The 105342-nt window shown below is 38.9% G+C and overlaps 4 protein-coding genes across 5 annotated transcripts; all 4 read left to right on the top strand.

Annotated features, from left to right (window-relative positions):
- The first annotated feature begins 71 nt into the window (after window positions 1–71).
- Window positions 72–8452, top strand: LOC134323470 (ribonuclease inhibitor-like). Its single transcript, XM_063004995.1, has 10 exons — window positions 72–100; window positions 327–500; window positions 637–813; window positions 1361–1543; window positions 2496–2669; window positions 3166–3345; window positions 4934–5107; window positions 5289–5465; window positions 6229–6384; window positions 6825–8452. Exons 1-10 carry the CDS (start codon window positions 72–74, stop codon window positions 6853–6855), a joined length of 1455 nt encoding a protein of 484 aa, XP_062861065.1. The 3' UTR covers window positions 6856–8452.
- A 4515-nt stretch (window positions 8453–12967) lies between these two features.
- LOC134323469 (uncharacterized) lies at window positions 12968–36449 on the top strand. The gene is made up of 7 exons (XM_063004994.1): window positions 12968–12976; window positions 15599–15694; window positions 24071–24304; window positions 26309–27140; window positions 27632–27750; window positions 27830–27955; window positions 36435–36449. The coding sequence occupies exons 1-7, from the start codon at window positions 12968–12970 to the stop codon at window positions 36447–36449; spliced, it is 1431 nt and encodes a 476-aa protein (XP_062861064.1).
- Window positions 15531–53352, top strand: LOC134323468 (serine/arginine repetitive matrix protein 2-like). Its single transcript, XM_063004993.1, has 7 exons — window positions 15531–15694; window positions 41181–41351; window positions 43826–43936; window positions 47086–47196; window positions 47537–47647; window positions 52424–52534; window positions 53235–53352. The coding sequence occupies exons 2-7, from the start codon at window positions 41266–41268 to the stop codon at window positions 53350–53352; spliced, it is 648 nt and encodes a 215-aa protein (XP_062861063.1). The 5' UTR covers window positions 15531–15694; window positions 41181–41265.
- A 1229-nt stretch (window positions 53353–54581) lies between these two features.
- On the top strand, window positions 54582–90855 carry LOC134323197 (NACHT, LRR and PYD domains-containing protein 3-like). Of its 2 annotated transcripts, XM_063004646.1 has the most exons (24): window positions 54582–54688; window positions 54971–55081; window positions 55307–55417; window positions 55700–55810; window positions 57460–57570; window positions 58344–58454; window positions 61107–61193; window positions 61711–61786; window positions 63344–63539; window positions 67001–68771; window positions 69212–69382; window positions 75118–75291; window positions 75394–75570; window positions 75927–76118; window positions 76687–76860; window positions 77068–77247; window positions 79584–79757; window positions 80415–80588; window positions 81714–81887; window positions 87583–87762; window positions 88155–88328; window positions 88509–88685; window positions 88782–88937; window positions 89821–90855. In XM_063004646.1, the coding sequence occupies exons 1-24, from the start codon at window positions 54624–54626 to the stop codon at window positions 90008–90010; spliced, it is 5217 nt and encodes a 1738-aa protein (XP_062860716.1). In that variant the 5' UTR covers window positions 54582–54623; the 3' UTR covers window positions 90011–90855. The 2 variants fall into 2 exon arrangements, with proteins under 2 accessions (XP_062860716.1, XP_062860715.1); XM_063004645.1 differs by lacking the exons at window positions 75118–75291; window positions 75394–75570; window positions 75927–76118; ... (1 more) ...; window positions 77068–77247; window positions 79584–79757 and adding exons at window positions 69514–69690; window positions 72557–72730.
- The last annotated feature ends 14487 nt before the right edge of the window (window positions 90856–105342 follow it).

Genomic DNA, 105342 nt, shown 5'->3' with positions numbered 1-105342 from the left:
TAAATTCAAATAAAATGTAAATAAATGTCAGAGGCAAGAATAAAATCCTACTTATTTGTTGTGAAATAATCATGAATTTCCTCCTGGATGGTTCATGTGGGTAAAATATAAATAAAACATCATCAGAAAACAGCCTGATGAACAAGATCTAAACCTCAACTGATCCTCAAACCCTACAGAGTAAATAAAACCTTCCGGGAACAGTGAGGGAGAAAATCCTCAAGAGGAACAGACATGATTTAATTTTACACCCACCAACATGTAGCTTATAATATTATATTATTTATAAATACTTTTATTCAGATGTTTTTCTTCTCTCTCTGCAGCTTGAGGAACTGCAGCGTTACAGATAAAAGTTGTACTGATCTGAAATCAGCTCTTGATGTAAATCCATCACACCTGAAAGATCTGGATCTGAGTTACAATCAACTAGGAGATTCAGGAGTGATTCAGATCTCTCATCTACTGAAGAATCCACAGTTCAAACTCCACAACTTCACGTTAGTATTTATTATCATTTATTTATTACCAAATCATTGGTGTTGTTTGTTTCTAATCAGACTCGTTATTCATGAGAAAGTAAAATATGAACCAACAATAATTGTAAATAATTAAATATTGTTATTATTTCTGCAGATTATCAGATTGTGGTGTAGGAGAGGAAGGTTATGCTGCTCTGGCTGAAGCTCTGAGATCAAACCCATCATCAGAGCTGATGGAGCTGGATCTCAGAGGGAACCATCCTGGAGATTCAGGAGTAAAACTGCTCGATGATTTACTACAGGATCCAAACTGTAAACTGAAGACACTGAGGTGAGAGAATGACACACTTATCATTTCTATTCCTTTATCTGAAGCATGAAAGATAAGACATCATTTGATTACACTAATGCTTTGTGTGTTTTCAAAGGATTTACAAACGTTTTCTTGCATCTGTACCACCTTAAATCATTACTAACAGTGAGATTAATCACATTAACGTATTAGCACATCTAGGGTTAGACTTGTCAGCAACCCCTCTGGTTACTTCATTTTGCCAAACTTACCATAAAATGCAGGTAGATGGATTGGCCGATCTAAATTGTTATGCCCTGTAATGGACCGTGACCCATAGGCTTCACTCCCACCTCGACCCCAGTCAGGATGAAGTGGTTACTAAGAAGGAATGAATGAATCACTTGTATTAACTGTGTTCTAAATTTGTGGAACCTAATTTTTATAACTTTAGTTTATATATTTTTACATGAGAACGTTCATCAAACTCAGAGTGTATCATATACCATAAGTAGTACAAGTAGCTGACCGTTAATAACACATGTTAATATAAAGTTTTTTATTATTTTTTTTTCTCTCTCTGCAGGTTATTAAAGTCTTCTAGAGCAGAAGAAGTCTACACCTCTCTTTGTTCCACTCTGGGTCAGAACCTCTTAATACTGACCCAGATGAAGCTGGAGAGGAACCCAGGGGGGGTATCAGGAGATTCCAGAGTGAAGCTTCTCTCAGCGTTTCTGCAGGACTCTCACTGCAAACTGCAGAAACTCCAGTCAGTACTTCACTCTTCAGCTGCTCGTGTTTGTAGTTCAGAGAGAAATGAGATTTATTAGCACATGAATGTTAAACTCCGTCATTCTGAACTACAAGAGCTTCTTTCATTCAGTTCCATCATTACAGGTTCTGGTACTGCATGTAGAACCTGATGATGAATTCAGGTGCTCAGTAGAAGATCATTTATACTAAATAGTTACCTAATAAATACACACACACACACACACACACACACACACACACACACTCACACCAGAGAGGAAAGATGCAAAAAAATTTGACTGTTTTTAATACAATTTCTGTTGTAATTCTGCACATGTTAAACACCACTAACTCACATCAGACTGAGTTCTAATAAAGTTGTTAGTTGGGCACTAAAAAGTGTATAATAAGAAAATAATGTAGTAACTCTGGTGAAACACTGTATAGTGCACTGCTGCTGATTAAGGACACGACCTCAGTGAAGTTTGTTTGTTTATTAGGATTATAACGTCATGTTTTACACTTTTGGTTACATTCATGACAGGAACGGTAGTTTATCTTCACACAAGTTTCTTCAGGTCACAAGTTTATATCGAACACAGTCATGGACAATTTAGTATCTCCAATTCACCTCACTTGCATGTTTTTGGACTGTGGGAGGAAACCGGAGCACCCGGAGTAAACCCCCGCAGGCACGGGGAGAACATGCAAACTCCACACAGAAAGGACCCGGACAGCCCCACCTGGGGATCGAACCCAGGACCTTCTTGCTGTGAGGCGACAGTGACCTCAGTGAAGCATTTTAAATCTATTATTATTATAATAAACAATAATCAATAAAACAATCAAACCTTTAATATTTACATAACTTACCTACAGTGATCAGAATCAGTAAGTGTCTGATATTTAAATAATTCAGCATCTGAACATATCTGATAGATAAATTTGGGTGTTTCTGTTGTGTTTAGGATTAATGATGATGATCTAACGATGAAGAGCTGTTCAGCTTTATCTGAAGTTCTGAGATCAGGATCCTCCAGTCTGAGAGAGCTGGACCTGAGCAACAACAACCTACAGAACTCTGGAGTACAGAAGCTCTGTGAAGGACTGGAGAAGAAAGAGTGTAAACTGGAGGTTCTGAGGTAATGGTGTTTAAAATCTACACTTCTGTAATCCACAACATCTCATGGTGTTGAGAAAACCACAGAACCAGGCGTTACTGAGACCCTAATTCTACTACAGGTGAGAAGGTCTCAGTAAGAGTAGGTCAGATAAAGATGTTCACAGGCGAGTGCCTGGTCATCAAGTGGTCACCAAGCCACCCATGTTACCCAGTCAGGGTTTAGATGAAATGGTGACATGGAACCATCTTGTTGGCTCACAGCCTTCAGGGTGAAGGTTGAAGAATTTTGGAATAAAACCTTGGCATGTATCTTCTGGGAATCTTCAGGTCAGCAACAGCAGTTCTGCAGTTATTATAATGTTGGAGTTTGGGCTAAAAGAGCTCTGAGTAGAGCCACCACCTTAAATTACGAGGTGCCAGTCAATTTTGGAATAAAACCTTGGCATATATCTTGACATTATTATGTAGTTTACACCCTGTTCCAACTGTTCTGGTTTCCTGTGTTCTTTCTGCAGATTATCAGATTGTGGTGTAGGAGATGAAGGTTTTGCTGCTCTGGCTGAAGCTCTGAAATCAAACCGTTCATACATGAAGGAGCTGGATCTCAGAGGGAACCATCCTGGAGAATCAGGAGTGCAGATGATCTGTAGCGTATGTGAGGGTGGATGGTTAAACAGGAATAAAATTAAACTGAGGTGAGAGATTTTTGTTTTCATCACTTTACTGTCGTCTCTAAAATCTGATGATTTTACTGTTGCAGAATTATTAGATTTAAACTAAATATGAATGTAAATCTGATTCTGATGATGGAGGAGGAAACAGTGCTGGACTCTAATTGGACGTTATTAATAAATATGACAGAAATCTGAACTATAATATGAATGTAAACAATTATGAATAAGGAGAATAAATATAAACTCTACACAACACTTCATTATACTTTATAATAAGAGAATTAGCATAAACTGTTGCTAATCAGATTCATTCACAGTTATTCATGACATTGTTTTTTTTTTTTTTTTACATGTGTAACACTGAAAGGCTCTGTGTGCTCTGGTGCTCCTAATGTGCCACGCCCCCCTCTCCATGAGCACACTCTGTCCCCTGCCACACCCCATTCCTTATTGACTCTCCTGGGCTAATTAGCTCCAGCTGCTCCTGATAAAAGGAGGCAGCTCCTCTACAGACTCTGGGAACTATTGAACTCGGTTTTGTTTTGTTTGTGGTGGAACTCTGTTTGGTGACTCTTGACGTCTGTTGGACGTTATTTCGGTTTGTGTGCTTTCATGTGGGACTTGGTATGGTCTTTTGTTTTAGTTTATGTTACTAGCCGTGTGCTTAGCTCGTGTTACTAGCCGTGTGCTTAGCTCGTGTTACTAGCCGTGTGCTTAGCTCGTGTTACTAGCCGTGTGCTTAGCTCGTGTTACTAGCCGTGTGCTTAGCTTGTGTTCTTAATAAATCCAGGTTTTCCTATACATCTCTGCGCGTGTGTCCGCCCCTTTGTCTAGCCGTAGACCCCCTCGTGACAACATGATAAAGCTGAATTATTTATGAGTGAGGATGGGTCAGAGTTTATGAGTGAGGATGGGTCAGAGTTTGTAAGTTGTGGATTTCACCATCTACAGTCCATAATAAATAAAGAGAAGAAATCTCTGAGCATTAAGTTTAAGAGCATCGATCCTTCAGCGCTGCATCTATAATGAACAGAACCACATAGACTGAGTTCTTCAGAAAACCCTGGTCAGTAAACACAGTTCATCACTACATCTACACAAAGCAGAAACCAACATCAACAACATCCAGAAACGCCACCAACTTCATCCAGCGTCACATTTACAATAAGTATAAACATTTAAAAACAGTAAAGTTGATTAGTTGCAACATTAATAATGTAATATTCAAGTAGCAGAATAAACTATAAATATGATTGAAGTCAGTAAATGTTTGATGTAACGTGTGTATGGAGTATAAAATAATCTGTCAGTGTACAAGATAAAGAAACTGTAACACTTTCAGCAAAATTACATCATAAGATTCACACTTTACATCCCAGAGTTCAGTTTTAGTGATTAGTGGTCAGGATTCCTGAACTGCTTTTCCACCTGCCTAAACAACTTCACACAGTGGAAACAGTAAAATCATTATTAGAATGTTATTAATGTTATTAATGTTATAATTGTTATTGTTATTGCTATTAATGTTATAAATGTTATGAATGTTATTAATGTTATTAATGTTATGAATGTTATAAGATTGATGTTTCTGGATGTTACTTCTCTACAGGCTGTTTAAAAGTCCTGATGCAGAGGAAGCCTACACCACTCTCAATCAGATTCTAGGTAAAAACATCTTACAGCAGAAGAAACTCCATCTGAACTCCAAAACACTGAAAGAGATCAAAGTGAATCAACTATCAGCTCTGCTGGAGGATCCACACTGTACAATCCAAAACCTCACGTAAGAGGAACCATTTTCTACTATTATATTATTCATTTATTCTACTATCATGCAAACATTCATGATTACAGCTTTATTATTATTATTTTTATTAAGGCCTCTTAATGTAGGGATATATTTAAATATTTAATCATTATAATTATGAATACACACTCGTATCTTCCTCTGTTTCTCTCTGCAGGTTGTATAAAAAAGGCAGCATTACAGAAGAAGACTCTGCTGGTTTACTTTTAGCTCTGGTTTTAAATCCTGCTCACCTGAGAGAGCTGAATCTGAACCAGAATAAACCAGGAGAATCAGGAGTGAGAAACCTGTGTGAACTGGTGAAGAATCCTCGGTGTAAACTGGAGAAACTAAAGTAAGTCATGATGTGTTTATATTCACATGGAATCTCTTTTCACTAAACTGGTTTACTAGTATACAGATTTATTCACTGTTAACCTTTAAATATTTGTCTTATTTTGTTTTATTAATTTATAAATCAGTGAAGTTGTATTAAACACTGTACTAATGCACATACTATTAACAACTTCTATTTAAATGCTCTGATTTTAAATTATAATTTATTATTAATATATATAGGTATACACACTGTAATTGCAGAACAACAATGTCAGCCAGCAACAAAAATCTGCACCAGCTCACTAATCATTTACTAATAATTTGATGCCTGCAGCACTCAAACCAGTTCAGACTGCATCAGGTCCAATTGCATTCTAGATCCATCTCAATGTAGAGTACCGCACCAACGGGTCTGAATATTTTTGTGAAGGTGATATTGTAGTTTTGATTTTTAATTCATTTTGAGAAAACTAATAACATGACGTCTTTACATCCTGTTTAATTACGTGTAGATTCATGATAAAATGGTAATTATATCCATTTAAACTATTCAACATGAACCTTTTTTAATTTGTCAGAATAAACTTTCTTATTTAATCTGTCAGCATTTATACTTTATGAATAGTTTATTAATGTGTTATAAAGCCCAGTGGTACGTTACTAAACCATTACTGTGTTTGTAACAACTGTTGTACTGAAACATAAACTCCTGCTTGTAGTTCCTGTTTACTAAATGATTGTGTGTATTTAGAATAAAAGAATTTGCTCTTGATCTGCAGGCTGAATAACTGTAGTATAACAGAGAAGGACTGTAGAGATCTGGCTTCAGCTCTGCACTATAACCCCTCATACCTGAAGGAACTGGATCTGAGTCAGAATGGATTAAAAGAATCAGTGAAGGAACTGTTCAGTCTACTGAAACACTGCAAAATAAAGTAAGTAAATATAAAACTGTACATGTTTAATTTCTATACATCATAATAATAAAGAAATCAGGAGAAAGATCATTACAACAACTAATCACCAGGATCAATAATAAAAGTAGTCAGCAGTTAATACCATTATTGATTAGCTGGTTTATAACATTGTTGTTCACAGTAAGGATTCATGTAAAAATGCTGTTTTATATTTTGGACACATCAGCACTTTTATTTCCTAAAGTTTGAGCTGATATTAAACACTAAAACAGCAAACTGAGCATGAAGATCAATCTGAACCTCAGTGTAACTGATGTAACGTTATTTTTACTATGTTTACATTCACCACTTCATTCTGATAATTATCTCACTTTGTCACATCACTGTCAGTGTGAACGCAGGGTTACAGATTTTAGGAATTATAATTTACAATAATTTTCTTTTTTTTGATCCAACAGATTTGATAAATCAGAAATGTTTGGATTTTAAGGCGAGGCCAAAAAATGACCAGCAGATTTCTGAACCCTGCAGCTCCTCTATATCACAAAAACCAGCAAAAGATAAAGAAACTCAAAACACAGATGAGGAGGAAGGTTCCTCACCCACTTCAGACAGTAAAGACAAAACATTTTGGTATAACTTGTAACCCACACAGTGTAATCATTAATTCAGGAATGGTGGAGACCCCCAGGACAGCAGTGTGACAGTAACTCAAAAACACTGGAGGCAGCTGGAGGCTAGATTTTTCTCCCCAATCTAGTCTTGTCCAATTACCCTGATTGCGTCCTCTAAACTAATTCGACCCTTCACCGCTGACTGAAGACACCTCTCAACTGACATACACCCCCTCCGGCACGTACAGTCAGTACACACTGCATTTTTCACATGCACGAGTCGAGTTCATACACCAATCGGCACTGTGTATGGAGGGCCACACCCCCATCAGCATTATTCCTCAGCCCTGTGCAGGGGCCATCAGTCAGCCAGCAGGGGCCGCAGTTGAACCAGTTATGAGGACCTATGATCCAACTTAACCCTTAACCCTATGAACAACAGCCAATCGTTGTTAATGCAGCCGCCCAGCCCAGTCGGAAGGTAGAGCTGAGATGTATTCGAAACCCCAACTCCAGTGTGCTAGCGTACTTTACCGCTGTGCCACCTGAGCGGCACGAGGGATTTTATGTTTTATTAATTTTTGCTGTTCCTTATTGTCTGATCTTTTGTCCTCGCTATGAGCTGTGCTATTAACAAATGTCTCAACGCACACACACACACACACACACGCACACACACTACTATAGCTGTAAAGCTGATTATCCATCCAACAGGCGCTCTCATCTCTTTTGTTTGACTTTTGTTTTTTTATTCTCTGACCAAATTCCCTTTTGTGCCCAGCTTCTTTCATTTCATAATGATCACTGTAGACGTCCTTGTAACACTTAAAGTTTAAGATTTTGTTTTTTTTTAATTGCCCTGTCATGCCCTGATCTGTGCATGACTATAATGCGACGGTGAAGATCTACAAACGATACCTTGGACTTGGTTCTGTTTTTGTCCTGACGATGCAGTGTTTATAGACTCAGGTGTTCCTTTCTGTTAGATCCTAGTTACACTTATGTCCATATACTTATGGTATTAGGCCTAGTATGTCTACACTTTGCACAGCTTAAGAGCTGAGCATGCAGTTCTAAATGGTGTTTAGGCTGGTTTTGTTGTTGTTGTTGAGAAACAACCTAACAAATGTTAATACCTAACAAATGGTGGAGAATGTGGGCAATCTAGTCCAGGTCAGTGATCTTCTCTAAGATTATTTATCTGTTAAATTATGAATCTGTTTCTCTGTTTTGAGGAAATATTGTGTTGAAATTGTTTAACATTGAGAGTACTGTTAAGAATACGTAGAGATTGGAAGTTCCAAAGCTACTTATCTGGTTACTCTGTTTCGTTTTAGGGATCCTTGTTTATTTTGTTTATTTCCTCTGACACTCCTCCTGTCCTTTTTACTTTATTTTATAGATTTTATCATTCTGTAATTTTATCATTATTGGGAGAGGAGTAATTCCTTGAATTGTATATTTTGGTTACTAACATGGTCTTATTTATCCACAAAGTTGAATCAGTTCATCTGGACACACGATTGTTGTAGAGATACGTTTCGTCACTCAATCCGAATGACTTCTTCAGTCTGAGCTGGTGTTGAATACCCCGACCTTATATGCAGTTGATTTGCATAACGACCGATCACCGCCCATTGCATAACAATGGAACTGGTGATCAGGTCTATATGAAATTCACAATGACCATTAATTACAATGGCCATGTGTGTCTTTCACACATGATTGGGGTAACGCTCCAATGACGGCGTTGTATGATGGTGAGAGATGTACTCTCAGGCCCCCTCCCCGGTTCAGAGATGGTCGTTCCCTCATCACGTAAATGGCCTCTTTGACTCCACGTTCAAACCAGCGTTCCTCCTTGTCAAGGATCTGCACATCTTCATCATTAAATGAGTGGCCGCTGGCTTGCAGGTGGGTGTAAACCGCAGAGTCCTGGCCAGAAGAGGTCGATCTTCTATGTTGGGCCATCCGTTTCGCCAGTGGCTGTTTAGTTTCCCCGATGTACAGTTCCCGGCAATCCTCCCGGCACCTAACAGCACCTAACAGCATACACTACGTTTCTGTGTTTGTGTCGAGGAACCCGGTCCTTAGGGTGAACTCATTTCTGGCGTAGCGTGTTCTGGGGTTTGAAAGCAACTGAAACACGGTGTTTGGAGAATATCCATCTTAATTGTTCCGATACTCCCGCCACATACGGAATCACCACTGGTTTGCACTTAGACCGTGGTTGTTCTTCTCCTCCCTTCGATCCACTGGAGCTGTGTTTGGGCATTTTTCCCGCTTTTACGAATGCCCAGTTGGGATAACCACATTCACCCAGGGCCTTCTTGACATGAGATTTCTCTCTATCCTTGGCCGTAGTGTCTGAAGGGATGCTGTTCGCCCGGTGGTGCAGCGTCCTGATTGACTCCTAGTTTGTGCTCCAAAGGATGATGGGAGTCAAACCTTAAGTTCTGGTCCGTGTGTGTTGGTTTGCGGTAAACATTTACTGTACATGGAGGAAGTGGAAAAGAAGGCACTAAGGACCTACTCAGGGACACCACCGAGTCATTGGTTCAGATATGTGGACGACACCTGGGTTAAAATAAAATCAGAGGAAGTACCACATTTCACAGACCACATCAACTCGGTGGACAAACACATCAAGTTCACAAGGGAGGATGCAAGCGACAACGTTTTAGCCTTCTTAGACTGTGAAATTGCTAGTAAAGATGGGGGACGATTGAAAGTAAATGTTTACCGCAAACCAACGCACACGGACCAGTACTTAAGGTTTGACTCCCATCATCCTTTGGAGCACAAACTAGGAGTCATCAGGACGGTGCACCACCGGGCAAACAGCATCCCCACAGACACTATGGCCAAGGATAGAGAGAAATCTCATGTCAAGAAGGCCCTGGGTGAATGTGGTTATCCCAACTGGGCATTCGTAAAAGAGGGAAAAATGCCCAAACACAGCTCCAGTGGATCGAAGGGAGGAGAAGAACAACCGCGGTCTAAGTGCAAACCAGTGGTGATTCCGTATGTGGCGGGAGTATCGGAACAATTAAGACGGATATTCTCCAAACACCGTGTTTCAGTTGCTTTTAAACCCCAGAACACGCTACGCCAGAAATGAGTTCACCCTAAGGACCGGGTTCCTCGACACAAACAGAGTAACGTAGTGTATGCTGTTAGGTGCTGTTAGGTGCCGGCAGGATTGTCGGGAACTGTACATCGGGGAAACTAAACAGCCACTGGCGAAACGGATGGCCCAACATAGAAGATCGACCTCTTCTGGCCAGGACTCTGCGGTTTACACCCACCTGCAAGCCAGCGGCCACTCATTTAATGATGAAGATGTGCAGATCCTTGACAAGGAGGAACGCTGGTTTGAACGTGGAGTCAAAGAGGCCATTTACGTGAAGAGGGAACGACCATCTCTGAACTGGGGAGGGGGCCTGAGAGTACATCTCTCACCATCATACAACGCCGTCATTGGAGCGTTACCCCAATCATGTGTGAAAGACACACATGGCCATTGTAATTAATGGTCATTGTGAATTTCATATAGACCTGATCACCAGTTCCATTGTTATGCAATGGGCGGTGATCGGTCGTTATGCAAATCAACTGCATATAAGGTTGGGGTATTCAACACCAGCTCAGACTGAAGAAGTCATTCGGATTGAGTGACGAAACGTATCTCTACAACAATCGTGTGTCCAGATGAACTGATTCAACTTTGTGGATTTGTGTACCTGGATTATTGAGCATGCATCAACAGATGGTCTTATTTACTTCAAAAATAAGTATTATTGTCCTAAATTGCATGAAACACCTAAACAGTGGCTTGATAGATTTGGACAAAGTACTTACACAGGAATGTGATAGATAATTTACATGGTTTTAATAAAAATCTAGGATTCAGACCTTTTCCTAAACAGGACTCATTTGAACTTGAATATTTGTGCACCGCTACTTTGTGTATTGTAGATAAATATGGAGATCATAACTGAGATTAGGATTTCATGAATCATGGTCTTGATTTTTGGATGAATATGAAACCAATCTGGGATAAATGTCATAGCAAAGATGACAAAAATGGCCAAACGGCTATCAAACGTACTAGTACAGATGCACCAGTACAAAAACAACCTGAAGTTGTGGCCTAAGTAAAAATTCACAACAAACTCTGAACGTTGGCACGGATTGTAATAATACAGTGAAACCAAAACTACACCCACATCTGTCTGTTAACCCAACATGTCCGTTTGACGTGAAAATGTCCTCTGACCACGATCTTGTTGTTACACAGTATAAAATAAGTCCTATGTCTGTTTGAATTAAAAAATGTACTTGATCTTTTACCATTTCCAAAGAAATCGATGGATTTTGGAAAGTCTGAGATCCCTTACTGCACATCTTAATTTGACTGGAGTTGATTATAGAACCATTTTATTAAAATGTTTCAACAATTCAGTAACTGAAACTGAGTTAGTGACTGAAATTCCTACACTAAGTCGTGTATATGACACACCTTATATTTATTCCTCTAGTATGCCATCAGTTGTGGATGTATGGAGGACCGATATAAGTCCACGCTCACATTCTCCTCATGTTGCGCCTGACATGTCTAATATAACACAGTGATTGGAACAGGCCTTAAACCAATCACGCACAGTTCATACACAATCCTAATTCATTTTCACATGGAATTCACCAGATCATGTTAATGCTTTTTTTTAGTGAACTTACAGACTTTCTTAAATCTCAGAATAGTAAGTCTGCTGATTTATCCTGCTTCTAATTGTAAACCAGAGAAAAATGAAACACTAAGTGCTTTTGTTATTCATTTCTTTAAAACTTGTGAAGACGGAGCCGGTCTATCACTTCATTGGGATTCAGATATGTGACTCATTAATACCTGTTTGAATAATATGATGCTGATGATGCTCAAGTTATGCGTTTACAACCAGGCATATTTGACATGAGACCGGAAGATTTCCAAAAACGTGTTGGTGAACTAGAAAGTGCCGGAGATCTTCCAGCTGAACACTCTAATGTCTGTAATGTGGATGTGTCTCTAATCAGGATGGTCTGGAGGCTACTGTCAAAAGGAATGGTAGAAAAGGTAATTGTAATTTTTGTGGAGCGTGACTGTTATAAAAAACAACAAAAACAAGGTACAGGCTCAAATCTGAATAAAGGCAAGCCTGATGTTAACAAGTGTGTCAGCGGAGGCAGGGTCTGAACAGGGTCTGTCATGGTATGGGGGCGTGTCAGTGCCCTTGGTTAAGGTCATTAACACATCTGTGATGCAGCATTAATAAAGAAAAGTACGTTGAGATCTTAGAGCAACATGTGCTGCCTTCAAGATGTCGTCTTTTCCAGGGACGTCCAGCATTTTTCAGCAAGTACAGTTCTCATACTACCTACTACTACTGAATACTGTACACAATCATACACAACCCTACTCTCCTGACTCCAACCACCATCCTCTACATCAGGTTTCACATCTGGATAATGTCAAGATAAGTTTTTAAACCCACCAGTTTTGAAGTGTTTAGATGATCTAACCAGTTTATGTGTTTCTCATGAAGGTGAACTCTGGGCTCCATCTTCAGGAGGTAAGATTGAATTACATGGTCCAAACTGTGATGGTTTATTCTTACCAACCTTTAAACTAAAATCACCCGAAAGAACCCCAGATTATTTTCATCAAAGTAATAATAATAATAATAACCACAAATGTTCACAAAGCTTCTGTAAATGACTTTTGATTCCAGTTTTCAGTTACATTTATTATTGTGTTCTGATCTTAATGTTGACACATTTTAAAGGATCCTGATTGAACATTAAATAATCTCTCTTATATCCAGCATTGATTTGGTATCAGAGCTTATTCTCTAGTAAAGTTTGATTATTTACAAACATAAATAAGTAAACGAGACTTCTTCTGGACCATGAACCAGACCTGAGCTTTTATGTTACTTGATAGCAACATGAGGACGGTGAGAACTTTCATAACGTCCAGCTTACTTACGTTTTCAGGTGGGGTCATGTGAGAATTCTTCATGGTGATGGTTTGATTGGTCTGGTCGACATGTCTAGACAACATGAGGCTTGAGAGTAGTGATGGGAATTTCGGCTCCTTTTAGAGAGCCGGTTCTTTTGGCTCGGCTCACTAAAAAGAGCCGGCTCTTTCGGCTCCCAAGTGGCTCCTTAGATTTTTTTTGTTGCTTAAATTAATTTATTACCAAATTACATGTAAAATGAATTACTAATGTAAAAAAACATTGTATCAGATGTTTATTATTTAAATTGCTTTATTTATATACTCAACATGGAACAGAGTGCTCCAACAATAAATTATAAAATACAAAAACAAAGACCCATCTCAATTAGACAAAAAGATCTGATTGTGTATATTATTTGTACATTTGCATCTAAAGTGGGACAGCATGGTGGCTAAGTGGTTGGCACTGTCGCCTCACGGCAAGAAGGTCCTGGGTTCGATCCCCAGGTGAAGAGCCCGGGTCCTTTCTGTGTGGAGTTTGCATGTTCTCCCAGTGTCCGCGTGGGTTTCCTCCGGGTGCTCCGGTTTCCTCTCACAGTCCAAAGACATGCAAGTGAGGTGAATGTTCCTGTCATGAATGTAACCAAAGTGTAAAACGTGATGTTAAAATCCTAATAAACAAAACAAAATAAACAAGCACCTAGAGTGAAACAACACAACATCAACGAAGCATCACTCACACTCAACAAAATATAAATGAAAATGTGCAAAACAAAAAGAAAATCCAGGTGAAAGGTGTGACAGTATTTGTAAGTATTTAGTGAAGATTGGCATTCAGAAAAACCAAGGAGCTCATCTCTGATGGGTTGATCCTGTTTCTCCTTTCTGTTATGATCTGCCCTGTTAAAAAAGATTCTCTCTGAGGGGACAGATACACAGTCTATGTGCCATCACATGTATAAGATGTGGGTAGACTGAACATTTGGTCGCCCAGTGAACACTTGGTTTAGTGGGTGTGAACCAGTGGCGGCTGCTGGTCTTTCAAAGAGGTGAAGCTCATTGTCGGCTTACATCATAAAATTTGTCAATTTATTTACACATAAATTTTGCCCTCTGTTCCTTTTACAAGAAAATGACCTGAAATGGGTTGCAGCAGTTTGTCTTTCGACTTCACTCGCAAAATCCGCGATGGGACTGAAGCTCCCAGTGATTAAGTGACTAATAAAGTGTATTGCTTTGGCAATACGAATGTCCCTATTTGTCATGCCGATAAAGCTTCTTTTGAGTTTGAGAAGTGACGGTGTAGCACTCAAACTAGCTGTCAATCAAAACGGGATTCAGCCTTTCCACTGATTCTCCAATCATCTTGCAGAAGCTCAGCGTCCACACCCGCCCACAGCTCCATTCACCCCCAGAGATGCTCAGCGTCCAGGGGCGGGACAAAATCGAGGCATTTATCCAATGACCGGCGAGTTTCGGAGCATAAAAAAAAAAAACCCTCAACGCCGTCCCATAGAAGTGAAGAGACGCTCAGCTTCTGCGGGCAAATGCATTGACGCTACGGGAATGTATGAGTTAAGTTAAAAAAAATCGAGTCGATTTGTGATAATTAGCTGATTCTGAATGAACTCGTCTTCAAGATAAACGTGTTCTAACGCATTTGTAGTCAATGAAATGTTAACACAACTGTACATATTTGACTATTTAATTTTGGACATTTTAGGGGAAGCTGAGCTTCCCTTGCAGTCTTAGAGAAATCGCCACTGGTCTGAACTTGTCTGTAAAAGGGGTTCCTCGTGTCCAAACTTTACTATGTCTCCTCTCACTCATTTTCCTCACCTTTCCAGCGTGTAATGTCTGGCTGTGTAAAGAACTGAGTTCTCTCTCTCTCCTGTACTCTCCTGTTCGTGTGCACGCTGTCTCTCTCTCTCTCTCTCTGTGTGTGTGTGTGTGTGTGTGTGTGTGTGTGTGTAACCCCTCCCCTCTTGCTCAGTGTAATTACACAAACGCCACCACGTATCTTGACCAATCACGTGCGGTTTTGACAGAAAAAAAAACCGGAAAAAAACGAATCGGCTCTCAGTCAGGAACCGGATCCCGTCGTTCACTTTAAAGAGCCGACTCTTAGAGCCGGATCGTTCGCGACCGACCCATCACTACTTGAGAGTCTGTGGGAGGGACAGACAGGATCAGTGGAGTGTTGTCAGGATGAAACTCAATCAAAAGTGGACCACATAATGGGTTTCCAAGGAGAAGATCTCTCAGGATGTTCCTCCAAATTAGAAGCTAACCAAAGCTATGGCAGTACTGGAATGGCAATTGGAGTGGTGTGATTATTTATAGAGGGTTGTAATTAAAAAATGATGTTATTTAGGTGTTGACCCTCTGTGCTGTTTGTTGGTTGCATTTCTAACTGTTGTTTAAAGTATTTTGCAGCACTTTAAGAGGGGAGGAGTTTTTTGGGGGGAGTTACAGGCTGAGGTCCAAGATGCTGCAAGCTCATGTGGAAAATTCCACAGATGTTTTTGATCATTACACGAAGACTTTTTCGCCCTCATCCTAACTTATTTGCATTGTGTTATGTATCAAATGTTGAATTATAAACTATTTACCACAGTATTTACCAGAGTATAACCGGATTTACAGACTTGAAGAACAGGGACAGGAGGAGATCTGTGTGAGAGCTGGATCCTCTCTGCTGCTGCTGCTGAAGGTGAGCAGTTTTTCTTTTATAAAATAAGAATGGACAATATTAAAGTAACTTTATCAGGATGTGAAACTGAACGTAAATCTCAGCAGCACCGCCGCATTTTCACTAAAAAATAAAAACACGTTTGACTTTAATCTGCTGATGTGTTTAAAAAATATTTAAACATTTTCAGCATTTAGCAGACGCTTTTATCCAAAGCGACTTACACAGTGAGTGGAACACGATGAGCAATTGAGGGTTAAGGGCCTTGCTCAGGGACCCAACAGTGGCAACTTGGTGGTGGAGGGGCTTGAACTGGCAACCTTCTGTTTACTAGTCCAGTACCTTAACCACTGAGCTATCACTGGCCCCTACAAACCTTGTTTTATAGATACTGCTTGTATTTTTTATTTTAATATATATAGTTAATAATAGATTTATCTCTGATACACACTTATTATGGATTTATTGATCTCAACTTAAATAAAAATAAAATAAGAATAAAAGCAATATCTATAAAACAAGGTTTGTAGGATGTGAGGGACATTAATATGTGTATATAAAAATAGTGTGACTTATATTATATTAAATCATATCAGAGTTTAAAAGATTTATCTCTGATACACACTTATTATGGATTTACTGATCTTAACTCAGAGTTTAATAGATTTATTTTTTATTAAAATAAAATTTAAAAAAGCAGTATCTATAAAACAAGGTTTGTAGGATGTGAGGGACATTAATATCATATCATATAATATCATTAAATCATATCAGAGTTTAATAGATTTATTTAGCTCCAATATAAAAGTATTTCATCCATCAATTCATGACAAGACTTGAATGGATTTATTTCTCTGTAATAAGTGCAGATGTTTCCTACGTTTTTATGTTAGTTTAATGACGCTCCCTAACGTGTTAGCTGAAGTTTGAGCTTGATCAGTTTCATTTAAAATTTTCTTTAAATAAATACATGTTACCTTAAAATGACCATCGAATAGTTGTTGTAGCATGTTGCCAATGTGTAAGAATTGGTAAAGTAAGTGGGTGTTAGGTGTTGTTTCAACCATTTATGTAGATCAGAATGGTGAATGTTAAATGAATGTTGAATATTACACTAACTTTATTGAAGTGGAAACGCTGCCCAGCTAGCAAAGAATGTATGGCCCAGTTCTGGGCCATATCCGGCAGGTCGTAACCTTTTGTGTCGGCCCACATCCAGCAGCCGGATCTGGCCCGGTGTCAAAATGAATGACGGTTTGATTCTGGCTCGTATACGGCTGCCCGGATCCCAGCCATGACTGGCAATAATAAGCCAGGACCTAACCATGTGCTAGCCAGAACAACCATTATTGGGCCGAATATGGCCCAGTTCTGGCCTGGAGTAGATTTTTAAAAGGCTTTCCCCAGCCATATTTAACCTTTAATGGTCACTGGGACGACTACAATTGTTCTTGCTCCTTATTAATAAGTACAACCACTACTAACAATGTATTAATAAGAAGACAAGGATTAAGAGTAACAATAATAACAATAGTAACACAATAATAGTAGTGTACACACATTAGGCTCTCAGTGTTTGTACATCTCTTGTAAGCGCTTTGAAATATTTCCTATGAAAATACTTTGTAAAATGTATATATTTTATTATAATTTAAAGCAAAATATATAGAGTATAATTAAAATAGTAACAAAAAAACAAATGTACACCAAAGCACATTAAGTATTTTTATTTATCGTAAGTTTGCCAAAAATAATGTTTTATCTTGCCATAATTGACTGCTGATCTCCGGCCTCTTGTCTCCTGACACTGGTCTGTAATTCTGGAATGAAAACAAAAACCGAATTTAACACTATTTTTCACAGATCAATGTGGATCTTATTCGTCTTATTCAAAATCTTTCAGTTCCACTTAATAATGGAAATGTTGAATAAGAAAGAAAGTTACTTTATTTTAAATATATTTACCTGGTGAATAATGGTTCATTGGTTCATTCTGGCAGCAGGAGTGGCATCACTATAAGCCATATCCAGACCAGTGCTAGAGCAGAAGAAACAGTGCCTTTAGTAGGCTGAAGAACATAAGCACAGATTTGTAAATGTGCTTAAGACATGATAACGTGCTTTTTTATGATAATATTTTACAGTGTTGTGTACAGTACTTGTGTTCAGTATCCCTAATCAATCTTGAAAATGTCTTTCAAACTGTATGTTTATAAAAGCAGCTTTTGGAACCATCTTACCAAGATCGATGTAGGCCAAAAAACAGAAGGCAGTGATGGCTTAGTTACCTTGAAAATCTGATTACTCCTTTAAAAAGTAACTTAGTTACTTTATGGATTACTTGATTTTAAAAGTAACTAAGTTAGATTACAAGTTACTTTATTAGTTATATAATGCGGAATATTTCAAAGATATTCCTTTGCAATACTTTATTATTTGGCTGCCAACTTGTGTGTACTGATGAGACTCAATTGAATCCCAGAACATGCCAGTGTGAATGCATGGAAAACACATTTTAATTTTCTTTCAAGAATATGATACAGACTGACCAACACTATTACGCTAAATCAGCATTGAAAATTGACTTTACTTTTAATAGCCTTCTACAATGCTGGAGCTTCTTAAAACGGAAGATTTTCTTTTAAATAGAAGTGTTATTTACCTGCTATCAAATTGTTTTCCAACAAAATCCGCCCAATTTGGCGGATAATCGCCCAATCTGGCAACACTGGAATGCGCAGAGCCAGCTGGCGCTTTTACTCGTAGCGCGCCACGAATACTACTAAATAGTACTACTGTACTACTGTAATGGTGTTGGTGGTTGACATTTATGTTGAGTGTATTACTGCACTGTTTTGGTGAAGAACTACTCATCTGAGGTGCGCTGCTCCTGCCTGCAGAAATGCTTCCGCAAAAAAATTGCCGGTGTTACGGAGAATTCAGTTCCCCCTGTTTCCCCTTTAACGCGCATGTGCAAAAATCATGACGTTTAAAATCATGACGTTTTTTTCAGTCGCTTCGTTGAGCATCGGTTTTTTGGAATATGTATTTATAGCGGTATGTTCTTTTCACATTTCATGTTGTATGTTAGGTAGTTTGTGATTAAACACATACTTTAAAGTATTGAATGAACTACTGTCAGAGGTTTTATTGCTCCATCCCAAGTCAGAGGTTTTCACACTGCGTTCGTCTTCAGCCTTGCTGTCAATCAACTAGAATTAACGTGTCAGATTTATTTGTAAATAAATCCTAATACAGGACATGCTCTTATTCACACACTTGTTTGTTCTTTTCGTTTTGTCACGCAAGAAAAAGTTTTGGTGCACATACAAATAAACTATATCGCACAGGACAATAGTCTGTGTTATTATTTAAGGTTACTCATCTCAGCTGCACTACCATTTACTTTCAAGAACAGTTTCATTCATGGTGATCTCTCGTTCATTTAAACTTTACAAACTGCAGCCATGTGATTTTAAAATTAACAAACAGTATGTAGAACAAGTTTAACCTATAGATCAGTCCATTACACTAGGGGGGAACACATTTACCTGGAGACCTGGGGAATATGGTTCCCCACATGTATATCACTGTGTGTGTAATGATAAAACACTACAGTGATGCTGGTGATGTATTTAACTGTTGTCATTATGTAGAACAAGTTTAACCTATGAAACAGTCCATCAAACTAACAACACAGGGGGGGAACACATTTACCTGGAGACCTGGGGAATATGGTTCCCCACATGTATATCACTGTGTGTGTAATGATAAAACACTACAGTGATGCTGGTGATGTATTTAACTGTTGTCATTATGTAGAACAAGTTTAACCTGTAGATCAGTCCATCAAACTAACAACACAGGGGGGAACACATTTACCTGGAGACCTGGGGAATATGGTTCCCCACATGTATATCACTGTGTGTGTAATGATAAAACACTACAGTGATGCTGGTGATGTATTTAACTGTTGTCATTATGTAGAACAAGTTTAACCTATGAAACAGTCCATCAAACTAACAACACAGGGGGGGAACACATTTACCTGGAGACCTGGGGAATATGGTTCCCCACATGTATATCACTGTGTGTGTAATGATAAAACACTACAGTGATGCTGGTGATGTATTTAACTGTTGTCATTATGTAGAACAAGTTTAACCTGTAGATCAGTCCATCAAACTAACAACACAGGGGGGAACACATTTACCTGGAGACCTGGGGAATATGGTTCCCCACATGTATATCACTGTGTGTGTAATGATAAAACACTACAGTGATGCTGGTGATGTATTTAACTGTTGTCATTATGTAGAACAAGTTTAACCTATGAAACAGTCCATCAAACTAACAACACAGGGGGGGGAACACATTTACCTGGAGACCTGGGGAATATGGTTCCCCACATGTATATCACTGTGTGTGTAATGATAAAACACTACAGTGATGCTGGTGATGTATTTAACTGTTGTCATTATGTAGAACAAGTTTAACCTATGAAACAGTCCATCAAACTAACAACACAGGGGGGGAACACATTTACCTGGAGACCTGGGGAATATGGTTCCCCACATGTATATCACTGTGTGTGTAATGATAAAACACTACAGTGATGCTGGTGATGTATTTAACTGTTGTCATTATGTAGAACAAGTTTAACCTATGAAACAGTCCATCAAACTAACAACACAGGGGGGGAACACATTTACCTGGAGACCTGGGGAATATGGTTCCCCACATGTATATCACTGTGTGTGTAATGATAAAACACTACAGTGATGCTGGTGATGTATTTAACTGTTGTCATTATGTAGAACAAGTTTAACCTATGAAACAGTCCATCAAACTAACAACACAGGGGGGGGAACACATTTACCTGGAGACCTGGGGAATATGGTTCCCCACATGTATATCACTGTGTGTGTAATGATAAAACACTACAGTGATGCTGGTGATGTATTTAACTGTTGTCATTATGTAGAACAAGTTTAACCTATGAAACAGTCCATCAAACTAACAACACAGGGGGGGAACACATTTACCTGGAGACCTGGGGAATATGGTTCCCCACATGTATATCACTGTGTGTGTAATGATAAAACACTACAGTGATGCTGGTGATGTATTTAACTGTTGTCATTATGTAGAACAAGTTTAACCTGTAGATCAGTCCATCAAACTAACAACACAGGGGGGAACACATTTACCTGGAGACCTGGGGAATATGGTTCCCCACATGTATATCACTGTGTGTGTAATGATAAAACACTACAGTGATGCTGGTGATGTATTTAACTGTTGTCATTATGTAGAACAAGTTTAACCTATGAAACAGTCCATCAAACTAACAACACAGGGGGGGAACACATTTACCTGGAGACCTGGGGAATATGGTTCCCCACATGTATATCACTGTGTGTGTAATGATAAAACACTACAGTGATGCTGGTGATGTATTTAACTGTTGTCATTATGTAGAACAAGTTTAACCTGTAGATCAGTCCATCAAACTAACAACACAGGGGGGAACACATTTACCTGGAGACCTGGGGAATATGGTTCCCCACATGTATATCACTGTGTGTGTAATGATAAAACACTACAGTGATGCTGGTGATGTATTTAACTGTTGTCATTATGTAGAACAAGTTTAACCTATGAAACAGTCCATCAAACTAACAACACAGGGGGGGGAACACATTTACCTGGAGACCTGGGGAATATGGTTCCCCACATGTATATCACTGTGTGTGTAATGATAAAACACTACAGTGATGCTGGTGATGTATTTAACTGTTGTCATTATGTAGAACAAGTTTAACCTATGAAACAGTCCATCAAACTAACAACACAGGGGGGGAACACATTTACCTGGAGACCTGGGGAATATGGTTCCCCACATGTATATCACTGTGTGTGTAATGATAAAACACTACAGTGATGCTGGTGATGTATTTAACTGTTGTCATTATGTAGAACAAGTTTAACCTATGAAACAGTCCATCAAACTAACAACACAGGGGGGGAACACATTTACCTGGAGACCTGGGGAATATGGTTCCCCACATGTATATCACTGTGTGTGTAATGATAAAACACTACAGTGATGCTGGTGATGTATTTAACTGTTGTCATTATGTAGAACAAGTTTAACCTATGAAACAGTCCATCAAACTAACAACACAGGGGGGGGAACACATTTACCTGGAGACCTGGGGAATATGGTTCCCCACATGTATATCACTGTGTGTGTAATGATAAAACACTACAGTGATGCTGGTGATGTATTTAACTGTTGTCATTATGTAGAACAAGTTTAACCTATGAAACAGTCCATCAAACTAACAACACAGGGGGGGAACACATTTACCTGGAGACCTGGGGAATATGGTTCCCCACATGTATATCACTGTGTGTGTAATGATAAAACACTACAGTGATGCTGGTGATGTATTTAACTGTTGTCATTATGTAGAACAAGTTTAACCTATGAAACAGTCCATCAAACTAACAACACAGGGGGGGAACACATTTACCTGGAGACCTGGGGAATATGGTTCCCCACATGTATATCACTGTGTGTGTAATGATAAAACACTACAGTGATGCTGGTGATGTATTTAACTGTTGTCATTATGTAGAACAAGTTTAACCTATGAAACAGTCCATCAAACTAACAACACAGGGGGGGGAACACATTTACCTGGAGACCTGGGGAATATGGTTCCCCACATGTATATCACTGTGTGTGTAATGATAAAACACTACAGTGATGCTGGTGATGTATTTAACTGTTGTCATTATGTAGAACAAGTTTAACCTATAGATCAGTCCATTACACTAACAACACAAGGGGGAACACATTTACCTGGAGGCCTGGGGAATATGGTTCCCTCTAATTTAGATCGCTCGTTTTGCCTGAATGTTTGCGAAGTGTTCTGAGGTAAGTTTTGCTGTTTTTCTGGCGTTGTTTGTTAAAAATATTTAAATGACATTCATTAATCATGAGTTAAATATGATTATTGCCACTCTACTGTAAATGTTTTATTATGTCATGTCAACTTTTAACTTAAATTACACGTACCATAGGTAAAACTTTTCTGAGTGCGTAGCTAACTGCTAAATAGAAATATAAACACTTTAAATGAGATTACAATTGTTCATTTTCTTTTATATGTCAGTATGGATCCGACTCAGTACCAAACATTATTAATTTACAAAATTACTGGAAAATACCCAGAGTGTCAAACAAAGGCTGAAAAGTACGTCATTCGACGACGCGCACACCAGTACGTTGTCGAGGGTAAGACTTGCTGTTTAACTTATTTGTAGTTTGTATATATCTGACAATACGTATCCGACGTATTAGAATGGAGCCCCTAAAGGCCCGTAAGGTGATATTTTCAATATTTATCTTTTCCACACAACATAATTTACTATATATTCATGTTTGTAAATAATGAAATAACACAGTCACAATACAATAAACCACAAACGTAAATATTAAATCATTTAATCTATACTGAGTTAATGTCTTTGATCAGGTTACAGTATAAAAAAAATACTGTTAAACGGCATTTAAACTACAATTGTATTATGTTCATTTTAAGTGCCTGCTGATTTTAAATTTGTTTAACTTTCTTATTATTCTGCAATATTAAAGACCAGCTAAGATACACCATAATATGCACAATAATTTATATTAAAATAGAAATAATGTGTTCACAAGATGAAAAAGTCACCTTTTAGGACTTCAGGGGCTTCATATATTAGCATATAGTCTTATTAGAGTGAAAACATTCATGTTAGGGTTGCAGATGTATGTCCAGTTTTCAGCATTAATTAAAAATATTTTACTGCTAATATAAATTGTGAATTACTGTCAAACCCAACATAATATACTTTATTATACTGTAGATGGAGTACTGTTTTATGTGCGCCATAAGGGCACAGAAAAACAGCTAAAAATAAATGTGGTCAGAGGTGCTGAAGAAGCTGACAGAATTTTTAAAGAATTTCATGCCAGCGAGACAGGTGGGCATAGTGGCAAAGAGAAGACAGCACATGCCATTTCTATCAGATATTATTGGCCTGGAATGACAATTGACATCGAAAACTGGGTGAGTTTACTGATACATTGTTACTTTTAATATTTATAACAGTGCAGGTTCCATAAACAGATATTAAGAATGAAAAAAACTTTTTTTTCTACCTATTTGCAGATTAAACAGTGCTCTGAATGCCAGGCGAGTAGACCCATCAAACTCCAGGAACAGTACACTCCAATAATAGTGTGTTTTTTCTATTATTATTATTATTATTATTATTAGTACTAGTAGCAGTGTATTTTACAAATGTGTTCCAAATAATTAATTGCCTAAATTGTTTGTGTAGGTAAATGAACCATGGGAGTTAATAGGCATGGATTTGATTGGCAAGTTGTCAATGACCTCCACTGGAAATCAATACATTTGTGTCCTCATTGACTACTTCACAAAGTGGGTAGAGGCTTATCCACTTGCCTCCAAAACAGCAGAGGAAGTTTCAATGATCATTGTTAAAACATTTTATCGTTTTGGGGCACCAAAAAGGATACTCACAGACCAAGGCAGGGAGTTTGTTAATCAGGTTTGCATTTGCATTTACTTAACAGTTCACTTTCTTCATATAGTTGTTGCTGTCATTGTACTTATCATTTTATTATGACAATAAATATATATTTTTTTCAGATCAACAAAGAAGTTTGTGAATTGTTTGGGATCAAACGCAGCCTTTGTTCACCATACCATCCACAGACTAATGGGTTAGTGGAAAGAATGAATGGCACAATACAGCGGTAAGTTTAGTATACATGGATTTTGCACATATTTTATTGCAGATTGTAGTCCATCTGTTTCTCTGCATAATTGGTTTCATAAGTTGGTCTGTCCTCCAGCCCTTTCATCTAAGGCTAGTATGTCATGTATGGTTAAGCATTATTTGGGTGGTGGAGCTCTGTACAACGGTGACACCGTGGAGCTTTTAAACAAATCTGTATCACGGTTGGGTTGAGAATAGTCCACCAAACCAAAGCTATCCAGCTAACAGATCCATTAGTCCAGGCACTGACCAGTTACTGACTATATATAACTATACATGAGCAAGGTAAACCAACAAGAATAGTGTGGTCACAAATTTTACAGTCTGCCCAATATCCCAACAACACTGCTGTGCCTGATACACTCATATCAGTTTAACAAACATTAACATGCTACAAACAGGTCAGAGTCACTGATGTCTTGTGAATGCTCCACCACCCAACAATACCTGCTCAGTGGTGGTCCTGTGGATGGGTATGAACTATGATAAAACAGCCAAACACATAAGACAGATAAAGAGACTATTGACTAGTAATTAAATATGTACAATAAACACCTGTGTTAAATGGACCTGATGAAATTGATAATTAGTGTATGTAAGTGGTATCCATGATTAATAAAGTGTTTTACAGCACTTCAATAAAGCACTGTTTTGCTTCACTTGTACATTATGTTGCAGAAAGAGCAAAGTACTACAAAACTACACCAGCAAAAAACTAGTGAGCTGTTGCCATATACCTTCAATGTAGTATTTGTGTTTCAGAACCCTTGGGAAGCTGTGCAAGGACAAACCACAAATATGGGACAGATATCTTGATGCAGTGCTGTTCAATGTCAGAACCAAAAAACAACTGACTACACAGTATTCACCATTCTACCTAATGTTTGGAAGAGAGGCACGCTACTTCTCTGAAGTACCTGAATCTTTCAGTGTAAGTTTATTCACTGTGGTAACTTTTTTCAATGATATTCATGACTGTGCAGAAGTCTTAAGTATATAGTATATATATGTTGTGTTTAGTACAAATATTGTTATAGACATTTATTTTATGAATCCTGCTTTATCGAGTCCGTACAAAAACATTTTAGATTTACAAATATTATAAATAATAATTATAATAATAATAATAGTAATGTTACAGAAAAAAATTGTATGTCAGTAAAGAAAGCAATCTACTAAATGAGATTAAAAAAAGGAAGAAGCAAGTGTGACAGTCAATACCTCCAGAAAAACTGATCATCTAATTCCTTAATAAAACTGTATCATCTTAACCTGGGACGACTATTTAACAAAAAAGCAAAGTGTAGTCACACCTAATCCAAACTTTCTTTAGTTTATTACTGTTTACTGTTTGCTCATTGTGGTGTTTTTTTTTTTTTCAAATATTAAAAACTTTTTTACTATTTATTTGCATGTGCCTAAGACTTTTGCATAGTACTGTATTTGTACCTGTATTTATAGCTGCATTCCAATTTAGGGGCTGCATCCTTTGGCGGCTGCATTTGAGGAACAGTTGCATCACAGCTGCATGACTAGGCTGTCCCATTTCAAAAAGCTTCCTACTTTTCCATGACAATGAAGGATCCAGTGGGTGGATCTTTCGCTAGTCAACATTTGCCAAGGTTCATTGCATGCCAGTGATGCAAACAAGAAATCCTATTTCTATTTGGCCTTCCTAGGATGTAGCCCCTGAATTTGGACACAGCTTATACCTTGTTTAAATATTTTTTTATATCACAGTTTGTACAAATAGAATTTACTTTTATTGCCTAGGTCAATCAAACAGTGGAAGATGTACTTCAGGCAGAGATAGTCCTGTCTGCCATACAGTTGCAGGACCAAGTATATGAGGCAGTAAAGAAAAATATGCAAGCCTCAAGGGACAAAATAAAAGCCAAAAAGCAAGCTTCCAGGGCTGCAGCTCACACTTTTGTTCCTGGGGAAAAGGTGCTGAGGAGAAACATCAGAAGTCAGCAGAGGAAAGGAGGGAAGTTAGAGAGAGATTTTCTGGGACCCTTCACAATTACCTCTTTACAAGGCAAAAGTGCTAATTTAGTAAATGCTGAAGGTGGGAAATTCACAAAAATTAGTCTGGATCACTTGATTCCAGTTGTGGAGGAAGTAGCTCGAATTCCCCACAGACTCAAAATGTTAGACTCAAAAAGTTCAGCACCTCCAGTAGAAAGCACAGCACATTTGGTCCTTAGCACAGCCCCTTCAGTCCCAAGCACAGCACCTCTGGTCCCAGATACAGACTCTCCAGGCCAAGGCACAGAATCTCTAGTTCCAGGCACAGCATCTCCAGCCCAAAGCACAGCATCTCTAGTTCCAGGCACAGATTTTCCAGTCCAAAGCACAGCATCTCCAGTCCCAGGCACAGAATCTCTAGTTCCAGGCACAGATTTTCCAGTCCAAAGCACAGCATCTCCAGTCCCAGGCACAGCATCTCCAGTCCCAGGCACAGAACCTCCAGTCCAAGAATCTCCCGTCCCAGACACAGAATCTCCCATCCCAGACACAGAATCTCCAGTCCCAGGCACAGCACCACTGGTCCCAAGCACAGCCAGTGCTCAATCTATCACATGTTACAGTGATCTTGAGAATAGTAAGTTGATTTATAAAAATAGTACTAATGTTAATAAAGTACTGCATAAAAAAATATCATTTTTAATGACCTTTTGTCACAAAGGGGCAGTCGTAGGCTTGTGTTTAAGGAACCAACCTTGCGACCGGAAGGTCCGCGGTTCGATTCCCGGTGCCGCCAAGTCATGATACGGCTGAAGTGCCCTTGGGCAAGGCACCTAACCCCGCTCCCCGGGCGCTGTGGAGGCTGCTCACCGCTCCGGGCATGTGTGCCCACTTCACTAGTGTGTGTGTGTGTGTGTGTGTGTGTGTGTGTGTTTCACTGCATGGATGGGTTACATGCGGAGGACCAATTCTTCTGTGTGCAAGCAGAATAGCAAATAGATCACTTTCATACTGTGTATTTAAAATACTTTCTTTGCTGAGAAATGTAGCTAACTTATGTACATTTTCCAGTTCTGAACAAAAAAATCTTGGGATTAATGTTATTTATCTCTTTCATAACTTTGGCAGTCATCAGTGCAGTTTGGTCTGGTAGAAGTGATTGTGTCCTGATGGCCAAAATTGGACCATATAAAATCTTTGAGACGGACATAGCACACCTTGGACCTGGCAGAGAATTGGAGAGCGAGGTACAATATTCTTTCAGTCTATAAAATATCATATAAAAAAAAATAAAAAAAATGTTTATTCTGTTTGATTTTTCGAAAGGTTATTAATTCATACATTTTTACACTGGTGAGGAAGCATAACCAGGAGCACGAGGGCAAGGCTTACATGATTGACACCTTTGCAATGACCAAAATATGGCAAGGGTCATATCAAATGCTAAAAAAGGTATGGTAATTTCAAACTGAGTCTATGTAGGTTTTTATAAAACATTTTCCTAATCTAATTTCAAATGTGTTTATTGAGCTATATTGCTTGTATTCTTTATTGCTTTTATTAATCTGTTTTTTTATTATTCAACTTCAGTGTGATCCAAGCCAATATAAGGTTCTTTTGGGTGTCATAAATGAACATAATCACTGGACTATTGCTGTGAGTATCCATAAATACACCTCACATTAATAGTAACTGGGAAACAAACCTGATTAAATCTGTAACAAATGGATTTCTGAAAGTCTAAGTACACTGCTGTCAGGGTACCCACTAACCCAGCATCTGCTGCATCACACCTCCCTCACTCCTATTCCCCAGTCTAATGATTTCACCTGCCTTCCTTTCTGTAGGCCTTAGCCACTTCCTCCTGCATCAGATTCACATATTCTCACCTCTTTTTATTTCTTCTATTCTTCTGTCGGTTTTTGTTTGTTTACTCTCTGCACCCTCTTAGTAGCTTCCTGTGCTACCATCCAGCATTCCTGCCTCTCAGATGTCCCATTTTGTAGGAGGCTTGTATTTGCACTCTCACCCGTTTCTTCTTTCAAACTTTTCTGAGTCCCTGTTTTTTCTAATAACGTCCTTTGCTGCACCTTACCTGCATTCGTCTCCATTCCAGCAAATCAACTGCAGTTCTTTAAGCAAGGACGGAAAAAGGTGCAGGTAAAACTTGTTAAACACAATTATGACTCAAGATTCTTTCTTAAGACCATTTCTAGCTCTACTTAGACCCACTATGCACCTCTTTGAAAATTTGTGTTTACACTTCTTTTTTGCATATTAGTAAAGAAAGCAATGTAACAGACCACCCTTTAGGCAAAAAATATATTATAATTGCCTACAAAAAAAGGAGCCAGTCAGAGCACCCAGAAGAACTGTGGCAGATTCCCCCAGATGCTCATTAAAAGATTTGACACACCAATGAGTAAAACATCTTTTTATAAACACTGCCAAAGAAGCATGTTTTGGTATGCACAAACTAATGTACACGTTGTGAATTGTTCGTTTTTAGGCCATTTATCCATCTAAAAAGAAAACATTGTTTTTGGATCCCCTGGGAGAGTCCCAAAAAAAAGTAAACAAGTGCCTGGAAACCACAAGGTAACGAATTGTAAGCAGCACTTTTAGTATGTTGGCTGTGGGAATAATTGAAATCTTACATAAATCAGTGTTTTTATAGAGCCTTTATGAGGAATAGAGGATGCAAAGTTTCAAGGTGGACGTGTGACACTGTTCCTCACCCAATGCAACGTGATGGCACATCTTGTGGTGTTTTTGTATGCAAGGTAAGCATAACTTAAATCATTTGGCTGTAATAAACGTATAACGCTATTATAATTTTAAACACTTTTAAGTTTGCAGAACAAATCCTGACAGAACAGCCTATCAGCTTCTCAAATGCAGAAAAGGCAGTTAACCTCTTTAGGAAAAAAATTGCAGTGACCTTAATACAGGAATCAGGTAAATGCTGCTGATGGAACTGTTACAGTTATGAAATGGTTATGAAGTTCATTTTTCATTTGATCAGTGCATTACATATTGACAAAAAATGAAAAATGTTGTTCTGTATGTTTAAGCAGACTGTATTTTATATTACTATTAATTAATTAACGAGAGTATGGGCATCTAATGCCAAAATTTGGTAATTCCAATTAGTCTTTTGACTTATTTGTGACTCTTATTAGTTATAAAAATGACAATTATTTAAGATAGATTTAAAAACAATTATGTTATTATGGATGCTATTGACAGTTGTAAAATGTATATACTCTAAAATGGATCCAGTCTGGAGCTGATTTATAGTCTATACAATTTTGTAGAAGATTTGAGTGATCTTTGTCGATTCTGTGGGGAAGACATCAACCTAAGTGATCCAGGGCTGACACCTGCATGGGTAATGAGACATTTCTGTTTTAAAGGTTTAAAAAAAAAGTTTAAGAACAAAAAAGAAATAGTAATAATGCCTTAATTTTATTGCCTTTTTCATTGCACTATGCTTGTACACTACAAGTAATTGACTTGTAATTGAGAAGTCTAATGTAACCATAAAACTATTTTGTGACATTTTATTTATCAATTGAAGGACTGTGTCATTATTTAGATTGCCTGTGATGGATGTGACAGATGGTACCACCAGTCATGTGTTGGCAACCCACCAGTAGATGAAGATTTTTACTGTCCTGCATGCACTGAAGATTAGACCAAGGTTAACTGGGACATTATTTATAAAAAGTTTGCTTGTTGCTGTATTTTATTTTATGTTGCTCTTTTAGTATATTTAAAAAGTAGATAGTAAATTAATTATTCATTTCTGTTTAGTAACTGCTTTATCCTGGTCATGGCCGTGGTGGATTCAGAACTGTTCCTGGGGAAATTGGACGTACGGCAGGAGTGCACTGTGGATGGGATGCTAGTCATTCCCAGGGCACCATCCACAAATAAATTTGCACATTTCAGATTTTATTTAATTTAGATTTTAAAGAATTATTTTTATTGAGTTATAAATATGTTATTTTTTCAAGTATTTCAGTTTTACTTTGCAGTGAGGTGGATTTCTTTATTATATATTTGAATAATTGTAATATATGCATAATTTAGTTAACACTAATTTCTAATACAAATATTTTGTTCTTAAAATGTGTGTGCCTGTAGTTTGCAATAAAAAAAGAATAATCACACAGTGATATACATGTGGGGAACCATATTCCCCAGGTCTCCAGGTAAATCTGTTCCCCCCTGTGTTGTTAGTATAATGGACTGATCTATAGGTTAAACTTGTTCTACATACTGACAACACGTAAATACATCACCAGCATCACTGTAGTGTTTTATAATTACACCCACAGTGATATACATGTGGGGAACCATTTTTTCCAGGTCTCCAGGTAAATGTGTTCCCCCCTGTGTTGTTAGTATAATGGACTGATCTATAGGTTAAACTTGTTCTACATAATAACAACAGTTAAATACATCACCAGCATCACTGTAGTGTTTTATAAATACACACACAGTGATATACATGTGGGGAACCATATTCCCCAGGTCTCCAGGTAAATGTGTTCCCCCCTGTGTTTTAGTGTAATGGACTGATCTATAGGTTAAACTTGTTCTACATAATGACAACAGTTAAATACATCACCAGCATCACTGTAGTGTTTTATAATTACACCCACAGTGATATACATGTGGGGAACCATATTCCCCAGGTCTCCAGGTAAATCTGTTCCCCCCTGTGTTGTTAGTATAATGGACTGATCTATAGGTTAAACTTGTTCTACATACTGACAACACGTAAATACATCACCAGCATCACTGTAGTGTTTTATAATTACACCCACAGTGATATACATGTGGGGAACCATATTCCCCAGGTCTCCAGGTAAATGTGTTCCCCCCCTGTGTTGTTAGTTTGATGGACTGTTTCATAGGTTAAACTTGTTCTACATAATGACAACAGTTAAATACATCACCAGCATCACTGTAGTGTTTTATAAATACACACACAGTGATATACATGTGGGGAACCATATTCCCCAGGTCTCCAGGTAAATGTGTTCCCCCCTGTGTTTTAGTGTAATGGACTGATCTATAGGTTAAACTTGTTCTACATAATGACAACAGTTAAATACATCACCAGCATCACTGTAGTGTTTTATCATTACACACACAGTGATATACATGTGGGGAACCATATTCCCCAGGTCTCCAGGTAAATCTGTTCCCCCCTGTGTTGTTAGTATAATGGACTGATCTATAGGTTAAACTTGTTCTACATACTGACAACACGTAAATACTTCACCAGCATCACTGTAGTGTTTTATAATTACACCCACAGTGATATACATGTGGGGAACCATTTTTTCCAGGTCTCCAGGTAAATGTGTTCCCCCCTGTGTTGTTAGTATAATGGACTGATCTATAGGTTAAACTTGTTCTACATACTGTTTGTTAATTTTAAAATCACATGGATGCAGTTTGTGAAGTTTAAATGAACGAGAGATCACCATGAATGAAACTGTTCTTGAAAGTAAATGGTAGTGCAGCTGAGATGAGTAACCTTAAATAATAACAGACTACTTATTGTCCTGTACCATATAGTTTATTTGTATGTGCACCAAAACTTTATCTTGTGTGACAAAACGAGAAGAAACAAACTAGTGTGTGAATAAGAGCATGTCCTGTATTAGGATTTATTTACAAATAAATCTGACACGTTAATTCTAGTTGATTGACAGCAAGGCTGAAGACGAACGCAGTGTGAAAACCTCTGACTTGCGGTGGAGCAATAAAACCTCTGACAGTAGTTCATTCAATACTTTAAAGTATGTATTTAATCACAAACTACCTAACATACAACATGAAATGTGAAAAGAACATACCGCTATAAATACATATTCCAAAAAACCGATGCTCAACGAAGCGACTGAAAAAAACGTCATGATTTTAAACGTCATGATTTTTGCACATGCGCGTTAAAGGGGAAACAGGGGGAACTGAATTCTCCGTAACACCGGCAAAGCGGTGGTGGGGGGGGCCAGAGGGGTGGCCGAAGATTACTTTATGGTGGCCATGGCAACTACTGGCCCCCCCCTGGCTCCGCCCTGCCAAGAAGAAAGCAAAAATATATTTTCACTAAGGAAAATGACAAAAATAGTAACGCACAGTAACTTGGATAAGTAACTTTAATCTGATTACTGGATTGGAAATAGTAACGCGTTAGATTACTCGTTACTGAAAAATGTGGTCAGATTAGAGTAACGCGTTACTAAGTAACGCGTTACAGACCATCAGTGACAGAAGGTGGCTGAGTGAGCTGGACAAAAAGTCACTGCAGAAATATAAACACTTAATTAGTTCAATCATTCAATCAAGGAAATCCATAAAGACTTGTAAATATGTGCTTTAGGCGTGATACTGTGCTTTGTCCTTGTAAACATGTTTTCAGGATTAATTTATGACAGCCAAAGACAAAACCACACACGCCCTTACTCAAAGAAGATGGACCACATCTCCATACAGCTGTAGGCAAAAGTAACTAAACGTAATCGTTTTAAAATATTATGTTTGTAATATAACTTGGCTATATTGTTAGATGGTTTATATCATATTCATAATGTCAGTGTAAGTTTCCTTTAGATGTATGTTTTAAATTATTTTTGATATAGCCTTTTGCTGCCATATTTATGTGTAGCTGGCTAGATTAATTTAACCAAGCTAGCATTTTGGCTAACGTTAAAACATAGCTATGCTAAATTTATTAATGATCAAAAATACAAAATAATTTGATTATATCTATTGTTCTGTTACTACAATATATGAACATTTTTTATATAATGTTTTATTAAGTTTTAGCCCTAAAGAGCAGCAGTTAATGTTACCAGATTTTTATATTTAAACTGAACTAAATGCACGAGGCTCCTCATGCTTGTGTTCAGTGGAGCTTTCGTATGGAAGTAGTGAAGTGATTCTGTCTGACACCACCATGTATTAATGTTAAGGTCATAGTTAAAATCACTTGTCAGTTATCATTCTTATAAACAGTTATCATTGTACGTACATCTGGTTCAAGTCAAACAAGCTTATCAAGCGACTGTAAAATCATTTTACACATACTTTAACAACTATTAAATTGGATTAAAAAAGTTGAGAATACTGACTTTTCTTTGTTTCAGAGACATTTACTGTATGTCTAATAGTTTACATCTCTACATAAAATAATAGTAAATATAAAATATAATTATTTTTTTACAGTTCACATCATTGCCCCTTCCAGCAGCTGTGTGATGCACTGCAGTCAGCATGGCTCCAGATACTTGTACCAGGACCTGATTGAGTCACTCCCAGTTCGTCTAGCTGCTGTCTGTGCCACACAGTTCACATAATAATGTGACTCGACTGTGTATAGCCTATATTTTAATTAAGAAATTAATAGTTTAAAAATAAGTTGTTTTTTTCCCTTTGCACCCGTCCAGATTGTTTTTTTTTATTTACTTAACTTTTTACTGACTTTTGCAGTTTAGTGTAGGTACAGGGTAAATATGCCTAATAAATTGGGTTTAATTATTCATAATAATTTTTATTTTGCTCACATTAAACTTCTGATGTAAAAATATATAGAAAATGCATGTCCGATAATAAAATAACTCACTTGTGGGTTAGCTTTCCAAAATCTGCACAACTGCTGAATCACAAAATTAGGGTTTCAATCATTTTATGTTTGCATGGTTTTTATTTGGATCATAAGTAGGAACATGGATTGAAGGAAAAAATTCAAATTCATAAAAATTCTGGAAAAACTGAAAAATAAGGTGCATGTAGATGCTCATGTCAGTTTATCAAAAAAGCTAGCAGTCAGCCAAGAGTTACGAACAGGAAGCTATAAGAGTCACTTTACAATCAACTTTTTATGAGACTGAACATTCTGTAACAAACGCTCTATAACTACAATTTAAATAAAACACACTGATTAAGAAATGATCTACACAAGAGCAGGTTTAAAGACAATCACTGGATCATGTAAAAATAATAAATGCGTTTGTAGTTTGTTTTCATAGGAGATTTTTCATTCCCTCTTTACTGTTATTAGAGCTTGGGAGTGGTACTGAGAAATCGCTCAGTGGGAGACTCGGATGTGAAAACACATCGTTCTGCTGTTACTAACCCTAACCCTCAATGAGCAGCAGCAAAGTTTCTTCAGTGTGACACAAAAATAAATCACTGCATTTGACTCACATGTGGGTGTGTTCGAAAACCTGGTGAGCTGCCTTGTTGTCTTACTGCCTACACAGGCGGCTGCCTCAGTAGAGAGCAGGCACATGCACAGACATTTTTGGGGGCAAGTGCTCAAGCCAAAAAAAAGGGGGCACCCATCGCCAAAATTATTAATAAAAAAAAAACACAGTAGAATATTTAACTTATATATTTTTGTTAACACAATCAATACACATCTAATCAAATAACTCAAATTATCAAATTGCATAAATAAATGAAAAACACGGCCATATTAATAACCAAACATCTGATACATCTCCCTCACTTGCTTTACTGGTAGATTTGCCTAATCCAGGATAAAAGAGAGCTGCTACCCTGAGCTGCTTGCTGAAGTTCCTTTTCTTTCTGTTTTTGTAACCTTTCTGTTCTTGGCATTATGCGGCAAAATTTGGAAATGAGATAAATCAATGTTGTGCATAATAATTAAGAGCGACTTACTGAATCTCCATAAAGGGTATACTATGGTCACATCAATGTCAAAACTAGAGGGCGCAACTTTGAACATTTCGCGTGTGTAAATATCCCTCTCGCGAGTGCAAATGTGAAACTCGCGAGCACAAAAAGAGGAATTGCGTGCGCACTGATCATAAAATCACTCTTAAACTGTCTTTTTCACTCTCGAATGTTGTTTTTCTGCTCGATTTCATTGTTGTGCGCGCGCGCGAAAGCAAATTACGCTCGGCTGCTCTTTCTGCGTGAGAGAAGATTTTGCGCTCGAGTTTTCAAAGGGGCGGTTTTGACAGTTTGGGGGCGGAGTCAGGGCCGGCTCTTTTACACTTGTTGTCTTCAAGATTAACCTCGTCTGACGGTGAACGATTTTAAATGTACAACACCAGCTACATTGACAAATATGAAGGTAAGTACGTTTGCAAGCATTTCCTTATAACCATGCAGGTAGGCTAGTTGTAAACTGGTTGTTTTGCTAGACTAGACAAACACTACATCTAGCTTGACAGACCAGTATTGAGATTTATGTTTTAGTTAGCTTTGAAGCATACCATTACAATTTCATTTTGATGCATCTTCTCCTTGCACAGTGTCAGGTATATATATATATAATGTATGTGTGTGTGTTCAATTCCCAGGTGGAGTGGTCTGGGTTCTTTCTGTGTAGAGTTTGCATGTTCTCCCTGTATCCATGTGGGTTTCCTCCGGGTGCTCCTCCGTGTTTCCTCCCACAGTCCAGAAGTGTGTAAGTGAGGTGAATTGGAGACACTAAATTGTCCATGACTGTTTGATATTAATTATTTATTATATTAATATAATTTGTATTAATTAATTAATTGATAATTAATTGATATTGATGAATTGAACTGATGGATCTTGTGTAATGTGTAACTACCGTTTCTGTCATGAATGTAACCAAAGTGAAAACATGACTTTAAATTCCTAATAAAACATAAAACAAACTTAACATATCTGACTGAATATATTACCAATTTACCCTCAATCTTTTCATTAAGTGTAAAAAGTTTTGTTTGCCAATATATTAATGAGTTACCTTTTATTTATTATCAAATGTTATATGTCAGACCTTTAAATTTTCATGTCATTGAATTAATTTGATGTTACAGTATTAACATGTCTTTCTCCAAAAAAATTTTTTGTAGTAAATGTGAGGATAAACTTAGATTTTTTTTTATTTTTATGTTTCTTACGGCAGGTTATCAAGACATAATCATTACAGAATTTATCAGTGTCAAGCTGGCAGCAATAGGGTATCAAATATATATGCTGTTCAATTCAAAACCTTGTATCATGTTACAAAAGAGAAAAAAAATGACTTTCATTTAAAGTTAAATGTAAAAAGATTTTATTTCAAGTCTTTAACACCATTCAAGTGGTCTATTCATCATGAAATGAATGCTAAACAACTGCCAGATTCACAAAACATGAGAAACGGCAAAGGTGGAGATAAACTGTTTTACACACTCAATATGGACAAGTATTGAAACACCAGCTCATTTATTGTTTCTTCTGATATCGATCCATCCATCCATCTATCACTGATCAGCCATAACATTAAAACCACCTCCTTGTTTCTACACTCACTGTCCATTTTATCAGCTCCACTTACCATATAGAAGCTCTTTGTAGTTCTACAATTACTGCCTGTAATCTGTTTCTTTGCATGCATTGTTAGCCCCCCTTTCACCCTGTTCTTAATAATCAGGACCACCACAGAGCAGGTATTATTTAGGTGGTGGATCATTCTCAGCACTGCAGTGACACTGACATGGTGGTGGTGTGTTAGTGTGTGTTGTGCTGGTATGAGTAAATAAGACGATAAATACAGCGCCCGGTGGGCAGCGTCCTGTGACCACTGATGAAGGTCTAGAAGATGACCGACTCAAACAGCAGCAATAGATGAGCGAAGGTGGACCAACTAGGTAGGAGTGTCTAATAAAGTGGACAGTAAGTGGACATGATATTAAAAAACTCCAGCAGCGCTGCTGTATCTGATCCACTCATACCAGCACAACACACACTAACACACCACCACCATGTCAGTGTCACTGCAGTGCTGAGAATCATCCATCACCTAAATAATACCTGCTCTGTGGTGGTCCTGATTATTAAGAACAGAAATGAGGCTAACACAGTATAGAGAGAAACAGATGAACTACAGTCTGTAATTGTAGAACTGATAAAATAATCAAAGAGTGTAGATATAAAAGATGTTTACATAATAAAGAAGCTTTTGTTGGTTTTTATGCTTTTGTTTAACACAGAAATAGAGTATAAACTATAATATATATTTACAATATTTAAATGTACACGTTCTTTAAAAAAATTGCAGATAAAGGCGAGTGTTTAGCTTCATGCCTTGTCAAGTGGTCCAATCCGATAGTTCACATGCAGGCAAAACACAGTAAACAGAAATGGACATAGCGATCACCGTGTCGAACAACTTATGCTCTTTTACCCGTCGAATGCAGCGTTCAACATGAACCCTGAGAATGTTCCGATCCACCTCGATCTTGTGTTTGAAAACATTGACATTGATGTGACGCCATAGTATACATCATTTTACTGTTTTCTGACAGAGTTGAAACATTACACTAATAATATAACATTACTAGTATCAATTTACCTCACCAGACTGTCATGTAGCTCAACTTAAGACCTACCTCTGATTCCAAATCAGAAACCCACTTTGGGTAGTTAATGTTAACAATGGGCCTATTATTATGCCAATAAAATCAAATAGACAGCTAAATAACATTTTCCTTTTTATTCATCATTTTTTGTATGCTGTTCTATTTTATAGAGCATTATGTTTAGCCTTCTACATATATTAGTTTGTAATGTTAATTATTCCTCATTTGTAAACCTCAACTGTTGAAGTATAAATTCTTGCATGAAAATAACTCCTTGACTAAAGGTGACTTTTCCTACACAGCGTTTTGTCCAGGATGCTGTAATTATAAAATATTGTATGTTTGTATCTATTTTCAACACTTTACTGTGAGAGCTACTTGACTTGAAATAAAAGCAGTATTTATAAAACAAAGTTTGTATGTTGTGAGGGACATTAATAAGTGTATATTAAAAATTGTTTGACATTATTATAATAATAAATAAAATATAAAATATAATAAATTAAATTAGAGTTTAGTAGATTTATTTGTCTCTAATATAAAAATATTATGGATTTATTGATTTTAACTATAAATTAAAAAAATAAATAAAGGTATTATCTTCAAAACAAGGTGTGTAGGTTGTGTGGAACATTAATATGTGTATATAAAAAATAGTTTGGGTTTATTATATTAAATCATATCAGAGTTTAATAGATTATTTTAGTTACAGTATACATGTACAGTATTATGGATTTACTGATTTTAACTATAAATTAAAATCAAATTAAAATAAAAGCATTATCTATAAAACAAGGTTTGTAGGTTGTGAGAAATAGGACAGGACAGCCAGTTGGCAACACTGCAGGGGGTAGTGGGTGATTTACTGCTGCACCCATAGTGCTAATAGTGCTTTAAATAGTGCTTGTAAATAAATTATTATATGTACTGTAGATACGCAGACGCTGTGGCTCATTTATACTCACTGTACTATTTCAGATTCTATTTATGTTTAAAATTGTATTATATTAAACATTTGAAAGTAAAAAATCAAATCACACATGTTCTAAATGTGTTATTCTAAGTGGGAAATAAAAATAAATCACTGGTAAAAAAGGAAGTGAAGCTATACAATAATGTCATGTACTGTGTGTTTGAGTGATCTTCATATGCAGTACATTTTAATGTATTTTAAACAAATTGGGAGAGAGAATAAACACTATAATAAAATGTTTCTATTTGTAGATACATTAAAGATTTTTATTTAAGACATTTATTTTTGTATTTCATTTTATTTACATGTTCTGACACTTTACTCTGGTGAGGGTCGCTGTGGGTCGAGCTGGGTGTGACGCATTCTGTAACAAATACTCCTAGAAACTACAATTTAAATAAAAAACACAGATTAAGAAATGTTCTACACAAGAGCAGGTTTAAATACAATCACTAAATCATGTAAGAATAAAAAAAATTGTAATTTGTTTGTTCTCATAGGAGATTTGGCTCAGTTTTCATTCCATCTGTTTTGTTTCTTGAGCTTGGGAACCTCGCCCGTCCCAAAGTTTCTTCAGTGTGAATCACTGCATTTGACTCACACATGTGGGCATGATTAAAAACCTAGTGAGTCTCACTGTTGTCTTACTGCCTACACAGGCGACTGCCTCAGTAGAGGGGATTCTAATAAGTCATCGGTTTAGAAGTCAGATTATTCTAGCACACTGCTTAGACAGAGATCCCATCAGTTTTCACTAACACAGTTAGCCTCATGCCATTTAAACCAATGGGGTGGCACAACCCGCTAGCATGTCAACTAACGTCTCCCTCTGAAAACGGTTAAATTTGCTGACAAGCCTGAATGTGCAAATAAAACACTTGTACACGTTAAAACAAATTAAAAATCAATAATAATTTATTTATGTTTGAAAATAGCTCTCTGCACGTCCACCGTATTTTATTTTATTTTTTTCATTTTTCTGTGAGAAAAGTGCTGCACTGAATGCTGGGATGCATTTGGTGGAATGCTCACTCGTTCTTGAGTCAAATTAGCGTTTAAATGTTAAGATACCTTACTAGTGAGCATGTTAAGGCATCTAGGATTTCGATCAGCCTCCTTCTCGGGAGCGTACGTAGGTAAAATGTGTCTCTGTAGAGAGCAAGATAAGAAAGTTTCCAGTCTCCTCAGTCTGATCGGAGCTAGTCTCCTACGCAACCTAGTTAGCCCAGACAAACCATCCAACGAGAAATTTAACGAGATTGTTACAATTTTTAGCAATATTTTTAGTAATAGCAGAAAGGTTCAGATTTCATAAAAGAAATCAAGCAAGGCTGTACTGCGCAATCTTTCTGTTGCATTAAGAGACAGACTGGTATGTGGCATGCATTGCTCAAGCACACAAAAGAGGTTACTGTGTGAAAGGGACTTGGACAAAGCACTGGCTATTTCACTAGAAACAGCTGCTAAGGATGCATCAGAGCTACGAAAGAAAAGTGTAGGACTGGAAATGCACAAAATGTCAGAAATGTTAAAAAAAGACAGAAATGTTACAGAAGTGGCAAATCTTCCCATGATGCAAATGTTTGTTGGTTCAAAGACAAGACCTGCAGAAAATGTCACAATCAAGGCCACATAGAAAGAGAATGTAAAAGTAACAAAAAGCACAGCCAAAAAGATAAACCAGACAAAAAAATAGAAGTTTCAAGCAGAAGGCAAAATACATGCACAAAGTAACAGAATGTGAAAAATCAGATAACACAGATACCGTTGAAGACGACTTAGCATGTTTAGAGCTACATAACATAACAGATGTGTCTGGAGTAAAACTGAAAATGGAGCTGGACACGGGCTACAAAAGGTTGTTTTCCAGCTACCATTAGAAAAGTCCTTGGTGATGTTAAAGACATACACTGGCAAGGAAGTGTCTCCTAAAGCAAAACTTAAAATGGACGTGACTCATGGTGACTCATGGTGGAGCTTCATGTCTTAAAAAGTGCAGGACCTGCTCTTCTGGGGCGCAAGTGGCTAAGAAAAATCCAAATAGACTGGCATGAAATTAAGGTCCTCAACATATCACCAAGTCTCAAGAGCCCTGACTTTAGCTCTGAACAAAGACTGGCACAGATCCTAAAAGATAATGCAATGACATTTGAGAAAGGTATTGGCAAACTTAAACATATTAAATTCTAAGAAAATAAAAAAAATCACAAGACGATTTTTATGATTAAAATAAATGTATTAAGCTCAACCATCTAAATGTTCCCATCTCTTTCATGTCAGGATAAACTCTGTGTTGTTTACTGGGTGACTGAAGGTTTTGGTTTTTCTGAAACAGTGTTGGCTAGGGGTGTGAGAAGGTCTGGATCTCTGAAATTAGTCTCCAGGAGGAGGAGGAGTGTGAGAAGCTCCAGATCTCTAAAATGAGTCTCCAGGAGGAGGAGGAGTGTGAGAAGCTCCAGCTCTCTAAAATGAGTGTCCAGGAGGAGGAGGAGTGTGATATTCAGAGGTGAGAATTTGAACTGCTGACCTTTATTCATTATGTATTTTAAAATTTCCAGAACATGAATGTTCATTTGTGTTTAATAACCATCAGATCCAGAGTTACAGCTCCACATGTGTCTGTGTTTTCTCACTGTGTGGTGGTTTCACAGTGTTACAGCTCGGGGTTCTGAGCTTCTCCAGGAGCAAAGTTTAACATGGATTACTGTACTAAAATAACAACACAGGACCATTAAGATTCTCTCAGTTTTTACTGGTTATAAGTGCTCTGTACTGCTGAAATTCCTCACATTCCATACGTTCTCTTTTACCCAAATCTCCTCTTTTTGGACCTAAAAATGTGTCAGGCCGATATTTCTAAGTCACCAATCTGGCTTTTGTAGTATGTGTGCACCAGTTTTGTGTGTTTTTGTACTGATTTAACCGTTCTCTTTAGATCCTGCCTTCTCACATTTCTCTTAAAAATACTCAAATAAAATTCAAAGACATGAAAAAAAATCTGTGTTTTTGTCTCGGTGGGAATCCTTGAGAAGCAGAATGAACGACCTGCAAATAAATGTGCCATTTCAGCAAAGCACAAAAGTGCAGCTAACGGAGAGAGTTTGTCAGGTGAAGAGCGGCTAACACAGAAGATGATGCCCACAAAGCATGGCAGCAGTTACAGATGGATGGACTGCAGCACACTGGCTGAATTAAAAGTTATAAAATTATCTGACTATAAATGCCATAAATGATCTCAACCTTCTTGCATAAACCCATTCTTCTCTTGGTCATCATGGGAAATGAAAAATCTTTGGAAATGGAGTTGACTTGGCACCAGCAGGAATATCTGGAGTGTGGCCTAATGCTAGCTATATGGGTGTGTGTACTGGAGCTGTAACTGGCGGTGTAACTGGCGGTAATAAGACACTGTCTTTGCACCTTGCACTTGGACACTTCATTATGCTGCTACTCAGTTCTACTACCCATGCTTATAAGTTAAATGCACTCTTATTGTTCATGTTGCTGCTACATTTTTACATTTCTACATTTTTACATTGCTACATTTACTTCTACTTTTTATATTTGTAAATATTTTTCATATTTATGATTATTCTTTTGTATTGTATATATTAGATTATTTTATTGGGTGTAACTGGGACCTTGGGTCATAATTTCGTTCCACCTCATGTACCACATGTGATGTGAATGACAATAAACCCTCCTTGAATCCTTGAATCCTTGGAGTCATGTGTGTACAGGCAGTAGAGGAGGAAATTCAGAACACACCCCTGAGGAGCTCCAGTGTTGAGGGTCAGTGAGGAGGAGTTAATGCTGCCAATTCTAACCACCTGGTTTAGATTAGATAGGAACTTCAGGATCCAGCTGCACAGAGAACTGTTCAGACCCAGATCATGGAGCTTAATGTTCAGTCTCGAAGGAACAATGGTGCTGAAAGTTGAGCTGTGGTCTCCAAACAGCATTCTCACATATGTGTCCTACTTGTCCAGGTGAGATAGAGCCGTGTGCAGTGTCAGGGCTATAGCATCATCACTGGACCTGTTCTGTCTGTAAGCGACCTGCAGAGGGTCCAAGGTTGAAGATAGTGAGGAGCAGATGAAGTCTCTGACCAGCCTCTCGAAGCACTTGTTTATGATAGAGGTCAGAGCAACTGGAAAAAGAAAGAGGTTAAACACAGACTTTGAGAACACATCCAGGAATGCCATCTGGTCCAGCTTAGGAGGGACGTAGCTGGTTTTTATCCTCATCTGTATTTCCCTGATTAAAAAGCAGCAGAACGATCAATCAGGGCTGCACGGACCTCACAGTTCAGCCATGGGTTCTGATTGAGATAATCATGACCATGGTTTTGGTGGGAACAACATCATGGATGTATCTTCAGATAAATTCAGTGTACTCATCAGTGTTGTTATTTGATACTTCTCGGAACATCTCCCAGTCCACCATCAAAACAGTCCTGGACTCTGATTGGTCCGACCAGCGATACACCTCCCTGATAGGAGGCAGTGCTTGTTTCAGTTTGCAGAAGAAGGATGGCGTGATCCGATTTGCCAAATGAAGGATGCAGGGGGGGCTGATGCACTGTGGAAGGAAGTGTAACAAAGGTCCACTGTGGAAGGTTTCTGTGAGTTACATGTGATGTGCTGGAAAATATTTCAGCATTTTTTGCTTTTAAAGTCTCCAGCAATAATGAAGGCGGCCTCTGTGTCCTGTGTTCAATTGAGTTTGTTGTCCAGGGATTGAACGTACCACACCACACCATGTTCTACCAACCACCACACCAACCACACCATGTTCTACCATCCACACCATGTTCTACCAACCACACCATGTTCTACCAACCACCACACCATGTTCTACCAACCACACCATGTTCTACCATCCATACCATGTTCTACCAACCATCACACCAACCACACCATATTCTACCATCCATACCATGTTCTAGCAAGTAACATATTTTCTGTTTGTGGTATCTAGTGAGGGTGAAGACAGACCCCCCTCTCCAGCACCCAGTGGTTTATCCATGAAGAGTGACCGATCAATGGAACCACCTGATAGCTTTAAATCTGGAACAGCATCACAGAAAAGGTACTGATTTATCTTCTCATGATCTTCACCATCCACACCATGTTCTACCATCCACACCATGTTCTACCATCCACACCATGTTCTACCATCCACACCATGTTGTATGCACTGTGGAAGGAAGTGTAACAAAGGTCCACTGTGTAAGGTTTCTGTGAGTTACATTTGATGTGCTGGAAAATATTTCAGCTTTTTTTGCTTTTAAAATCTCCAGCAATAATAAAGACACCCTCTGTGTCCTGTGTTCAATTGAGTTTGTTGTCCAGTGATTGCCAGCAGTATTCTGGGGAGTGGACCAAGCCTGACCAAGACTCCAGCTCTGCAGCCAGTCTGTCTGTATATGTAACACTGGAGGCAGCTCACAACAAAGCAGAACACTTGGTGCCATCTTGGTGTGTTGGCATGCCATACAAGAGACAATAAAACACTGGACTTGTTTTATGCTCACCATCCCTCTCGCCATCAGTGTTAATTTTGAAAGCAAATTTTGATTTAGTTTTAGTCATAGTCTTTTGACTAAAATGTAATTTAGTTTTAGTCATAATTTAGTCATCTTAATTGTTTTAGTTTTAGTCTAGTTTTAGTCGACTAATTATTATAAGAATAAAGTTGACTAAATCTACAGTTGATTCAGTCGACTAAAATATAAAGGGTGTAAAATGTAAATGCTTTTTCATCAGTTCCCTTGAATTATTTAAGTCATTATATACACTTACACAAAATGAAAAATTTTTAATCAGTTATGGAATATTATTGTTTGTATGTGCAATACACACAAAACCAGATTTAACTTATTTTAAACATCTTTATTTACCTGACCTGCTTATTGAGCATAACAATAACAAAATATTAATGACCAGTAGGCCTGCTCTGCCTGAAAAATATATACATTGTTCATAACAAATTGTATATTACATTCTTTATAAAACTGGGTACCGTAAAAGCAGCTGTGCCGTTATGTTGCCATTATACTGCCAGCAGTGCCAGATGTGGTTTCAGATTTGTTGTGTTTTTACCCGAGATCGTCGCCCCACATGGTTTACACATCGTCTTGTTTTTCACGACGTCAAATGAGAAATATGTCCAGATATATCGACTCTCCTCTTTCTCCCTGTTGACATTGTCAAGTTCACCTGGTTCCATGAGTAAAGACGGTTCACAGCAGTGGTGTCCAAACTTTTTTCTAGGAGGGCCAGATTTTATAATGTGAAAGTGCCCGAGGGCCAACAGTCCCTGATGACATTATTTTAAACAATAAAATATGTGTATAATATGCTGTTATTTAATCATTTTATTTTCACACAGTGAACAACAACCAAACGTAAGCATTCAGGTGCCAGACATGATTTGGGTTTAAACTATTACAATGCATGGCTACCTTTGGAGTATTTCCTGGCATACATAACCATACGACAAAAGAGAAAAAAGACGTTCATATTGAACAATCCTTGACACTGTGCTTAAGTTTTCTGGCTAACTCAGAGATCATGCTTTTCAAAATATTGTGATCTAATATTAGGCATCAATAAAACATCAAAACACAGATATGATGATTTCATAAATCTATTAAGAAAACCTTTTAATACTGTAATGTGCAGAAACAAGACTGGAAAATAAATACCATTTAAACACCTATAAATACATGAAACAATCAAGGTTCCAAACAATATTACTTATTACTAAATAAATTAGTAATTAATTAGTAAAAATATTATTAAATAAATGACTTGTTATTGACTGTTATTGACTGTAGCTATAAAATACTTCAATTGTCATAATTAATACAGTCCATGTAAACGCTTAGTCAATATAAATATCAGATACAAATGTGTTTTTAAAACATTACAAACATCACAAATATAAATCATGTTTACAACCATGTGATTGAATAACCTGAATAAACTGTAGAGATGAAACATCACGCAGCAACGAGTTTCACTTCTATCTCCAACAGTACAGGAGGGGATGGAGGAGGAGATATGTGGTCTAGCAGCCGATGGAGATACTCGTTATAGAGATGCGTGATTTCATTCATCTTTTTATTGGTTATTTTGATATGCACTGCTATGGACAGACAGAGATTTATACCCACAATCAACACATGTAAAAAAAGAAAAAAATGCTAAAAGTGTTGTTAATCAGACAGCAACGATAATAAATTTTTTCTGTTGTTTTTCTGACTGTGCTGGCAGGCCACAAGTAATACAATTTAAGACAGAAGACGCGGGACTTTGGACATCCCTGGTTCACAGGCTAGTCTGGTCTTCCCAGGTTTAGATCAAATGTGCGCGAGTGTGGACTTACCGCGGTACCGCAAAAGAGATTAGTATTGATTGGATGGCTACCCGGCTTGTCCCGCCTCTCCACATACGCTAAAGTAGTTATGATTGGATCTCTTTCTAACTTGTCCCGACCTTCCACAAAACTAAATCAGTTCTGATTGGATGTCGTCCCTGCCAAACATTTTCGTCTCGTTTTTATTCGTTGACGAAAGTGTCGATTCATTTCGTCATAGTTTTTATCCTTTTATGTAGTTTCTATTTAGTTATCGTCTCGTTTTTGACATGAAAAAAAGGTTCGTTGACGAAAACTATGACGAAAATCATTCGTCAACGAAATTAACACTGGTCCCCATTGGGCAAGTCTGACCATAACCTGGTGCACAAACCTGTTATTCACAAAAATCTAGCCAGTTTATACACCACCACAGCTGGTCTACACAGTGCATCAGAAGCCCAGGGCTGAGGACATCAGGACCTGCAGCCATTCTTACTTTCATCTTCAGTTCCCTCCTCACTTGTTCTCTGGTGAAGGACAAAGGAGAGCAGGACTGGGTGCTGAAGGAAAAGTTGGGACCAGCTGTGTGAGATGATCTGTGTATGGGGGTTCCTGATCAAATCTGTTGAAGAAGGTTTTAAGGTCTTTAGTCCACTGTAGGTCTCCCATGGAATGTGGATTCCTTCAATCCTGAGATGATTTTAAGGCCCCTCCAGACCACACTCACATTGTTCTGTCTAAACTGGTCTTCCAACCACACCAAGTTGTACCATGTTGTACCATCCACACCATGTTCTACCATCCACCACACTATGTTCTACCAACCACCACACCATATTCTACCAGCTAACATCTCATTTCTTTGTGGTATTTAGTAAAAGTGAAGACAGACCCCCCTCTCCAGCACCCAGTGGTTTATCCATGAAGAGTGACCGGTCAATGAAACAACCTCCCACCTTTAAAGCTGGAACAGCATCACAGAAAAGGTGTTGATTTATCTTCTCATGATCTTCACCAAGTTCAGAAACCAGAACTTAATTTATACACCATCCTCACCATGGTCTACCATCCTCACCATGTTCTACCATTCACACCATGTTCTACCATCCACACCATGTTCTACTATCCACACCATGTTCTATTATCCACACCATGTTCTACCATCCACACCATGTTCTACTAACCACACCATGTTCTACTAACCACACCATGTTCTACTAACCACACCATGTTTTACCATCCACACCATGTTCTACCATTCACACTATGTTCTACCAGCCACACCATGTTCTACCAGCTAACATATCTTCTCTTTGTGGTATTTAGTAAAAGTGAAGGAAGATCAACTTCTCCAGCACCCAGTGGTTTATCCATGAAGAGTGACCGGTCAATGATCCACCCTATCTACTTTAAAGCTGGAACAGCATCACAGAGAAGGTACTGATTTATCTTCTCATGATCTTCACCAAGTTCAGAAACCAGAACTGAATTAATTAGCAGTGATGCAACTTTAGTTTTATACTAAATTTATACACCAACTTCACCATGTTCTACCATCCTCACCATGTTCTACCATCCACACCATGTTCTACCATCCTCACCATGTTCTACCATCCACACCATGTTCTACCATCCACACCATGTTCTACCATTTACACCATGTTCTACCATCCACACCATGTTCTACCATTTACACCATGTTCTACCATCCACACCATGTTCTACCATCCTCACCATGTTCTACCATCCACACCATGTTCTACCAACCTCACCATGTTCTACCATCCACACCATGTTCTACCATACTCACCATGTTCTACCATCCACACCATGTTCTACCTTCCTCACCATGTTCTGCCATCCTCACCATGTTCTACCAACCACACCATGTTCTACCATCCTCACCATGTTCTACCAACCACACCATATTTTACCATCCACTCCATGTTCTACCAACCACCACACCATGTTCTACTATCCACACCATGTTCTATCATCCACACCATGTTCTACCATCCACACCATGTTCTACCATCCACACCATGTTCTACCATTTACACCATGTTCTACCATCCACACCATGTTCTACCATCCACACCATGTTCTACCATTTACACCATGTTCTACCATCCACACCATGTTCTACCATCCTCACCATGTTCTACCATCCACACCATGTTCTACCAACCTCACCATGTTCTACCATCCACACCATGTTCTACCATACTCACCATGTTCTACCTTCCTCACCATGTTCTGCCATCCTCACCATGTTCTACCAACCACACCATGTTCTACCATCCTCACCATGTTCTACCAACCACACCATATTTTACCATCCACTCCATGTTCTACCAACCACCACACCATGTTCTACTATCCACACCATGTTCTATCATCCACACCATGTTCTACCATCCACACCATGTTCTACCAACCAGCACACCACGTTCTAGCAACCTCACCATGTTCTGTCATCCACACCATATTTTACCATCCACTCCATGTTCTACCAACCACCACACCATGTTCTACCATCTACACCATGTTCTACCATCCACACCATGTTCTACCATCCTCACCATGTTCTACCATCCTCACCATGTTCTACCATCTACACCATGTTCTACCATCTACACCATGTTCTACTAACCACAACATGTTCTACCATCCACACCATGTTCTACTAACCACACCATGTTCTACCAACTACACCATGTTCTACCAACCACACCATGTTCTACCATCCACACCATGTTCTACCATCCACACCATGTTCTACCAACCACACCATGTTGTACCCTCCACACCATATTCTACCATCCTCACCATGTTCTACCATCTACACCATGTTCTACCAACCACACCATGTTCTACCATCCTCACCATGTTCTACCATCCTCACCATGTTCTACCATCTACACTAAGGTTCTCCCCTTTCCTCATACACGGACCGTCTCACACAGCTGGTCCCCACTTTTACTTTTAGATGAAAGTAAGGATGGCTGCAGGTCCTGATGGCATCAGCGCTGGGTTTCTGAGGCACTGTGTAGACCAGCTGTGTGCGATAGTCCAGGACATCTTTAACTTAGGCTTGAAATAGGAGAGTGCCAGTCCTCTGAATACAGAACAGTGGCACTGCCTGTCTTCACCTATATTTGTCTAATAGTAAAACCAGCAATGACTCCACTACAATTTGCCTGCTAAAATTCACTGAAGAAGAAGGGTGTGTGTTTTGCGTTCCACCAACCACACCATGTTCTACCATGGTGAAAATTGCTCCATGCATGCCTTACGTTATTGTGTCCAGGATACTAAAGTTTGGCTATCTAACAATTTTTTAAAACTGAATGATGATAAAACAGAAGCCATTATCTTTGGTCATCCGGACTGCACTAAAATAATAGAGGACCGCCTCGGCCCATTATCTGTTAATGTACACAGCCATGCCAGGAATCTTGGAGTTATTTTCAATTCTGCACTTAAGTTTGATAAACACATAAATTCTGCTGTTAGTGCTAGTTTCTATCAGCTCAGAAAAATTGCTAAGCTAAAATCAATTTTAACCGCTAAGGATCTGGAAACAGTTATCCATGCTTTCACGCCTAGTCTATTGCAACTCTCTTCACTTGGGTATCAACCAATCAGCTCTGTCACACTTGCAGCTGTTTCAAAATGCAGCTGCTAGGCTTTTAACTGGAACCAAAAAAAAGGGAGTCTATCTCGCCTGTGCTGGCCTCCCTACACTGGCTGCCTGTTAAATACAGGATCGAGTTCAAGGTCTTACTGATAGTTTTTAAAGTCTTAAACGGAAATTCTCCAACATACATCACTGAGCTCCTGCGCCCATACTCAACCTCACAAGTTTTAAGATCCTCCTATCAGTTGCTGCTACACATTCCCAAATCTAGACTTAAGTCAAAAGGTGACAGAGCTTTTTCCGTTGTTGGAAAAAACCTGCAACACACCTCAAAAGATTGACACAGACAACCGGAGTAAATGATAAAAGCAAATAACCAATTTATTTAATTCAGCTGAATGATCATTTTCTTAGTGCAAACTCTCACACAGGTTTACAGAAGAGAAAAAGTGTGACTGCTCCCCCCGCGTCTCCTTCTTATACTCCTCTTTCCTACCCCTTCATGCAGCTGTGCTCACTAATCTAGCTCAAGGTCAGCTAATACAAGGGCCTGTTCATCGTTATACCTTCCACAACAAACTTGCTTGTTAAGCAGGGAGTATGAGCCTGATACGGCTTTTCCACCAAGGCCAGCATGTCCTGAACTTAACCTAAAGTAACAAACAATTACACTCGTGATTATTAGCCATGCTATTCTATCAAGAAAATATGTTCATTAGTAAAATATAACATTTTCCACCACAGATGTCATCCACAATCGATGTTTTAAGTCTAATTTAAAAACACACTTATACTCTCAGGCTTTTCATTGCTCTTAATACGTTTTAAAGAATCTCTTCTTATGTCCAGGGTCCATCTCAAACTTTGTCCTATTGTTTCTGTATTTTTATTCATTATCTTAAATGTAAATGTCCTTTGTTATTCTTTACTGTTACTTTTATGGTTTTAATGCCTTTTTTTATATTGTACAGCATTTTGGTTGGCTCTTGTAGCATGTTCTACCATTCACACCATGTTCTACCATCCACACCATGTTCTACCATCCTCACCATGTTCTACCATCCACACCATGTTCTACCATCCTCACCATGTTCTACCATCCACACCATGTTCTACCATCCTCACCATGTTCTACCAACCACACCATGTTCTACCAACCTCACCATGTTCTACCATCCACACCATGTTCTACCATCCACACCATGTTCTACCATCCTCACCATGTTCTACCATCCACACCATGTTCTACCATCCTCACCATGTTCTACCAACCACACCATGTTCTACCAATCTCACCATGTTCTACCATCCTCACCATGTTCTACCATCCACACCATGTTCTACCATCCTCACCATGTTCTACCATCCACACCATGTTCTACCATCCTCACCATGTTCTACCATCTACACCATGTTCTACCATCCACACCATGTTCTACCATCCTCACCATGTTCTACCATCCACACCATGTTCTACTATCCACACCATGTTCTACCATCCACACCATGTTCTACCATCCACACCATGTTCTAGCATCCACACCATGTTCTACTATCCACACCATGTTCTACCATCCACACCATGTTCTAGCATCCCCACCATGTTCTACCATCCTCACCATGTTCTACCATCCACACCATGTTCTAGCATCCACACCATGTTCTACCAACCACACCATGCTCTACCAACCACACCACGTTCTACCATCCTCACCATGTTCTACCATCTACACCATGTTCTACCATCTACACCATGTTCTACCATCCTCACCATGTTCTACTATCCACACCATGTTCTACCATCCACACCATGTTCTACTATCCACACCATGTTCTACCATCTACACCATGTTCTACCATCCACACCATGTTCTACCATCCACACCATGTTCTACCATCCTCACCATGTTCTACCATCTACACCATGTTCTAGCATCCACACCATGTTCTACTATCCACACCATGTTCTACCATCCACACCATGTTCTACTATCCACACCATGTTCTACCATCTACACCATGTTCTACCATCCACACCATGTTCTACCATCCACACCATGTTCTACCATCCTCACCATGTTCTACCATCTACACCATGTTCTACCATCCACACCATGTTCTACCATCCTCACCATGTTCTACCATCCACACCATGTTCTACTATCCACACCATGTTCTACCATCCACACCATGTTCTAGCATCCACACCATGTTCTACCATCCACACCATGTTCTACCATCCACACCATGTTCTACCATCCTCACCATGTTCTACCATCCACACCATGTTCTAGCATCCACACCATGTTCTACTATCCACACCATGTTCTACCATCCACACCATGTTCTAGCATCCCCACCATGTTCTACCATCCTCACCATGTTCTACCATCCACACCATGTTCTAGCATCCACACCATGTTCTACCAACCACACCATGCTCTACCAACCACACCACGTTCTACCATCCACACCATGTTCTACCATCCACACCATGTTCTACCATCCTCACCATGTTCTACCAACCACACCATGTTCTACCAACTAACATATTTTCTCTTTGTGGTATTTAGTAAAAGTGAAGGAAGATCAACCTCTCCAGCACCCAGTGGTTTATCTATGAAGAGTGATCAGTCAATGAGCCTTCCTCACAACTTTAAAGCTGGAACAGCATCACAGAGAAGGTACTGATTTATCTTCTCATGATGTTCACCAAGTTCAGAAACCAGAACAGAATTTATTAGCAGTGATGCAACTTTAGTTTTATACTGAATTTATGCACCAACCTCACCATGTTCTACCATCCACACCATGTTCTACCATCCACACCATGTTCTACCATCCACACCATGTTCTACCATCCACACCATGTTCTACCATCCTCACCATGTTCTACCATCTACACCATGTTCTACCATCCACACCATGTTCTACCATCCTCACCATGTTCTACCATCCACACCATGTTCTACTATCCACACCATGTTCTACCATCCACACCATGTTCTAGCATCCACACCATGTTCTACCATCCACACCATGTTCTACCATCCACACCATGTTCTACCATCCTCACCATGTTCTACCATCCACACCATGTTCTAGCATCCACACCATGTTCTACTATCCACACCATGTTCTACCATCCACACCATGTTCTAGCATCCCCACCATGTTCTACCATCCTCACCATGTTCTACCATCCACACCATGTTCTAGCATCCACACCATGTTCTACCAACCACACCATGTTCTACCAACCACACCACGTTCTACCATCCACACCATGTTCTACCATCCACACCATGTTCTACCATCCTCACCATGTTCTACCAACCACACCATGTTCTACCAACTAACATATTTTCTCTTTGTGGTATTTAGTAAAAGTGAAGGAAGATCAACCTCTCCAGCACCCAGTGGTTTATCTATGAAGAGTGATCAGTCAATGAGCCTTCCTCACAACTTTAAAGCTGGAACAGCATCACAGAGAAGGTACTGATTTATCTTCTCATGATGTTCACCAAGTTCAGAAACCAGAACAGAATTTATTAGCAGTGATGCAACTTTAGTTTTATACTGAATTTATGCACCAACCTCACCATGTTCTACCATCCACACCATGTTCTACCATCCACACCATGTTCTACCATCCACACCATGTTCTACCATCCTCACCATGTTCTACCATCCACACCATGTTCTACCATCCTCACCATGTTCTACCAACCACACCATGTTCTACCATCTACACCATGTTCTACCATCCACACCATGTTCTACCATCCTCACCATGTTCTACCATCCACACCATGTTCTACCATCCACACCATGTTCTACCATCCTCACCATGTTCTACCATCCACACCATGTTCTACCATCCACACCATGTTCTACCAACCACACCATGTTCTACCATCCTCACCATGTTCTACCATCAACACCATGTTCTACCATCCACACCATGTTCTACCAACCACACCATGCTCTACCAACCACACCACGTTCTACCATCCACACCACGTTCTACCAACCTCACCATGTTCTACCATCCACACCATGTTCTAGCATCCACACCATGTTCTACCAACCACACCATGCTCTACCAACCACACCACGTTCTACCATCCACACCATGTTCTACCATCCACACCATGTTCTACCATCCTCACCATGTTCTACCATCCTCACCATGTTCTACCATCTACACCATGTTCTACCATCCTCACCATGTTCTACCATCCACACCATGTTCTACTATCCACACCATGTTCTACTATCCACACCATGTTCTACCATCCACACCATGTTCTAGCATCCACACCATGTTCTACCATCCACACCATGTTCTACCATCCACACCATGTTCTACCATCCTCACCATGTTCTACCATCCACACCATGTTCTAGCATCCACACCATGTTCTACCATCCACACCATGTTCTAGCATCCACACCATGTTCTACTATCCACACCATGTTCTACCATCCACACCATGTTCTAGCATCCACACCATGTTCTACCATCCTCACCATGTTCTACCATCCACACCATGTTCTAGCATCCACACCATGTTCTACCAACCACACCATGCTCTACCAACCACACCACGTTCTACCATCCACACCATGTTCTACCATCCACACCATGTTCTACCATCCTCACCATGTTCTACCAACCACACCATGTTCTACCAACTAACATATTTTCTCTTTGTGGTATTTAGTAAAAGTGAAGGAAGATCAACCTCTCCAGCACCCAGTGGTTTATCTATGAAGAGTGATCAGTCAATGAGCCTTCCTCACAACTTTAAAGCTGGAACAGCATCACAGAAAAGGTACTGATTTATCTTCTCATGATGTTCACCAAGTTCAGAAACCAGAACAGAATTTATTAGCAGTGATGCAACTTTAGTTTTATACTGAATTTATGCACCAACCTCACCATGTTCTACCATCCACACCATGTTCTACCATCCACACCATGTTCTACCATCCACACCATGTTCTACCATCCTCACCATGTTCTACCATCCACACCATGTTCTACCATCCTCACCATGTTCTACCAACCACACCATGTTCTACCAACTAACATATTTTCTCTTTGTGGTATTTAGTAAAAGTGAAGGAAGATCAAACTCTCCAGCACCCAGTGGTTTATCTATGAAGAGTGACCAGTCAATGTCCGAACCTCATACCCTTAAAGATGGAAGAACATCACAGAGAAGGTACTGATTTATCTTCTCATGATCTTCACCAAGTTCAGAAACCAGAACTGAATTCATTAGCAGTGACGCAACTTTAGTTTTATATTGAATTTATACACCAACCTCACCATGTTCTACCATCCACACCATGTTCTACCATCCTCAACATGTTCTACCATCCTCACCATGTTCTACCATCCTCACCATGTTCTACCAACTAACATATTTTCTCTTTGTGGTATTTAGTAAAAGTGAAGGAAGATCAACCTCTCCAGCACCCAGTGGTTTATCTATGAAGAGTGATCAGTCAATGAGCCTTCCTCACAACTTTAAAGCTGGAACAGCATCACAGAGAAGGTACTGATTTATCTTCTCATGATGTTCACCAAGTTCAGAAACCAGAACAGAATTTATTAGCAGTGATGCAACTTTAGTTTTATACTGAATTTATGCACCAACCTCACCATGTTCTACCATCCACACCATGTTCTACCATCCACACCATGTTCTACCATCCACACCATGTTCTACCATCCTCACCATGTTCTACCATCCACACCATGTTCTACCATCCTCACCATGTTCTACCAACCACACCATGTTCTACCAACTAACATATTTTCTCTTTGTGGTATTTAGTAAAAGTGAAGGAAGATCAAACTCTCCAGCACCCAGTGGTTTATCTATGAAGAGTGACCAGTCAATGTCCGAACCTCCCACCCTTAAAGCTGGAAGAACATCACAGAGAAGGTACTGATTTATCTTCTCATGATGTTCACCAAGTTCAGAAACCAGAACAGAATTTATTAGCAGTGATGCAACTTTAGTTTTATACTGAATTTATGCACCAACCTCACCATGTTCTACCATCCACACCATGTTCTACCATCCTCACCATGTTCTACCATCCTCACCATGTTCTACCATCCACACCATGTTCTACCATCCTCACCATGTTCTACCATCCACACCATGTTCTACCATCCTCACCATGTTCTACCATCCACACCATGTTCTACCATCCTCACCATGTTCTACCATCCACACCATGTTCTACCATCCTCACCATGTTCTACCATCCTCACCATGTTCTAGCATCCTCACCATGCTCTACCATTCTCACCATGTTATACCATCCACACCATGTTCTACCATCCACACCATGTTCTACCATCCTCAACATGTTCTACCATCCTCACCATGTTCTACCATCCTCACCATGTTCTACCATCCACACCATGTTCTACCATCCTCACCATGTTCTACCATCCACACCATGTTCTACCATCCTCACCATGTTCTACCATCCACACCATGTTCTACCATCCACACCATGTTCTACCATCCACACCATGTTCTACCATCCTCACCATGTTCTACCATCCACACCATGTTCTACCATCCTCACCATGTTCTACCATCCACACCATGTTCTACCATCCTCACCATGTTCTACCATCCTCACCATGTTCTAGCATCCTCACCATGCTCTACCATTCTCACCATGTTATACCATCCACACCATGTTCTACCATCCTCACCATGTTCTACCATCCACACCATGTTCTACCATCCTCACCATGTTCTACCATCCACACCATGTTCTACCATCCTCACCATGTTCTACCATCCACACCATGTTCTACTATCCTCACCATGTTCTACCATCCTCACCATGTTCTACCATCCACACCATGTTCTACCATCCTCACCATGTTCTACTATCCACACCATGTTCTACCATCCTCACCATGTTCTACCATCCTCACCATGTTCTACCATCCACACCATGTTCTTCCATCCACACCATGTTCTACCATCCACACCACTTTCTACCATCCTCACCACGTTCTACCATCCACACCATGTTCTACCATCCTCACCATGTTCTACCATCCTCACCATGTTCTACTATCCACACCATGTTCTACCATCCTCACCATGTTCTACCATCCACACCATGTTCTACCATCCTCACCATGTTCTACCATCCTCACCATGTTCTACCATCCACACCATGTTCTTCCATCCACACCATGTTCTACCATCCACACCACTTTCTACCATCCTCACCACGTTCTACCATCCTCACCATGTTCTACCATCCTCACCATGTTCTACCATCCTCACCATGTTCTACATCCATACCATGTTCTACCATCCTCACCACGTTCTACCATCCTCACCATGTTCTACCATCCTCACCATGTTCTACCGACCACACCATGTTCTACCATCCTCACCATGTTCTACCATCCTCACCATGTTCTACCATCCACACCATGTTCTACTAACCTCACCATGTTCTACCATTCACACCACGTTCTACCATCCACACCATGTTCTACCATCCTCACCATGTTTTACCAACTAACATATTTTCTTTTTGTGGTATTTAGTAAAAGTGAAGGAAGATCAACCTCTCCAGCTCCCAGTGGTTTATCCATGAAGAGTGACCACTCAATGAACACACCTAAATACTTCAAAGCTGGAACAGCATCACAGAGAAGGTACTGATTTATCTTCTCATGATCTTCACCAAGTGCATCTTCAGAAACCAGAACAGAATTTATTAGCAGTGATGCAACTTTAGTTTTATACTGAATATATACACCAACCTCACCATGTTCTACCATCCACACCATGTTCTACCATCCTCACCATGTTCTACCATCCTCACCATGTTCTACCATGTTCTACCATCCTCACCATGTTCTACCATCCACACCATGTTCTACCATCCTCACCATGTTCTACCAACCTCACCATGTTCTACCATCCACACCATGTTCTACCATCCACACCATGTTCCACCATCCACACCATGTTCTACCATCCTCACCATGTTCTACCGACCACACCATGTTCTACCATCCTCACCATGTTCTACCATCCACACCATGTCCTGCCATCCTCACCACGTTCTACCATCCTCACCATGTTCTACCATCCTCACCATGTTCTACCATCCACACCATGTTCTACCATCCTCACCATGTTCTACCATCCTCACCATGTTCTACCATCCATACCATGTTCTACCATCCTCACCACGTTCTACCATCCTCACCACGTTCGACCATCCTCACCATGTTCTACCGACCACACCATGTTCTACCATCCTCACCATGTTCTACCATCCTCACCATGTTCTACCATCCACACCATGTTCTACTAACCTCACCATGTTCTACCGTTCACACCACGTTCTACCATCCACACCATGTTCTACCATCCTCACCATGTTTTACCAACTAACATATTTTCTTTTTGTGGTATTTAGTAAAAGTGAAGGAAGATCAACCTCTCCAGCTCCCAGTGGTTTATCCATGAAGAGTGACCACTCAATGAACACACCTAAAAACTTCAAAGATGGAACAGCATCACAGAGAAGGTACTGATTTATCTTCTCATGATCTTCACCAAGTGCATCTTCAGAAACCAGAACAGAATTTATTAGCAGTGATGCAACTTTAGTTTTATACTGAATTTATAGATTCTGATGTTACTCGCTAAGCTTTGTTAAACTTTGTTCAGTTCTTTAGTTTTTGGTGCTTTTACCAGTAATTTTAATTCTTGTTCTATAATACTTTTATGGTTGTTGTTTTTTTAAATGTTTTTATTTGCTGGTAAGTTTTGTTGGTACATTTTAAACCCTAAATTATAAATTGGAAAATAGTTTAGTTAGATTTGACTTATTAAATCTGGATGCTCAGATTTGAGGATTTTTTTATGTAAGATTTTTTGTTGAATTCTTGTATTTGTTCACATACAGTGGGGTCAAAAAGTATTTAGTCAGCCACTGATTGTGCAGGTTCTCCTACTTAGAAAGATGAGAGAGGTCTGTAATTTTCATCATAGCTACACTTCAACTATGAGAGACAAAATGAGAAAAAAAAATCCAGGAAATCACATTGTAGGATTTTTAAAGAATTTATTTGTAAATGATGGTGGAAAATAAGTATTTGGTCAATAACAAAAGTTCAACTCAATACTTTGTAACATAACCTTTGTTGGCAATGACAGAGGTGAAACGTTTCCTGTAAGTCTTCACCAGGTTTGCACACACTGTAGCTGCTATTTTGGCCCATTCCTCCATGCAGATCTCCTCTAGAGCAGTGATGTTTTGGGGCTGTCGCTGGGCAACACGGACTCCACAAATTTTCTATGGGGTTGAGGTCTGGAGACTGGCTAGGCCACTCCAGGACCTTGAAATGCTTTTTTACGGAGCCACTCCTTCGTTGTCCGAGCGGTGTGTTTGGGATCATTGTCATGCTGGAAGACCCAGCCATGTTCCATCTTCAATGATCTCACTGATGGAAGGAGGTTTTGGCTTAAAATCTCACGATACATGGCCCTGTTCATTCTTCCCTTACCACGGATCAGTCGTCCTGTCCCCTTTGCAGAAAAACAGCCCCAAAGCATGATGTTTCCACCCCCATGCTTCACAGTAGGTATGGTGTTCTTGGGTTCTTCTTCTTCCTCCAAACACGACAAATTGAGTTTTTACCAAAAAGTTCCATTTTGGTTTCATCTGACCACATGATATTTTCCCAATCCTCTTCTGGATCATCCACATGCTCTCTGGCAAACTTCAGACGGGCCTGGACATGTACTGGCTTAAGCAGGGGGACACGCCTGGCACTGCAGGATTTGAGTCCCTCTCGGCGTAGTGTGTTACTGATGGTAGACTTTGTTACTTTGGTCCCAGCTCTCTGCAGGTCATTCATCAGGTCCCTCCGTGTAGTTCTGGGATTTTTGCTCACCGTTCTCATGATCATTTTCACCCCACGGGATGAGATCTTGACCCCAAGGGAGATTATCAATGGTCTTGTATGTCTTCCATTTTCTTACAATTGCTCCCACAGTTGATTTATTCACACCAACCTGCTTGCCTATTGTAGATTCACTCTTCCCAGCCTGGTGCAGGTCTGCAATTTTCTTCCTGGTGTCCTTCGACAGCTCTTTGGTCTTGGCCATGGTTGAGTTTGGAGTCTGACTGTTTGAGGCTGTGGACAGGTGTCTTTTATACAGATAACGAGGTCAAACAGGTGCCATTAATACAGGTAACGAGTGGAGGACAGAAGAGCTTCTTAAAGAAGAAGTTACAGGTCTGTGAGAGCCAGAAATCTTGCTTGTTTGTTATTGACCAAATACTCTCATTTCTCATTTTGTCTCTCATAGTTGAAGTGTAGCTATGATGAAAATTACAGACCTCTCTCATCTTTCTAAGTAGGAGAACCTGCACAATCAGTGGCTGACTAAATACTTTTTGACCCCACTGTATTTTTACATTCATGACATTTAGAAAATGTTTTCTAAAGTAACTTTCAGTTGTCACCAAAATCCAATTAAAAAACTTAGAGTTGAGGGCCATGCTTAGGTACCCAACAGTGGCAATATGATGGTGGTGGGACTTTAACCAATAACCTTTTGAATACTGGCCCAGTAGCTTAACCACTCAGCCCTTGTTTATATTTTTCAGGAGTAGCAGTAATTGTGATGGGAACTGTAGGTGTTATATGGCCATTTTCTTTCAGTAAACAGAATGATGAGTTAAAACAGTGTTTTCTTATGTTCTTGTACATGTTCTCCTCATGTTCTTTTATATGTTCTCCTCATGTTCTTTTATGTGTTCTCCTCATGCTCTTTTTGTTTAATATGTTTTGGGGATTTAAAACAGTTCTGCAAAAATAAAGGTAATCAGAAGGAGAAAGTATGTTTCCATAGCATTGCAGTTAAGTGATCAACAAGGAAGCTTTTACTTTTACATTAGGATGTAAAATACTGTATTTTTAAAAAATAACTGATTAGTGAATGTTTTACAAAATGTGTTGTGTTTTATTCAAGTATAAGAATTATGTAGTAAATGTTCCCACTTTTAAAGTGCCCACAATATAGTTTAATAGTTAATTCTCTTAGTTTAGTGTTTTTATTAAATAATATTAAATTAATATTTTTATTTGCACCCTGATTAACAAAGACTAAACATATTTAGATTATTAATTAATTTACTAATTAGATTTTTGTCTGCTTTTGGTGGAAGCGAGGAAAGATCAATCTCACCTGCATCCAGTCAGCGGTCAGTACAACAGTCAATCAGTTCTAATGATGGAAGAACATCTCAGAGAAGGTAAAGATTCATCTTTTAATAATCATCATTGTCGTCATTATCATCATCAGGGGTATCTTTAGAAATCAGAACATAATTTATTAACAATTGATGTTTAAAAGGTTAAAAAGATTAAAGTCAGTATATTTAAAAAATAATGTATTAAATGGTAATAATAATAACAACAATATTAACAACAGCAGCAATAACAATAATAAATGTGAAATAGTAAGAATGCATATATTATAATAAGCCCCTCCCTCTAATAATGCATTAATAATTAGTACCTCTGTATTAGACCCTCATTATCAAATAAGGATTTTAACATTCAGACACAGTAACAAGTCTAATGAAGTCCAGATAATAACCATCAGAGGAAACAAGAATTGTGGACTTGGGTCCAAACTTAAATCTACAATTACAGAACAGTTCTAAAGAGTCACTGCACACTGAGTCCAAGACGAGTCCAGATTTAAACACTTTTCTTTACTGTTTAAGCTGCTAATTATAAAAATCTGTACTAAATTTATCTAAACAGCATGGATCATCTCGACCAAAAATCTGCTAACAAGCTACAGAAGAAGATCAAAGAGTTTCTCGTCAACATCTTTGATGTAAGTATTATCATTTATACATTATACATTTAAATTTATTATTCATTTACAACAGCTTCAGTAACACAGCAGTAATCCTCACCTAAACATTTCTTTCATTTGTTCTCATCTAACCTTTATTCGGTTTAATTACTTGTTAATTAATTACCTTTTCCATCATGATGGCAGGTTTACCTGGCTCAGATGCAGTAAAACAGGCCCAAACTATGACACTACTACCCCCATGTTTACACATGGCATTATTTTGCAGGAATGTAGTGTTTTTCCTTCTCCTGACATACTGCTTCTCATTTAACCTAAAAATTACTATTTTTGTCTCATCTGTCCACATTTTTCCAGTCGCCTTCTGTGTTAGAGTGGCTCTAAGCCATTAAAGGTTTTTTGGAACCACAAAAGCAAACACCACACAACAGACTCAAATATAAGTTTAAATGGGTTTAATAAAGTCAAAGAAATCAAAATACTCAGAGCAGGAGGAACTTAGAAGAAGCAGCCAGGGGACCAGACATGAGGCAAGGAAGAACCGGCTGGAGCACAGAAGACAAGAGAGGAGGAAGGTGGCAAGGAACAGGGGATCCAGGAGGATCTATTAATTGAGCTTTTTAGGTTAATCTGGGGCAGTTCCCTTTAGGGCCACCAGATTTCACCAAAGTTTCCCTGAGCAGAGCATAATGAATTCACATAAACAACTAGAACTCCTGACAGTACTCACCCCTAACGGGCGTCTCTAGGTGACCTGACTGGTTGTCAGGGTTGTTTCAGTAAAACTGCTGAGTTGAGCTGAGCTGAGTGCGGAACCCAGGAGTGTTTCTCAGGCCCGAAGCCCCCCCCCAGTCAACTAGGTATTGGAGGCCCCGGTGTCTGACATCAAGGAGGTGGCGGACTGTGTAGGCAGGGTGACCTTCGATGAGCTGGGCAGGTGGAGGGGGTTTGGAGGCCTCAAATGGGGATCAGGAGCAGGTAAGGGATTTATGGGCATATTCCACCCAGGCTAGGTAAGTGCTCCAGTGCGAGAGGTTCCTGGCAGTCATGCAGCACATAGCGGTCTTCAGTTCCTGATTCGCTATTTCAGCTTGCTCATTGGATTGGGGTGAAACCCAGATGAAAGCCTGACGGATGCACCAGGGTCAGACCTGGGAGATAAACTGGGGGCCCCAGTCTTAAACAATATCCAGGAGAATTCTGTGGATTTTAAATATCTGGTAGATCAGGAGTTGGGCAGTCTCAAGTGCCTTGGAGAACCAGTCCACCACCATCAGGATGACGGTCTGGTAAGGAGTGGAGAAAAACAGAGGCTTTTGATGGCTGGGTAATAAGGAGCAGATTGACACCAGGTGTACATCATTAGCAAAGGGGGAATTCTACTGCTTGAGCTATTTAGGTATTTAGCTTGTGGGCAGAAGTTTTTTAATTCATTTATAATCTCTGTGCCTGTGATGCCAGGTTCTGGGGATATTGTTGATTTGGTGATTTATTGCCATCACCTCAAATAATCATTATAAATGAATAATTTAATGATTTTATAAAAACTGTGAACTTTTGTTTGTTTGTTTTAAGGAGGTGGAGACGATGATCATCGGGTTTGTAAAGCACGAGCTGGAAATGTTCAAAAAATTTCTGAGAAAAGAAAACACCAACTATTACGGGACAAAGACGAAGGAGGAGGAGTTTAATCTGAGAGACGACGTTCTTAATATAACGCTGTTTTATCTGAAGAAGATGAAACATGAGGATGTCGCATCTGCTCTTCAGAGTAAGAATCTAACAGATATACAACAGATATACTGATATACTGATATACAACATATATACAACTGAAATACAATCCCCTCCACAAGTACTGGTACCTCTAGAAGTTATTAGAAACATAAAGTAAATGAAGCATTTTTCCTTTTATGTTTTCCTTTTTTTATTAGAGTGTAAACCATGACTTCCTGTTTCACTGTGGTATATATAAGGTGACATGAAGGTCATATTTATTTATTCCTCAAAATGGGGAAGATTAGAGAACACAAGATTCCTGAAAACCTGTGCTGACCCTCAGGACAGAAACACATCCCATCTACCCATGTACTCTCCCAAAAATGCCCAGATTGCTCCATGTTTTTTAATCCAACACTCAATGTGGAGGATGGTAAGGGAGTCAAAAAGCCTTCAAGGATCACTGTTGCGAAGTTAAAGAAAAAATAGCATGGGGGGGTATTATTATTTGGAAGACTTGTCAGGAAAAAAACATTTTTGGCTTGTACCCCCTACGTAGGTGCCTAGTGGTTGTTAAACACCACTGGGATTTTGACTGGAAAATTGTTCTATGTCAGTTTGTTATAAAAAGAAGGAAGACAACACTGCAAAGAACCTGATGCCCACTGTGAAGAATGGTGGAAGCAAGAGCGTAAGAGCATTGTACATCCTGTGACTGTGGATGGTCATTTGAAACAGAGAAGACACAAGCATCAGAGTTGAAGGAAATAGTGACGCCTAGTTTGTGCATTAAATCGTGTCCTAGCAAGTTAAAAGGTGAATTTGGAATAACCACGAAACGGTGTGTAAAAGAAATAGTAGGTTGCAATACTGTATCAACAGGCAAATGATGTGTAAGCGGTTGAGATTCCCTCAATTCCCACAGACTGCATTGTGATATTAGAGACTGGTCTGACGACCAATGAGAGAGGAGCAAGTGGCACCAGTGTCCACAAGAAAATCATAAACCTCATCTCCCACCTGTAAAGACAATAAAGGCAAGGTAGAGAATGTGTCAGATGGTAGTTGTCAGTAGTTGTCAATCAATTTGCACTGTAGAATCTCTGGTTTGTGAGAAGCCCTATTGTGCATCAGAAACAGGAGGAGGCGCAGTGGGTGTAGCTTGATACACCATCTTTGGAAGTGGTGTTCACTGGGCGGGGCCAGGAGTCCACTGTGGGTTGGTTGGAGGTGAAGACTGCTGTTTCTGAGAGTCAGAGCCTTTTGGCTTTTCATTCTTGTTCTTACCATTAGGCTTGCCTTTACCCTTATTCTGATTCAAGCCTGAACCTTGTTCCCATTGTTTTTTATAAGTCACGCTCACAGTAACCACGTTTTCCACAAAAATTACAATTACCCTTTCTACCATTCCTTTTGACAGTACAGGGTGGGACGGTGGCTAAGTGTGTAGCACTGTCACCTTACAGCAAGAAGGTCCTGGGTTTGATTCCCAGTTGGGGAGGTCTGGGTCCTTTCTGTGTGGAGTTTGCATGTTCTCCCCGTATCTGCGTGGTTTCCTCCCACAGTCCAAAGACGTGCAAGTGAGGTAAATTGGAGATACAAAATTGTCCATGACTGTGTTCCATATAACCTTGTGAACTGGTGAACCTTCCTGTCAAGAATGTAACCAAAAATGTAAAACATGACCTTAAAATCCTAATAAACAAACAAACTTTTGACAGTACCCTCCAGACTATGCACAAGAAATAGATACATTGGAGACATTAGAGTGCTCAGCTGGAAGATCTCCGGCACTTTCTAATGAACACGTTTTTGAAAATCTTCCAGTCTCATGTCAAATATGCCTGGTTGTAAATGCATAACTTGAGCATTCTGTGTGTCATATGCATGACTTAGTGTAGGAATTTCAGTCACTAGCTCAGTTTCAGTTACCGCCTTTATCCAAAGCAACTTACATTACAGTTACTACAGTCTGAGCAACTGAGGGTTAAGGGCCTTGCTCAAGGGCCCAACAGCAGCAACCTAGCAGTGGTGGGGCTTGAACCAGCAACCTTTGGATTACTAGTCCTTAACCACTAGGCTACGGCTTGACCTTTATTTATTCCAGATTGTTTTCATATTCATCCAAAATTCAAGACCATTTTCATGAAATCATAATCCCAATTAGGATCTCCATATTTGTCTACAATACACAAAGTAGCAGTGCGCAAATATTCAGGTTCAAACAAGCCCCGTTTAGGAAAAGGTCTGAATCCTAGACTTTAATTAAAACCATGTAAATTATGTATCACATTCCTGTGTAAGTACTTTGTCCAAATCTATCAAGCCATTGTTTAGGTGTTTCAAGCAATTTAGGACAATCAGATTTTTTTTTTTTTTTTTTTTTTTTTTTTTTTTTTTTTTTAAATTTTGGGTCCTCATTACTTACAAGTAAATAAGACAGTGTTCGTAACCAACAAATATAATTCAAGGAATTACTTCTCTCCCAATAATGACAACATTACAGAATGATAAAATCTGTAAAATAGAAGTAAAAAGGACAGGAAGAGTATCCGAGTAAAAACACAAAATAAACAAGGATCCTAGTAATCAGATAGAGTAATCAGATAAGTAGCTTTGGAACCTCCAATCTCTACGTATTCTGAACAGTACTCTCAGTGTTGTACAATTTCAACACAATATTTCCTCAAAACAGAGAAACAGATTCATAATTCAACAGATCAATAGATCACTTACCTGGACTAGATTGCACACATTTTCCACCATTTGTCAGGTATTAACATTTGTTAGGTAGTTTCTCAGTCACTCGAAGTCCTGTCCCTTAAACTAGACTAGAACTTAACCAGGAGAAGAATCATTTGTTGAATCTCGTGCATGAGGAAAGCACCCAGACCAGTCACCAAATCAAAGTATGAATGCCTTAGTTTATTAAAAGAAAACTGAGTTTTTATGAAGACCAGAAAAGTGTGTGTAGGTATATGTGAGAGAGAATGTGTGTGTGTAAATATGTGTGTGTGTGTGTGTGTGTGTGTGTGTGAGAGAGTGCTGAACTACATGAGAAAAATTAAGAGAGGACGGTTTTGATCAACAAGAACAAAACTAGCTAAAACAACCTTCAGAACTGCATTCTCAGCTCATCAGCTCGTAAGCAGAGAGACAAGCAGAAATACTAGTCATACCATAAGTATAAAAACAAAAAAATCCTAGTCATACCATAAGTATATCGACGTAAGTGTGACTAAGATCTGACAATCTGTGATGTTGTGGGCCTGTTTTGGGCCTGCATTGAAAATGATTTAGCTATCAGCAGTGTTTTTATATGAGGATGTCAATGAAAACATAATTTTGCTGGCATGGTCCACCTTTCTTTTAAAGGACAGGAAAACCTGATCAATGTGATGCAACACATCTGTTCTAGTAGGTGTGGTATATTCCAGATGGTCAGATGTATTGTTATTATTATTATTAGAGTATAATTAACGCATATTTTCTTTTTTATTATTGTTTGTTTAGATGAACTGACTGGATTTTACCAGGGTAAACTGAAACTAAGACTGAAAAAGAAGTATCAGCATGTGTGGGAAGGAATTTCTAAGAAAGGGGAGTCCACCGTTTTAAATCAGATCTACACGGATCTCTACATCACTGAAGGTGGAGCTGGAACTATAAACCAGGAGCACGAGATGAGACAAATAGAAAAGCAGAAAACCAGAATAACAAAGGAAGCAACTGTAATGCAGCAGGAGCAACAAATCGAATGTCAGAACATGTTTGAACCACTGCCTGGACAAGACAAGAACATCAGAACGGTGCTGACACAGGGCGTGGCCGGCATTGGAAAATCCATCTGTGTGCAGAAGTTTGTTCTTGACTGGACTACAGTTGAAAAATATCAGGACATCAGTTTCATTTTTCCTCTGCCTTTCAGAGAACTAAACTTGAAGAGCGAAAACCACCGCAGTCTGATGGACATCATCTCTGAGTTTTTCCCTGAAACTAAAGGACTGAGGTTCACAGACAGGTATAAAGTCATGTTCATCCTTGATGGACTTGATGAATGTCGACTCCCTTTAGCATTTCAGGAAAATAAGACACTGACAGACGCATCGATGCCAGCCACACTGGACGTTATTCTAACCAGCCTCATCAAAGGAGACCTGCTTCCCTCAGCTCTGATCTGGATAACCACTCGACCTGCTGCAGCTGCTAGGATCCCTGCTGAATGTGTGGACCGGGTGGCGGAGGTCCGGGGCTTCAATGATCAACAGAAGGAGGAGTACTTCAGAAAAAGAATCAGTGATGAGAGCCTCGCCAACAATATCATCAAACACATTAAAACATCTCGGAGTCTCTACATCATGTGTCACATTCCTGTTTTCTGCTGGATTTCAGCCACAGTTCTTGAGAAGATTTTAAAGGAAACAGAAGATGAAGAGACACCAAAGACCCTGACTGAGATGTACACCTGCTTTCTGATCTTCCAGACCATACAAGAAAACCTGAAGTATACAAGGAAAAATGCTTCAGATATTCCATGGAATAAAGAGGCCATACTGGGACTGGGAAAGCTGGCCTTCCAACACTTGGAAAAAAACAACCTGATTTTTTATGCAGAAGATCTAGAAGAGTGTGGAATTGATGTCAGTAAAATCTCTGCATACTCGGGCCTGTGCACTCAGGAAACAAGCAGGTTTGCTGGTACAGTTTTTAGCTTTGTGCATCTGAGCATTCAGGAGTTTATCGCCTCTTTATATGCATACATGCGTCTCAGAAATGAAAATGTGAATGTTTTTGACCAAGAGTCAGGGAATACTGAGGAGAAAACTATGGAACTGCTCAGGACAGCAGTGGACAAAGCTTTGGAGAGCAACAATGGACACCTTGATCTTTTCCTTCGGTTCCTTCTGGGTCTCACAGTTGACTATAATCAGAAACTCATACAAGGTCTGTTGAAGTCCAGTGGAAGAAGCTCTGACTGCCAGAAAGAAATTGCTCAGTACATCAAGATGAAGTTTAATGAAAACCCATCTCCAGAGAGATCCATCAACCTGTTCTACTGTCTGAATGAGTTAAACGATGATACTTTAGTAAAAGAGATCCAAAACCACTTAAGCTCAGGTCATTTGTCTGAAGTTGAACTTTCACCTGCACAGTGGTCTGCTCTGGTCTTTGTGTTGCTGACATCAGAGGAAGATCTGGATGTTTTTAACCTACAGAAGTTTATAAGATCAGATGAATGCTTTATGAGGCTGCTGCCAGTCATCAAGGAGTCAAAAAGAGCTCTGTAAGTTAAACATTTACTTAGTGTTGAGTGGTTGTTTTACCTCATTAAGCTTACCTATAGGTTTAGTAATGGCTGATAGCTGAAAACATGAACCATTAAGCATGTATCAGAACAGTTCTATCTTGGACTTGGTTTCTAAGTGGATCAACAGAATTGAGAAAACGTGAAGCTTATTGGCTTAAAAACAGCTTTTTTGTCAAACAATTAGGTAAAAACATTTTTAAAACTAGCACTACAATAATCTTATTATTAAAAACTATATATTTTTACTAGTCACTGTGGTCACTGGAAACCTTAAACAACTTAAAAAAATATATTATTAAGTAATAATTAGAGCTATGTTAACTTTTTGTTTTGTGTGTTTTAAGTTTTGTGTATTGAGTTTTTAATTTTTTATTCTGTTGGCTGGTATTTAAACATTTGTTCTGTTGTATTTTCAGACTCAGTAGCTGTAACCTGACAGACAGAAGCTGCTCAGCTTTACTCACAATTCTTAATTCTGAATCCAACCTGACCGAGGTGGATCTGAGCAACAACGACCTGCAGGATTCAGGAGTAGAGCTGATATCTGCTGGACTGAAGAATCAGAACTGTAAACTGGAGATACTGAGGTTTCAGATCTCAAATTATTAATGCCTTTAAATAAAAAAAACTGTCTGTTTTTATTTATATTTTTACTGTTCCAGTGAGCTGGTTTTATTTATCATAAATAATGAAAATAATTATTTTAAAATGTTTCCAGATTATCAGATTGTGGTGTAAGAGAGGAAGGTTATGCTGCTCTGGCTGAAGCTCTGAGATCAAACCCATCATCAGAGCTGATGGAGCTGGATCTCAGAGGGAACCATCCTGGAGATTCAGGAGTAAAACTGCTGTATGAGATACTAGAAGATCCAGACTGTAAACTAAAGAAACTGAGGTGAGAGAAAATAAATGTCTGTTTATTTCTACTCCTTTATCTGGAGCACTCACTGATGTTGTATGTGTAAGAAAAAGTTTGTGAACCCTGTAGAATTAATTGATTAATTTAAACAAACCGACTCCACCTGAACTGATAATAATTATTAGCACCTCAGTGTTGTACTGAGGAGAAACATCATTTATAGATTTTCAGAATGTACACAAATCAGGTTCTGATGGTGATTTACTGGTGTTTACTGGCTCATTGTCATGTTGCACCATAAATCTTCAGGTAACAGAACGCTACACCAACAGTCTGCTTTAAAATATTCACATTTTTTAAATTTTAAATGTATTTTTATCCAAATGATTACGAGCTGTTTATGATGCTGCCTTCATCATGGGATGAGGTTTTGGAGTTGGAGAACAGTGTTAATTATTTCTGCTGAAGAGTTTTCATTTATCCACAGAGCAGTGTTCCAGAAGCTTCATGAGACAGCGGTGGTGTTTTTGTTAAGTGATGTACAATTGTGACTACATAAAGCAACAATTGGCAGTTAAGTGTGTGTTCGACGAGCCGCTCAGGTGGCGCAGCAGTAAGGCTAAGGCTGAGCGGCCACATGAACAACAATTGGCTTGTTGTTCAGATATGGGCGTGACTAAACTGGATGAGGTCTCTCTCTCATGACTGGTGCAATTACGACCTCTGCTGCCTGATTGATGGCACCTGCACAGAGACGGAAAAATAGTGCTCTCAGGGTGTGTCTCTCCATACACAGCGCTGAGCTGCACTGCAGTCGTCAAAGTGTAGGTAATAAGATGCATACGGCTGCTGCATTTTTTTCTCAATCAGATCGGGGATCGGCATTGGTGGACGCACTAAAAAAGGGAGAGAAAGGGGAGAAAATGCATAAAGAATATATATATATATATATATATATATATACAGTGTATCACAAAAGTGAGTACACCCCTCACATTTCTGCAAATATTTCATTATATCTTTTCATGGGACAACACTATAGACATGAAACTTGGATATAACTTAGAGTAGTCAGTGTACAACTTGTATAGCAGTGTAGATTTACTGTCTTCTGAAAATAACTCAACACACAGCCATTAATGTCTAAATGGCTGGCAACATAAGTGAGTACACCCCACAGTGAACATGTCCAAATTGTGCCCAAAGTGTCAATATTTTGTGTGACCACCATTATTATTCAGCACTGCCTTAACCCTCCTGGGCATGGAATTCACCAGAGCTGCACAGGTTGCTACTGGAATCCTCTTCCACTCCTCCATGATGACATCACAGAGCTGGTGGATGTTAGACACCTTGAACTCCTCCACCTTCCACTTGAGGATGCGCCACAGGTGCTCAATTGGGTTTAGTCCATCACCTTTACCTTCAGCTTCCTCAGCAAGGCAGTTGTCATCTTGGAGGTTGTGTTTGGGGTCGTTATCCTGTTGGAAAACTGCCATGAGGCCCAGTTTTCGAAGGGAGGGGATCATGCTCTGTTTCAGAATGTCACAGTACATGTTGGAATTCATGTTTCCCTCAATGAACTGCAGCTCCCCAGTGCCAGCAACACTCATGCAGCCCAAGACCATGATGCTACCACCACCATGCTTGACTGTAGGCAAGATACAGTTGTCTTGGTACTTCTCACCAGGGCGCCGCCACACATGCTGGACACCATCTGAGCCAAACAAGTTTATCTTGGTCTCGTCAGACCACAGGGCATTCCAGTAATCCATGTTCTTGGACTGCTTGTCTTCAGCAAACTGTTTGCGGGCTTTCTTGTGCGTCAGCTTCCTTCTGGGATGACGACCATGCAGACCGAGTTGATGCAGTGTGCGGCGTATGGTCTGAGCACTGACAGGCTGACCTCCCACGTCTTCAACCTCTGCAGCAATGCTGGCAGCACTCATTTGTCTATTTTTTAAAGCCAACCTCTGGATATGACGCCGAACACGTGGACTCAACTTCTTTGGTCGACCCTGGCGAAGCCTGTTCCGAGTGGAACCTGTCCTGGAAAACCGCTGTATGACCTTGGCCATCATGCTGTAGCTCAGTTTCAGGGTGTTAGCAATCTTCTTATAGCCCAGGCCATCTTTGTGGAGAGCAACAATTCTATTTCTCACATCCTCAGAGAGTTCGTTGCCATGAGGTGCCATGTTGAATATCCAGTGGCCAGTATGAGAGAATTGTACCCAAAACACCAAATTTAACAGCCTGGCTCCCCATTTACACCTGGGACCTTGACACATGACACCAGGGAGGGACAACGACACATTTGGGTACAATTTGGACATGTTCACTGTGGGGTGTACTCACTTATGTTGCCAGCTATTTAGACATTAATGGCTGTGTGTTGAGTTATTTTCAGAAGACAGTAAATCTACACTGCTATACAAGCTGTACACTGACTACTCTAAGTTATATCCAAGTTTCATGTCTATAGTGTTGTCCCATGAAAAGATATAATGAAATATTTGCAGAAATGTGAGGGGTGTACTCACTTTTGTGATACACTGTATATATATATATATATATATATATATATATATATATATATATATATATATACAGTATATATATATAAATAAGTGTGTGTTTGACCAATAGCAGAACTGCATTGATCTCCAAGCAGACAAAACATATGAATTCACTTGAGTCAAACACCGGACCCCAATCTTTAGTAGTCAGGATTTCAGCCGGGCTTGGAAACTGTTTTTACACCTCCCCAAACAACTCCAGATCTGTAGACGTGTGGAAACACTATAAGATTGTGTATCAGTAAAATCATTATTAGACTGTTGTTAATGTTATAAATGTAAATAATGTTATAAGATTGATGTTTCTGGATGTTTCTTCTCTACAGGCTGTTTAAAAGTGCTGATGCAGAGGAAGCCTACACCACTCTCAATCAGATTCTAGGTAAAAACATCTTACTGCAGAGGAAACTCGATCTGAACTCTAGAAAACTGAAAGAGATCAAAGTGAATCATCTATCAGCTCTGCTGCAGGATCCACACTGTACAATCCAAAACCTTACGTAAGTAGAGCCATTTTCTTGATTACATTGAATTGTTCATGAGTCTCTACATTAAACACCCATAAATAATTTTCATTTCTCTTTACATTCCCATCTGCTCCATTTTCACTTTCTCTGTTATTTCCACTGCAAAATTTGCAAATCGACTCTTTGCTGTAAAATTCCAAATTATGTTCAATTGCATCCTGTTTTGCTTTCATAATTCTTAAGATATGAACTTTAGAACTTTACTGGATTCCATCTGTTGAACTGGTGATCTATGAATGCTCATAAAGCTCCTAAAGTTCTGATTCACTGTTTATGATTCTACTTACAGACTGAGTGATTGTGAGATCTCAGATGAAGGTTATGTTGCTCTGGCTGGAGCTCTGATGTTAAACCCCTCATCACCTCTAACTGATCTGGATCTCAGTGGAAATAATCCAGGAACAGAAGGAATGAAGATGTTTAATGATTTATTAAAGAAACCAAACTCTAAACTGAGAGTGAGGTAAGTAAATTTTTCTTTGTTGTGTTTAAATCAGTGTGTAAAGCTCAGAGTGAAATTTAACATATTTAGTACATTTATTTTACAACCCAAAATCAGAAAAAGTTGGGACAGTGTGGAAAATGCAAATAAAATAAAAACACAGAGTTTCTTATATTGATTTTGATTTGTATTAGATGTCAGACAGGATGATCCTGAGATATTACATCTTTTATCTGCTCAACTTCATTTCATTTATTAATAAACATCCATTACTGCATTTCAGGCCTGAAACACATTCCAAAAAAAAGTTGGGATGGGGGTAATTTAGAGTTAGTAATGAGGTGAAAATACTAAATAATGATGTGATGTTAAACAGGTGATTGTAATCATGGTTTGGTACAAAAGCAGCATCCAGGAAAGGCTGAGAGTCTCTGATGAGTAAAGATGATCAGAGAATCCAGTTTGTCCACAAATGTGGGAGAAAATGATTAAAATGTTTAAAAACAATGAACCTCAAAGAAAGATTGGAAGGGATTTGCATGTTCTCCCTCTACAGTGCAGAATATCATTTAACCATTCAAGGAATCAGGAGGAATTTCAGTGTGTAAAGGCCAAGAGTGCAAGCTTAATCTGAACGCATGTGATGAGATAAAAACATTTTCCTTGGACGATGATGCAAACCCACCTGCTGCACACATTACAAAGGCGTGGCTGCGGAAGAAAAGGGGATGGGTACTGGACTGGCCTGCCTGCAGTCCTGACCCATCCCCAATAGAGAACGTGTGGAGAATTCTGAAACGACGACCCCCCGAACTGCTGCTCATCTTAAGACGTGTTTATTAATGTTTATTAATAAATGAAATGAAGTTGAGCAGATAAAAGATGAAATATTTCAGGTTCATCCTGTCTGACATCAAATAAAAGTCAAAGTCAATATAAGAACCTCTGATTTGGGGTTGTATTATAAATGATCATCTCTCTTTTAGCACTTCATCTCTGCATGTAAAATAAAAACCTGAACACAAATTATTTTATAATCATTCCTAATTAAATATAAACTGATCAAATGTGTACGGATGGATGATTGCTTGGATTGAAGGAGAAGTGTGGATAAACGGGTGGAACATAGATGGATGAATGAGGTCGGATAGATGAATAAAAGGATGGATGGATAACCGTGGAGGAATAGATGTGAGTGGATGGATGGATGTGGATTCATGAGTAGGTGGTTGGATAGATGATAATTATTGTTTATTGTTTTGTAGATTTCTGAGTAGAAGCCCTGAGATGGATAAAGCTTGTGATTATCTAAATGAAATGGGTGTAAAGATGTTAGACCTGAGTGAGTTGGATATGACAAAAAGAAATATTGGAGATTCAGGAGTTAAACATCTAACAACTGTACTGAAGGATCCACACTGCATGATTACAAAACTGACGTACGTTTATTCTTTTATCAGTTTTATTCAGACAACCCACATTTTGTCTATGATTTTTATCACGGCCCAGGCAACACAAATAATCCATCTGACTGAAAGTTTACTAAAACACAAAACAAAAATACTTAATTAACGTGTGATCCACTGTGGTTTACAAAGTGCAATGGGGGGCGTTCGTGTACACGTTTATTTCATGTTTGTGTCTCTTAAAATTCATTTATTTAATAATTAATTAATAATAAATTTTTTTCTGATTTATTGAATGGTTGAATGATATTCTGCACTGTAGAGGGAGAAACAGGCAATTCCCTTCCAGTCTTTCTTTGAGGTTCATTGTTAACCTCAACTGAGCCTCAAAACCTACAGAGTCGAGTTTAAAAAAAATTAAAAACTTCAGTTCTACAACCACAAAAAATTTTGTATCTGATATTAAATAATTAAAAGAAATTCATTCAGATGTTCTTCTTCTCTCTCTGCAGCTTGATGAACTGCAGCATTACAGATAAAAGTTGTACTGATCTGAAATCAGCTCTTGATGTAAATCCATCACACCTGAAAGATCTGGATCTGAGTAACAATCAACTAGGAGATTCAGGAGTGATTCAGATCTCTCATCTACTGAAGAATCCACAGTTCAAACTCCACAAACTCACGTTAGTATTTTATTATCATTTATTTATTACCAGATCATTGGTGTTTTCTACTCAGTCATTCAACAGAATAAAATAACTAAATACATTTTATTATTTCTGCAGATTATCAGATTGTGGTGTAAGAGAGGAAGGTTATGCTGCTCTGGCTGAAACTCTGAAATCAAACCCATCATCAGAGCTGATGGAGCTGGATCTCAGAGGGAACCATCCTGGAGATTCAGGAGTAAAACCGCTCTATGATCTACTACAGAATAAAAAATCTAAACTGAACACACTGAGGTAAAAATCTTTTCTAGTAACGTGGATATTTCTGTCTGAAAAGTATCTAATCAGTTGTTATTGTTGATTTCTTTACTTCTGCAGCATGGATCCACTGTGGGTTTTGATTCTGAATTGTTGGTTCTTCTCTCTTTCTGCAGGTTGTTGGGTGCTGCTGCAGAAAAAGCTTTCAATGATCTGAAGAAGGTTGTGAGTATAAACCTGTTAGTAGAGAGAGAGCTGGATCTGAGTCAGAAGATAAATGGAGATTCAGGAGTAAAGAAGCTCTCAGAGCTACTGAAGGATCCACACTGCAGACCCACCACACTCAGGTGAGTTATTATACATTTTTTCATATTAAGTTTTCATAACAATAGCATATGCAGGTTCTTAAAGTCTCCTGAAGCAGAAGAAGTCTACACCTCTCTTTATTCCACTCTGGGTCAGAACCCCTTAATACTGACCCAGATGAAGCTGGAGAGGAACCCAGGGGGGGTATCAGGAGATTCCAGAGTGAGGCTTCTCTCAGCGTTTCTGCAGGACTCTCACTGCAAACTGCAGAAACTCCAGTCAGTACTTCACTCTTCAGCTGCTCGTGTTTGTAGTTCAGAGAGAAATGAGATTTATTAGCACATGAATGTTAAACTCCGTCATTCTGAACTACAAGAGCTTCTTTCATTCAGTGCCATCATTACAGGTTCTGGTACTGCATGTAGAACCTGATGATGAATTCAGGTCCTCAGTAGGAGCTCATTTATACTAAACAGTTACCTAGTAAAAACACACACACACACACACACACACACACACACACACACACACAACATCAGGCTGAGTTCTGATAAAGTTCTGATTAAGTTCCTAAAGTTGTTAGTAGGGCACTAAAAAGTGTATAATAAGAAAATAATGTAGTAACTGGTGAAACACTGTATAGTGCACTGCTGCTGATTAAGGACACGACCTCAGTGAAGCATTTTAAATCTATTATTATTATAATAAACAATAATCAAAAAAACAATCAAACCTTTAATATTTACACAACTTACCTACAGTGAACAGAATCAGTAAGTGTCTGATATTTAAGTAACTCATCATCTAAACATGACAGATAAATTGGGGGGTTTCTGTTGTGTTTAGGATTAATGACGATGATCTAACGATGGAGAGCTGTTCAGCTTTATCTGAAGTTCTGAGATCAGGATCCTCCAGTCTGAGAGAGCTGGACCTGAGCAACAACAACCTACAGAACTCTGGAGTACAGAAGCTCTGTGAAGGACTGAAGAAGAAAGAGTGTAAACTGGAGGTTCTGAGGTAATGGTGTTTAAAATCTACACTTATGTAATCCACAACATCTGAAAAACCCAGTGAGAACAGATTTTTAGGAATTATCACAGCTGCAGCGATGATGTCTCCTTTAAAAAATGTAATACATTATGAAGCGTAGCCATAATTTCAGATCACTTCTTTTAGTTTTTATTTGCATTTTACACCCGGTCCCAAACTGTGTTCTTTCTGCAGATTATCAGATTGTGGTGTAGGAGGTGAAGGTTATGTTGCTCTGGCTGAAGCTCTGAACTCAAACCGTTCATACATGAAGGAGCTGGATCTCAGAGGGAACCATCCTGGAGAATCAGGAGTGCATAAGATCTGTACCGTATGTGAGACTGGATGGCAGAACAAGAATGAAATTAAACTGAGGTGATTTTTGTTTCCATCACTTTACTGTCGTCTCTAAAATCTGATTATCTACCTAATGCAGAATTATTGGATTTAAACTATATATGAATGTAAATATGATGATAAAGTTGATGTAGATGGGTGTTTATTGGTGTAAAGTTGATGTAGATGGGTGTTTATTGGTGTAAAGTTGATGTAGATGGGTGTTTATTGGTGTAAAGTTGATGTAGATGGGTGTTTATTGGAGCTGCACAGTATAATACGGTGTCATCAGCATAAAAATGAAATTTAGCATGTGGTACATTTTTATCCAAATTATTTATATATATATATATATACAGTATATACAGTGTATCACAAAAGTGAGTACACCCCTCACATTTCTGCAGATATTTAAGTATATCTTTTCATGGGACAACACTGACAAAATGACACTTTGACACAATGAAAAGTAGTCTGTGTGCAGCTTATATAACAGTGTAAATTTATTCTTCTCTCAAAAAAACTCAATATACAGCCATTAATGTCTAAACCACCGGCAACAAAAGTGAGTACACCCCTTAGTGAAAGTTCCTGAAGTGTCAATATTTTGTGTGGCCACCATTATTTCCCAGAACTGCCTTAACTCTCCTGGGCATGGAGTTTACCAGAGCTTCACAGGTTGCCACTGGAATGCTTTTCCACTCCTCCATGACGACATCACGGAGCTGGCGGATATTCGAGACTTTGCACTCCTCCACCTTCCGCTTGAGGATGCCCCAAAGATGTTCGATTGGGTTTAGGTCTGGAGACATGCTTGGCCAGTCCATCACCTTTACCCTCAGCCTCTTCAATAAAGCAGTGGTCGTCTTAGAGGTGTGTTTGGGGTCATTATCATGCTGGAACACTGCCCTGCAACCCAGTTTCCGGAGGGAGGGGATCATGCTCTGCTTCAGTATTTCACAGTACATATTGGAGTTCATGTGTCCCTCAATGAAATGTAACTCCCCAACACCTGCTGCACTCATGCAGCCCCAGACCATGGCATTCCCACCACCATGCTTGACTGTAGGCATGACACACTTATCTTTGTACTCCTCACCTGATTGCCGCCACACATGCTTGAGACCATCTGAACCAAACAAATTAATCTTGGTCTCATCAGACCATAGGACATGGTTCCAGTAATCCATGTCCTTTGTTGACATGTCTTCAGCAAACTGTTTGCGGGCTTTCTTGTGTAGAGACTTCAGAAGAGGCTTCCTTCTGGGGTGACAGCCATGCAGACCAATTTGATGTAGTGTGCGGCGTATGGTCTGAGCACTGACAGGCTGACCCCCCACCTTTTCAATCTCTGCAGCAATGCTGACAGCACTCCTGCGCCTATCTTTCAAAGACAGCAGTTGGATGTGACGCTGAGCACGTGCACTCAGCTTCTTTGGACGACCAACGCGAGTTCTGTTCTGAGTGGACCCTGCTCTTTTAAAACGCTGGATGATCTTGGCCACTGTGCTGCAGCTCAGTTTCAGGGTGTTGGCAATCTTCTTGTAGCCTTGGCCATCTTCATGTAGCGCAACAATTCGTCTTTTAAGATCCTCAGAGAGTTCTTTGCCATGAGGTGCCATGTTGGAACTTTCAGTGACCAGTATGAGAGAGTGTGAGAGCTGTACTACTAAATTGAACACACCTGCTCCCTATGCACACCTGAGACCTAGTAACACTAACGAGTCACATGACATTTCGGAGGGAAAATGACAAGCAGTGCTCAATTTGGACATTTAGGGGTGTAGTCTCTTAGGGGTGTACTCACTTTTGTTGCCGGTGGTTTAGACATTAATGGCTGTATATTGAGTTATTTTGAGGGAAGAATAAATTTACACTGTTATATAAGCTGCACACAGACTACTTTTCATTGTGTCAAAGTGTCATTTTGTCAGTGTTGTCCCATGAAAAGATATACTTAAATATCTGCAGAAATGTGAGGGGTGTACTCACTTTTGTGATACACTGTATATACTATATATACAGTATAATGAATAGAAGTGGACCTAGGATTGAGCCTTGAGGAACACCCTTAGTTACATGAAGACAAGTGGAAGTAAAACCTTCTATTCGCACACATTGAGACCTGTTGTACAAGTAATTCTCAAACCGTTCTATTGCTTGCTGAGAAATTCCAATTTCAAAGTCTTTTCTTTTTCATGGTCTACTGTATCAAAGGCTTTTGCCAAATCAGTAAAGAGGGTGGCACATTGTTGCTTTTATCTAAGAAATCAATAAAATAATTTACTACTTTCAAAGTTGCTGTAGTAGTACTGTGCATTCTTCTAAAACCAGATTGTAAGTCAGTTAAGTTTCTGGATGTTTCTTCTCTACAGACTGTTTAAAAGTCCTGATGCAGAGGAAGCCTACACCACTCTCAATCAGATTCTAGGTAAAAACATCTTACTGCAGAAGGAACTCCATCTGAGCTCCAGAAAACTGGAAGAGATCAAAGTGAATCATCTATCAGCTCTGCTGGAGGATCCACACTGTACAATCCAAAACCTAACGTAAATAAGATTATCAACTCTTCTTTATTGTGTTGGGGATTTGTTTTTGAGTAAATTAAATTAGCATTTTATCATCAATCTACACTCAATCAAACAGAAGGATGAAGTAAACACTTTTTAATTAATCAAAAACTAAAATCTCTCATTTATTGAAGTATTCAGACTCTGGAACTCCAAATTGTGGTCGGGTGCTTTAATGTCAGGGCTGCCTTCTGTTGCCTACACTCTTTCAACATCTTCCTAGAGCCTCAAAGTCAAGCTCAAACTGATAGGTGCCCAGAGGAGCTTTGCAGAGACTCAGGAGATTGGACGGCGTTTGTAAAGGCACACTGGGGTCAATAAGACACCACACTGGGGCCAGACACCAGTCTGAGGAACCGTCTGAGGAGCTCTACCATCAAATTTTGGCAAGGTACAGCTTTGAACCTTTATAAGGTTGGCTGTCCAACCAAATTGGGCACAGAAGGCAAGAAGGATCTTGGTCAGGGAGATAAGAATCAAACGGTCACTCTAAAAGAGCTCCAAAGGTCCAGTGAATAGATGAGAGAACCTGGTGGTTACTAAGATGTTTTAGTAAAGTGTGTGTGTGTGTGTGTGTGTACAGCAAGTAAAAATAAGAAAACAATAAAGACAGTTTCTAATAGCCTCTCTCTGCAGGTTGTGTGGGTGCAGCTTAACAGAGAACGACTGCACTACTCTGGTTTCAGCTCTCAGTAGAAACCCATCACACCTGACTGATCTGGATCTGAGTGAAAATCCGATAGGAAACTCAGGAGTGAAGAAGCTCGTTCCTCTACTGCAGAATCATCAATACAAACTGGAACGACTCAAGTAAGTCCAGTAATATTATTATTAGTGATGACACTGTCTAGTGTACCAGCACTTAAATAGAATGTTGGTCTGTTTATTTCATAGGAACTAGAACCTTCTGCTACTGTAGTTCTAAACTTGTTTTATTTTGCTTTAATGATCCATGAGATATGTCTAGAACTTAACTGAATCCACCTGCTGCAATTGATTGGACATTGTTTAGACATTGTTTAAGGCACACTAGGGTCAATAAGGCTTTGAGTACCCTATGACCACAATGACCTTATTAATTTTTAAGTATAAAGAAACAGCTATAAACCTTCATAGAGTTGGCTGTTTGATAAAACTTGGGCACTCTGACAAGGAGGACCTTGGTCAGGTAGATGAGAAAGAACCAAACGGTTCCTCTAAAAGAGCTCCAAAAGTCCAGTAAAAAGATGTGGGAACCTGTTGGATGGACAACCATCTCTGGTTGAATGAAGTCTGTATGACAGAGTGGTGAAATGGAAGCCACTGTGTTGAGTAAAAGTCACATGACAGCCTGCTTGGAGTTAGCTGAACACCATGGTAAGTCATGTCAACATGGGAAGAAAGAAATGATTTGATGAGACAAAACTTTTATTTAAGGATAGAATAACACAGCCAGATACAAGAACATCTTTACCCCAACCAAACATTTGTGGAGAAAACTGGGCTGAGCTAACAAGATCTCAAACCTCCAGATGCTAAAATAACAAAATCTGGATCTTGATCAGGCGACACATATCAAGGGGAAACTGTAACCCCCCATTCCCCAACATTTTATTAGTGTAAGAGTCATGTGTTCAATTAGATCAAATATAGTTGTGTGTTGGGGTGTGTGTATGTGTGTAGTGTGTGTATACGAGTGTAGTTTGTGCATACGAGTAGTGTGTATATACGTGTGTAGTGTGTGTATACGTGTGTAGTGTGTGTATACGTGTGTAGACTGTGATTACGGTCTTCATTCAGATGCACAAACATTCACTTCCTGATTTTTGCTAAGGAATTAAATTAAGGAATTATTATTTACTAAGATTTTTAGTAAAGTGTGTTTGTGTGTGTGTGTGTGTGTACAGCAGGTAAAAATAAATCTAGACAGTTTCTAACAGCGCCCTCTCTCTGCAGGTTGTGTGGGTGCAGCTTAACAGAGAACGACTGCACTACTCTGGTTTCAGCTCTCAGTATAAACCCATCATACCTGACTGATCTGGATCTGAGTCAAAATCCGATAGGAAACTCAGGAGTGAAGGAGCTCGTTCCTCTACTGCAGAATCATCAATACAAACTGGAACGACTTAAGTAAGTCCAGCAGTATCATTACAGCGGTACCTTGAAACTCAACGTCAGTTTGTTCTGGGAGCTTCAAGGTATTTTTTCCTATAAGGATGTTTGGGGAAACCTGTTCATGTGTTCCATGGTCCAGTGGAACTGCATTTATTTCATTATATGAATATCATATTACTGTATATATACTGTATATATATATTAATAATAATATTATATTATATTCCATTACCAACAATTGATTCCTGTGGCAAATGTTGTTTAGAATCACCATACCAAAATTTTAGCTCTTAATTAATTCTGATCTGGAGTTATTAAAGTTGGAGTAAAAAGATCCATGTTGGTCTCCAATACAACAAAACAAACTGATTATGCAGACAAATCTGTAAGATAAATTATTTGTACTTTATAATGTCATTATTTATTACATTTGTGCCTTTTTGGCTCTAAGGTTCTGTCAGACTCTGTCCATACATGATATTTACCCTTCCCCCATTTCTTCACATCAGTCTGTGCAGAAGCATCACTGAATCACTGAGTAAAACGAGTCAGAAACGACTCTTTTCAAACGAATGATTCATTAAAATTGTATCAGGAATCTATGGTAAAGATTCATTCATGTTGTTCACTCTGTCATTATGGTGTCGTGCGTACAAAACTCCATGGATCAGTGTGTTTCAGTGAATCAGTCGTGGTTTAGGCTTCCGAATTCAGATTTTGGGCGGAATTCCAAGTTGTTCCTCTAATCCAAAGCAATAAACACAACTTTTCTCCAATGTGTGCCGTTTAGATAAGCTGGTAATAAAAAAACTCTCTTTATTGGTTGTAGAGGAATAAGTGACAGTTTAGTTAACAAATTCAACCTCAAAGTTGAGAGAATAAATAATCTAAGACGGTTTTCATTAGTTTGGTGGACAAACACAGTTGGAAATGGATTTATATATTCTGGACATATTCTGTCTTCAATTTAATTTTGTTTAAAATATTGGAAAAAATGTATCGTGAACCCAGTATTGTAAATCGTATTGCATCGTTTGTGTATCGTTTTATCCGTACTAACTACAGACCGAGATCTACATTTACATTTTCAGCATTTAGCAGATGCCTTTATCCAAAGCGACTTACAGTACAGATACAGTATACAATCTGAGCAATTGAGGGTTAAGGGCCTTGCTCAAGGGCCCAACAGCAGCAACCTGTCAAGGGTGAGGCTTGAACCAGCAATCTTTTAATTACAAGTCCAGTACCCTAACCACTAGGCTACGTTTGCCTGCCCCGTATCTAAGTTACCTGTTTTTATTCAACTACATGTCTTTTTACTTAAAACTGATATCTATGAAAAATATTCAATCAGACTTTAAGCCATTTTAGAGTACTGAAACTGCTCCTGGGGGTTCTCAATGATTTATTGTTAACTGCTCATTTCGGCAGTTCTTCCGCGTAGGTGTTATTGGACCTTTCAGCAGCCTTTGACACTGTTGACCATGAGATTCTTCTATCTCGCCACCAGCATTGTGTAGGGGTCAAGGGTTTTTCCCTCGGCTGGTTTAAATTCATTTGGCTAATAGGAGTTTCTTTTTGTGTCTCGTTGAGGTTTTCTCTTCCTCTGCGCCATTTAAGATATAAATATATCAAATAATCAACACTGTTCGGGTTAACTCGATACAATAGATCATGTGTTCAGAATTTTGGCGTTGATCTTTAATAACTCTTTAAAGTTTGACAAGCATATAAGTTCGGTTGTAAAAGTAGTTTGTCAGTTAAGAACTTAGCTGAGATTATTACCATTTGTCTATTTTAAAATGGTTATACATGCTTTTATTTCTTCTCATTTAGATTACTGTAACTCTTTGTATGTGGCCGTGGAACAATTGTCCCTTTGTCGGTTGCAACTGGTGCAAAATGCAGCAGCCCATCTTTTAACTGGGAGAAGGAAACATGATTCAATCATTTCAGTTCTGGCTTCCCTTTGTGGGCTTCCAGTGAAATGTAGGATTAATTTCACTGACGGGCCAGTGATAGCTCAATGAGCTCAAGGTATTTTTTTTCTATAAGGATGTAAAGATGTTTGGGAAACCTGTTCATGTGTTCCATGGTCCAGTGGAACTGCATATATTTCATTATATGAATATCATATTACAGTGGGGCCAAAAGGTATTTAGTCAGCCACTGATTGTGCAGGTTCTCCTACTTAGAAAGATTAGAGAGGTCTGTAATTTTCATCATAGCTACACTTCAACTATGAGAGACAAAATGAGAAAAAAAAATCCAGGAAATCACATTGTAGGATTTTTAAAGAATTTATTTGTAAATTATGGTGGAAAATAAGTATTTGGTCAATAACAAAAGTTCAACTCAATACTTTGTAACATGACCTTTGTTGGCAATGACAGAGGTGAAACGTTTCCTGTAAGTCTTCACCAGGTTTGCACACACTGTAGCTGCTATTTTGGCCCATTTCTCCATGCAGATCTCCTCTAGAGCAGTGATGTTTAGGGGCAACACGGACTTTCAACTCCCTCCACAAATTTTCTATGGGGTTGAGGTCTGGAGACTGGCTAGGCCACTCCAGGACCTTGAAATGCTTTTTACGGAGCCACTCCTTCGTTGCCCGAGCGGTGTGTTTGGGATCATTGTCATGCTGGAAGACCCAGCCACGTTCCATCTTCAATGCTCTCACTGATGGAAGGAGGTTTTGGCTTAAAATCTCATGATACATGGCCCCGTTCATTCTTCCCTTAACACGGATCAGTCGTCCTGTCCCCTTTGCAGAAAAACAGCCCCAAAGCATGATGATTCCACCCCCATGCTTCACAGTAGGTATGGTGTTTACTCAGCATTCTTCTTCCTCCAAACACGACGAGTTGAGTTTTTACCAAAAAGTTCCATTTTGGACTTGACCACATGATATTCTCCCAATCCTCTTCTGGATCATCCATATGCTCTCTGGCAAACTTCAGACGGGCCTGGACATGTACTGGCTTAAGCAGGGGGACACGCCTGGCACTGCAGGATTTGAGTCCCTCTCGGCGTAGTGTGTTACTGATGGTAGCCTTTGTTACTTTGGTCCCAGCTCTCTGCAGGTCATTCATCAGGTCCCTCCGTGTAGTTCTGAGATTTTTGCTTACCGTTCTCATGATCATTTTGACCCCACGGGATGAGATCTTGCGTGGGGCCCCAGATCGAGGGAGATTATCAATGGTCTTGTATGTCTTCCATTTTCTTACAATTGCTCCCACAGTTGATTTATTCACACCAACCTGCTTGCCTATTGTAGATTCACTCTTCCCAGCCTGGTGCAGGTCTACAATTTTCTTCCTGGTGTCCTTCGACAGCTCTTTGGTCTTGGCCATGGTTGAGTTTGGAGTCTGACTGTTTGAGGCTGTGGACAGGTGTCTTTTATACAGATAACGAGGTCAAACAGGTGCCATTAATACAGGTAACGAGTGGAGGACAGAAGAGCTTCTTAAAGAAGAAGTTACAGGTCTGTGAGAGCCAGAAATCTTGCTTGTTTGTTATTGACCAAATACTTATTTTCCACCATAATTTACAAATAAATTCTTTTAAAAATCCTACAATGTGATTTCCTGAATTTTTTTTTCTCATTTTGTCTCTCATAGTTGAAGTGTAGCTATGATGAAAATTACAGACCTCTCTCATCTTTCTAAGTAGGAGAACCTGCACAATCAGTGGCTGACTAAATACTTTTAGACCCCACTGTATATATATATATATTAATAATAATATTATATTATATTCCATTACCAACAATTGATTCCTGTGGCAAATGTTGTTTAGAATCACTATACCAGATTTTAGCTCTTAATTAATTCTGATCTGGAGTTATTAAAGTTGGATTAAAAAGATCCATGTTGGTCTCCAATACAACAAAACAAACTGATTATGCAGAAAAATCTGTAAGATAAATTATTTGTACTTTATAATGTCATTATTTATTACATTTGTGCCTTTTTGGCTCTAAGGTTCTGTCAGACTCTGTCCATACATGATATTTACCCTTCCCCCATTTCTTCACATCAGTCTGTGCAGAAGCATCACTGAATCACTGAGTAAAACGAGTCAGAAACGACTCTTTTCAAACGAATGATTCATTAAAATTGTATCAGGAATCTATGGTAAAGATTCATTCATGTTGTTCACTCTGTCATTATGGTGTCTTGCATAAACAACTCCATGGATCAGTGTGTTTCAGTGAATCAGTCGTGGTTTAGGCTTCCGAATTCAGATTTTGGGCGGAATTCCAAGTTGTTCCTCTAATCCAAAGCAATAAACACAACTTTTCTCCAATGTGTGCCGTTTAGATAAGCTGGTAATAAAAAAACTCTCTTTATTGGTTGTAGAGGAATAAGTGACAGTTTAGTTAACAAATTCAACCTCAAAGTTGAGAGAATAAATAATCTAAGACGGTTTTCATTAGTTTGGTGGACAAACACAGTTGGAAATGGATTTATATATTCTGGACATATTCTGTCTTCAATTTAATTTTGTTTAAAATATTGGAAAAAATGTATCGTGAACCCAGTATTGTAAATCGTATTGCATCGTTTGTGTATCGTTTTATCCGTACTAACTACAGACCGAGATCTACATTTACATTTTCAGCATTTAGCAGATGCCTTTATCCAAAGCGACTTACAGTACAGATACAGTATACAATCTGAGCAATTGAGGGTTAAGGGCCTTGCTCAAGGGCCCAACAGCAGCAACCTGTCAAGGGTGAGGCTTGAACCAGCAATCTTTTAATTACAAGTCCAGTACCCTAACCACTAGGCTACGTTTGCCTGCCCCGTATCTAAGTTACCTGTTTTTATTCAACTACATGTCTTTTTACTTAAAACTGATATCTATGAAAAATATTCAATCAGACTTTAAGCCATTTTAGAGTACTGAAACTGCTCCTGGGGGTTCTCAATGATTTATTGTTAACTGCTCATTTCGGCAGTTCTTCCGCGTAGGTGTTATTGGACCTTTCAGCAGCCTTTGACACTGTTGACCATGAGATTCTTCTATCTCGCCACCAGCATTGTGTAGGGGTCAAGGGTTTTTCCCTCGGCTGGTTTAAATTCATTTGGCTAATAGGAGTTTCTTTTTGTGTCTCGTTGAGGTTTTCTCTTCCTCTGCGCCATTTAAGATATAAATATATCAAATAATCAACACTGTTCGGGTTAACTCGATACAATAGATCATGTGTTCAGAATTTTGGCGTTGATCTTTAATAACTCTTTAAAGTTTGACAAGCATATAAGTTCGGTTGTAAAAGTAGTTTGTCAGTTAAGAACTTAGCTGAGATTATTACCATTTGTCTATTTTAAAATGGTTATACATGGCATACAAGGCATTATTGCTGGTTTTTAAGGCCTTAAATGGGATATAACCATCATACATTGCAGAACTTTTACAAGTTTGGACTCCACTAAAAGCCCCAAGGTCTGGTAACCTGATGCTTTTGGAAACATCTAGGTCTAAGCTCAAGATGCTTTTACCTTTGTGACAACAGTTTGTGGAAGGCCCTGTTCTATTCCAGTATTACTGTGCCCTAGTACGTAAAGACAACGTTTGATGTGAAATTGATATCTACTATAAATTAAAAAAAAGTAAAAAATTATGAAGCGGAGCCATCATTTCAGATCACTTCTTTTAGTTTTTAGCTGCATTTTACACCCTGTCCCAAACTGTGTTCTCTCTGCAGATTATCAGATTGTGGTGTAGGAGATGAAGGTTATGCTGCTCTGGCTGAAGTTCTGAGATCAAATCGTTCAAACATGAAGGAGCTGGATCTCAGAGGGAACCATCCTGGAGAATCAGGAGTGCAGAAGATCTGTAGCGTATGTGAGACTGGATGGGTAAACAAGTATGAAATTAAACTGAGGTGAGAGATTTTTGTTTCCATCACTTTACTGTCGGCCTTAAAATCTGATTATTTAACTGTTGCAGAATTATTGGATTTAAAATAAACGAATGATTTATTAGAAAATATTTCCGATGTATTCTGTAACTTTGCTTAATAAGATGCTGGAAACTTCATTTGTTTACATAGAGGTCAGTGTGTGTTTGACCAATAGCAGAGCTGTGTTTCTTTGTTGATCTTTGTGCTAAATGATTGATCCATAATGGGAGAAGCCCTCTGTGTAGTAGCGTACTGGCTCAGGTTTTATATGCTGTGACCAGGAGCACATCCAGACTTACAAACTGCTTTTACATTCACCCCAAATAGTTATTAATGTTATAAGATTGATGTTTCTGGATGTTTCTTCTCTACAGGCTGTTTAAAAGTCCTGATGCAGAGGAAGCCTACACCACTCTCAATCAGATTCTAGGTAAAAACATCTTACTGCAGAAGAAACTCGATCTGAGCTCCAAATCACTGAAAGAGATCAAAGTGAATCAACTATCAGCTCTGCTGGAGGATCCACACTGTACAATCCAAAACCTTACGTAAGAGGAACCATTTTCTACTATTATATTATTCATTTATTCTACTATCATGCAAACATTCATGATTACAGCTTGATTAAATATATTCTTACGTTAATAGAGGCCTTATTAAAAATAATAAACATTTAACTGTTATTATTATGAATAAACACTCGTATCTTCCTCTGTTTCTCTCTGCAGGCTGTATAAAAAAGGCAGCATTACAGAAGAAGACTCTGCTGGTTTACTTTCAGCTCTGGTTTTAAATCCTGCTCACCTGAGAGAGCTGAATCTGAACCAGAATAAACCAGGAGAATCAGGAGTGAGAAACCTGTGTGAACTGGTGAAGAACCCTCGGTGTAAACTGGAGAAACTAAAGTAAGTCATGATGTGTTTATGTTCACATGGAATCTCTTTTGGACTATTTTAACTAGCATACAGATTTATTCACCGTTAACCTTTAAATATTTGCAGACTGAATAACTGTAGTATAACAGAGAAGGACTGTAGAGATCTGGCTTCAGCTCTGCAGGATAACCCCTCATACCTGAAGGAACTGGATCTGAGTCAGAATGGACTAGAAAAATCAGTGAAGCAACTGTTCAGTCTACTGAAACAATTAAAAATAATGTAAGTAAATATAAAACTGTACATTTAGTTTCTATACATCATAATAATAAAGAAATCAGGAGAAAGATCAAATGGTGTTACAACAACTAATCACCAGGATCAATAATAAAACTAGACAGCAGTAAATACCATTATTGATTATAACCCCAAATCAGAAAAGGTTGGGACAGTATGGAAAATGTAAATAATAAAAACAGTTTCTTACATTTACTTAGACTTTTATTTGATTTATTTGATTTGATCTCCCATCCCTCAGACGGCATCAAGAACCTCCACTCAACACTAGCTGATATAAGCACATGGGTGAGGGATTAGTTTATCAAACCTTTATCAGCTCTACAATACAGAGTTACTGCACTAATCATACTTAACACTTTACTGTGCAAAAAAGAAGCCTTATGGTAACTATGTCCAGAAGCGGCGTCGACTTCTCTGGGCTCTGAGGCATCTAGGATGGACCATCACACCGTGGAAACGTGTATTGTGGTCACATGAATCAGCTTTTCAGGAATGGATGTTTATTAATAAATCAAATGAAGTTGAGCAGATAAAAGATGAAATATCTCAGCTTCATCCTGTCTGACATCAAATAAACGTCAAATTCAATGTAAGAAACTCTGTGTTTGTATTATTTACGTTTTTCATGCTGTCCAAAGTTTGATCTGATATTAAACACTAAAACAGCAAACTGAGCATGAAGATCAATCTGAACCTCAGTGTAACTCTAATGTAGTGTTATTTTTACTATGTTTACATTCACCACTTCATTCTAATAATTATCTCACTTTGTCGCATCACTGTCAGGGTGAACTCAGGGTTACAGATTGTAGAACATTATAATTTATGATAATAAAACATTTTCTTTCTGTTTTTGATCCAACAGATTTGATAAACGAAGAAGGTTTAGCTTTTTAAGGCGAGGCCAAAAAAAACCTGATGACCAGCAGACTCCTGAACCCTGCAGCTCCTCTTCATCACAAAAACCAGCAAAAGATGAAGAAGCTCAAAACACAGATGAAGAGGAAGGTTCCTCACTCACTTCAGAGAGTAAAGACAAATTTTGGTGTGCGTAACCCACTCAGTGTAATCGGTAATTCAGGAATGGTGGAGACCCCCAGGACAGCAGTGGGACAGTAACTCAAATCCTGTTAAGGGATTTTATCTTTTATTAATTTTTGCTGTTCCTTATTGTCTGATCTTTTATCATCGCAATGAGCTGTGCTATTAACAAATGTCTCAACACACACACACACACACACACACGCTACTATAGCTGTAAAGCTGATTATCCATCTAACAGGCTCCCTCATCTCCCACTAGACTTTTGTTTTATTTATGCTCTAACCAAGGTCCTTCTTGTGCCCAGCTTCTTTCATTTCATAATGATCACTGTAGACGTCCTTGTAACACTTAAAGCTTAAGATGTTGTGTTTTTTTTATATTCTTGCCCTGATCTGTGCATGACTATATTATGACGGTGGTGATCTACAGACGATCCCTTGGACTTGGTTCTGTTTTTGTCCTGACGATGCAGTGTTTATAGACTCAAGTGTTCCTTTCTGTTAGATCCTAGTTACACTTATGTCCATATACTTATGGTATTAGTCCTAGTATTTCTACACTTTGCACAGCTTGAAGGCTGAGCATGCAGTTCTAAATGGTGTTTAGGCTAGTTTTGTTCTTGTTTATCAAAACCTTTCTTCTCTCTGAAACTTTCTCATGTAGTTTAGCCATCACACACCCACACACACATTTATACACACATATACACACACATTTATACACACTTGTACACACATTTATACACACATGTATACACACTTGTACACACTTTTATACACACCCACACACCTTTCTTGTGTTTATAAAAACTCTAACACTAGTTTTCCTTCAATAAACAAAGACATTCATACTTTGACTTGGTGTCTGGTCTGGGTGCTTTTCTCGTTAGAGATTCAATGAATGATTCTTCTCCTGGTTAAGTTCTTTCTATTACTTTAAGGGACGGGACTTTGAGTGACTTTAAGAAACTACCTAACAAATGGTGGAGAATGCGGGCAATCAACCAGGTCAGTGATCTTCTCTAAGATTATTTATCTGTTGAATTATGAATCTGTTTCTCTGTTTTGAGGAAATATTGTGTTGAAATTGTTTAACATTGAGAGTACTGCTCAGAATACATAGAGATTGGAAGTTCCAAAGCTAATTATCTGATTACTCTGTTTCATTTTAAGGATCCTTGTTTATTTTGTGTATTTCCTCGGACACTCTTCCTGTCCTTTTTACTTCTATTTTACAGATTTTATCATTCTGTAATTTTATCATTATTGGGGGAGGAGTCATTCCTTGAATTGTATTTGTTGGTTACTAACACGGTCTTATTGTCTTGTCAAGTCAAGTCAACTTTATTTATATAGCGCTTTTTACAATAGACATTGTCTCAAAGCAACTTTACAAAATCCAGGACCAACAGATACAAAAAAACCCTGTTGAGCAAGCCGAGGGCGACTGTGGCAAGGAAAAACTCCCTGAAAATTACAGGAAGAAACCTTGAGAGGAACCAGACTCAGCAGGGCCCATCCTTCTTGGGTGGCCTGGAGGAAACTTTAAATAAATACACGATTTACACAGAGCATACAAACACAGAATTAAATAATCTAAAAGTTATAACTGGTAATAAATAGATAAATAATAATAGAGTTGTTCTTCGCTCTAGTCTTCAATAAAGTCTGTAGTGATTTCTTGTCATTCTTGGTGCAATTACTCCAGACCCGTCACATCCGGCACGAGCAGCATAGTTGTCACGGCAGTCTCGACTTTAATCCTTAACCTCGCCGGGTAAACAGGTTTCCATCAGAATGCCTTTGGAGTAAAACAACAAAGAATGTAGTTAATAATGTACAATGCTAGTTGAGTAAAACAGTTTTACAGAGAGTTTTAGACTCCGGCAGCCCTAATTATTACAGCATAACTAAAAGGGAGAGCAAGCAGGTAACAAGGTCATGAAGGCTTTCACAGGACATCAGCGCCCATCTCCCCACCGTCATCAAACCTGAGTGATCGGATAAGAGAGGCAGAACGACAGCAACCCAACATCCCTGATCACCACAAGTTTCTCTGACCAAGAACCCCCAAGCTCTGCGCCTTTGTCTATATTCATTAAAAGCCTGAGAAAATAAATATGTTTTCAGTCTAGACTTAAACATTGAGACTGTGTCCGAATCCCGAACAGAGGCAGGAAGATTATTCCAGAGTTGTGGAGCTTTGTAAGAAAATGCTCTTCCACCAGCTGTGGTCTTTTTAATTCTAGGAACTATAAGTAACCCTGCATCTTGTGACTGAAGTGGACGCGCTGGGTTGTAGTGATTAATAAGTTCACTCAGATACTGTGGAGCCAGACCATGTAGCGCTTTATAGGTTAGTAAAAGTATTTTGTAATCAACCAACAAGTAAAACCTCAGTTTTATCTGAATTAAGTAAAAGAAAATTACACGACATCCAGTTTTTTATGACATTTACACAATCTTCTATCTTACTGATTGTGTCAGTATCATTTGGTTTGGCTGATACAGTGTATCACAAAAGTAAGTACACCCCTCACATTTCTGCAGATATTTAAGTATATCTTTTCATGGGACAACACTGACAAAATGACACTTTGACACAATGAAAAGTAGTCTGTGTGCAGCTTATATAACAGTGTAAATTTATTCTTCCCTCAAAATAACTCAATATACAGCCATTAATGTCTAAACCACCGGCAACAAAAGTGAGTACACCCCTAAGAGACTACACCCCTAAATGTCCAAATTGAGCACTGCTTGTCATTTTCCCTCCAAAATGTCATGTGACTCGTTAGTGTTACTAGGTCTCAGGTGTGCATAGGGAGCAGGTGTGTTCAATTTAGTAGTACAGCTCTCACACTCTCTCATACTGGTCACTGAAAGTTCCAACTTGGCACCTCATGGCAAAGAACTCTCTGAGGATCTTAAAAGACGAATTGTTGCACTACATGAAGATGGCCAAGGCTACAAGAAGATTGCCAACACCCTGAAACTGAGCTGCAGCACAGTGGCCAAGATCATCCAGCGTTTTAAAAGAGCAGGGTCAACTCAGAACAGACCTCGCGTTGGTCGTCCAAAGAAGCTGAGTGCACGTGCTCAGCGTCACATCCAACTGCTGTCTTTGAAAGATAGGCGCAGGAGTGCTGTCAGCATCGCTGCAGAGATTGAAAAGGTGGGGGGTCAGCCTGTCAGTGCTCAGACCATACGCCGCACACTACATCAAATTGGTCTGCATGGCTGTCACCCCAGAAGGAAGCCTCTTCTGAAGTCTCTACACAAGAAAGCCCGCAAACAGTTTGCTGAAGACATGTCAACAAAGGACATGGATTACTGGAACCATGTCCTATGGTCTGATGAGACCAAGATTAATTTGTTTGGTTCAGATGGTCTCAAGCATGTGTGGCGGCAATCAGGTGAGGAGTACAAAGATAAGTGTGTCATGCCTACAGTCAAGCATGGTGGTGGGAATGCCATGGTCTGGGGTTGCATGAGTGCAGCAGGTGTTGGGGAGTTACATTTCATTGAGGGACACATGAACTCCAATATGTACTGTGAAATACTGAAGCAGAGCATGATCCCCTCCCTCCGGAAACTGGGTCGCAGGGCAGTGTTCCAGCATGATAATGACCCCAAACACACCTCTAAGATGACCACTGCTTTATTGAAGAGGCTGAGGGTAAAGGTGATGGACTGGCCAAGCATGTCTCCAGACCTAAACCCAATAGAACATCTTTGGGGCATCCTCAAGCGGAAGGTGGAGGAGCGCAAAGTCTCGAATATCCGCCAGCTCCGTGATGTCGTCATGGAGGAGTGGAAAAGCATTCCAGTGGCAACCTGTGAAGCTCTGGTAAACTCCATGCCCAGGAGAGTTAAGGCAGTTCTGGGAAATAATGGTGGCCACACAAAATATTGACACTTCAGGAACTTTCACTAAGGGGTGTACTCACTTTTGTTGCCGGTGGTTTAGACATTAATGGCTGTATATTGAGTTATTTTGAGGGAAGAATAAATGTACACTGTTAAATAAGCTGCACACAGACTACTTTTCATTGTATCAAAGTGTCATTTTGTCAGTGTTGTCCCATGAAAAGATATACTTAAATATCTGCAGAAATGTGAGGGGTGTACTCACTTTTGTGATACACTGTATATACAGCTGTGTGTCATCCGCATAGCAGTGAAATTTTATGCCATGTTTATGAATAATTTCACCTAGTGGAAGCATATAGAGTGTAAATAATAGCGGTCCAAGTACCGACCCCTGTGGAACACCACACTTTACTTTTGTAGTTTCCGAGCATTTATTATTTGCATGAACAAATTGCGAGCGGTCAGTCAGATATGATTTAAACCAAGAGAGTGCGAGTCCTTTAACACCTACTGTATTTTCTAGCCTCTCCAGTAAAATGTTATGATCGACCGTATCAAACGCTGCACTAAGATCTAATAGAACAAGAAAAGAGACACATCCATTATCAGAAGACATTAACAACTCGTTAACTACTCTAATTAATGCGGTTTCGGTACTATGATTGGGTCTAAATCCTGATTGAAATTTTTCATGAATACAATTTTCATTCAAATAAGAACATAATTGTTTGGAAACAACTTTTTCTAATATTTTAGAGACAAAAGGAAGGTTTGAAATTGGCCTATAATTAGCTAGTACATGTGGATCAAGATTAGGTTTTTTAATCAGGGGTTTAATAACGGCACTTTTAAACAATGTAGGTACATACCCAAGGCTAAGGGATGCATTGATTAATGTAAGCAGGGGCTCTACAATAGCTGGGAGTAAATCTTTAAGTAAACGAGTTGGAACAGGATCGAGTATACACGATGATGACTTTGATGATTTAATCAACACAGTTAGTTCATTTTGGGAGATTGGATTAAAGGAATTTAGTTGGATTAACTCGTTACTATTATCACCAATGCTGCTCGGAGTGAGTCCATACTTAACATTGGCAAGTGACACACTTTGACTCTGAAGTCGTATTTTTTCTATCTTGTCATTAAAGAATTTTAAAAAATCATCGCTGGTACAGTCAGGCGGTATATTAGATTCAGTTTCATTGACGTTTTTAGTTAATTTGGACACTGTCTCAAAAAGGAATCTAGGATTGTTTTTATTTTTCTCTATTAGGGACGAATAATATAAAGATTTAGCTTTTATAAGTGCATGTTTATACTCAGTTAGAGCATCTTTCCAAGCAATCTTATACACTTCCAGTGTAGTGTGACGCCACTTGCGTTCTAATTTCCGTGCTGCTTGTTTAAGTGCGCATGTGTGGTCATTGTACCATGGAGCAAGTTTTTTCTCCCTAATCAGTTTAGTTTTGAGTGGGGCTACGTTATCTAAGGTTGTGCGCAGTACGGTCTCTAGGTTTTGAGTTGCCTGATCTAGTTCTTTAGGTTCTGATGCTGGTATATTTGGTAATTCTGGTAGGCAGTTTATGAACGCTGCTGCAGTTGCAGATGTAATAGTGCGCTTATATTTAAAACGATGTGGTTGCTGTATATTATTGGACAGGGACACTTCATAAATTAGTAGAGAGTGATCAGAGATTAAGTCATTCTGTGGTACAATTTCCATGTTGTCTATGTTTATACCATAAGTAAGTATTAAATCTAAGGTATGTTTACAGCGGTGAGTGGGTCCCGTTACATTTTGGGTGATGCCTAAGGATTCTAAAATAGAATCAAACGCAATTTTGAGTGAATTACACTTATCCTCATAATGAATATTAAAGTCACCAACAATTAAAGCTTTTTTAGTTGATAAGACTAATTTAGAAAGAAAATCGGCAAATTCGTTAAGAAATTCTGAGTAAGGACCAGGGGGTCGATAAACAGTAGCCAGTTTAAACATACTATTTTTATCAGATGAACCTTTATTGGTTATGTCAGAGATAAGAACTTCAAACGAGTTTGTTATGGGAGATGATTTTACAGTAAGACCTGTCTTTATCATAAATTGTGGCTATTCCTCCACCAAGACCACTAAGACGTGGCTTATGTTCATAACTGTAACCCGGAGGAGATGCTTCATTTAAACCTAGATACTCATCAGGTCTAGCCCAGGTCTCAGTTAAACAAAGTGCACTAAGACTATTATCTGTAATTATTTCATTTACAATTACTGTTTTGCATGCAAGTGACCTGATGTTTAGAAGTCCTAACTTTAGTTTAGCCTTACTATGGTTTTCATGATGCTCATTTAGATTAATTTTAATTAAGTTATTATGACATACTTTTTGATTTTGTTTTGGCTTACACCTGCCACGGTAAACAGACACAGTCTCAATGGTTTGTGACCTAAGGATTCCGGGTGACGTCTGATGGAGACTCGCAGACAGTCGGTTAGGCCTGTTTGTCTGCTGCCTGGTCTTGGCTCTGGATAGTCATTTAACACTATCTGCCGCTACACTAACGCGGTGGTAAAGCCTGTCACCTATGCTGCAAGAAATGCGTGCAGCACCCTCCCACGTGGGGTGGACACCATCCCGCTCAAAAGACCAGGCCTTCCCTCAAAGGTGGACCAGTTATCTACAAAATCAATGCAGTTTTCTGAGCACCATTTAGACATCCAGCGGTTCAGCGACAACAACCTGCTGTAGGTTTCGCCACTGGGTCGAATCGGTAAGGGGCCAGAGCACACTACTGCCTCAGACATCGACCTAGCTAACTCACACACCTCTTTAACATTACTCTTAGTAACCTCAGACTGCCGTAAACGAACATCATTAGTGCCGACGTGGATAACAATCTTCGAAAATCTACGATTAGCATTAGCCAGCACTTTTAGGTTTGCTCTGATGTCAGGCGCCCTGGCCCCCGGAATACAAGTGACTATGGTTGCTGGTGTCTCTATGGGGGTTGCAATACGCACGTGTCGGAGCTGAGAATCTCCTATAACCAGAGCACTTACATTAACAGGCTTCTCAGCGGGTGGCTCACTGAGTGGGGAAAACCTGTTGGACACGTGCAACTGAGATGGTCGGTGCTTTGCCCTACGACTATGTCACCGAGACGTCACCCAGTCGCCCCGCTGTGAGGGCTCTAATGCCGGAGTCTGGGGTTCTACACCTGAACTGCTGGCATTCGGGACTGCTACAGCTGAATCTAAGCCCTCACTAGTAGTAGTCTGTTCTAACGCCCGAATGCGCCCTTCTAACACTGAGATCTTCTCCGTCAGACTAACAACTAATCTACACTTATCACATATAAAGTTATCACTAAACACGGAGAAAGAATAACTGAACATGTTGCACTCAGAACAGGGAAATAAAGCTCCTGCTGGGGCCATAATAACAATACTTAGCTTTAGAAGATGAGTTGAAGTTGACGTTTATGTTGGTTTCACCAGCGCTTCTGCTGGTAGTCACAGAAAAACGGCTTTAATTCCGGACGAAACAGGCGTTGATAAGCTGAAATACAAAAACCAACAACCAAACAACACAAACGCGCTTCGTTTGGATAAAACGGCTGTAATTCTAAAGGAAAACGGTGTTTATGCGCTCGTGTACAAAACAAATAAACAGAACGCGGTTCCTACGAACAGAAAACGGCTTTAACTCTCCACAAAGCAAATATGTTTAAGCGCTAAAATACAAAAACAAACAAACAGAAACGTGCTTCGTGCGGACAGAAAGCGGTTTTAATTCTGGATGAATAAAATGTTTATGCGCTGAATTACAAAACCGGCTTCGTTCGGATGCCGGTAGCAGAAGTTTTCACAAGCACGGATTTACGTTAGTAAACAAGCGTAAACACAAGCGCTTTTTTACGATAGACAAAATAACACTCTATATCAACTACGCGCAAAAGATTAACGTTTAAAACATACGTATATAAAAAGTTATATAGCTAATGGCTACAAACAAACTACTAGGCTACAGTCTCAGCATGCGTACCACCGGAAACCGGAAGTCGTGTAAGTAACAGGGACCCAAAATTTCAAAAATATGTATGATTGTTCTAAATGGGCCATGTGCTAGCCTAGTGGTTAAGGTTCTGGACTAGTAATCAGAAGGTTGTTGGTTCAAGCCTCACCACTGCCAGGTTGCTGCTGTTGGGCACTTGAGCAAGGCGCTTAACCCTCAAACCCGCTTAAGTTTTTAAACCCACCAAAACACACAACGTCTTGTACCTAGTAAACGAGTCGAGTTTTGAAGTGTTGTAGATGATCTAACCAGTTTATGTGTTTCTCATGAAGGTGAAGTTTGGGCTCCATCTTCAGGAGGTAAGATTGAATTACATGATCCAAACTGTGATGGTTTATTCTTACCAACCTTTAAACCAAAATCACCCAAACGAACTCCAGATTATTTTCAGCAAAGTAATAATAATAATAATAACCACAAATGTTCACAAAGCTTCTGTAAATGACTTTTTATTTCAGTTTTCAGTTACATTTATTCTTGTGTTCTGATCACAATGTTGACACATTTTGAAAGATCCAGATTTAACATTAAATAATCTCTCTAATATCCAGCATTGATTTGGTATCAGAGTTTATTCTCTAGTAAAGTTTGATTATTTACAAACATAAATAAGTAAACGAGACTTTTTCTGGACCATGAACCAGACCTGAGCTTTAATGTTGCTTGATAGCAACATGAGGACGGTGAGTACTTTCATAACGTCCAGCTTACTCACGTTTCCAGGTGGGGTTATGTGAGAATTCTTCATGGTGATGGTTTGATTGGTCTGGTCGACATGTCTAGACAACATGAGGCTTGAGAGTCTGTGGGAGGGACAGACAGGATCAGCTGAGTGTTGTCAGCATGAGAATAGTACACGACTCAATCGAAAATGGGCCACATAATGAACCTGGTGGGTCTCTTGTTTAAAGTTTGCAAGGAGAAGATCTGTCAGGATGCTAGTATGAGTGCTAGGATGCTATATACTAGGATGCTATATAAAGTTAGAAGCTAACCAAAGCTATGGCGGTACTGGACTGGCAATCAGAGCGATACCGGTTTAAGTCCCACAACTTTCCAGAAGCCACTGTTGGGTCCCTGAGCAAGGCCCTTAACCCTCAAATGCTTTAAATGGGTAGACCTTATTATCGCTATACTTTTCAGCAATGTTAATTATTTTAGCTTCTTTTATTCATAATTTACCTATAAAACAAAAAACTTCATTCTGATCAATGATTGTAATTATATTTTGTAATATTACAATATTTTATCCACAATTTTTACATCTAACTAACGAGCACAAACAAATCTCCTCACATTTATACACAATCACGTTTATAAGCAGTTTTACTTCCAATAAATCAGCAAAAAACTCTAAAACGTTTAATATTAATGTTTTATTTTTATTGCTAAACAAAAGTGTGTAGTAAATCACACTTACCTGTTCTTCTAACATACCCAAATATATATATATATATATAAAACTCTGTGAACTCTGTGAACCGATTCCACATAATGATTCATTTCAACCGAGTCATGAAACTTGAAAATGATTCGTTTTAAACGAGTCATTTAATCCGAGAGTGATTCATTTGAAGCGAGTCATTGATATTAAGAATGATTCGGTTGAACAGAGTCATTTATATAATAATTGTGGATTTACACACATGAACACAATAATAGATTATAATCCTAATAAAACATCACACTGATATTAATGTTTTATCATTTTGAAGAACAGAATCTAACGTGAGCAAGATTTACCTCAGACTTTTGTTTTGTAATAAAAAATGAAGCTTTATAAGATATGAAACTTTTTAGGTTTTTTTGCTCCTTTATTTAAAAATAAATTATCAAAATAAATGTAATTTAAAATTCTGCTCGTTTGTTTGTTAAATATTTTCAACACTGATACAAATACAGCAAATATAAACACTATAATAATACTATAATAATACTATAGTGGATCAGAATAAAATAGAATCTTTGTTAACTGGTGAATAAAATAAACTAAAATAATTTACATCTGAAACTTTATTTCTTATTTTCTGTGGAGTTAAATAATAAAAGCTAATAGTTACTGCTGGTTAATGTAAACTAATGTAGATTTATCACAACCCACATCATGATGTCACATGCTACTGTAGGACGAGATGGCATTACACCAGCAGCTTGTTTGTTTACATTTTGCTCTATTTACACTTGAATTGCAGTTGTTAGAAGCTGAACTCACTATTGTGTAAAACTGGTTGTGTAACTTTGAATGACCATCAACATAATGCATAAATATTAAGGACTGTAGGAACCTAAATTTGTGGACGTGGTTGGTTTGAAGAAAACAATCTGAGGTGAGCAGCGGTATAAAAATGTTATAAAAAGTGATAAAGTGATTTTAAAACATAAAAATGATTCATTTTGTTCACAGAACTGCAATATTAATATTAAAGCAGCAACTCTAAATAGAGTTTTTAATTTGGGACACGCCCACAGTGGAGTGATGTTGGTGTACTCTCCCTACGCCCTCATATCCCTACCCCAAAATGTGTTTCTAAATTCAATGTTCATTACAGACAAACACCAGTGCTGTTTTGGGCTGTGTGTGTGTGTTTGTGTGTGAGAGAGAGAGTGTGTGTGTGTGTGTGTGTGTGTGTGTGTGCAGACTGAGCTCATTAAGAACAGCAGTGGTTTGGTTGAGAAGATCACACAGATTAAGAACTTCATCAGCAACCTGGAGGAGATCTTCATCACTGTGGAGGTGCAGCTTCAGCTTCTCTTCTTCTTCTCTTATGAAACCGGTGTGTAAGTTATTCAGGTCATGTGACACTGACAGGTGAGTGATGGACTGCTGACGTCTCAGGTTTCTCAGGTATTTTGTCCTGCAGCGTTGGCTCAGATCAGACGGTGGAGCTGTGTTCATGTCTCCTCCTCTACGCTGGTTCCTGTTAGCAGACGTGTTATGGTGGCACAGCTGGTACAGTCAGTACTGGACAGAAGTTCCTCAGAGCAGTTTGATCCTCACCATCGCTTCCTTTAGTTTTGCTCCAAAGCTACATGCTAATATAACTTAGCTTCTAAACACCAGCAAACGTCTCCATTTTACAAACATGATCCGAGTCATTAGAGCAGAAACATCTCACCCAGAATCATCTGAGTCTGAAGTAAAACGTTCAGTCACTGCTGAGTGGGCAGTTGTACCCTAGTGGTTAAGGTACTGGAGTAGTGAGCAGAAGGTTGCTGGTTCAAACCCCACCAGGTTGCTACTGTTGGGCCCTTGAGTAAGGCCCTTAACCCTCAGTAGCTCAGACTGTGTAATGTAAGTCACTCTGGATAAAAGCGTCGGCTAAATGTAAAGTTTTATTATCTCTTTTTAACTGAGACGTGGTTCCATTCAAGCGCATCAATCCTGCTCCTCAAATGTGCAGAGATGCAGAGCTGATTAGCAGAAGATCAGAATGAGATCAGACTGTGATAAAAAGGAATCAGAATCCGTCTCGGTGCAGAAGTTGGATTGGTGAGCACCACCCACACATTTCTATCAGTGTAAAATAACATTAATCACATTTTTATTGCCCTAAGCTAGAGCACCACTGTTCCATGTACACTGTGATGAGTTCAGCTGATTGTACAGATGTTTTAGGAACCTGAAGTCTCTTTAGAACGGCTTTAAGTGACGCGCATGGTGTTTGATGATCTGTTATAAGTGATGTACATGGTTTGGAGTTTGATGATCTGTTATAAGTGGTGTACATGGTTTGGAGTTTGATGATCTGTTATAAGTGGTGTACATGGTTTGGAGTTTGATGATCTGTTATAAGTGGTGTACATGGTTTGGAGTTTGATGATCTGTTATAAGTGGTGTACATGGTTTGGAGTTTGATGATCTGTTATAAGTGATGTGCATGGTGTGGAGTTTGATGATCTGTTATAAGTGATGTGCATGGTTTGGAGTTTGATGATCTGTTATAAGTGATGTACATGGTTTGGAGTTTGATGATCTGTTATAAGTGGTGTACATGGTTTGGAGTTTGATGATCTGTTATAAGTGATGTACATGGTTTGGAGTTTGATGATCTGTTATAAGTGGTGTACATGGTTTGGAGTTTGATGATCTGTTATAAGTGGTGTACATGGTTTGGAGTTTGATGATCTGTTATAAGTGGTGTACATGGTTTGGAGTTTGATGATCTGTTATAAGTGATGTGCATGGTGTGGAGTTTGATGATCTGTTATAAGTGATGTGCATGGTGTGGAGTTTGATGATCTGTTATAAGTGATGTGCATGGTGTGGAGTTTGATGATCTGTTATAAGTGATGTACATGGTTTGGTGTTTGATGATCTGTTATAAGTGATGTACATGGTTTGGAGTTTGATGATCTGTTATAAGTGATGTGCATGGTGTGGAGTTTGATGATCTGTTATAAGTGATGTACATGGTGTGGAGTTTGATGATCTGTTATAAGTGATGTGCATGGTGTGGAGTTTGATGATCTGTTATAAGTGATGTGCATGGTGTGGAGTTTGATGATCTGTTATAAGTGATGTGCATGGTGTGGAGTTTGATGATCTGTTATAAGTGACGCGCATGGTGTTTGATGATCTGTTATAAGTGATGTACATGGTTTGGAGTTTGATGATCTGTTATAAGTGGTGTACATGGTTTGGAGTTTGATGATCTGTTATAAGTGGTGTACATGGTTTGGAGTTTGATGATCTGTTATAAGTGATGTACATGGTTTGGAGTTTGATGATCTGTTATAAGTGATGTACATGGTTTGGTGTTTGATGATCTGTTATAAGTGATGTGCATGGTGTGGAGTTTGATGATCTGTTATAAGTGATGTACATGGTGTGGAGTTTGATGATCTGTTATAAGTGGTGTACATGGTTTGGAGTTTGATGATCTGTTATAAGTGATGTACATGGTTTGGTGTTTGATGATCTGTTATAAGTGATGTGCATGGTGTGGAGTTTGATGATCTGTTATAAGTGATGTACATGGTGTGGAGTTTGATGATCTGTTATAAGTGATGTGCATGGTGTGGAGTTTGATGATCTGTTATAAGTGATGTGCATGGTGTGGAGTTTGATGATCTGTTATAAGTGATGTACATGGTTTGGTGTTTGATGATCTGTTATAAGTGATGTACATGGTTTGGTGTTTGATGATCTGTTATAAGTGATGTACATGGTTTGGAGTTTGATGATCTGTTATAAGTGACGTGCATGGTTTGGAGTTTGATGATCTGTTATAAGTGATGTACATGGTTTGGTGTTTGATGATCTGTTATAAGTGATGTGCATGGTGTGGAGTTTGATGATCTGTTATAAGTGATGTACATGGTTTGGTGTTTGATGATCTGTTATAAGTGATGTACATGGTTTGGTGTTTGATGATCTGTTATAAGTGATGTACATGGTTTGGAGTTTGATGATCTGTTATAAGTGACGTGCATGGTTTGGAGTTTGATGATCTGTTATAAGTGATGTACATGGTTTGGTGTTTGATGATCTGTTATAAGTGATGTGCATGGTGTGGAGTTTGATGATCTGTTATAAGTGATGTACATGGTTTGGTGTTTGATGATCTGTTATAAGTGATGTGCATGGTGTGGAGTTTGATGATCTGTTATAAGTGATGTACATGGTTTGGAGTTTGATGATCTGTTATAAGTGATGTACATGGTGTGGAGTTTGATGATCTGTTATAAGTGATGTACATGGTTTGGTGTTTGATGATCTGTTATAAGTGATGTACATGGTTTGGAGTTTGATGATCTGTTATAAGTGATGTGCATGGTTTGGAGTTTGATGATCTGTTATAAGTGATGTACATGGTTTGGAGTTTGATGATCTGTTATAAGTGATGTACATGGTTTGGATTTTGATGATCTGTTATAAGTGATGTGCATGGTGTGGAGTTTGATGATCTGTTATAAGTGGTGTACATGGTTTGGAGTTTGATGATCTGTTATAAGTGATGTACATGGTTTGGAGTTTGATGATCTGTTATAAGTGATGTACATGGTTTGGAGTTTGATGATCTGTTATAAGTGATGTACATGGTTTGGAGTTTGATGATCTGTTATAAGTGATGTACATGGTTTGGAGTTTGATGATCTGTTATAAGTGATGTACATGGTTTGGAGTTTGATGATCTGTTATAAGTGATGTACATGGTTTGGAGTTTGATGATCTGTTATAAGTGATGTGCATGGTGTGGAGTTTGATGATCTGTTATAAGTGATGTACATGGTTTGGTGTTTGATGATCTGTTATAAGTGATGTACATGGTTTGGTGTTTGATGATCTGTTATAAGTGATGTACATGGTTTGGAGTTTGATGATCTGTTATAAGTGAAGTGCATGGTTTGGAGTTTGATGATCTGTTATAAGTGATGTGCATGGTTTGGAGTTTGATGATCTGTTATAAGTGAAGTGCATGGTTTGGAGTTTGATGATCTGTTATAAGTGAAGTGCATGGTTTGGAGTTTGATGATCTGTTATAAGTGATGTACATGGTTTGGAGTTTGATGATCTGTTATAAGTGATGTACATGGTTTGGAGTTTGATGATCTGTTATAAGTGAAGTGCATGGTTTGGAGTTTGATGATCTGTTATAAGTGAAGTGCATGGTTTGGAGTTTGATGATCTGTTATAAGTGATGTACATGGTTTGGAGTTTGATGATCTGTTATAAGTGATGTACATGGTTTGGAGTTTGATGATCTGTTATAAGTGATGTGCATGGTGTGGAGTTTGATGATCTGTTATAAGTGATGTACATGGTTTGGAGTTTGATGATCTGTTATAAGTGATGTACATGGTTTGGAGTTTGATGATCTGTTATAAGTGATGTACATGGTTTGGAGTTTGATGATCTGTTATAAGTGGTGTACATGGTTTGGAGTTTGATGATCTGTTATAAGTGATGTACATGGTTTGGTGTTTGATGATCTGTTATAAGTGATGTGCATGGTTTGGAGTTTGATGATCTGTTATAAGTGATGTACATGGTTTGGTGTTTGATGATCTGTTATAAGTGATGTACATGGTTTGGAGTTTGATGATCTGTTATAAGTGATGTACATGGTTTGGTGTTTGATGATCTGTTATAAGTGATGTACATGGTTTGGTGTTTGATGATCTGTTATAAGTGATGTGCATGGTTTGGAGTTTGATGATCTGTTATAAGTGATGTGCATGGTGTGGAGTTTGATGATCTGTTATAAGTGATGTGCATGGTTTGGAGTTTGATGATCTGTTATAAGTGATGTACATGGTTTGGAGTTTGATGATCTGTTATAAGTGGTGTACATGGTTTGGAGTTTGATGATCTGTTATAAGTGATGTACATGGTTTGGAGTTTGATGATCTGTTATAAGTGATGTGCATGGTTTGGAGTTTGATGATCTGTTA

The sequence above is a fragment of the Trichomycterus rosablanca genome, chromosome 11, assembly GCF_030014385.1.
Source record: "Trichomycterus rosablanca isolate fTriRos1 chromosome 11, fTriRos1.hap1, whole genome shotgun sequence".
In the NCBI taxonomy this organism is placed as follows: domain Eukaryota; kingdom Metazoa; phylum Chordata; class Actinopteri; order Siluriformes; family Trichomycteridae; genus Trichomycterus; species Trichomycterus rosablanca.
This window is presented reverse-complemented; position numbering and strand designations above follow the sequence as displayed.

Bases quoted from the DNA above. Each gene is read 5' to 3' on its own strand.
- LOC134323470 (XM_063004995.1), top strand. From the start codon at position 72: ATGAATTTCCTCCTGGATGGTTCATGTGG. The intron at 2,670-3,165 runs GTAATGGTGTTT...TTCTTTCTGCAG, and splicing joins TGTAAACTGGAGGTTCTGAG to ATTATCAGATTGTGGTGTAG. The intron at 3,346-4,933 runs GTGAGAGATTTT...ACTTCTCTACAG, and splicing joins AGGAATAAAATTAAACTGAG to GCTGTTTAAAAGTCCTGATG.
- LOC134323469 (XM_063004994.1), top strand. The intron at 15,695-24,070 runs GTGAGCAGTTTT...TTGTTTGTGTAG, and splicing joins CTCTGCTGCTGCTGCTGAAG to GTAAATGAACCATGGGAGTT. The intron at 27,141-27,631 runs GTAAGTTGATTT...TAACTTTGGCAG, and splicing joins TTACAGTGATCTTGAGAATA to TCATCAGTGCAGTTTGGTCT.
- LOC134323468 (XM_063004993.1), top strand. From the start codon at position 41,266: ATGAGTCTCCAGGAGGAGGAGGAGTGTGAGAAGCTCCAGCTCTCTAAA. The intron at 47,197-47,536 runs GTGTTGATTTAT...TGTGGTATTTAG, and splicing joins GGAACAGCATCACAGAAAAG to TAAAAGTGAAGGAAGATCAA. The intron at 47,648-52,423 runs GTACTGATTTAT...TGTGGTATTTAG, and splicing joins GGAACAGCATCACAGAGAAG to TAAAAGTGAAGGAAGATCAA.
- LOC134323197 (XM_063004646.1), top strand. From the start codon at position 54,624: ATGAAGAGTGATCAGTCAATGAGCCTTCCTCACAACTTTAAAGCTGGA. The intron at 61,787-63,343 runs GTAAGTATTATC...GTTTGTTTTAAG, and splicing joins TTCTCGTCAACATCTTTGAT to GAGGTGGAGACGATGATCAT. The intron at 80,589-81,713 runs GTAAGTCCAGTA...CTCTCTCTGCAG, and splicing joins TACAAACTGGAACGACTCAA to GTTGTGTGGGTGCAGCTTAA.